The 132,170-nt window shown below is 36.3% G+C and overlaps 1 protein-coding gene, 1 long non-coding RNA gene and 1 pseudogene across 6 annotated transcripts; all 3 read left to right on the top strand.

The window, feature by feature from the left end:
• Positions 1-16,098: 16,098 nt before the first annotated feature.
• LOC107518639 lies at positions 16,099-22,302 on the top strand. The gene is made up of 4 exons (XR_001598927.2): positions 16,099-16,167; positions 16,773-16,819; positions 18,248-19,144; positions 21,959-22,302. It is a non-coding gene; the product is annotated as an uncharacterized LOC107518639 (long non-coding RNA).
• Positions 22,303-34,574: 12,272 nt separating this feature from the next.
• Positions 34,575-35,001, top strand: LOC107518634 (annotated as a pseudogene).
• Positions 35,002-37,753: 2,752 nt separating this feature from the next.
• Positions 37,754-64,577, top strand: DIRAS2 (DIRAS family GTPase 2). Of its 5 annotated transcripts, XM_016160502.2 has the most exons (4): positions 37,754-37,878; positions 38,113-38,232; positions 53,207-53,305; positions 60,591-64,577. In XM_016160502.2, the coding sequence occupies exon 4, from the start codon at positions 60,627-60,629 to the stop codon at positions 61,224-61,226; it is 600 nt and encodes a 199-aa protein (XP_016015988.1). In that variant the 5' UTR covers positions 37,754-37,878; positions 38,113-38,232; positions 53,207-53,305; positions 60,591-60,626; the 3' UTR covers positions 61,227-64,577. The 5 variants fall into 5 exon arrangements, with proteins under 5 accessions (XP_016015988.1, XP_016015992.1, XP_016015990.1 ...); XM_016160506.2 differs by lacking the exon at positions 53,207-53,305; XM_016160504.2 differs by lacking the exon at positions 38,113-38,232 and having other exon boundaries at positions 37,761-37,878.
• Positions 64,578-132,170: the final 67,593 nt, after the last annotated feature.

Genomic DNA, 132,170 nt, shown 5'->3' with positions numbered 1-132,170 from the left:
GATGCAGTCACACTTATTTATCTTTGTTTTTGTTGTCTTTGCCTGTGGTATCAAATCCAAAATATCATTGCTGAGACTGACGTCAAAGAGTTTACCACCTATGTTTTCTTCTAGGACTTTTATGGTTTCAAGTTTTATGTTCATGGGTTTAATCTATTTTGAGTTAATTATTATGTATGATGTAAAACAGTGGTTTAATTTCATTCTTTTTATGTGGCTATCTCATTTTCTCAACACAATTTATTAAAGAGACTGTCCTTTCCTCATTGGATATTTTTTGATTCTTTGTTATAAATGAATTGACCATATATGTGTGGGTTTATTTCAAGTCTATTTTGCTCAATTGATCTGTGTTTATTTTTATCACAATGCCACACTATTTTGACTTCTATAGCTTTGTAATACAGTTTGAAATCAGGGAGCATTGTGCCTCCAGCTTTCTTCTCTCTCAGATATTGTGACTTAAATTTCTAACTGCAATTAGTTATTGTTGGTATATAGGAAAGAAATAGACTTTTGTATATTAACCCTCTATTTTACAACCTTGCTATAATTGCTTATTAGTTCTAAGAGCTTTTCTATAATTTTTTTTTCAGATTTTCTATGTAGATGATTATGTGATTTGCAAACATAAACGGTTTTATTTCTTCCTGCGCAATCAATATATTTTTATTTCCTTTTCTTATTGCATTAGCTATAGATTATCAGTACAGTATTTAAAAAGAGTGATGAGAGAGAATATCCTTGCATTTTACCCAATCTTAGTAGGGAAGTTTTAAGTTTCTCACTATTAGGAATGATATTAGTTATAGTTTTTTTTCTTTTTCTTTTTTTTAGATTTTTAAAATCAGATTAAGAAATTTCCCTTAACATTTTAACATTTAGGATTTTTTAAAGCCTAATTAATCAGATAAGTAATTATAAAAACAAGTAATTAGAATCAGAAATGAACAGGAGGCTAGAAGTTAGGACACTAATTCTGGTGGTTTGGGTAGGAGAGCACTGAAGGGCTTTCCTGACAGCATCTATTCTCCAAGTAGACAGTACCCCTGAGGAAGGATGGCACGAGAATGAAAGCAAAATTGAACATAAGTAGTTGCTTATTTAAGGCTTCTGGGGATCAAGATGAGATTTTCCTACAAATTGCTCCAAATATATGTTTCTTGGATAATATTTTAGAGATTGTGACCAAGGATCTCAGCTATTATGACAGTGTTCACATACTGAATTTAGCATCAAGTTTTAAAAGAGGTCTAGAAATCAAGTACTATTTTCATGATTGTGCTTAGAAAGATGGGAAAGTCAACCTAAATAGTTTTATATTGCCTGATTACAGTGCCCATATCAGTTACTGAATTTTTTAAAATTTTATTTATTTATTCTTAAGTTTATTGGGGTAACATTGGTTAATACAATTATATAATTTTCAAGTGTACATTATAATTTGACATCTGTATGTTCTATCGTGTGATTACCACCCAAAGTCCAGCTTCCTTCAGCTACAATATATTCGATCACTTTTACCCACTTCACTTTCCCCCTAAAATCCCCTATATTTGACCCTCTTTACTCCGTTTACCTCCCCTCTCCTCCCCCACCCACTACCCTATGGTAACCACTAGTCTATAGTCCATGTCTGTGAGTCTTTGTTTGTTTCTCCTGATCATTTGTTGCTTTTAGGTTTATATCTCACATATAAGTGATGTCGTGTGATTTTCAACTTTTTCTGTCTGGCTTATTTCATTTAGCATGATTATCTCGAGGTCTATCCATGCTGTGACAAATGGCAGCATTTTATCTCTTCTTATGGTTGAGTAATATTCCATTGTATATATGTACCACAGCTTCTTTAGTCAATCATCTATCATAGGACACTTCAGTTGCTTCTATGTCCTAGCCAATGTTGATAATGCTGCTATGAACATTGGTATGCGAATATCTTTTTGGATATGAGTTTTCAAGTTTTCGGGGTAAATACCCAGTAGAGAGATTGCTGGATCATATGGTAGATCAATTCGTAGTTTTTTGAGGAACTTCCATAGTGTTTTTCATAATGGCTGTACCAATTTGCAGTCCATCAGCAGTGCATGAGGGTTCCTTTTTCTCTGCATCCTCCCTAACATCTGTTATTACTTGTCCTGTTGATTACAGTTATTCTAACAGGTGTGAAATGGTATCTCATTGTGGTTTTGATTTGCATTTCTCTAATAGCTAGCGATATTGGGCATCTTGTCATATATTTGTTGGCTACTTGTATGTCCTCTAGGGAGAAGTGTCTGTTCAGGTCCTCTGCCCATTTTTTGATTGGATCATTTGTTTTTCTGTTGTTATTGGGTTGAATGAGTTATTTGTATATTTTGGATGTTAAGCCCTTATCAGAGGCATTGCTTGCAAATGTATTTTCCCATTCAGATGGTTCTCTCTTTACCTTGTTGACAGTTTCTTTTGCTGAGCAGAAGCTTTTTAGTTTGATGTAGTCACATTCATTTATTTTTGCTTTTACTTCCCTTGCCTTTGCGGTCAAATTCATTCTTTAAGTCCAAGGTCTTTGAGTTTCATTCCTATATTTTCTTCTATGCATTTTATTATTTCATTTCTTATATTCAAGTCCTTAATACATTTTGAGTTAGTTTTGGTGTGTGGTGATAGACAACAGTCTAGTTTCATTCTTTTGCAGGTGGCTTTCCAGTTTTCCTAGCACCATTTATTGAAGAGACTTTCCTTTCTTCGCTGCATGTTTTTGGTTTTTTGTTGAAAAATATTTGCCCACATAAATATGGGTTTACTTCTGCACTCTTGATTCTGTTCCACTGGTCTCTGTGTTAGTTTTTATGCCATTATCATGCTGTTTTGATTATTGTCATTTTGCAGTATAATTTGAAGATGGACAGAGTGATGTCTCCAGTCATGTTCTTTTTCTTAGGATGGCTGTAGCAATTCGGGTTTTTTTTTGTGCTTCCATACAGATCTGATGATTTTTTGTTCTATTTCTTTAAAAAATGCTGATGAGATTTTGCTGTGGATTGCATTAAATCTGTATAATGCGTTATGTAATATGGTCATTTTAACTGTTGATTCTTCCAATCCAAAACATGAAATTTCTTTCTATTTCCTTGTATCTTCTTTGATTTCTTTTAATAGGGTCTTGTAGATTTCATTATTTAGGTCCTTCACATGTTTCATTAAATGTATTCCTAGATATTTTATTCTTTTTAGTGCAATTGCAAATGGAATTATTTTTTTTACTTCTTTTTCTGAGACTTCATCATTAGAATATAGGAACACTATGGATTTTTGAATATCGATTTAGTATTCTGAAACTTTACAGTATTTGCTTATAGTTTCTAGTAGTGTTCTTATAGAATCTTAAGGGTTTTCTATATAGAGAATCATGTCATCCACAAATAGTGACAATTTAACTTCTTCATTTCTTTTTTGGATGCCTTTTATATCTTTCTCTTGTCTGGGTGCACTTGCTAGGACATCCAATGTTATACTGAATAACAGTGGTGATAGTGGACAACATTACCTTGTTCTTGATCTTAGACAGAAGGTTTTTAGTTTTTCAGCATTAAGTATAATGTTGGCTGAGGTTTTGTCATATATGGCCTTTATTATGTTAAGGTACTTTCATTCTATATTAATTTTGTTAAGTTTTTTCAATCATAAATGGAAGATGTATCTTGTCAAAAGCCTTTTCTGCATTATTGATATGATCATATGATTCTCATTTTTAAATTTCTTTATGTGGTATATCATATTAATCAATTTGCATGTATTGAACCATCCTCGTCACCCTAGGATGAAGCCCACTTGATCGTGGTTTATAATCTTTTTAATATATTGCTGTATTCGGTTCACTAGTATTTTATTAAGGATTTTTGTATCTATGTTCATGAGAGATATCGATCTGTAGTTTTTTGTTGTTGTTGTTGTTGTGTTATCTTTACCAGGTTTTAATATCAGAGTAATACTGGTCTCATAAAATGTGTTGAGAAGTATTGCCTCCTCTTCGGCTTTTTGGAAGAGTTTGAGGAGAAGAGGTATTAAATTTTCTTTAAATATTTGGTAGATTTCAACAATGAAGTCATCTGGTCCTAGACTTTTACTTTTTGGTAGGCTTTTGATGATCGTTTCAATTTCCATACTGCCGAATGGTCTATTTAGATTTTCCAGATCTTCTTGATTCAGTCTAGGAAGATTGTATTTTTCTAAGTACTGGTCCATTTCTTCTAGGTTATTAAATTTGGTCATTAAAATACTTTTTCATAGTATTCTTGTATGATCCTTTGTATTTATGTGCTGTCAGTCATAATTTCCCCTCTTTCATCCCTGATTTTGTTTATTTGTGTCCTTTCTCTTTTTTCTTTAGTGAGTCTAGCCAGGGGTTTGTCAATTTTATTAACCTCCTCAAAGAACCAGCTCATTGTTGCATTTATTTTTCTATTGTTTTTGTTGTTGTTGCTTTATATTCAGTTTCATTGATTTTGTTCTAATTTTGATTATTTCTTTCCTCCTGCTGACTTTAGGCTTCATTGTTATTCCTTTTATAATTTTTTAAGATGAAGCGTTAGGTTGTTTATTTAGGCTCATTCTTGTTTTTGGAGATAGGCCTGTGATGATATGAACTTTCCTTTTATGAAAGCTTTTTTTTTTATTTTGTACTATCACTGTAATTCATTTCTATGTATCTCTTGATCTCTCTTTTTATTTCTCCTGTGACCCAGTTATTCTTCAGCAGCATGTTATTTAATCCCCATGTATTTGTGTTTCTTCCTGATTTATTTCTGCAGTCGATCTCTAGTTTCAAAGCATTATGATCAGAGAATATGGGTTTGATTTGGTATGATTTCAACCCTCTTATATTTGTTGAGGCTATCTCTGTGTCCCAGTATGTGGTTGATTCTTGAGAATATTCCATGTACACTAGAGAAGAATGCATAAGCAACTGTTTTGGGATGGAAGACTCTGTAAATGTCAATTATGTCTAGTTGGTCTAATGTGTCATTTAAGGATATTATTTCTTTATTGATTTTCTGTTTGTATGATCTGTCCATATCCAACAGTGGGGTATTTAGGTCCCCTACTATGATAGTGTGTTGGTCTGTTTCTTTAGTTCTGTTAGTAATTGCTTTACATATTTCAGGACTCCCTGATTAGGAGCATAGATATTAATAAGTGTTATGTCTTCTTGGTGTATGATTTCTTTTATAATTATGAAGTGTCCCTCAGTATCTTTCTTTACCTTTTTTTTTGAAGTCTGTTTTATCTAATATTAGTACCACTATTCCCTTTTTTCTCTGAATGCCATTTGCTTGAAATATCATTTTCCACCCTTTCACTTTGAGTCCATATTAGTCTTTGAAGCTGAGATGTGTCTCCTGGTGGTAATATATGGATAGAGTGATGTCTCCAGTCACGTTCTTTTTCTTAGGATGGCTGTAGCAATTCGGGGATTTTTGTGCTTCCATACAGATCTGATGATTTTTTTGTTCTATTTCTTTAAAAAATGCTGATGGATTTTGTTTTTTGAGCCAATCTGTAACTGTGTGCCTTTTTATTGGTGAGTTCAATCCATTTACATTTAGGGTGAGTATTGCAATACGAGGTGTTTTTATAGTCATTTTATCTTTTGTTTTCTGGTAGCTCAGTGTTTCCATTGTTTCCTTGTCTTCGTGCTTCTGTTTTCTTTATTGTGGTTGGCTTTTGTGGTTTTCTCTCTGATTCTTCTCTTTTTTTTTTATGTTCTATACAACAGTTCTGAATCTTTGACATGTGGTTAGCATTATAAATATGTAAAGGATAGTTGAATATATCCATTTGTCCATTTTCTTCTGCACATGCCTTATCTCCATTCCTCTTTGCAAATTCGGATCTTTGAATCCTCCCCTTTTCAGTTATTGTTATCCCAATTTGTTCCTACGCATGCTGAACATTCATTACCATCTTGTTATAACAATTCTTTTTTTTATTATTTAAGTTTATAATACCCTGTTCTTAGTAAGGGTTGCACTCCTCTGCTTCTATTTGCCTGAGAGTGACCTTACACCTAATTATGTTTTGTTTTGTTTTGTTTTGTTGTCATTTTGTTTTAGGTGAGCTGACTCCTTTCCATATTTCCTGTAGAGAATTCTGTGGAGAATTCTCTCAATTTTTGTATGTCTGGAAAAGTCTTAATTTCTCCTTCATATCTAAAGGAGAGTTTAGCTGGATACATTATTCTTGGCTTGTAGTTTCTTTCACTTAATAGTTTAAATATTTGATTCCATTCCTTTCTGGCTAGTAAGGTTTGCTCTGAGAAGTCTCAGAATAATCTAATGAGTTTATGTTTATATGTCATCATTTTTTTTCTGCTTGGCTACCTTGAGAATTCTGTCTTTGTCATTGTATTTTAATAACTTTAACACAATGTGTCTTGGTGAAGGTCTTTTTGGGTTGAGAGAATTGGGTGTTCTGTTGACTTCTTGACTTCTAAACTCCAGTTCATTACTTAGCTTTGAGAAATTTTCACAACTATTTGTCTGAAAATTCTTTCTAGTTCCTGCTCCTTTTCCTGACATTCGATAATGCCCATTATTCTTATGTTTCCTCTCCTAATGATATCAGCTAATTCTTGAATTTCTCTTTTATTCTTTTTCATTCTTTGATTTCTCTCTTCTTCCTTCTGATTTATTTCTAGATTTCTGTCTTCGATATCACTGGTCCTTTCCTTCATTCTGTCAACTCTATTTTCCAAGCTTGTTATTTCATTTTTTAACTCTTGCCATGTCTTCTTCATCTCTAGAAGTTCTATTTAGTTCTTTTTGAGGGATTCAATCTTCTTGCTTTGCTCATCTATTCCATTCCTGAAATTGTTTATTTGAGTTGTTTTGGATCTCATTGAGTTTTTTCAGAAGTACCATCCTGAATTCTTTGTCATTTAAGTTGCATATTTTCTTGTCTATAAGCTTATTTTCTGGAGATTTTTCTTTTTCTTTCTGAGATGCCTTGTCACCTTAGTTGTTCATGGTGTTTAATGGACTATTTCTCCACCTGGGCATCAATGGAAGTGTATTCTACTATTTTTTTTTTCAGAAAAAAAAATTATTATATAAAGGTTTCTCTTTAGCCTATTGTAACAGGCACTTTTCTTTTGGTTTCCAGTAGGTGGTGTCTAAACCTCTTGGATCCCTGCTTTATATAAATAATGCTTTTAAAAATTTTTTGTAGATATTTAATCATGTTAGCTACCTTCAGTTCAGTCCCTGTCAGAGTAAGCGACTGTCTCAGCAGTGTTTGCTCAGAATCCCTTGGGGCTCCGAGGAATTCTATTCGGTCTTGAAGGCTATGGCAGGAGGGGCTCTCTGGGTTGGGGGTTGGGAGCTACAAAACCGGGGCTGGCAAAAATCAGCTGTTGTTCCTCTATGGTCCTGTCCTACTTCTCTGCTTTCTTCCCTGATGACTGGGTCCTGCAGTCAGCCGCCCACAGGGAGCTCGCAGCTATCCCAGGCAGGAACATTCAGGGAACTCGCTGCTCCTGCAGGGAGCTGCAGCAGCTGCAGAGAGGCAGCCTCTTTATTATTCCCAGTCCACCTCCCAACACCCAGGGTTCTGACCTGTGGTAGCTCTTATGCACAGATCCCACGCTCAGATGTGGTGGTGTGCAGTTTGGGTGTTTTTTGTTGAGTTTTAGATGTTCAGCTTATTGTTGTTTCAGAGGGAAAACCCACAAAAGATCCTCCCTTCCTCCTTTTAATTTAGCTTCTCCTGAAACTGATGGTGGAGTAAAAAGGGCAAAATGGGATTTCAGCAGCCACTGGGCCTGCTACGACAAGAGAAAAGGAGAAAGAGTTGAGGAGAAGAGGTCACAATAGTGAATGCAATTTGGAAAAAATTCATATAACTAGTTGGGGCAACCATGTGTGTTATCAGACTTACCCATTTTCTGTCAGTTTTATTTTTCTTGCCACTGAAAGCATGCTCACCAGTATAGAGGAAAAAAGTATAAATATGGAAGATAGGCAAAGGAACACTGACAAATGTAATATATATTCCTAGAAAAACTGAACACAAAAGAACAACTATTAAAGATGTAATGAAAAAAAAATTTCTCTGAAACAAATAATCTGAATCTGTAGATTTAAAAGACACAGTATGTCCTAAGAAAGGTAAACAGAAATGATTAATCTGGATTGTGAACCATTAATAGTAATTGCCTCTTAAATATATAGAAAGAGCCTGATGATCTGATTGGTATCCAGTCCTTTTCCCTCCTGCAGAATAAAATTACCTGGAATAGAGAGTCTTAGATAGACTGCAGACTATCTCCACAGTAACATTCAATGAAGGAAATGGACACATTATAGAGGAATTTCAGGGGGAAAAAATTGACTAAGAATATTACCCCCAGATATCCTGTCATTAACTCACACACACACAAATGACACAAACCAAATTTTTATCCAGAGGGAAGTTCAAATACTAGCTAGCATGAAATCTTCAGAGGAGAGAGAAGAGGAACTCCCCAAAACCAAGAGATAAACAGAAAAGTTGTGGTAAGAAGACTGGGGCAGTAGAACTGAAGCTAAATTAAATGAAAACTGTGGTTACAGACTAAAAGATAAATGTTATAAAATAGCAGTGTGTAAAAATCATCATATAACAAACAAAAATGCAGAAGTGATGGGGAGAGAAAATGTCAAACTTTTTAGAAATTTTCCTTATCTCTTGTAGTCAGGAGACATTTCAAGCATATTCTGAGTTAAAACTCAGGAAACAGGCTTGTATTGTTTTTATAAAGATAGTTAATTAACCAAGATAACAGATAACTTTCCAATATTCAGAAAATCACACAGGCAAGTATTTGTAACATTAAATAAACATGGATCAATAGCAAAGACATAAAAATGGAAGCATTAAGACAAAAATGATATTATAAAATGGTAGAACTAAACTATCTATTATCACATCAATAAATGTACGCAGATATAATTAAATACAAAGCTAAAAAATGAACCCACTTCATTTAAAAAATTGCTCAAACAGAATAAAGAAAGCAAGCCAACTGTGTGCTGTTAACTGTTCAGGAGGCTAAGGGCACAAGGATGAGCCAAGATGTGCAAGCTAGAAATGCTCAAGAGAGCAGATGGGCACCAGGATGCTGGCAAGATAGCCATCAAGGCAGGACCTTAAGCAGCAGCAGGAGGGTGCATCACTCGGCGAAGTTTTGTGTGCAGATACAAAGCATCAGACTTGAGACAGTACATACAACAGGCAAAGTAACTACTGGTGAAGGGACTTGAATTCGCTTCTCTGGGCCATGGCGAGTCTGCGCTTGAGCTGCTGGGTCAAGACGTAAGAAATTAGGGAGCTGGCCTGACAGAATATGGTGTGGCGTGGTGGGCTCATATGAAAACTTCCTTTTCTATCCTAGGCTCATATTTCCTCTTGAAGAGCTCCTACCCACATGCCACTGTCCTCTCCTGGTGGGCACAGCAGTTATTAATCAGGTAGGCCATCTTTTGTCAGGGAGGCAAGACTGATTTCTTGCCAGGCACTAAGCATGTGTGGTCCCCAAGCTACATCCTGGTTCAAAGCAGAGATGTCTAGGTGACTGGCTGATATCAGGAGACTGTGCCTACATCTACCTTTTCCAGGGGAGAAAACTGAGGCCATTACAAGGTGCTCAGCCTTGCCTTAAAGACTGCCATTTTATGGATCTGAGTCATTGGGGGCCTTTTTATCCAGGCTCTACACTCTGTCATCTTCATTTCTCACTTTCTCTCCTATTGAAACCTCAGGGACGAAATCATTCATTAAATTTCATGTACAGCTATTTCTATTTTGGATGCAATACTGTGGCTGTAAGGAAATGTGTTAAAGCTATGGTTTTGGTACAGAAACCCTTATGATTGCTGACCCATTTAAGACTGAGCAGCTCTGTCCTAGTGACGATGGGGAGTGAGTCTCAGTCTCCACGTGGCTGCAGGGGCTGGCAGGGCAGCCATCAAGGCAGGGTTCTGGGGCTCAGAGGGGCCTTAGACTCTCTCTGGTTTTTACTTTACAGTGAGAAAACTGAACCCAGAGGAAGAGAGATGTTTTGCCTGAGGCCATGCACCATTCTGCTAGAGGAGGTGCTGTAATCAGAAATCTCTGGTAGGGAAGTACAACTACAAGAAGACTCACACTCTCTCACACAGACAAATGCCACCAGGACATTTAAACGGTTGTGTGCAAAGTCGATTGCTTTTGCCTCATTAATGGTCCATGACACACATATGCATTTCCATCATTAGTTTCTTTACAGAGAACAAACACAGCAGATGTGTTGCTATGTGTTGCTATCTGAACCAATAATGCCACCTTGGAGTTACAAGGCAATTTCCACTGAACAGCTAAAACCAATGTAAGTAATAGTTCTCCTTTGTCATGAGAAAACTCCCCTCAGTTGATGAGCAGCCCTTGTGGTAATCTTTGCTACTGCTGAAGATCAAAGATCTGAAACCGAAGTATATCACCTGGTGGAACAAGGTGGGTGGGGCACAACTTCTGGCCTGAGTGTGGCAGGGCTTTTGGACTCCAAGTATTTTGGAGTATTTGGGCCAGACTGATTCCCTTTGCCTGCCTCAGTACTAGCAACAGTGGCCTGGGGTCACAATCAACACGTCAGCCCTTCATTACCTTCTCTCCAAGCCCTTCACTCTGCTTTTTTTTTCTTTTAAAATTTTGTCAATGGTTTTGCAAAAGACAGAAATGCCTCATCACTGTCCTAATAATAGTCTGGATATGACACTTTTTTTTTTTTCAACTCTGCTTTGAAAACAGGATTAAAAGAAAAAAAAAACGATTAGCATTCAAAATCCACATTAATGGAAATGACTTGAATTATAGAACCCAAAAACCATCTGCATGCTGTTCGGTGAACAAGTGTGTTGGTTAGTCATGTTAGTAGAAAAAATGTGGTTGGTTAATAACACCGGCAAGCAGGCCTAGGACTTGGAAAGACAGCCAAAAATTGGGTTTCTTTCATTATTTCATTTTTAAGTTTTTCCTTCATGAATATGAGCATTTGACATTTCCCTGCAGTTAACATTTAATGTTCTGAAGCTTTTTATATCTCAGTATATCTCCTTTTTATAGGTGGTTGTGAGAGCCTTTGCTGACAAGTGCAAAAATCACGATGTGATGATTTCACCCTATGTGGAATCTAAGAGACAAAAAAACCAAACTAATCAAAAACAGACTCACCAATATAGAGGACAATTTGGTGACAGCCAGAGGGGAGGAAGGTTGGGGAGCTAGGAGAAAGGGGTGAAGGGTTAAAGAAGTACAAATTAGTAATTGATAGATGGTCACGGGGGAATGGGGAACATGCTGTTGGAAATGCAGTTAGCATTAATGTAATGGCTAGGTAGAGAGCCAGAGGAGAGAAAGAGCAATCAGGGGATCATTTTATAAACTTTATAAATATATAATGAGTGTACTGTATACTTGAAACTAATAATAAAATAAACTTTAAGAAAAATCATATGTGGAATTGATGTCTTCAGCTAGTATTCAGTTATGAAAGAAGACAAGAATTCAGGAGGAGGGGACCCTCCCTCCTCCTCTGCATCTCAGTGGCATTTAGCTGCCTTTTTTAAAAAATCTGTTTACTGACATTGCACCCTGGTCAGTAAATGAGAAGCCCAGAAGGAGGGCTCACACCAATAGTCCCTGCTTCAGAAAATACTTGGCAGCAGCTGAGTGGAATGAAAAGAGAAATAGCTATGCTTTCCATCTCCTCCTCTTCTGCTCAGACATTATTCTAAGCATTTTTGTGAACTCATTTAAATTTCACCAGGTATCTATGAAGAAGCTATCACCATCATCTCATTTTACTGTTGAAATCAGGTACACAGAGGTTAAGTAATTTGCCCAAAGCCACCCAGCTTGCAAGATGTAGAGTTCAACCACTGCACCCAAAAGTACTTGAAGCACACTTGATCTTACCTTGACACAACTGGCCTTGAGAAACATCAATTTCTCTAATCCCTTCTATTACCTATAAACCTCAAGGCAATTGAGTAAAACGAGAAAAGGTGTGCAGTTAAAAAATCCAGAAGCAGAATCAAGAACCTTTATGGAAGCTTGAGAAGATTAATAAGAGGATATAGAAATACTTATAAGACACTAGAAATATAGGGATATAAAACATATTTCTCTGTTTTTATGACTACCTTATTAGAAACACTTCCCCCAGCAGGGTTTAGAGGGAAACTCATAACATTATAGAAAATTCACCTTCATAAAGCTTAAGCTCTTTTTGTTTATTAATTGGTCTCACTCACTCTTTTCTCTTTGGAAGAAACAGTTTCCTAGACAAACCATAAATAATGTTTCTAATGTTGAAAAGTTCAGGCCACAATTCCCTATTTCTGTTTCCTTAGTTTTGCAGAGCAAATTGATTAGCTAGGAAACAGAACTATTTTATTTTTGAAAATGAAAATGTCACCTAATGCTAAAAGCCACAATGCGCCTAAACATAAGATCGAGGCAGCAGCTCCTTACCCATGACCGCATCGTATTTCTGTGAAGCCGACTGGAACTCAGGACTAAGAATAGAGACAATCCTTTATACTAATTTGAACTGCAAACCTGTAAGAATACAGAGCATCTCCTGGTTTTCCTACTCTTCTAACAACTAGGAAAATGCAAACTGTATTTTTTTTTTGAAGATATCATGAAAGCTTTTAATTAGAATGTAAGGAGACCAATCTCAGGTAGAAAACTATTACTAGAATGGAAATAGTATAGCCAATTCCGTTTACCTATGTATCAAACTTAAGCTTAACTAACAATGGTATCTTTTTCTGAGTTAAAAATAAGTGTTTTGGTTTCTTTCACAAAATCAAAACTAAGCTGTGATTTTTGCCAGCTTCCGACCTACCAGTCTTATTTGCAACAAACTAATTTGTTGGAAATAAGACTTAAACCAAATAAATTAATTTATCTAATTAGCTTATATGATAATTTTACATCTCTAAAATTAATTATAATTGAATATTTTATAAATATAAACAAAATTAATTTATATAATAAAGTAGATGCAAATTAGATACACAAAGATTGTGTATGTCCCTGTGTGTCTATGTGCATGTCTGTGTTTGTGGTATGTGTATGTATGTGATGTGTGTATCTGTGTGTCTGTGTGTATGGTGTGGGTCTGTGTATGTGTTGAGGTATGTATGTATATAGTATGTCAGTGTGTGTGAGTGTCTGTGTTTGGTATATGTATGTAGTGTGTGTGTGTTGCTGTGTGTCTCTATGTGTGTGTGGTACCTTTTTTTTCTTTCTGTAGACACAGACGAATGTGGGTGGAGGAAGACAGATAATATGAAAAGATTTTTCCTCAAGAGCAGCATAGCAAACAGGAAAATAGGATCCCTGAAACCAGACGAGTTGTAGGGTTTCCTGAGGACAGTTAAGATGCCTGGAGTTGGAGGTGTTTTCCTGACCCATTAGCTTTCACAAAAAGTCTGTGAGGGAGGTCTCTTTGTGTTCTCTTCTTTTTACAGATGAAGAAACCAGAAAGGAAGAGGAAATGAGTGGCCCCTGGTCACACAGTAGATATGGGCAGAATCAGGCTCTCAGTCAGGATCAGTCTACCAGGGTTAGAAGCTCCTGTGACCTTAACTACCTGACTGACCACTCCCTGTCTCAGTTTCTTCATCTATAAAATGGGAATATTAATATTACCAGACAAACAAGGTTGTTATACAATTAAATGAATAAAAGTGAGTTAATATCTGCAACATACTTAGACCCATGCTTGGCACAAAGGAATTATCTTTTCCAGGAAGAAAAATGAACAGGTGGATAGGGCTTCCCTCTATATCCCAGGTGCAGTACTGCCTCTCTAAGACAAGGACGTGTGTAAGGCAGGATGAGGGATGGCTGGTGATAAAGAAAAATCGATTTTATTTCTTCCCCTTTTTAATAAGATGTTAACTCTTGGACTTTGTCCAGCAACATCGAAAATGCAGGCCGTACAGGTGATTATCATGACAAATTGTATATTGGCCAAGCAGCCCAGGGATAGCACAAAAACGTGCTTTGGTTTTCCCCTGTGGGTGTTTTATTCCACAATACTTAGCTTCATTAGGGCATTTAGGGTTGGCCATTATGGTCTCTCTCCCCTTCTCTCTTTTCCCTTTCATTGGGGTCCCCACCTCTTTCTGTCATTACCCTACACAGTGGTCCCCCATGTTGAGCATGCATGAGAATCACTTGATGGACTGGCTGAATCACCAACCCTGCATCTTCATCCAGTCCGGGTGGGTAAGCCTGAGAACTTGCATTCTTACCAAGTTCCAAGGTGAGGCTGGTACATCTGTGGGTACAGGCCCAATTTGAGACCAGAGGTCCCTGCCATGGAGGTGCCTCTGAAAGTTCTCTGTGTAGATGTCAGAGTAGCCTCCTTTCTCAGGCCCCACAGAGAGCAGGCTGCAAATAGTACATCTCCTCTGGCTGTACTGGCACTCTCCTGCAGTAGAGCCTGGGCCTCTGTTGGTGCCAGAAGGCCCTTTCCAATGGGGCTGAGAAGGCACCATATAGAAGATGGGGAAGAGAGAAACAGTCCTGTCCAGTTCTACTTCCTCTAACTCAGATGAACCAAATGGTTGGAGTGCCTGGCTAAAAGGTGATATCTCTTTTTGTAAAAATTCAGACAGAAGAAGACAGAAGACAGAAGAAGGCTTGAGGCCAAGAGAGTCCCTGGATCCCAACCAACAGTCCTAAAAATCAGAACTCAAAAAATCAAATCATACTGTGTGGCTGCATTTCTTTCCTTGTTACCTTTCTTGAGAAGCAAAAATGCACATGAACCACAGCTTTACAGTGGGCCAGCAGGAGAACTCCTGTACCTTGAGAATGTCCTGGCATGGGGAGAGCCAAGGTGTCTATGAGAGAGGCACTTTACTCCCCCCTAGGGCCTAGCAGGTATATGACCACCCACACCAACCCCGGGTGAAGGATGTACGAGAGCAGAGCCAGCTCCTTGCTGGTGACCGGCACATGAACTTGGGCAAGTTATTTCACTCTAAATGCCTCATTCCCTTAATTTTATTTTGTCTTATTGCATTTTATATATTTATATGACTCATCGTAAATATTTTCATGAACTAAAATTGAGTACATTTTTTTAATTGCACTGATCTGAACCCAGGCTTGGTGAACTAGAAAGTGTAAATGCTACCTTAGTGCATGAAAACGAGCCATCAATTCTACAAAGAGAAGCTTTAACTCTTGAGACTCTTATTTCTGTGACAAAGGGATGTTTGGAAAAGTTCTCTGTTCTTTTTACAAAATTATGAGCAGTCAATCATCATTTGAGAACCAGGAGCTCCTGAGGCTGAGGATCCCAGAACAAACATGAGGATTGCTGTGAGTGAAGCTAGCCCCTCAGGAGGATGGCCACATCTTACTTAAATTTCTACCATAATAAATGTTTGCTGATTAAAAAAATGAATAGGACAGGGTCTTAAGGATATACATGTTGATTCTTAATGCCTCAATTTCTCCACCCATAAAATGGTAATAATAACTGGTGCACACTATAAGGATTAAATTGATAATGTCCTCAGAGCTCTGTGTCAATCAATGGACATACAGGAGAGAGCTGTGCAGTGTAGGAAGGTGCTGGTACACACTTGCCTGCCCTTGGAATTTACCTAGTTAGAGAAAGGCAGATGGACAAACAGATGTAGATCCTGGTGTAGACCTCATGTGGTTCTCACCAGTATCACCTGCTTCTTACCCAAAGCCCAGCATCTGATAATTCTCCCTGTCACTTGTTCTGGGCTACATTCTTATCTGGTGGTGCTCCACCACCTGGCATCGGTCCTCGCTCCAGCCGAACTGAGGGTTCTCTTCCATCTCTTCATTTTCTCCCTTGATTTCATCTGCTCCCAAATCTATGCCAGTGCTTGCCACATGCATAACTCCATCTGAGCCTCTCCATGGCTGTCACATATCCACAGCTTTGGTGCCCTTTCTGCGAGGACATTACTCGCCATCTCAGACATATGCATAACCCTGAAAACCTATTTTTTCATTTAGAGCCCTGGGGTTCGCCAAGGAACCAAGTGCAGAGAAGAGATTAAAAGACCTAGTATCATACTCTGAGAAACTTCCATGTGGAAAAGCCAGGTAGGAAAAGATAGGACAACTCAAAAAATGGAGGAGGGTAGTCTGTGAGCGAGCAGGGGAAACCAGTAGAGCGTGGTATCATGGAAACCAAGAAGACAGAAACTTCTAGAGACATAGTGCTGGGACCCAGGGATGAGGGAGACTATGGAAAAGCTAAAACTTCTGACTCGTGAATAGAGGAGAAGGATTGAGACAGCAGGAATCTACAGTATTTTTGAGAATTAATTTTGGTTTATAAAGAATATTAGAGAAATAAGCTGGTAGCTGGAAAGTAATAGCAGATGAAGAACTTTTTTTTTTTAAGTTGAGAGATAGCATACAATCTTAAGGATTGTATTCACCATACCCAATCTGACCTGTTACCTGTAAGTAAAGATCACAAGGTCCTACCTCAGCTTTTCTGAGCTGTGTCTGACAGCTAGTGCTACAGCACCATCAGGACTGGCAGAATTAAGTGTGTGAATGATGGTTCATCTTCTTTTCTCCTCCTGTGTGTCCCCGCACCATGGATGGCCTTCCCAGATCCCAGCCATGATAATTGTTTTTAAGGGCGTTTCATCCACATCTTCATTAAAGAGCATTTCACAGCACATCTTGTTTCACAGGTGAATGCCATTTCTGCCCACTTCTCTAAAGCATGGACTCCTCGAGGGTAAGGGCTATTTCTTTTTTTTCGGGGGGGGAGCGGTGGCGGGTAAGACAGGGTAATATATTTTATTGTAGTAAAATTTACATACTTAAAATTTATCATTTGAACCATTTTTAAGTGTATAACTCAGTAGCATTAAGGACATTTTCATTGTTGTGCAACCATCACCACCATCCATCTTTAGAACATTCTTCAACTTCTCAAACTAGAACTCCACACATTAAAAAACAACTCCCTATTCCCTCTCAGCTGAAAGGGACTATCTTATTCAAACATCAGGTGCTCAATACAGGGGAACATCTTGCAGTAATTAAGGAGGATGAGGTTTCTTGAAATGTACCAATATGGACATTTCTCCATGATCCACTTTCACTTTCACTTAATGGAGGCAGAAGAGGCCATATGCAAGGTTTAATATGGAAAAGGCTCTCTTCAGAAATGTGACTGAAAACTCCCAAACACCTAAGCAGGAAGGAACATTGGGGTCATGTGATCCACACTTCTCATTTTACAGGTGAAAAGTCTTAACTTCGGGAGTTAGCCTTTTTAAAAAAGTGAAATTTACACAAGAGTTTTCTTTAATCTACCTAAGTGAATCCAACAGGGAGCAGCAGATAAACTAGGCATATGGGTCCTCATCTCAGAGTTCCAGAGTTGTGCTTCTGTATTCCTTCTGCAGAAACTGAAGGTTGGTTTCCTGAGATAAGCCTTAAAATGGAATAAATTTTACCTGAGGGGTAGTAAACGCCAATCACCAGAACATTAGAATCAGTGCTAATTATTTTCTTTTCATTTTGCTTAAAAATGGTGTGACATAAATTCTCCAAGTTTTCTGGAAGGGGAGAATGTGTGTCATTGGCTGGTATGGATCTCTGCCATAGAACTTGACTTTTAACCTAATATTCAAATGTTTTACCAAATCTTTGAGCTTTTACATTCACGTTCCTCTACGGCCCAGCTTAGCACACACCAAGAATTAAGTTAAAAATTGAAACGACATTTTGCTCAGCTATCATGTGTATGTGGACTGACTCCTAGAAGGTCGATAAGTCCTTCAAGATGTATTTATGTGTGTTGTGCCATTTTGCCTGCAGGTCACACATACCTAAGTGAGGGAAGTGTAACACAGAGCAATTGTGAGTTCCCTTTGCCCCAGATTGCAAAGTCCTATGGCACCTTAGTTTTAGGAAATGACCAGATGTGATTGGGTTTTGATCTCCCTGTTACTCCCTCCTGTTCTTTTTCTTTTCTCTTTCTCCCTCTCTCATTCTTGTCTCTTCTGATCTGGCCACATTCCCAAGCAGGCACGGCATGATGGTTTTCTCCAGAGTGACTCAGTGCTCTGACTGGCCAGGTCACAGGACTATCCCTGCTTTCCCTTGGGGGTGGGTCAGCTTCATCAAGCCCACACATGGAGAGCTGTTCCTACAGGAAATTCATGATGTCTGTAGCAGAGAGGAGAACACATGAAAGGACTGAGAAATGAAGAAGACTAGAAGACCAGTAACTCACCCTGGGCACATGGATAATCATTTCAGACCTATAATTCAAACTTTGGTTTTCCAGATTCTCAAGCTCAGTTTTTCCCGCTAGAGGTAATTGCCTTTCCACAATTATTTTTCAGGCTTCCCATTTACTTGATGTGTGTGACCTCAGTGTTGTAAAATAATTGGGTATACAGATAGAAATTATGAAATGAGGGTATGGAGAAAGGCATAGAAAAGTAAAGCTGGAGCACAGTGTACAACAGCTGGGGCCCCAGCAGGAGAGAGGTAATATCCTTAGATTGGATAATTTGAGGAGAGCTTAATAAAGGGATTATTTGAAAAAGATAGGCAAGATGTAGAGAAACTCCAAGAGATAACATAATGCAGTACTTTAGGGCAAATAAGTGTGAGGTCCTTGACACCCCAATAGAGTGAGCAGACCAGAGCCCAGAAGGAGAGAGCTACATGAAGAGGGCCACCTTACTAGCAGCTGTGGTCTTCCAGCAGAGGCCCAGTCAGCTTGAAGTGACTACACAGGAAGGGAACCAGGGGAATAGGAATGCAGACCTCCCTCTCTCTCTCCCTTCGATGTCTTATCAGGGATCACATTGCCAAACACAAATACCAGAAGGCAAGGGAGACTGCTGAAGCAGCCCATGGATATTGGCCTCTGTGGCATGGGGCAGACGGGTGGAGGGTACATCTGGTGATGTAAATAAAGACATCATAAGAAGCAAGGCTGACGGCAGACAACCACACACTCTACCACATTCTTCTTTCTGCCAACCACACTTGTTGATTTCTTGGAGAATCTGCTGCTGGAGTTTCCATCCATTTGCAGGTATCAAAGATGGCTTCATCAAGGTATTCCATGTTGAGCACTTTTATTCTTTGAGGAATAAAGAAAATCGATTTGATGCTGTTGTTCAATTTTTCTTAGACAAGGATTTGGTGGTTATTCTCAGATTTTCTTGATATATTCATTCCACTGCTTGTCCAACCTGCGGGGGTAAACTAATGAATTTCATGGTCTTCTCCCAAAGACAGCCAAGACCCTTACATCTTGAAAATAGTTGTAATGTCATCTCAGCATACCAGGAAACATAATGCAAGTGATAACAGGTAACCTGAAGTTATGGTTGACATGAGTTACGGTGGCATGCGAAACCCAACCTAGATCCTTGTACATAGCAGGTACTCAAAAATGTCTGCTAAGAGGAAGGAAGGAAGGGAAGGGGAGGAGGAGAGCGAGATGGATTTGAGATCCAGGGATGACCTGGGCAGTTACTAGTGCTGTGATGTGAAAGTTCTTTATCTACCCAAGCTCAGACTTTACTTTTAATTTTTTAACCCTTTAAATGCAAACAAAATTATAGTTGCTCAAGCTTTTTATGAAGAATAACTAAATCAACATATCTAAAGCATGTTAGAGAGTGTATAGTGGTAAACATTTATATATGAGAATTCTCTAATCTGTCAAGGCTGTCCTGGCAGAAAAGAGAACTCGATATTCTCAAAAACAAAACTTTCTCACCTTCCCTCTGTACATGAACCTTTCTTTATACATAAACTCTTAATGCTACAAGAAGGTTCTATACAGACTATTAAATATGTATGACTAGAATCTACTGAGCTCAGTAGGAGAGTTATATTCATAGCAAGTAAACAAATGGGGTAAAGTCACAATGCAATCTGAAGAGGCCCAGGTTCCAGCTGCACCAGGGATGGGTGAAAGTTTTCAAGATGGCTGCTGGTGCAGGGAATGAAGAAGATTACAGAAAGCAGGAAAGCCTTCCTTCCACTTGACTACTCTTACTCATTTGTAGCAAGTTCTTTCAGCTACTTGCTAGCCCTCTTGGCCAGGCTGTGGGCCCTAGAAAAGGACCCTAAAGTACAGAGGGTGCCACATGGCTCTCTTATTTGTGACATTCCCTTGTTTGGGCTCCCCTGGGTCACTCCTGAGATGCAGCGCTGACCTTGTACTCCAGAAATTTGGGAGCCTCCACCCTCTTGCTTCCCCAATGCTGTGCTCCTTAGGCCTTCTTGTCACTTAACAAGTGCCTGTGGCCATACCAGAACTTGGATATCCCATCAAGACCATTCCTCCATAGCCCAAGGAAACATCTTCTGAAAAGAAAGCCCACTTGCTTTTATTCTGAGGCTCAAAATCTCACCAAATATGATTGCAGACAGAAGCTATTGCAGAAAGAAGTGTTTTTTTGAAAACACTTATCCAGGTGATGTGGGCTTATATAGGATCCTGTAATACAATCTGTCAGCCTCAGTTCAGCTTGATTCACACTTGTTCAAGAGATGAGCTAAACTTGGACCCAAAACACTTTTATTATATCTTCATGGTCTTAAATAATCTTTCAAATAATTTAGTGCTCCCCTTATCCATTCCTGTTTACTTACGGCAGGATCTTGAAGCAAAATTCCAGCAGCCGTCTTCTCGGACTTCTCCAAACAAGATCTGTCTTTATGTAACCACATGCAAAATTCATTTCTTTAATATAATTTTTCTTCTGAATCAAGCTGGTTTTTAAAATAATATGATCTTTTGGTCAAGCATATTTGAAACTTCCTAGGGTTCACGGTATAAAAGGAGACTCTTCTTAATCTAGAAGTGGCTTTGAATTATTCCAGTAGGCTCCCAGAATGTCTCCAAGATTTGTTCTCTCTCTTTATAAAAGAGAACATTTAAACTAATCAGGCCTATTTGATATACTAAAGTTACCTGATAAACTTTGTCAAATAAAGATATAATAATTATGTTCTATTTGTATCCATCTATCTCTATTATTAAAGTGAATTTTCAGGAGATTGTGATCTCCAATAGTCTGCAATGTCCAGATGTAACATCATTTGTAATTCTAGCTAGTTTCTTGCAATGTTATTTTGCAGAGAAAAATAAATTCCTTTGTCGATTGCATTAATCAGATCTATAACCATGCCATTTTAAGGTTTAGTCATTTACAGGCAGTCATTATTTTACTCTGATATTTTTGCAAATATGTTTTATCTTCAGAAAGATGGAGAAGACTCTGACTTATTACAAAACACAGGTCTCTGAGAGTAAACTTTCAGATCATACCTTTAAAATGAACAAAGATTTATAGAGCTCTAAGGAATAACTGTATTCAACATGAAATGCTGGCGAATGATCAGGATAAATAAGAATTGATTAAATGGCACTGAGTGAACTGAGAATGATTATAATTTTTTTGAAAGTTGTTTAAAATGTTGCTGATTTTAAAACTCTTTTGCTTTCCAGATAAAGGAAACTTGTTTCTTTTTAAATTACCTATGACTTAGCAAATTGGTAAATTAAACCTTTGTAAACAGAATTGGAACATTTATTTTTTTTCTTCCTATTGACCCCTCCAGAATCTAGAAACTCTTAATGAGTATTTTTATTTTCTTGGCAATGTGAATGTTTGTATAATTTCAATAAGAATCTGTTCTCTATATAACAGGACATGACTGGAAACTGTTTATTATTATCAAGCCTTTGACCAGAATGTCATGTTTGAGAGAGAAATGCACGGACTCAGACATGACCAGATAGCTTTAACAAATTAAGATTGATTTATAGAAGCCAATAAAAGTCCTTGGAAGTATTGACCTAATACCTTGTTTACATTGTTCCCAGCAGCCTTACCATGTGAGTAAAGAATGTCACTTCTTGGCAGGTGAAGGAACTGCAAGACATTTTGGGGACAACAAGAAGAGAGGAACTCACCCGAAACCTATAGGTATTGCAGGCATCTTCTGAGAGCAAATACTTGCCTTGGCTTTTCTGGCCCTGTGAGGCCTTTTGAGTTCAATCTGAAGATTCGTTGTGAAAGATTCCAGGAAAGCAGAGATAAAAGTACCTTTATGGTAAATTAATATTCTTACTGGACTTGTGCAAATGATCAGGCCAAGTTTATTGAAATGATTTATTTTGCAAATAAGTTGGTTTTAATTTGGCCATCTTTGATAAAAATAAGAGCAATTAGAGAGAGAAAAAGTATATTTCAATAGAAATCCTAATGTACTTTGTGGATATTATATTCTAGCGCTATTCATTGCCTCTTAAATTTTGTTTTGTACTTGTAAATTGAACTTCTAGTTTCCTCCAATACCTGCCTATGACTTTCCAAACATGTTTCCAATTTATTTCCCATCCTTTGACTAGGAGTTATTGAAAATTAAAACTACTTCTTTTTTCCCCCTCAAAGCCATGCAGGCTAAAGATGGACAACTTGATATAAAATTCAGAAAACTGTCACAACTGCTTATGTTTAAACAACCTTAGTGACAGGTGCTCTGTAAGCCATGCAAGTTTACCTTAGCACATGATAACATCATCAAGAACATATCAAACTACAAAAGATGCTTCTAGCCTTATACCTAGCAATCTTGACTGATAACCTTACAAACTCAAAAGCTGGTTTATAATTTGCTCTAATTATTAATCTTTGCTTTTCTTTTGTTTTCACAGACATATCTCTTATTCAATACCTGAAATTATTGAATTTTACCTATACAGTCAGGTGTTTGGCTTGTTCTACTGCTCAAGCTTTAAGACTGCAATTGATCACCTTACAATCTTCAGCATGAGGGTCCTAGATAATAGAATTGCTTTAAGTTACTTGATGGCAAAACAAAGAGTCCATGCAGTAAGTAGCTAATACAACATGCTATACCTACACTGACACCTCTGGGGAAGTTGAGACTCAGATAAATAAAATCACGCAATCCAAAATTATAGTTAGAGATTTCAACACCCATCCATCAATTAGCATACGAAAGACTGCAACAATACTATAAACCAACTTTATATAATTGAATATCTAGAATATTCCACTCAAACAACATATTTTAATCAAGTAGACACAGTATGTTTGGCAAGATAAACTATAGTTTGGATTATTAAGAAATCTCAATACATTTAAAGTAATTTAAGATATACAGTTATGATATCTAAACATATGGAATTAAAATAACACAATTACAGTGAATATTAATGCATTAAACTCTTCATTTACTTAACACCTTGGCCAGGAAAGAAAAATAACTAAAATAATTGTAGAGTGTTAAAAGAAATTGTATTTAGTTATAGATATGAAAGTATACAAAGAAAAGTCAAAAGAATATGCAGACATAGTATCAGAATTAAAGGAGAGTTTAAGAAGTTGACTAAATGCAAAATTCAGTAAATATAGACTGAATGTACTCGTATATATGAGGAACTCTCTGAAATTTAATTTTAAAAAGTTGTTATTTAGAAAAGCAATTAAAAACGCAAAGTACTAAGAAACCTTTACAGAGAAAACTATAAAACTTTATTAAAAGACATTCCAGAAGACTTAAATCATTTGAGCAATAAATATATCATATTCAAAGGTAGAAAGACTCACTATCAGAAATTGATTTCCCCAAAATTCAACAAATTTAACTATAAATTCAATCTAAGTCCAGAAAGTCATGACAACTTTCATGGGCAGAAATGGCAGATTCTGAGATTGGTATGGAAAAGCAAATAGCTAAGAAGTCCCTCCAAATACAAGGCTGTCTTTGTCCTGCTAGGCATTAAGAATTATTATAATGTTATGTTAATTATTACAGTGAGATTTTGTTTAGAAAATAACAATTTGGCCTAAAACAAAGAGTCTAGAAATAGACTTATGTGGAAACTTGATAAATGAAAGTGGTGGTCCTACAGATAAACAAGTAGTACCAGAACAATTGTTTATTTGTGTGGGAAGAAGTACATTTGCATTCCAGTGACATCTCTATAAAAATATATAAAGATAAGTTCCATAGGGAGTATCAACTAAAATATACAACCTGAAATTTTTAGTTCCTCGCAAAAATGCGTGTGTGTGTGTGAATGACAGAGTAGTGTATAATGTCATTAAAAAGGCATAGAAAAAAACATTAGGGGAAAGATTAATTCAACATTAAAATTTCTGTTTGTTAAAAAAAAACACATAAAAAAAAGCCTGGAAGAAAATATTTTTAACTCACTAAACAAAAGTTTAATGCTGAATACATCAAATAATTTCAAAGATGAACACAATTTTAAAAAAGAAGCAAAATTAGCAAATAATCTAGATCAAGAAGAGCGAATGACAGGTACACATATTTTTAAAATGTTCAGCTTTACTGGTAATCAATGAAATGAGCATTTAAACAACCAGATACCATTTCTCACTCAGCATACTGAAAACATATAAAATATTAGAGAATCTCAGGTGTCAGAGAAGGGATAGAGCAGCCTGAACACCTGGATACCCTGAGCAGCCCCATGAAATGGTGCCACCATTTTGGAAAGCAACTTGGCACCCAAGTGAAGTTGGAGATGTGCTCTCGAGAGGTTTTATTCCTGGGATGTACCTAGATTCCTATACTCAGTTGCAAGGGGGAAAGTTAATATAATCATTGTTTGAAATAGACAAAAACAATAATAAATAGAAACAGTCTAAATGGCAATAGAGGAATATTATTCAGAAGTAAGAATGAATTATCTACAGATCATTACAGATGAATCTCACAAAGACAATGATGATAAAAGGAAGTTGCGGAAGTATATACACTGATGATATCATTTTTATAATGTTGAAAATGGTAAAGTAATCCCATCATTTAGGAGTATTTATGTAGTTCAAATACAGAGAGAGGTGGAAGAATACTAAATGACGAATTCAGGAGAGTAATAACTTCCAAGCCAGCAGACATGTGAGGACAGAAAAGAGTACCTGGGGGCATTTCCACTCCAGGTACAGGGTCAGGGCTTCCCACACAGTGGCCATGACAACAAACATCCCAGTGTTGTTAACATGAAGTGAGTTCTGTGCTCTGGGCTGGAACACAGTCTTGACTGCTGAGGTACCCAAGGTGGGAAGAACATAAGATCTCAGGCATCTCCTTTGCCCTGAGAACTGGGTTGTCCAGGAGGGAGAGGGAGGCTTGTATGTCCTAGGGAATGACATCTGAGATAGTTAAATACTGTGGATGATGGCAGAGATGACAAGGACTGATGGGCACACAAAAGTTGGTGTGGTCAGAGATGTCGTCCTGGAAAAAGTGCTCTAAGGAATGAGAATTTCGTGCATTGGTGGAAAAGGTAAAATGGAGCCAAAAGTCTTAGTAGTAGACATAGAATGACCTTTGTGAAAAAGGGGAAGATGAAAAAGAGATTGAATTGAAATAGAAACAAAGGAACATAGATATACCTGTGCCAGAATTGTCTGCTCTCATCTCACAGTGGATGGAAAAATAAGTGGAATCTCATTAAAATGTGGTAAGTCACTGAGTTTTTCTTTTTCTTTTTATACAAATGCCTGAAGTTCTCACATTTAATATCTTAGTTCAGATTGTATCCCTTGAGGTAACAGAAATGTCTAGAGTTAATATTGTCTTGAAGTCTACAGCTTTACACCTCACGTAGGTGATTGTGTTTTACCTCTGTGCGAGATAAACAACTCAGTAGCATATCCTTCAATGTCTCGTGTTCCTTGGTTCACCACTAGGTTTTGTTTTTTTGTTTTTTGTTTTTTAAATAAGGGATCATTTTTATTAATGGAGGACTTGGCCAATTGATACAGTACTCTCTGTGGTTTTCCTTTGCCTTTATGGATGGGGGAGCTGGCCACAGCTCTGTGGCTATGGGCAGGGTGAGTTAAGCACCAGGCTTTAGCTCACAGGTTATTGGTGAGGACCGCAGGAGCAGATGGGACTCTCCTGAGGTTCTCAGTCCAGGAGGAGGCTACTCTGGGCACCAACTCTTAGACTTCAGTCTCCTTCCAGGGAAATCATTCCACTTCTTTAAGGATTACTTCTTTGCATTCATCCTGGGATTTGGCTCACTGTTCTACCTTAGTGTGGAGAAAACTGATTCTTTCAAACTTTATTCAAATTATTTTATTCCTTTTTTATTAATTGTTTTGGGTAAGCTTCTCTACACACACATTCTTCACACTCTTTGACCCTGGGGTTCTCCGCAGAGAAATTCTTCTTGTCCAAGTTTCTCTTTTCATCATATACCCGCCACTTCAATGATCGTCTGATTTTCCCCACTGTCCTTTTGTAATTTCTTAACTAACCTTTGGTGGGTGTGATGGCTCAGTTTATGTGTCAGCTTAACTGGGCACAAATATTTGGTCAAATATTAACATAAGTATTTCTGTGAGGATATTCTTGGATGAGATTTACATTTGTTGAATCTGGTAGACTGAATAAAGCAGATGCTCTCCTCATTGTGGGTGGGCCTCATGCAATCAGGTGAAGGCCTAAATAGAGCAGAGAGACTGACCCTCCCTCAAGTAAGAGGGAACTACCGAACAGTCTTTGAACTGGCACATCAGCCTTTTTCTGCCTTCAGACTCAAATGGAAACATCAGGTCCTCTGGGATCTCTACCCTGCTGGCCTTCAGACTGTAACTACACCAATAGCTCTCCTGAGTCATCAACCTGCCAAGTGCACATCTTGGGACTTGTCAGATTCCATAATCATGTAGGCTAAATCTTTACTCAGTCATGCAATGCTTAATAATGGGGATATGTTCTGAGAAATGCATTGTTAGGCAAATTTGTCATTTTGCAAACATCACGCAGTACACTTACACAAACCTAGACAGTATAGCCTACTACACACCTAGGCTATCTGGCATAGCCTATTGCTCCTAGGCTACAAGCATGTAGAGCATGTATAACTACTATAGGCAGTTGTAATACAAAGTTATTTGTGTATCTAAACATATCTAAATATATAAACAGTACAGTTAAAATATGGTATAGAAGATAAAAAATGGTAAACTTGTATAAGACACTATAAATCAAATTTGCAGGACTAGAAGTTGCTTTGGATGAGTCAGTGAGTGAGTGGTGAGTGAATGTGGAAGCCTAGGACATTGCTGTATACTGCTGTAAACTTTATAAACACTACATCTAGACTGCACAAAATTTATTTTAAAATGTTTTCTTCTTCAAAAACAAATTAATCTTAGCTTACTGTAACTTTTTCACTTTACAAGGTTTTAATTTTTTAACTTTTTTACTCTTTTGTGAGAACACATATCTTAAACACAAACATTATACTGTTATACAAAAATGTTTTCATTTTTTATATACTGATTCTGTAAGCTTTTTTCTATTACATTTTTAAAATTTTATCTTATTTATTTATTTACTTTTTAAACATTAAAAAAACTAAGACACAAGCACACACATTAGCTTAGGCCTACACAGGGTCAGGATCATCAATATCACTGTCTTCCACCTCCACATCTTGTCCCACTGGAAGGTCCTCAGTGGTGATAATATGCATGGGGTTGTCATCTCCTATGATAATAGTACCTTCTGGGATACCTCCTGAAGGACCTGTCTGAGGCTCTTCTTGAGGCTGTAATCCATGTTTTCAAACCTTTTAAGGAGCTTGTAGAGGTCTGCAAACACTTCTGCTAAACACTTCATTGTAAATTTTCTTGGGGATTTTTCTTTTTCTTTTGCAGTTTTCTTTGCTCTTGCCTATTCTTTAGCTTCACATTTCTGTCCAGTTCTAATAACTTATTAATCAATTTCTCAGGAATACCACCAGGAGCTCCTCAATGTCATCCTCATCTGCACCCAGGTTAGAGTTGTTTGTCATCCCAACCATAACCTTGTTGATTTTTGCAACATTCTCATCCTTGGCAAATCCTTTGAAGTCATGGATGAACCTCTTGAGTGTCTTTTTTCAGATACCATTCATACACTCTTTGATGACACCACCCCAGGCCAAGCAAAGTTCTTGATGCAGTATAGATAGTGTAATCCTTCCAAAATTGCATTAGTATCTTTCTTTCTTGCAGCAATAAGCTGGGCAAAGGTCCTCTTCAGGTAGTAGGCCTTAAAAGGTGCTATATTCCTTGATCCATTGGTTGGATGAAAGAGGTGGTATTTGGAGGGAGAAACACAATTTTGATATCAGGATGAAGATTACCAACAAAAGGAGGATGTCCGGAGCATTATAAACAATAAGCAAAATCTTGAAAGATATGTTATTCTCCAAACAGTAGATCTCTTATTTTACTAACACAGCAATTCAAAAAAGCATCTTGGAAGGAGAGCTGGGCCATCCATGATTTCTTATTGCTCCTGTAGTACATACACTGGCAGTGTATGCTTACTGATATGCTTGAAGGCCCTGGGGTTCTCACTGTGGCAGATCACACAGGGTTTTAATATATAGCCTGTGACATTGACTCCTAGCAACACTGTTATCCTATCCTTAAAAGCCTTGAAACCTGGCATTGACTTAACCTCTTTATGGATGAAAGTCCTTTTAGAAATCCATTTCCAAAATAGGGAGGTTACATCCATATTAAATATTTGCTCTGGCAAGTAATTTTACTCCACAATCAGCTTATCTAGAGTTTCCAAAAATTTTTCAGTGGCTTTTACATCAGCACCCGCAGACTCATCACTCACTTTCACATTATGTAAAATACGACGATTCTTGAATCGTTTAAACCATCCAGAACTAGCAGTAAATTCAATATCATAGTTAGATTTAGCCTTTTCTTTCAACAATACGAGCAAATTTTTTCCTTTGGCCATATTTGCCCTGGTACTGGGAGAGACATGTTTCTGTGTCTGGTCTTTAATCCATGTTACTAGAAGTTTCCCCATGTTTGATATAGGCCCTTTTCAAATTTTTGTTAGTATCATTATCTTCAATGAAGTAGATTCTTTATTTTTATTCTTCAAGATTGTAGCTATGGTAGAATGGGACATGCCTGAGTGGCTAGCAATAACCACTGATTTTCTACCTTTGTAGTTGTTCATCACTTTTCATTTTATTTCCAGGTCAATCACTCAATGTGACATCTTCCTGGCAATATCAGCAGTGGATTTGGTATGGTTAGGGGCCGTGATGAGCAAAACAACATGATAATGAACCAAGCACAAGAGAAAATGATTCAATCTAGAGATGTGGTGATCACAAGATGTATGAGGTGTAACAAGGCATATTATTTTATAGCAAACATATTTTTAATATGTAGAAAGAGTACATTCTAAGATAAAGATAAAACTTATAGTATAGCAAATACATAAACCAGTTATATAGTCATTTATTATCATTACCAAGTACTACATACTATATATATATATATATATATATATATATATATATATATATATATACTATACTTTCATATGACTGCTAGGATGGTATGTTTTTTGACACCAGCATCACCAGGAACACAGGAGTAATGCATTGCATTATGATGGCTACAATATCACTAGGTGATAGAAATTTCTCAGCTCCATTATAATGTTACATGACCACTGTAGTATACGCATTCTGTCATTGACTGAAATGTCATTATGTGGCATACGACTATAATTAACTTACATATACATGCACACACATATATCTTATTGGTTCTAGTTCTGGAGAACTCTTAATACAATAAGATTTCTGAAAAAAAATGTATAGGCAGATGCATCTTATTTTGTCATTTTGAACTGAAAGGAAGTCTTATATTTTACACTATGTAAAATCCCCAAATTTGGAACTAAAAGAGAACATAGAAATCATCTATTATAACTCTTCAGGAAATTTAGCTTTAGAGAAGGTAAGTGGCAAGTCCAACTGGCAAAGTTTTCATTTGCTTTTGAAAGTTCAGCAGTATAGTATTTTTACGATACTACGAGACTCCTCCAAACACTTATAACTCCTTCCCCCTGTATCCCAGCAAACCTGGGTGGATGCTGCAAGAGTGAAGATGAATTATTACAAGGTTAAATTCCAAGAATCCTCCTCCAGCAACATTCTCCTAAGGAGAATATTTGAAAGCAAGCCTGTGCCCCCTCTGGTGAAAAGCTTCCACTTCTGAATGTGAGAGGTCTACCTATGTTTGTTGTTGGTCATCTGACGACACTTGCTGGAAACAGAGTCTGTGCAGCTACCACCATCCTAATAGTGGGAGAGCAGGGACCTTGCTTTGCCCTGATGTAATCCTTGTGCCAGAAAAGCCCATTGAGAATCACTGACACTCAAATTCAGAGGTCCTGAATTGAACTACAGGCTGGTTTCTTGTTAAAGAAGGTACTTGTGTAGTGTGCAGCCTGTTTTTTATTTGAAAAGCTAAGGGTAAATATGGTGTGTGAAAATGAAGTTGAAGAAGTTATCACCTTTGAATACTTAATTACTTCATCTTTTCTCACAAAAAAATGGTTTATTATCTCAAATGGACCTCCTTTAGTTCTCATTACCCAGTGTATAAGTGACATTTAAATAAATGTCTTCTGGCATCCTGTATTGCTTCTTTGTTCTTTAGGAACCTCTCCTGCATGCAAGATTGAGAGACTTGTGGAGATCATCCTTTTGAAAGAGCACAACTCGACAGTAACAGTCATTTATCATTCCTTTGTTCTGTTATTCCTGTGTTAATGGAAGCCCAGACTCAGTTATTGCAGCAAAAATGACTAGTGAACTGAAGATTTCTTTCTCTATTTTTTGCTATATCAGGTCAAGTTAGAATTTTTCATGGTTATGTTGACAGAGTAAAACCACAGAAAACAAAAGACAGAGCATCAATTTTGCACGTTCCCCTCCTGTTATTTTCTTGATGCTCACTATTTTTAATACAGCTGCTTATTGTAAACCATATTTTACATGGCATTAAATCTCATGTTATTAATCATCATCATATATATTTTTAAAGTTATACAGAATGTTAGAATTGGAAGTATACCTCTCTTAAAGTAGAAATGATGAGGTTAAAAAACTACAGAATATATCTTAGAAAGCAAAAAACAACATGCTTCTAAGAAAGGAAGAAAATAAAATGAGTTTACAAACAGGAAAAAAAACAGAAAAACGATAATTTGGAAAAAATAGCAAAGAAGAAAAGAATTTTATATGTGACAGTCTCACTAGAGTAAAATAGGTGCAATTGCCAAGGTGTACAATACAAACATACAGAAAATTTAACAGCTAATCTCATGTGTTTTCTGGAGGTTCTTTGTCTGCTCTGCCCTCACTACAATCCCTGTGGACTGCCTTTTGGAATGGCTCTCTGCCAAGTGTCCTTCCAAAATGATTTGCATAAGCTTGCAAGGGTCAGGTTTAAAAATAAAACTGAGCTTAGAAAATTATAGTTCAAGACAAATGGATGAGAGTTCCTCAAATATGGGAACCAAAGCACACATTTGGCTCCCACACATGCTGCTGATTCCTCAGAGTCTGTGCCAGCAAAGTGGAATCCTCCTCTGTGGGTTCCTCTCGGGACACACAGCAGGGGTTTCCAAACTGGGATCCATGGTCTTGCAAGGTATTGAGATTCCACAAATAATAATAAAGCAATAAAAGGGAGAAATTTTCACAACAAAACTCATGACAACTATATGACTAATAAATAAACAGGAAATAGAGACTAATTGTGACCTATACTACAAAGGAAGCAGAATCTAAGTGCTGGATGATGAGAGGTTTGCTAGGGTTGCCATCACAAAATACCACTGACTTGGGGGCTTAAAGAAACAGAAATCTGTTGTCTCACAGTAGAGAATCTGGAATTCTGGAGGCTAGAATTTACCTCAAGCTGTTGTCAGAGCTAGACTCCTTCTGAAAGCTTAGAAATAATTCTTTCTTATCTCTTTTAGCTTTTGGTGTTGGCTGGTAATCCTTGGCATTCCTGGACTTAGAGATGTGTCACTCTAATCTCCAGCTTCATCACCACTAAGCTGGCTTCTCTCATGCATCGCTTCTCCTCTTCCTAGAGAGACACCAGTCACATTAAAGTAAGGGCTCACTCTACTCTAGTATGACCTCATCTTAACCAATTATTTGTGCAACAACCCTACTTTCAAATAAGGTCACATTTATGAGTTACCGGGGATTAGTACATCACGTATCTTTTTTGAGGGGACACAATTCAACCCATAACAGGGGATAATACAACTTTAAACAGGGCGATAAAAGAAGGCCTATCTGTGGACAATGCATTTAGAAGTAGATCTGAGGCAAAGAATACAGTGGAATGGCAATGACCAGATGAGCTCACAGAGCCGATGACAAGCATGTACATCAGCCTTGGTGGAAAAAAGACCTTGCTGTATTTAGGGAATTGAAAGGCCATTTTGGCTGGTTCCTGTGAGCAGAAGGAAGAGGATATGATATAAAATTGTTAACGCAGCAAGCTGCCAGATTATGAGAGCCTTGCGAGCCAACATAAAGCTTGAGTAGGATTCTAAAAGCTCTGGGATGTTACTCCAGGGCGTCCCTGCTCTGGTCTTCCTGGCTACTTGGGGGAATAGACTGGAATCATAAGTGGGGAGATTGCTTAGGAGATGATACCTTCATTTTTTTTATTCTTCAGAGAGGACAAGAGTGAGAAGGAAAGAAAATCTATTTTATGCAGATAGACCAGGGAGAAATGATGATGTGGAAGAGACAGATGCTTAGAAGGAAGGTGATTCTGAGCACAAGGGAGAAACTGGCTTGCTAAAAAGAATATGTGGTTGTGTGAATGGCTGGAAAAAGGGTTGTTTGAAATTGATATCCTCTTGTCCTGCAATTTGTCATGATTGCAAGCAGCAGGATGTGGTCATTGGTGGGGATTCATGAAATGTGATAGAGGAAAAAAAGTCTCTCGGGACAAGGAGACCATGGAAATAAGAGAGCAAAAAGTGAGGCGAATATTTCAGTTCACACTGTATCTGGGTGGAGAGAAAGCCCACCAGACCCAAACGATGGCAGAAGGAAGATGACCCAAAGGATGGCAAGACAAAGGAAAGAAGGTGGTACAATCTAAAAAAAGGCAGGATTTTGCAGCCAGAGAAGTTAGGGCTCAGAAAAGACAATGCATTGAGATCAAGGAGGTAATGGGTATGAGAAGAAAAACAGTTTCTTCTTAAGATGCTGAAGGAGAAGTGAGCACTGCAGAAGAGTCAGCTTCTAATTAGGGTGAAAGGGTGGCAGAGTCTTCCACAAAGCAGGTTGGGATTTAGAGAAACTTGATGAATAAGGTACAGGTATTCTACAGGATACAATGGGGGTTTGGGGAAGAAGGGAAGATGGGATCTGATAGGCTGTATCCAGGGACATGCAGAGCTGTAAGAGTGCGCAAAGTTGTGTTTCATGGATATAAGCATCTGTCTGTGTTTATTAATATTTTAGTAGAGCAAGAGAACTAGGTCAACCTTAGATAAGGCAGTGATGAGAAACTCTGAGATTACAGAAAACAGATGTCAGCTTTAGCATCTGTGTAGCCTGGATAAGCTGAAAAGATTAAGAACAGATAGAAAGCATGATGCCCCATTCTAATTGGGGTGCACATGGTATCGAAGAAGGGGAGTGAGAAGAGAGGCAAAACATTCTTAGACTTAAAAATACAGTTGGATAGACCTGACGGGATGTTTACAAAAATTGAATCAGGATCAAAACCAACAGAATAACACACAACCTTTATTCTTTGCAAAAGACCTACCTCTGAAATACTTCATTCATGACCAATTGATGTCATTCTCTACAAATTGTTCTTGGCTACTGAAGTGAGTGCTGCAGTAGACCGCCACACCAACCACTCACTCAAGACTATAGCCTCATTGCCTTGGAGGCTGAAGTGTTGCTGCTGAAAACTCTCAGCTGACTCTCTCCCTGGGAATTGCCCTCAAAAAGGCTGGAGAGACAGCACACATACAACAGCTAGTTCAGGGGTGGCTCTCTATGTGGGACATCTCTGATAGGCTCACCCAACTTCAGAGTTCTTACTTTGGGGTCAGTGAACACATGGACAATAACCAAAGAAAAATTCCAGTTTCTTTTTCCATTTTACGAGAAGCCATTATGTTCTTGGGCTCTGAATTTTCTTTTCTCCAAGTAGATGTGAAAAGCTTCTTGCATTACAGGGTCAAGACCTTAATTTGGAGGGTCTAGCCTACCTAGGTATTAGAGTGGAGTGAATCCATGGTAGAGAAGATAGAGGCAGGAAGAAGAAGGTTATTGCCAGCCCTGGAGGTGAACATTCTACTGCTGACAAGATTGCTTGGAAATGGGTTGTCCTCTGGGCACTGGAGTCCTGCACCCTAACCTTATATGGAAAAATGTTAGAAGGAATAGTGTAGAAAGGTATCAAGGTACAGAACCAGAAATATCTGAGGGTGAGTGAGGTTCACTGCTCCTTTAAGCACATTCTATTAAGATGGTACCCTTTCACTAATTTTTAAGGCAATATGTTGACATGTCATTTGTTAAAAATATGTTTAATTTCTTTCATCAGGGACCCATAAAGATGGCTTGCATTTGTAGCAAGACCATGAAGAAGGTGGCCCATGTCATCATCAAAGAGTACTACACATGCCTAGGCAATGACTTCCACACCCACAAGTGTGTATGCGAGGAGATCTCTGTAATCCCCAGCATGAAACTCTGCAACAAGATAGTGGGCCTTATCACACACCTGATTAAGCAGATTCAGAGAGGCCCTGTGAGAGTTATTTCTATCACGATACAAGAAGAGGAGAGAGAAAGGAGAGGTTATGTTCCTGAAGTTTTAGACCTGGATCAGGAGATCATTGAAATTGATCCTGATGCTAAGGAAATGCCGACGTTCTTGACTCTGGCAGTCTGTCCCACCTGCAAGTCAAGGTTGGGATGAACTTCAAAACATTATACAGAGCCATTTGAATCCTTCTGCTGTCCTATAATATTTTCAATAAACCATGGAAAATCAAAAAATAATATATATATATATATATTTAAGAGATCAAACTTTAGTGCACTGGGTTTCAAGCTCTACAATGAATCATTAGCATCACCTAGATTGTTTGCTAAAACACAGACTCCTGGGTCTTGTCTTGGGTTTCTAATTCGGTAAGTCCAGGGTGGGGCTGAAATTTGCATTTCTAATAACTTTCCGGGTGATGCTGAAACTGCTGGTGCCCAAAACCACTGTCTTGGAGAACACAGGATGAGAGACAATGAGACATAATGAGACATAAGAAACACAGTCCAGAAGTGTTTTTTTTGTTTTGTTTTTCAATCACATGTCTGCTTGCTTAGCAGACAACTAGGGAATATCCTGCCCTTATCCTTCAGCTCCTGCCCCCAAAATTAGTTGCCTCTGCCTCTCCCTTGGTGGAGGTTGGCACTCTGTGGACCTGTGGAAGCATGTCCCAAATGGAGCTGCTAGCTCTCAAATGGACCATGTTGGCCTGTGGGAGGAGCTGCATCGATGTGTTTAGTTGTACAGATGTATAATGCACAAAGGTGACCAGCAAAGGATGAGAGCCAGGCTGAGGTTTAGCAGGTGCTCCATTCACCCAGGTGGGAACCCGGAGTGGCCTGCACCTGCCCCAGGAAAGTTCTTTGCACAGAGTCCTCTCTCCCTGCTTGAGGGAGAGGAAGGAAAGTGAGTGTGTCCACCAGAGAGTGGTCCATTTTTAATTTGCATAGAGGTCAAGTGTAAGCTTGCAGAATCCTAGCTTATAAAAGCGAAGTGAGAATGTAGCTGAAGAGGCTCTGTTTATGGTCCTCCAAAAGACCATGAGCACATTGTGAGTCTATGAGAAGGACAAGAGTTCCTCAAAATGAAGGGCACTGAATTGGCTTAGATAATTTCAATTTGCTTCAGAAAATAGAGGACTGTTATATTTTTCTTCCCATGAGTACATTACCACTGCTTATTAGTCTCTTTACTACCTAGGTGGCAGAGTTCAATGGGTCCCTGAACCAAGCACCCTCAGCCTGATCAGCAAATTTGTTGGAATTAACACATTTGGAGACCCAATCTCAGCTGTACTGAATCAGAAAATCTGGCTTGTGGCCCAGCCAGCTGAGTTTAACAAGCCCTCCAGGTGATTCTGATGCACGCTAGAGTTTGAGAGACAGTGGCCTAGAGCTTCTCAGCTCCTATAGACCTAGACATCTCCCGGAGATCTTGTTAAATCCAATTCTTAGACTGAAGTTCTGGAAGCAATCTGCAACTTCTGGCTGACGAAAAGCCAGGGCTTGTGAGAGAGTGACAAATAAATAGATCAGGGATATCATTTTAAGTGTGTTACTCCTGTTTAAGCAGGGCCTCTGGGAACTGTACTTCACTTTCTCAGAACAAATAGCAATTATATGTGGCAAAAGGCAAGATTCTTCTGCAATGCGGAATTTGCAGAATTGAGCTAGTGCCCTTCACCACCTCCAGGTCCTTTCTCCCACCCAAATCTGGGCTAGAACCGGCTTTTTGCCTCCAATAATTTTAGTTCTTTAAATCTTTTCACCCTTCTTTGTTTGGACCACAACCTCCATTTTATCTTTTAATCTGATAACCTGCATCTTGGGTTGTCATGGTAAACATCATCCTGATTTGTTAGTCCGAATGGTCCTTTCAGATTCCAGAAATGGCAGCAGGCAGTGCCCAGAACCTTGATGAATCTAGACCCTCTGGAGCAGCTTTCCTAATAGCCATCCATTCTCTTGAAGAAGAGACCTGAGATGGAGTGACTACCCCACTTTCCAGCTTCTATAAATTAGATAGATTTGCTGACAGTAGCCTTAGATGACTGACAAAAATGATATATTATTTTCATATTCCAATGGCCATAGCTTCAAGGTCGGAATTAGGATAGACTAATGAGCAAAATTATTTTTTTATTATAATTATAATCCTTAAGTAAGATTTTAAAAACGTACATTTCCTCTTAATAACAGGTTAGATATTTACTTTGGAAATTAACATCAAAGGATTATGCTGTTTGAAATTATATAGAAATTCAAAAACAGTTTTAGAACAGGTAAATGCGATTCTATCAGCTTATAAAATTTAAAGTAGAGAAAATATTAGTATTACTTAACTCTCTTAGAAAACTTGATAGTATTAAAAAAACTAATTTAAACAAATTTTTAAAAGAATGAGTTATAATAGGGAGAAGAAATCTTCCTCAAACCAACAGTTTAAATTTATGAATCAATGATACATGCAAGCATTTTTAAAATGTCGGCACAGAATTGTTAGCCATAAATCTTATTTCGTGCTGATTCATCTGTTTTTGACCAATACTTCTTTGACAAATGTTTATCAGTGTCAGAAAATAAATCCGGTTATATCCTTGAAAGGTTAATGTGAAACTACCCAGTGAAAAGGCGATTCTAGCCCCAGATTACCTATGATGAATTTGTCATAGGAGTCTATCAAATTAGAATGCATTAATCTGAACTGTTGGTTGGTTATCGGGCATGGCCCCATTTCGTCGACCTTCTAAATAAATAGGTGTTTGATTTAATATCCGGACACTGAAAAGAAAGGCTTATATCGTTAGTAATAATTATAGTTGGTAATGTGAACAATCTAAAACAAAAGAATCTGGTACACTTTCAAAGAAATTATTTTAATTCATTGAAATCTCAGAAAATTCCAGTCCTGACCATCTATTCCAGAACCATGCAGTAGGTGGCACCTAAAAGCTCTTTGGAGGCAAGCAGGCGCCATTTAAGCGGGAGCAGGCATCACTGCAGCAGGCATTTAGCACAGCTCAGAAGTCAGAGATCGAAGAGGAAAAGAAGAGAAAGGCCGCAAGTCTGTGGGGAGGCTGTGACCACGCCAGGTCCGCGGGGGCAGGGCGGTGCAGGTGCGCGGGGGCGGGGGGGGGGGTCGCAGGTGTGCCGGGGCTTGCGGGGCGTGGGGCGCACCGGGACGCAGGTGCGCGGGCGGCGCAGGGCGCGCGCAGGGGCTCTAAGAGGGTGAAGCGCACCGGGTCACAGGTGTGCTGGGGGCTTGGGGCGCACGCGCTGGCGAGCAGGCGCGGGCGGGCGAGCGGCTGACAGCATCGTCACGGCAGCGAAAGGGAGCGCGTGCCCCGCCTGCCTCCGGGAGGAGCCCGCATCCGCACACTCTGCGCTGCCCAGTCCTATGAGAGGCGAGCTGGGAAGAAGCTCTGAGCAGTTGTGTTCTTCCTCAGGTAAGGGATTTCCCCTTGTTTGCTGTGGTTTTGCTGCGTTCACATTGGGGCACAGACGACTTTGGCTTTCTGTTTTGCGAGCCCTTCTGTTTTGCGAGCCCCTGAAAAGGAATCGCCACTGGGCGGAGGGGGGGGCGGGGGGTGGAGGCAGTGCGAGTCAACAGTAGTGGAAAAAGCTGCATTTATGTATCCTTGTCAGGGAGGGTGATCATCTTGATACCCTTGTGTAAAACAAATTCTTAAAAAATCTGCATCTTAGATATTTGGCTTTCCATCTAAAACAGAAGATAGTGTTTTAGAAAAATCTGAGGTGCGGCTGTTTCTGTTAATGTGGAAGATGATTTATTGGATTTATGAAAGTCCTTAAAAGATGTGGTCCAACGTAAAAATACACATAGCACATTAGATAGAGGCTGCCGTTTTGTTCTGCATGTTTCCTACTAGACCACAGCCCTTCATGGGCTTGTCTGAGACTTGGCTAAATATTTTAATTCTCTTTTTGAATAATGAATTTGATGATATCTACATGGTTTTCCTTTCTGTTTCCCCGTAAGAGCGGCATGTAGGGAAGGCACAGCATCCCATCTTTAGCTGTTAGACTGTGGTTCCCATAAGAAGACAAGGACTGCTTACAGCACGCAGGCTGGCTTCTCCCCGTGTGGGAACCTACTGGAGTCTTCCCTTGAGACATGCTGTCTTTTCCCCCTTTAAAACTCCAATTTATGTTCTATGGGGGTATGCGAGACTTAAATAGGAAGCTTTGTGAATCATCAATTCCATCCATCGAATGGTGAAATACAACGTTGTGTTGGGATTCCGTTTCTTCAGACTGTGCAGTCACACAGCTTGCCTTCCTTAGGAATTTATTCTTTATGTCTGCCCCTGTTTTTTGAACCACCCTCTTTCATGTGAGAAGCTGGTGTTAGCACATGAGATCTTTTCTGCTTTGAACTAAAAACTTTGAAAACATTCTCTTTAAGGAAAATTTTCTAGATAACAAAGACTGGAGCATTTTACATTCCATATCAGTCCAGATGTGCTTCTTTTCTAGTGGCATTTGGATATGAAGAGGTGGAGTAGGAGGGAGAGAAAGGTGGAGAATAAAATTAGAATAAATTTAACAAATTTGTGAGGGAATAATACTTTTTGTGGAGTGTTGCTTGAAATGGCAAATTGTCAACAATTCTATCTGGAAATGCACATGGTCCTATGGGCTGAGGCACAGCAAGACCCACAGTTTATCTTATAGAAATAGAAGATATAAGGCAAAGAAACATGTTCATCTCATTTAACACATGCATTTAATTCAGATATAGAGACTGTGGTCCCTGGTAAACACAGGATGGGGAGAGAAAGAACTGATTCCTAGGCACAGCATTGCTGCTCATCCCTTGGTTATCTCGGGAGATGGCAATTATATGTTCAGGGTTATTGTAGAAGCCTCCAGAATCTTGTTAGAGCTTTGATAAAATTGTCCCTAAGATGAGATGCAGAAAACACCTAAATTCCAATTTTGGCAGTCCTTTCCAGCTCGTGCCTAGCAATCTAGCTTTCTCAGCAATCAGCAATGCTGCTTTACCGTGAGAAGAGCAGAGACTTATTAGTTTCAGGTTGTGCATATCCTGTAAACCACACATGACTTCATCCTACTAGAAATGTATCATTTCATGGGTGGATACTGCCTCTACTCTGATACCTGCATATCTTACTGAAAAAATTAAAATCTTTGAAAACCAGTGGGAGTTCTTTTATCAAAAAGAGTACATCTGTGATAATAAAAACATTGTTTATTCTAATGTTGTGACCATAGTTGGTATATTAGTATATTGAAAATTAACCTATTGATTTAGACAAAATAATCATTTTTCCAAGATAAATAGAGTAAAATTTTGCACTATAAAGAGTTTCTTTGTTACAAAGAAGAGCATTTGGTTGCCTGGGGTGAGATGGTGGCTTGCCAGCTGTTTTAAGTTAAAAAGGGCTTAGTGCTGACCTGTAACTTTCAATTCAGATAACCATTGTGCTCCATTCTCACTTATAAGGTGGACTAGATCGTCCATCCATCATTCTGTCTATGTATAATCCATCTATCACCTGTCCATCTATTTATCCGGTGTGGGTATTTACAATGGATAGAAACAGAACTGATTTTTTTGGACACTGATTTTGGTTATGATTTGTCTCACAAAATAGCTATTTTTAGTCAAAAGAGAGAGTGATGGTTGTCATGTTGTCACAATTGCTAATTATCTTTAACAAGGTAAATTTATACACATGCACACATAGGAATAACTTAAAAATTATTCGATTTCAAATAATGTTTAGGTTTTATTGTGTGGCTTGAAATTCTGTCTTCCTTGACCAAGTAAGTATTCAGAACAAACACCCTCTCATTCTCTCCTCCTCTGCTCTCACCACTGGCAAATTGCAGAAAGAAAGATTCCTTATAGCTCTCTCCTTAGTGCAGTTAAGTTTTTTTCATATAAATCAGTACTGTCTAATAGAAATAAAATATGTGAGCAACATGCTTAATTTAAAATGTCCTAATAGTCACATTAGAAAAGCAAAATAAAACACAAAATTAATTTTAATAATGTTTTCTTTAACCCAATATATCAAAAATTACCATTTTATGCTAATTCTTACATTTAAAGAATATCTCAATTTGAGTTACTTACGTTTCAAGAGTTTAGTAGCCCATGTGGCTAGTGGCTAGTGGCTAGTGTATTGGCCAGCACAGCTACAGATTGTTAACACTCTGGCAAAACAATTTAAAAGCTTAAATGTTAGGAGTCATTACATTAAAATAAACACTATCGAAAATAAATATACAAAGGATCTCAAATTACTGTAAGCCCTCTAGTTGTGTCATCTTGAACCTATTACTTTTTTATCAGTAAAATAAGAGGATTGGATCAAATACATCCTCTGATTCTACAAAAAGTAACCAGTGGATAGACGTGGATTCACCCCACATGCAACCTAGAAGTCTACTATCACAGAAACAGAGGGAGCTGACCTAGAGGTGAGCATCGCCATTTTGCACCAGTATTAGTTTGCTTCAGCCCATACTTGATTACAGACGTCAGCAACTGAGATCCCATATCCCATTAGAGATCATTCAATTTTCATGTCTACATCCCTTTACTGGGGATGTAGTAGTGAACCCATTGTAAAATCGATAAAAAGCTAGTGAGCTAGTGTTTACCATATAATTGAATATGCTTTGAGGATCTTTTAGTATTATCCTTCACTGGTATGTGTATTTTCGTATTTTCAGTGTTTGTAACTATGTATTTTATACCATTAAATACGGTTTGGTGAAATGTAATACTTTGTAATTGACTCACAAATATTGACTTCTTAAAACACATAAATGAATGCCCTTAATAAAAAGACGTCAATTTCTTTACCTGGTCCTTGAATAGCCTCCATGATCAGTTAGTGGTGGAGGGGATAATACCATTTCCATCACATGGCTTGCTCTTCCAGAAGTTATGATAGGAGATTGGAGATTTAAAGAGAGTAGTGCTTTGTAAAAGGAGTTTGTGCAATATTTTTCTAAAGCTAATTAATTTTTGTAAAGTGATTGTTTTTCTGATAAAAGAACACAAGAACTTTCCTCTAGGCCTTCTCATAATAAACAAACACACACATGTATATACATATATACACACAATTATCTACTTTTGAAGATACTTACCAGAGCTCAGACAGAAGAACCTGTGGAGGGGAAGCTTTCCTTCCTATGTCATCTTTACACTCCAATTCTTTATTAGAACACATCTGTGACTTGATTTTGGAGCTTATTTTCAGATGATACTGTGAAAGAGTATCCCTAACTGAGATACAAAGAGGAAAAGTTTGTTAGATTTGGTTGCATAGAAAATTTAAATTTCTATCTAGAAAAAAACAAAGGACAACAGCTGGGAAGAAATATATGCAACACCTTTCAGATGAGATCTAATTTCCTCAATGAAGTGGGTTTCAAATTTTGTGAATATCTGAATCCCCTGATGGGCTTGTTAAACCTGAGATTGCTGGGTTCAACCCAAGAGACTGATTCAACGGGGCCAGAGCATTTCCAGCAGTGTCTTTAGTGGGGGATAGTGCTGGTCAGCTAAGCATAGTTTGAGAACCACTGCCTTAATATAACTGTCATCTTTGCAAGTAGAAAATTTAGCAGAAGGCAAGAGCAGGCAACTCTCAAAGATACAAATACAAATTAGTTTTAACATATGAGAAGATACTCAGTGTCACACAGCTTACGTAAATACAATTAAATCAGTAATAAGAAACAGACTTCTTATTACATGGGAGAGATCAAAGAGTTTGATAATACACTGTACTGTACAAGGTGTGAGGAGCTAGCACTCATACACTGTTGGGGACAAATTTTTAGTAATTTTGGAGGGCAGCTGGTAATCTCTACCAACTTTAAAATGCACATATCCTTTGATCCAGCAGTTCCACTTATAGGAGTTTATTCTACATAGAGACTCAAAAATGTGATAAGATATTTATGTTTAAAGCTATTCATTGAACAGAAAAGCAGGGAGAAACTGATTGATAAGTGATGGACTATTTCTCAGGGAGTCCTATGCAGCTATTACAAAGCACAGTATGGCTCTGGATGTAGTGAAATAGGCAGGTGTGCATGAAACATTGATACAATACTACTCCCATTTGTCTTTCTATTAATTGAGATCTATCCCTCATTGACTAGATACCATTTTATTAACACCTGATAGCACTCAACCTGTAACTACATGCTAAACATTCGATACCAACTCTCCTTTCCCATCTGATTTGCGCTCTTGACTATTTCTGACTGAAATAGAAATGTAGTTGCTGCTGTGGGTTAATATGAAAAATAACTTCACTCAAGTTAATACATTGGAAACATGTAGGAAATATTGGTTTTTGCTTCAGTAATTGTTTTGTATTATTTTCATTCTTATATGGACATTCTGAGAATTTTCTCTCATAAGATTATCCATCTCTATCCTTTAACACAAATCTAGATTTTATTGAAGTCATAACTTTTTTAGTAAGTCAGAAACATACACAGCCATCCATTATTAGCTGCCTAACGTTATTATTACATTTTTTAAATAAATGCGACTGCTCTGAAAGTTACTTGGCAAGATTACATGATAGTGTAAAAAACATCCTCAACATTTTAGGATTTAGTTTCTTACTAATTTGGATTGGCTTAAATGTGTTCATGAATTTGCTAAACCTGAGTCGAAATGCAGATTCTACCACTTACTAGCTGAGCAGCAATGCTTGTTACTTTAACCACAGTAGAATTCAGATCTCTTACCTGTGAAGTGGGGCTACTAATACCTAAATCAAAAGTATTTTGAAGGTCCAGCTTGTATAGGGCCTCTCAACACTTGCTTGATGGTCAGGGTTTATGGGTGTTTTCTAATTAACATCTCAATAGTACCTCTCTGTGTCTCAGATTTATTCTTCCCCTTTATAACCTGGCACAAAACCTATTGTCTTATAGTTGCATTTTGCTTCTGGATTGAAGACTGGCCTTCTGCATCAGCCTTTTCTAATTTGCCTAATGCACATGCTCTTCAATTAATCTTAAAATATTGATTTTTTCCCCCTTTACACATTTCTCTTTGAGCCAGATCTGCAGGATCATCTATGTTGTATCTGGTCAAATCCCTATTCCTTCTTTCACCAACACTTTTTCCTCTCTTTCTTGACTGAGCTCAACTCCCCACAGGCAGTCTTGGCTTTGTAACTGAATTCATACTGTTTTAAGGATGTAAGAATATTCCCTGCTTATGTTTTTGTCAGTGTAGTCTTTGGCTATTCATCTATGTAATGATTTGGGGATCCTGACCCTGACTGGAAGCTTGTTGAAGACAGGTGGTGCTAAAGACCATCTGATGCAATCTGTTATTAGAGTCTAGACACATCAGTAGCTATAGCCTTTTATAGCATGTTTTGCTTACCTGCTTAATGATGGTAGAGCAGACACAAATATTCAGTAACTAATGGTTAACAGCTCCTGACTCTGTTCCCTTGCCTCTTCTCATTCCATCAGCTTCTGACCTCCTTGATGTTCTTTGCTCATCAAAGGCATTGGCCCCTGGTTCATTCTTCCTTCTTACCCTATGTTCAAATGTCATACATTTGAATCTTTTTCCTCTATTCCCCTTAAGCTCCACACTCACAATCATAGCCACAGGGAATCTTGTCAGCGCTGGAAAATCTCCCACTTATAGAGGGAAAGCGGAGCATCCCCCCTCTGACCACAGCATCTTGTCTTTGCAGCATACCTGCTCAAATTCTCATTGAATCTCTCCCAAAACTTACATTTATCTTGCTAATGTATTCAGCTGTTATCTTCCTATTAACATGTATAAATGTTCATGTCTCTGTATTTTAAAATTAATTAAAAATAATCCTTTAAAAAAATTAAAACTGTGTACCACTCAGCCACAAATTCATAATCTTTCCTCTAATTCACAACCAGAGTCTCAGAAGCTATTATAATCTGCCTGTAATAATTTCTGCATCTCATGGTCACTCCTCAACTTAATTCAATCTAGCTTCCACCCATGGTGCCATCAAAGCATTTCTTGCTAGATTCTCTTGCTAGTGATTTCTGTTGCTTCCCAAGGGTACTTTCTAGTTCTCACTGCACTTCTTGGCACCAGTTCATGCTGGTGAGCCCTCTCTACTTTTGGAAGTCCTCAATTTATTTGGCTTTCACATATAGCCATTCAGTGCAGTTGCTTCTACCCTAAGGTCTCTCCTTTTTAATTCTGTGCGGATCTACTGTCTTTCCAAACATTACATTTAAAGTCTCCTGAGGCCATGTCTAAGTCCTCTGCTCTTTATTCTCACAAGTCATCTCATCCCTGTATAAGGCTTCAATCCCTATCTCACTTTAATGAGGGTGGGGATGGGGGTGCAGGTGCAGGTGGGGGCACGTGTGATCTAGTGTCTGAGTCGGGAGTTCATTAGAGTTGCTCAAAGCCTGGAGTACACTGACCACTGAGTAGCTGTCGCAGTGATCCAAGTATGAGACAACATTCATTTGGAGAATGTAGGAACAATGGAGAAGGTGCTTCGTGGTTATGTCTGGACGTGTTTTGAAGATACTTACTTACACATGTTGTTGATAGATTGGAGGTGAGGTATGAGAGAATGAGAGGGGTTCAGAAGGACTCGAAGGTTTAGACCTGGACAACTGGAAGGAAAATGTTGCTGCAGACTGAAATGAAGAACAGTTTAGGGTTATATGGGGAGTTCACTTTTGTGCAAATTGCCTCTAGGTTGTCTACAAGGCATGTGAGTGGCCATGTCCAAGAGAGAGTGGGCCATTTGAGTCTGCAGTTTAGGAAAGAGGCCTGGCCGTAGCTATGCTTTGGCAGTTGTTGGGATCCAAATGCTATCCAAAGTCAGAACAAGATGACACCACTGAGAGGGTGAGTTTAGCAAAGGGGAAGCATAACAAGGACAGAGGTGTGAGGTTATCTTATTGGTGAAGTAATTAGAAGCAGTGGCACCGACTCACTTCTTCTGCCACTGCCGTTGTCCAAGCCGGGACCTCCTGAGTGGTCTCCTGCTTTCACCCTGTATCCATTATAGTTCTCAGGAGGTCTGTCACTTCTCTGTTCAAAATCTTCATTGGCTTCTTGCCCTTCTCACAGTAAAAGCTGCCTCAACACCACTTGCCTGTCTCCTGCCCATTACTTTGCTTGCCTCATCTACTTTTCTTCCTCCCTGAATTTTGGAATCTTCCTTGTTCCTAGAACATGTCACACTAGGATCTGTGTTTGCACCTGCTGCTTTCTCTACCTGGGAGTTCTTACCCCAGGTATCCAGAGTTTATACTGTCACCCCTCTCAAATCTTTGTTTAAATGGTAACTTCTCTGACCTCTTGTCACCTCTGATGTCCACTATGCCTTCTCCAAATGTAATGTAAAGATATCACATTGATGTGTTTTTATGAAATATACCCACACCCATGAAAATCCTTCATCTTAGAGACCTATAAAATAATTTTAAAAAATGATTTTCAAATTTTTAATTATGCAGATAGGAGAGCTTTTTACATTTGCATTGCTTTTAGAAAAATCATGTATTTGTGGAAGCATTAGTATATATCTTTTTTCAAAATGCTCTTTTCATAGGACAGTTGTTTTTCCAAAGCAGGTACCATGTCCCCTAATCGTATTTAAATGTCACCTTTATATTGTAGGGTTGCAAGAAGTGTGCTCACTTCTGAGAAATACCTATTATATGGCACACTACTAAAAGCCACTTGCCGCACAAAATGGTAATAAATTTAGAACAATGGCTTTTTTATAAGAGAAAAACACAATTTGAGCCCTTTAGTTCCTCAACAAATATGTCTTTGTTGCAAATAACTAGTAAACCGGAATGTGGTAGAAAATACTTTTGTGGTTGCTTCTCATCTCCATATAAAATCTTGTGAAGAATCTACTATATTTTAAAAGTCCTTTTTATATATTAAAAATAAATATCCAAATGCACCATATCCAGTAGTTCCCCCTGACTTTTGGCTTCAACTTCTTCGCTTTAACAACTGACTGATGAATAAAGCAATAAATTCATTCTCCTCTGTTCTGTCTATGTAATGTTATTAAATATGCTTTTGAAGTTTTTTATTTCAGTTGACCTTACCAACTTATGAGTGGTTACACATATGTAGATTTTTCAAAATTTTATTTTGTTTCTTTAATGAGCTCATTTATCTTCCCTGGTACAATTTACCTTGGTTGACTCACAAGAATGTATTTCATCAGCAGAGGTAATCGGTCATTGTGTGTTCAGTATTTCTGATGTGTCTGGTGTTGGGTTGGATGCCCTAATGAGCTGGCAAATCAGTTCCACAGGGTCCCTGCCTTTAAGGCACTGACATTCAGGTGGAGCAGAGGGAGAAAATTCAAATACCAGTAGAAGAGTTTATGTGCCAGAGCATCTTATTATTGAAAGAGAATCATTTCAGCAAATTATAGAGATGCTGACATGTGTTTGACACATTTATACTTTTGTTTACCTATTTACCCAATCCCTTCCCTGTGAAACTTCTAATATTGATTTATACACTCCTTCAGTATTATTTTTTATTTATCTTCGTATAGGATTCTGAGTAAGGAATGTATTTTAGTTTGTCACTAGACATTTTGATGTATTATTTTAAATATTTTTCCATAGCCGGAAAATAAGTCTTTTTCCAATGGCTTGTGGCCTTTTGCCTTTCACTATTAATAAGAAGGGGTTTCTAAGTAATAAAAAATTGAGTTTAAATTTTATAATACCTGGATTATGTATGATGTATTATTAAACTTTGCTGAAAAATGAAGGTTTGTTTTCATGTTCTAGAGCAGAGCGGACCAATAAATGTACAATGTTAGCTACAATGTAATGTTGCATTTCCTAGTAACTGAAGTAAAAAAAAAATGAAAAGATACGGGTGTAGTTATTTTACCCAATGTATATGTAATATTATCATTTCAACTTGTAATGAAAATCAGAATTATGAATGAGATATTTAACATTCCTTTTTATACTAAGTGTTCAAAATTCGGTGCAGGACATCTTAATTCAGTTGAGCTGCATTTCAAGAGGTGAGCAGCTACCATATTGGACAGTATAGTCTACAGGTTTAGTATTAAATGCTGTGGCTATTAGTGAAACTGCACATTCCCATTACTCCAACACAAAATTAGGGCCAGGAATTAGGTGCATATTTGAAATGGTCTTCTCAGGAAGTTAGATACTTCTAGCCTTGTCAGATCAGATTCACCCTTATCGCTTTTACTGTATAATGTGGATGACAAAGGAGAGAGACTGCCCACTCTGCCTGTGCTGCTAATTATGCCCACATTATGAGTATGATCTTTAATTGATGGTTTTATTGTTCACAAAATGTTTTCACTTACAATCGTATATTTTTACTGTGTTAAAATATAAATAACTTAAAATTTGCCCTCTTAACCATTTTTAAGTGTACAGACGAGTGGTATTAAGCACATTGTGCAGTCATCACTCCCATCCATCTACAGAACTCTCATCAAACACTAACTCCTCATTTCGCCTCTCCCAGTCCTTGGTAGCCACCATTCTGTTGTCTCTCTTATTTTAACTCTTTTAAGTACCTTATATAAGTGAGATTATACCATGTCTGTCCTTTTGTGACTGCCTTATTTCACTTAGCCTAATATCCTCAAGACTCATCCATGTTGTAGCATATGTCATAATTGTCATTTCTTTTATGGCTGAACAACATTCCATTGTGTATATATACCACATTTTGTTTATCCAGATAAGGGCATGTGGGTTGCTTCTACCTTTTGGCTATTGTGAATAGTACTGCTATGAACATGGTTGTACAAATATCTCTTCAATTATTTCATTTTGTATCTATATGTCAGTTACTTTACTATTTAAATTATTTTGGATATATACCTAGAAGTGGGTTGCTGCCTCATATGGTAATTCTGTTTAATTTTTTTCAAAGGCTGTACTTTTTTAGATTCCTTCCAGCAATGCACAAGGGTTCTAATTTCTCCATATCTTTCTCAACATGTTATTTTCCATTTGTTTTTGTTATTGTGTTTTTTTGAGATTTTACATTTGAGTTTATTCTTCACTTAAATTTAAACACTACTGTAGTTGAATAGTGCTTTTTTAAATAGCCATCCTAGTGGGTGCAATGTGGCAGATCTGTGGATTTACTTAGTATTTTTTCGATGATGAATGATGAGCATCTTTTTATGGGCTTTCTGGTCATTTGCATATCTTCTTTGGAGAAATGTCTATTCAAGCTCTTTGTCCATTTTTTAGTTGTTTTTGCTTTTTGTTATTCAGTTATAAGAGCTCTCTGTACTAGATGGTAGATCCTTATCAGATATATATTTTCTCCCATTGTGTAGGTTCTCATTTTAACGCCTACAGCACCTGGTCGTCCTAGGTGGTCTCCCATCCAAGTACTAATCAGGCCCGGCCCTGCTTAGCTTCTGAGATCAGATGGGATTGGGCATCATTTTGTTTTCTTGATGATGTCCTTTCTTGCATAAGGTTTTTAATTTTGATGAAGTCTATTTAATTACATGAAATTGCAAGTGGCCCTAAATAGCCAAACAATCTTGAAAAAGAAAAACAAAACTGGAGGCCTCACACCTACTAATTTTAAAACTTACTACAAAGCTACAGTAGACACAACAGTGTGGTACTGGCATAAGGGTACACATATAGACCAATGGAATAGAATTGAGAGTCCAGAAATAAACTTTCACATTTACATTTAATTGATATTTGACAAGGGGTCAAGACCATTCAATGGAGAAAAAATTATCTCTTTAACAGATGGTGCTGTGACAACTAGATAACCATGTGTAAAAGAATGAAGTTAGACCCTTTCTTACACCTTATACTAATATTAACTCAAAACAGATCAATGATCTAAATATAAGAACTAAAATTGTATAACTCTTAGAAGAAAACATAGGGGAAATCTTCATGACCTTTGATTTGTCAGTGTATTCTTAGATATAATACCAAAAGCATGAGTAACAACATAGTTCATGATTGTTTGAAGGAATCCTTTTTAGCCACTTGCCAATTTTATAAACTTTTATTTGGCTAAAACTCAAAAACCACCTAAGTAAATAAATGTACACAGTGTCACATTTCAATACGCTGACAGTGAAGGAAGGACTGCACATAGCCGCACATTAAGCCATCATGCCTGGCATTGAATACTTTCTCCTTGTGTGAAGAACTTCCATGCAGTAGTGCCTTCATCCTTTGGTGTTTATTTCCTTGCAGGGTTAGTATTATGTATTGGTTTCATAGGGTCTAACTTGGTAACTTGCCATTTGACTGGGGCAATAGTGTTGTTTTTCAATCACGTGATTTTCCTATTCAATTTCCTTACCCATGTGGAAAGAAAAGGCATAAGCAGAAATGGCCAAATGCAGTCAGGCTCTTGGAAGTCTGAAAAGTGTCATTTTATTTGGCTTTTGGGATTCCTGTCTATTATGCTTTCTCCAGATGGAGTAATATGAGATAAACATCAGTGAATCTTATTTCTATGCATAAGCTGTGGGCTTATTTTCCTCTTGGTAATAACTCTTAAAGAATAATTTATTCTACCCCTTTCACTCCAAGAAATGCCCTATTTCTCTCCATGTCTTTCCTTCTTGCATGTATTATGAGTCTTGCAATGAGTCCCTGAGACCCCTCCTCTCCCATATGGGGTGTGGCTCCATTACCTGGGTGCAGATATGTCACCTGCCTCAGCACCTGCATTATCATCACTAGGGTGGGTGTCTTCATAACACTGTGAAATAAGATTCCTGAAAAAAGATTCTGCTTCTTTAGAGAAAGACAAGCCATGAATGTTTAACTTTTACTTATGATCAGGCAGATATTTCCCACTAAGAAACAAATCTCATTTTTTTAGGTTTAGCTAAGAAGATACAAGAAATAAACTTTGGATTGAGATTCTAAAAATATAAAAAAGTAGACTTCCTTACCTAGAGAATTTATACTCTGTTGAAAACTCTTAATTTCTTTTTAGGATGTCATTATTTATACTGCAATATCAGTACCTTTTATTAGTGGTAGTTTTAAATATAGACACTCAAGTGTCAAACTTAAATATGGAGCTTGTTTAAAGTTAATAAAGTTCAAATGTTATAATAAAGGGAAATCTATTGAGAAGAAAGCATCGTGAAAAAAACAAGGCAAACATGAGCAGAAGCAAGCTGTATGGACTTCAGGAAATCATGTTTCTTTAAGCTCAGACTTTAGATGGGGCTTTTTTGGTAGGGAATTACACCACATTTTCAGGCTTTTCCAAATCTTCATTTTTAATGAGTCAAATTTTTTCAATTTATAATTTTTCTCTTGTTTTAACTATTTGTTTTTTGAAGCTCAATTTGGGTGTCATATAGAAAAAGCTTGTTTTAACTGAGATGCTTCTTTCATCTTATTCACCAGAATCTAATGCTTGAATGGACACTTGAATGGCAACTTTTATGACTCAGGAAATCAAAATTCATTTTTCCCAGAATTTAGGCCCCGTAGACCTAAGATAATCTTTATGCTGGTTTCTAGTATTTAAAGTCTCATTTTGAATTCTTTAAGACACATATCTTTATATTTCGTGTCATTTGGGGATGGATAGTCTATTCGCTTTCCTTGATCCTTTTCCTCATGTGTCTATGTTTATGCCATTTAAGTACAAGCAACTATAGAGGCAATTTTGTCCAAACAAATTCAAGAAAAAGAGCATAGAGGGTAGATTTAAAGTCATTCCAGGCAACCTTCTATTCAAGAGAAACCACTCCAGCTGCCTCTCCCATCCAACATAAGGTTTCTGTCATAGTGGACAACCAGAGACAAGCAGACATTTGGGGAAACCAACAACATAAAAGAGAAGAACCACAATAAACAGAACCAGAGATTTCTCAGATAAATGAGAACAGCAGCAATAAATCTCAATTAGCATTCTTGTTGAAATTTAGTCTCGTATGGCCTTTCCTAGGACAAGAATATACTTCTATGAAACAGGAAAAATCAGAGTACAAGAAGACTATTTAAAATATAAGGGAAAAGATTCAGGAGAAGTCAAAAATAGATACACTGAGTCCATCTAATATAAATTACAGAAAGACAGAAGAGATATAGGGAATAGGGCGATTGGGTTGATGTGATTAAAAAAAATAGAAGAAAATCTCTCCAACATGCAGAAATGATCACCTTTTTAACCCCTTATCACCCTCCAAACCTCCCCCCACCCCCCACACACATGATTTAAGTATACCCTGGTGAAATGTCATAACTCCCAGATAATGAGAACATCCTAACCCTGCCAGAAATGAGGGAAAAACCCAACTTTCTACAAAGGAAAGAAAATCATAGTGCCTTTGGGTTCCATATCAACACCCCCGGATGGTAAAGTTAAAATTAAATAATCTTTAAAATATGAAAGAAAAAAATCTGAAATTAATTTGGCTGCAGAATTTTATCAATCAAATGAGACATCATAAACTCATAAATTGTAATGCCATATAAAATAATTGATCAGTAATGTTTATACAAAAATTTAAAATGGATCCAAGGAAGGTGACAAACTAAAACACAAAAATTGGCAACTGAGGGTTACCTATGCAAAAAACAAACAAGGTGAAAAACAAAAGACCCAAGTGTTGCTGACACAATTACATTTTAATCAGCAAAGTTTGATGGAAGATGACCTTTCCATCTCAGTGGTTCCAGGCCTACTATCTACAGAGAAAAATCTTTACAAAATCCTCTTGATGCTGTTTATTGATAGGGTTTAGAAACAACCAGTGGAAAAAGCATAGAAGACATTTAAAATTTAAAACAAAGTATAAATATTATATATGGCAAATTTAAATACTGGTAAATGTTTTAAAAGTGTACTATAAGTAACAAAAATTAGGCAATGGAGGAAGGCAATTGTGCTAATCTTATAGATATAGCATAAAGTCAGTAAATCAAGTGTCAGAGTGATCACTTCGTAAGTTATAAAAATGTCTGATCACTATGTTATGCACCCTGAAACTATGTAACATTGTATGTCAACTGTAATTGAAAAAAAGACATTAAGGCCTATTATTCAAACAATGAGTACATTATTTAAAATGATAATGGTTACCGCCAGGAAATAGTAACTGAGTTTTCTTTTTTTTCTTTTTTTAATTTTTTTTTTTTTCAGAAATAGAGACTGGAGCTGTGGAAGGAAGGGACATGGGTGTGAATTAAAGAATATTTTATAATCTTTAAAAATTTTTTTAACCAAGTACATGTATTATGCCATTTTTCATTTTTTTTTTTTTTAAGTTTTCCAGCTGTGACAGCATGAGTGGGTTGGATTGGTTTGGGCAGGTTTAATCAGGCTTCCTGTGCTATCACTTTTTCTTCTTTCTTCTCTTCTTGAAGACCAACCTGCTGTGTCTGTATCCTGGCTCCCAGTGGCTCTTGCTTTCTTAGGGATTTGCGGATTTGCGCCATTGGACATCCATCTCCAGAACTCTACAGGTAATCTGACTCACTTCTTTAACCGTTATATTACCCTGCACTGATTGTCTCTTCTTTCTTTAGTTCTCAGGTTTCTTTACAGAGAAATCTACACTTCTCATCTTTTGAGCCATCTCATCAATTCCCATCACTCTCAAACCCATTGCAAAATGGCTTCGACTCTCTTCGCTTCCCCCAACATATCACTTAAGTGCAATTTTGGTAACCTTTATTGACTTCCTATTCTCCAAAATCAAAGGCTGGCTTTCCATTTCTGTCATCTCTAACAGTCTTTTTTTAAAACTGGAGTCTGAGAATGAATTCCTATTTTTTATGATTTCTTTAAAATTTGGTATTTAATTTCCATAATTTTAAAAGGATAAAAACATCCAGAATTATCTGGCAAACCACCTTATACCAGCATAGTGTTAACACCTTTGTAAATACTGCCCATATGAAGCTATACAACGTTTCTAGTACCTGGCAGGCCTAGTGCCTTGTGCATCTCAACTACCAGGTTCAACCAGGTTGTTTCATGTATCATTGTATTCTTGCCTGAAATATTTATTCAGTAGTTGGTTTTATAGTAAGAATAGTCATTGTTTTCTTATCATTTCTACTGTGAGCATGTGGGTTGTTTTTGTTTTCTGGGTATTAGGAACACAGCTGAGGCTGTTTCCGTTAACATAGTTCTCACATGGGATTTGATGGACTTACACATCTCTACAGCTGAGATGCAGTTTCAGAATCAAGAGATAATAGCCTCATGTACAGTAGGTTACTTTGCCTCCCAGTGTCTTTTTTTAAGTAAAAACTTTATTGAACTATAATTCACTCAATTAAAGTATACAATTCATTAGTTTGTAGCATATTCACAGGGTTGTGCAGTCATCACCACAGTTTTAAAATGCTTTCATCAATCCACAGGAAACCCTGTACCCATTATCAGTCACTTCTCATTTCTCCTGAATTCCCACCCAATCTCTTCCCTAAGGAACTGTAAATATGCTTTCCGTCTTTATAGATTTATAATTTTGCACATTTCATATAGATGCAAACATGCATATGTATGGTCTTGTGTTAGTGATGTCTTTCGCTTAACATAATGTTTTCAAGGTTTATCCATACTGAAGTATTCATGGATACTACATGTCTACAGTACTTCATATCTTTTTATTGCTGAATGGTATTTTATTGTATGGGTATACCACATTTTACTTATCCATTTATTATTTGGTGAATATTTGAATTGTTTCCACTTTAGGACTATTATGAATAATGTTTCTATAACAATTCCTATATGATTTTTTTATGGCTGTTATCATTTCTCAGGAGTATATACTTGGAAGGGAAATTGCTTGGTCATAGTAATTCTATGTTTAACCTTTGAAGATGTGATGGAATGTTTTTTGGAGCATTTTAAATTCAGGCTAGCAAAGCAGAAGGGTTCCAGTTTCTCTAAATCTTTGACAATATTTGTTATTTTCTGTTTATTTATTTATTATAGCTGTCTAATGGGTATGAAGTGGTTTTGATTTGCTTTTCCCTAACATTAGTTCCTTAGTAGTGTTGAGCATCTTTTTATGTGTTTATTGGCCATTTGTATTGCTTCATTGGTAAAAAGTGTATTCAAATCCTTTCTCCATTTTTAAATTGTTATTTTTGTTGTTTTTGTTTTGAATTGTAGTTGTTCATATATTCTGGAATTAATCCCTTATCAGATAGATATGATTGGTAAAAATGTTCTCCCATTTTGGGGGGTGGTCTTTTCACTTAATAGTATTCTTCGATGCACAGAAATTTTAAATTTTGGTGGTTTAATTAAACTATTTTTATTTGTATTACTTATGCTTTTGATATCACCCTTAAGAAACCACTGCCAAATTAAAGATGATAAAAATGTTTGCCTATATTTTCTTCTAAGAGTTTTATAGTTTTCAGTCTTATATTTGGTTTTTGATCCATTTTGAGTTAATTTGTATATGACGTGAGGGAGGGTTTCAACTTCATTCTTTTGCATGTAGGTATTCAGTTGTCTCAGCATCATTTGTTGAAAAGACTGTTCTCTCTCCATTGAAATTTCTTGGCACCCTTGTCAAAATTCAACTGGCTGTAAATGGGATAGTTTATTTCTCGATTCCGAATTTTCCATTCATTTATGTCTGTCCTGTGCCAGTATCACATTATCTTTATTATTGTAGTTTTGTCCTGAGTTTGAAATCAAGAAATATGTGTCCTCCAACTTTTTTTTATTCAACATTGTTTGGACTATTCTGAGTCTCTTAAATTTAATAAATTTTGGCCTCAGCTTTTCAGTTTCTGTAAGCTAGTCAGTTGGGAATTTTTTACCAATTGCATTGAATCTGTAGGAGATTTGGGGGATACAGGAGGTCCTCACTTGTCATCAATAGGTTCTGGGAACTGAGGCAAAATGATGTGTAACAAAACAAATTTTACCATAAGATAACTGACATAAATAAGAGTTAACTTCTTACGCTATCTCATTAATGTTGTAATGAAAAGACAGTGAATGGAATGACATTATTTGAGGATACCCTGTATTGACATTTTAACACTGTTAAATCCTCTGACACATAAATAAGTGTCTTTCTCTTTCCTTAGGTCTTACTTTTTTTCCAACAATATTTCATAATTTACAGAGTGGAAGTTTTGTACTTCTTTGTTAAATTTATTCCTAATCATCTTGTTTTTAATGATATTATAAATAAAATTGGTTTCTTAATTTCATTTTTAGCTTGTTCAACAGATATGTATGCAGATACAGTTTATTTTTATGTGGATGTTGTATCCTAAAACCTTCCTAAACTAGTTTATTAATTCTCATATTTTATATTTGATTCCTTAAAATTTTTCTACATATAAGATCATGCCATCTGTGACAAAGGTAGTTTTGTTTCTTTCTTTTATAGAGACAGATGCCTTTTATTTCATTTTCTTGCCTAATTCTCTTGGCTAAAACCACAAATAAAATGTTGAATAGAAGCTGTAAGGGTGGATACTCTTGTCATTTTCCTGATTGTAGGGAGAGGATATTAATTTTTACCGTTATTATATTAGCTCTGGGTTTTTAAATTGTATGTTCTTTATTTGGTTGAGAAAGTTTCCTTTGATTCCTGGTGTAAGGTTGCTTTTTTATGATTGGGTGCTGAGTTTTGTCATTTTTTTTGTACCTACTAAAATTATGGTTTTTGATCTTTAGTTTATTGATATGGCATTATATTAATTTTTGGATGTTAAACCAACTGTACATTTGTGGTATATATCCCACTTGTTAATAATGTATAATCTTTTTTATATATTGACAAATCCAATTTGTTAGTATTTTGTGAGAATTTTTGTTCCTATATTTATAAGAGATACTGGTTTGTAGTTTTCTTGTGATGGCTTTGTTTAATGTGGTATCAGGATTATATCGGACTCTGAAAGAGTAAGAAGTGTTCTTTCCTATTCATTTTTTAAAAAGATTTTGTAAAGAATTGGTTTTAATTCTTCTTTAAATGTTTGCTGGAATTTACCAGTGAAGTCATCTGGGCCTGGGCTTTTCTTTATAGATAGTTATTTAATTAATATTTTAGTATCTTTATCTGTTGTAGGTCTATTCATTTTTTTTTTATGGTTCTTGAATCAGCTTTAGTAGTTTATGTTTGTTTCTTCTAAGTTATAGAACTCGTTGGCATATATTTGATCATAAGAGTCCCTTATTCTTTTTATTGCTGTAAGGTCAGTAGTAATGTCTCCTCTTTCATTCCTGATTTTAGTAATTTGAGTCTTCTCAACTTTTTGGTCAGTTTAACAAAAAGTTTGTTAGTTTTGTTGGTATTTTCAAAGAACAACTTTTTGGTTTTATAGATTTTTTTTCCTTATTGTTTTTCTATTCATTATTATTTTTCACTGTAGTCTAATTTTTCCTTCATTTTTCTTCTTTTGGGTTTAGTTTGCTCTTTTTCTTAAGGTGGAAGATGGCATTACTGATTTGAAATCTTTGTTCTCATTTAATGTAGGTGTTTATAATTTCTCTGTGAGAGCTACTTTAAGGGCAAACCCTCAATATCTTTTTGACATTTTCTGCTCCCTTCTCTCTGGGTTTTCCCCACTCTCCTTCTTGCTTCTTTGAGACTCCCTTTACTGCCTGGTCCTTACTGAAAATAGCCAGAGATCTTTGCACTGTTAACTGTGCTAAGTGCTTAATCTTGTATTGTCTCACTAAATTCCCACAGTAGCTCTATGAAGAATGCGGTGTTATTATCTTCAGTTTCTAGCTCAGGCAACTTAAGTGTAGAACATTTAAGTAAATAACATGCCAAGTTCTCTTATTATTATACATCGGATTGGCATTTTGTCATCTCGTGTTCCATGCCCTTCTTGAGTGATTTGTCTTCATTTTTTTTAAAAAATTATTTTATTAGTTTCAAGTATGTAGTACATTGGTTAGACATTTATATAGTTTATAAAATGATCCCCCTAATTGCTTTTTCTCTCCTCTGGCTCTCCACCTAGCCATTGCATTAATGCTAACTGCATTCCTTACGCCATGCTCCCCATTCCTGTAACCATCTATCAACAGTGCTATTTATTTGATTTTATAGATTTTTTTCCTTATTTTTTTTTCCTGTCTGCTCCACTTGATCCCATGGATGATTCAACCATGACATGAACAAGGGCCCAATTCCTGCTCTCGTTCCCTCCATGGGGTTCTTCTGACTGTCATGGCTTTCATTGCTTCACCATCTTCACTTAGCCCTCTGTGAAATCTTTCCAGAGGGCCATGGGCAGAGGTGGGTGCCCCACCAGGTTCTTCTCTTGCCTTTGTTTATGGCTTTACCACCGTGTCTACCAAATAGGGTACAGTGTATCCTCTCCTGTGCCTGTCTTCTAATACTATGAGCTTCTATTGGGTAAGCAGCAAGTTTTCATATTTAGAAGTTTTTTTTTTTTTTACAAAGGCTTATAAAATGAATGAACGAATCTGAGGTGGAAGAATGTAATTTGCAGTCTAGAGAAAAACTGTTAGAGAGTTGTGGATCAGTATGGAGTTGTTATTGCCCCATACCTCTCATAAATTCTCAGTGAACTTTATACTCTTTTACCTGCCTGTCTCCTATGCATCTTTCATGTTCCTACTTCCATGCTACCTCCTTTGGGAAGTTGTTTCTGGTATTCCAGGTTGGGTAGGTTCTTTTAGACCTCTCTTTTGAAACAATCCTGTGGTGTAATTTATTAAATATTTGTGAAGTTATCTTGTTGATGTCTGTCTGCTCCACTTCATCCCAAGTTCACAAGAGCAGAGCCCCTGCCTTAGGTCTGTCTTTTGTACAGTTGTTTGCTGGCCTAGAGCCTGGTCTTTAGAGGAATTTCAGTAGATAATTCTTGGACAAATGAATTATAGTAAGTATTCTTTTTTTACATGTAGTCTTTGTTTTCTATATCTTGGTTGCTAATTGAATAATGGAGACACCTTTATATGGCCAAGAACATATTCACTAAACAGAATTAGTGTGAGCTGTAGACCAAGAAATCTCTTAGAAATTTAAGAATACATAACTTGTTAAGACAGGTTCCTTTCCAGCTAGGTGTTTACACTCCAGTCATACTAAAGAACCATAATATAAGCAAGGCTGAGTGAGGCTGCTACCTTTCAAGCACACAGAGCCTCATTCTGAGGAGGCAGAGAGAAGTTTCACACCACATTTCATAGGCCATTACACTTTTAAAATATAGAATGATTAATCTATCACATGGTACACTATTGGTCATAATGATCTTATGAGCATTTAACTGATCAAATCTTAAGTAGGCTTTCCTGCATTCCTATGTTTTCTTTTAGCATTGATGCTTCTTCAGTTTTTTAGTAGGTTTGGGATTCCAAAGTGTACACAAGAATGGTGGAGTGTGTGAACAGATTTGGCAGCATGTGTATGTGGTGAAATCAGGGGAGACATCAGGAGATGGGATGCCATGGTCCTGGCTTTGATCTGATGCTCCATTTGCTAGCAGACACCTACTGACCACATCTACTTATTTCCACTGCTAATTATGCTTAATACTTTTTTCTGGCCTCTGAACATGACTTTGTGAAGCAATGTCTTTTATTAGTAGTACTCTTAAGTGAAAGTCAGTACAATGGTTGCCTGGAGAAAATGAGTTTTATGCTTCATATTACCATATATTTTGTAGACTTAAGCAAAAACAAAATTTGGATGTTGCTTAATTTTCCATTTTTGTGTGTGTTATGTGACTTTTCTTACAAAAGAAGGGGCAGGATGAAAGATATTTGAGAATCTATATGTGAGGAAAGTGCATTTATCCCTGGACTTGGGATGACGTTTGTAATGAAAACAAACCCCATTCTACTCCATTTTAATGACTGCTAATAGTAGTTTATACTACTCTATTGGTAATATTTGGCTCCTCATGATTTTTTTTAAAATAAGGCACCCATAATCATTTTAATTTTGATGAATGAAAGGACTCTCCAAGCTTAGTTAACTGTCAACTCTTGCTATTTATTGAGGCAATCCACCCCATGGCCTAAGTAGTGTCCATACTACTTGACGTGCTCTCCATCTGTGCAGTCTGTGGGGCGCAACCTCACAGTAATACTTTGGTTTGCATTTCATCCTTGCCTTTTTGACTATGCAAGGTTGGGGACTTTGCATTCCCTGATTGCTTCTGTGCTTCCAGTTTCTTCATTGTGCAAAAGGGATAATGGCATCAGTTCTGCACAGTGGATTTCATAAGTTAATATGGACAGTGAATAAATATTAATATCCCGTTCCTCCCCATTGTCCTCATTCCCCTACTTGTTCTCATATGAGTAGTATATTGGGTGTTTACAGAACTTCAGGTAAAACAATAAAGATTGGTTGTGATTGTGTGTGTGTATGTATGTCTGTGTGTCTGTGTGTCTGTGTTGGTGGAGGTTAATTGCCATCTCTCCATTGGCTTACTTTGATTCTGCCTCCTTTAGACTAGCTGAGCATCTTTCCTCTGGGCATATGGTGCATGTGTGAGCAAAGATGCTCAGTGTCATTGTCCAATAAGGAGAGAGATCAGCTTCAGTTACCACTGAGTAGGCTGTCTGACCCTTTAGAAAATGAGGAGAGACTACACATAATGGATTTCGAATTGCAGAATTTTTGAAATGAAATTTGAATGTTGAGAGAGTGAAGGCAAACTTTATTACTTGGGGTTCCCCCCCCCCCCCATCAAAAGATGGTAAAGTGATCTATGCAATCTCTTTCAAGATTTTTTTAAAATTCTTTTAAACATCTGGTTCTTTTGCTAGGTGCTTTCTGGTTGACAGTTGGAACCCTCAAGCAACATGCCGGAACAGAGCAATGATTACCGGGTGGCTGTGTTTGGGGCAGGTGGTGTTGGCAAGAGCTCCCTGGTCTTGAGGTTTGTGAAAGGCACATTCCGGGAGAGCTACATCCCCACTGTGGAAGACACCTACCGGCAGGTTATTAGCTGTGACAAAAGCATCTGTACACTGCAGATCACAGACACCACGGGCAGCCACCAGTTCCCTGCCATGCAGCGGCTGTCCATCTCTAAAGGGCATGCCTTCATCCTGGTGTACTCCATCACCAGTCGGCAATCCTTAGAGGAGCTCAAACCTATTTATGAACAAATCTGTGAGATCAAAGGAGACGTGGAAAGTATCCCCATCATGCTGGTGGGGAACAAGTGTGATGAGAGCCCAAACCGCGAGGTGGAGAGTGGCGAGGCAGAAGCTTTGGCCCGCAGGTGGAAGTGCGCCTTCATGGAAACCTCAGCCAAGCTCAACCACAATGTGAAGGAGCTCTTTCAAGAGCTGCTCAACCTGGAGAAGCGCAGGACCGTGAGCCTACAGATCGATGGGAAAAAGAGCAAGCAGCAGAAAAGGAAAGAAAAGCTCAAGGGCAAATGTGTGATCATGTGAATGCCCTTCCTGTGGAAGGACCAGTTGAGTGTCCCCTGTCACCTCGCCTTCCCCGTTCCATGTGAAACCGACTGTCGTCAGGGTAGCATGTAAGATGCCCACATGTTAAATATTGCATTTTGACCAAAATGTGCCCTATTGTCCTTAAGAGGGCATTTCACACCACCAACAATAACCCACCTTCTCCAGAATCAGGGAATCTGCCAGGTGGTTCAAATGAAAACCATCATGCTCAGCATCGCAGGAGGCTGAGGGGTGCCAGAGTTTCTGAAAGCATTGTGTGCCATTAGGAGGCGGTAGGGCTGGTACCCACAGAAGAAGTGTATGCTGAGAGGAGTAACTGTCACCTGCATGCATGCCCAAGCATGTTAACCTGGAGCTGCAAGCACCAACCCAGACCAGGTGTTTCCCTCTGTTCAGAAGCCAATTTCATCTTTGGGGGAGGGAAGTGGTAGGAACTGGGGAGAGCAGACCAAAGTTACTCCATTTCATGGTTCTTTAACTGAATTAAACACAACCTGCCCCAGAGGATATTCACTCTCAACTCCCAGCAAACCTGTGAGCCTTGCTTCACTGAGGGACATACTCACCTCACTAGACCTAATTAGCAGGTGTCAGTTTAACCTTTTAGAGTATTTATTTTCACATACAATGATGAGTTCACTAAGAGTATGCTGCTGTATCAGAAATTCTTTTGTGTTTGAGGATATTGTGACATTACTAAACACTGCAATAATGGTCCTATGTGTTATACTTGGAAGGTTTTAGATGTGAAGTTTCCTTCTTTTGACCCATGAGGGCTGTAACTTCTTCCAGCCCTCATATTTTAAATAAATAAAAGCAATTAAAGTAACTATTTTTAGAAATTTCTGTTTTCCTCCAAGATGGTTTTCTTCTTTTAAATAACTCGATCTGTATCCAGCTGGGAAACAGCCAACAAAGGCCATTTGAAGACCAGAAGCACATCCATTTTCTAAGTAATATGGACATGTAAATGCCATACTTTGCACCTTAATGAAATATTTTGAAACAAGTTGTTCACTGTGTTTTTGATGACCTATCTATAACAGTATATTCCTGGAAAATGTGTTAGAGTAATAAAATAGTAGATTATCTTGCATGTTCCATTATAAATGTCTCCTAAGAGCTGTTCAATGCAGTATTCACTCTGGGAATAATTATCTTTTCTCCTACTGATCTTGTATGTATCAGTCCTTCAAACAAAATTACAGCCATTGCTGGTTCCTGCCTGCTGGTGTGGAGACAGGACGGAGGCTGGAGACAGGCAGGGAAGAGCCACTCAGCTTAATTGCTCTCCCATCCTCCAGTCTGGTTTGGCTCTGCTTCCTGAATGTTCCTATATTGACAGAGCCTGTGAGTTCTCCTGTTTATTCGTCAGCATAACCTACCCTGGACTCCAGGATATCCCTTTCAGCAGTCCCTGTTGCCCGCCTGACAGGCAGAGGAAGCTAAGTGCCACCCTCCAGGTTTGCGCAGGGAGCTTCCTGGCTGTGAAGTAGCAGCCGCCAGCCCAAACAGTTATCAAGTGTGGGACATGTGCACACACCCCAATCTGGTTTCTCTTCTCTCCTGCACCTGCTGTATATTCACTGCTCCTCCTGAATATGATGGAGGCAGTGATAACTGGGCAGCTCTGTGTCTTAGCAAATCCTAAATTAACCCTTAATGGTTAAATTTCCTTGACTTTGTCTCATCCTCTCTGCCCTTCTAATAACTCACCCTTGAAATGTGTTTAGTGTGTAGGAGGTGTTTTGAGAACTATTGACTCCATGGTCTTCACACAGTCTTGGCCTCTTAGAACAAAACCTGAGCAGAAAGTGCATGGAAGTGGCCTGAGCACCAGTAGGGGAACCCAGAACTCTTCATCAGACCCCCTGTCCGTCCTAATGGATATGCCCTCTGGCAGGATCCTTCTGTTCCAAGTAGCTGTTCCGATGCCTTCAAAGCTAGATCTAGTTGGTGGATTTTCTGGAACATTTATCTTTTAATTTGTCTCTACCTTTTTTTTTCTAAGATGTTATCAATTTGTAATTTGGCTATAGATTTAGAGGAAGAAGAAACAGGACTTCATGATCAAAACGAAATTCAGACATCTTGGGTGGGTGCTTGGCTAACAGTAAAATGTGATGTCTACCATGGGCTATAATGTCCACAAGGCTCCTAGAGTGAGTTCTCCCTGCCAACTGTCCCTGCTGATACAAAGCAGAATTGCTTTTTGCTTTCTCAAATCAGTATCTATGTTTTTAACTTTTTAGAGCTTCATCAATATGAGACACTTGTAATTATTGAAAATCTGATTTCATTCAGGACACATTTCGTTCCTGTATATTTTGCCTGTGAGTTTATAGGAAGGCATATTGATGCCTCAATCATGTTTCTTTGTTCTGAGGTTATTTTTCCTGAGCTGAAATGGTGATATTGATGATTTTCTCAAAATAATCTTTCAGGAGTCCCCCAACTGACTCAGGGCTTGAGGAGTTTGTTCTATTGAATCATGTCTTTAACATTTATGTGGCCCCATCCTGAATACGTAGTTGTGGTTCTTGAAGATGAATCCTACATTGCATATGGCATAGAAGTTTTTGATCTAGCACAGTAAGTTATAAAACTGAAAATATTGCTTTGAAGATGGCACTCTGGGAATAAGTATGGGGCTCCATGAGTTCCCTTCTGTCCTTGCCAGTCTCTCCATCTAGTGACAAGCCATGGGCATGCCCTGGGCATGCATGCAATACAGCAAGACCAACATAAGAGCAATATTGAATTGTTCATCAGATCAAAATTTATATATACACACACACACACACACACACACACACACACACACATACACATATACATATATATGTTATGTATATAATTTGTCTTCCTGCATTTTTGAAGTACAAAGTAGTACATTATACATATCTGTAAGCTAGTGTATTTGTTTCACTGTTTGTAGTATTTAAGAAATACTCATTGGACAATAAAAAATGTATTAAAATATTTTAAAAAGTCACTTCAATAATTTTTTTTCCAAACTTTGTAATGTGTTGCTCCTATAGAAGCCCTCTGGAAATATCTATAACTAATCAGACATATGTAAGTCCTCAAAGCTCCATTCTGGAATTCAGTATCCCACAAGGACAGTATGTGGACAGAGTGTTTATAGAGCATGACGTATGTATGGGATACCGATGTGTGTATATATATTTAAGGTGTATTTATTGTTACAATCCCATTATCTGTTTACAGTTATAAAAATCACCCTTGCATACAAGTTTCTAGTTGCCAGTGATGTTCTGAAAATAATGAAATATTAAAATAAAGCTTTGGTTCTGACACCCTGGCTGGAAGGTGGTGATGTTTCTTATTCTTTGGGGTGCAGCCAATCTGTGATGGTTTTGACCTAGTTCTCCTGCAGCTGCTTTTGTGTGCTTATTGGCCAGAGAGGAGACTGTGACAGATGCCCTGCGAGTGTTCACAGAAAGTTTTCTTAGGTGGTCCCTGTCACTGGGCTGACGTCATGCTCCAGGTAAGGTGAGATGCGAGGGAAGCAGTAGGAGCAGGATACTCCTTGGCTCAAAATGGTGAAGAAATCCCTGAGGATAGAAGTTTTACAGCTTGTTTTATACATTTGGATCAAAAAAAGGAAACATAAGGAGGGCTACATGAAAGCAATTGGTGATAGATTAACAGGGCGAGAAAGGAAAGTGGGGAAATATCTGGGATTGGTTAAACATAAAATGAAGAGAGACTTCTTTTACATTGCTGGATGCAGGGTAATTAACAGTTACAGCACATAGAGATGGTATGTTGGGGACAAGATAACCATGAGGGGTTCTGTGGTCTCATGCTCTGGCGCAGTGTGTATGCCCTGGGGGGTCCAGAAAAAGGGATTACTCTGACATTCCAATGGTTTATTATCTTAGATGCAAAAGACAGGCTTACTTAAGGTAAAGATTGACCCTTTGTCAAGGGAGCTACAGGTCTAGGATACGATTTTTCACCATAATTCCCTTTTAGGAATTTTTATGTTCAGATTGTCCTATGTGGTTACTTTTGGTCTCTGAATTTGTAAAGCTCATCATGCAGGCCTCCCCGAAGCATGTCAGGTTTAGTATAAAGCCCCATTTATTCATCCACACACAAGAAAAATAAATCAACTATAAAAAAACTAAAATACTTCCTGGGTCACTGAATGGCTAGGTGACTGTGGGCAGGTTCCTAACCTCACTGTGTTTCCACAAAATGAGAATTATTAACATCTGCAGTGTGGTTGGCCCTGAGGATTAATGATAAGTGCAAAGCAGAGCTGTCTCTTTGTACACTGAATTTTCAATGGAAATAATTGAAAAACCTCTCTATGTGGGCCTCTGGAAAGTCTGGCAGTGTGAAAATTAATTCATGCATATACAACAGTCAACCAGAAGCCTTCAAGTTCTTTAAGCTCCCTTGACTTTTCAAGTCTTGCTCTCAGCCTTCATTCCCACCCTTAGGTCATTATTGTTATGTTATACAGGGTTTCTCTGTTTATTGAGATAATTACAATCACCAGGCTCCATTAGGCTCCATTAAAGAGCATCTCCTATACTTATCAAGTTTTAATGTACAAGTGAAGCACTTGAGGACCTTGTGATTCAGCAGAGCCTTGAATCAGCAGGGCTGAGCAGGGCCTGAAAACTCGAGTTTCTAGTAAGCTCCCAGGTGATGTTAATGATATTGGTTTGTAGACGACACTTTGAGAAGCAATGCTGTAATCTGTACTCCAACTTTGCTGCACAGTGGAATCACCTGGAGGAGTTTAAAAAATACTATTAGGCCCAACCCAGAAATTGTGATTTAGTCAGTCTGGAACGTGGCTTTGGCTTTAAGGTGTTTATAATTTCCACGTAAGTGAAATGTGGAATAAAGTTTAAGAACTGGTGGTGTTATCCGAGTTTAATTGGAAATGTCTGCCAGCTCCCTAAATCCCCTGAGAGGGAGTGGCTTATTAAATGGAGTTCCCCTTTAATGAATATTTTCTAGGCAAATTGAAGGAATTGGTGCGAGGGTCCTGACCTCTATGTATTGCCTCATCTAAGATTGGCATAGAGAGAAAAATGTGATCCAGGAATAGAACTCCTGCCCACCATACACCACTTATAGGGGTTCTACCAGCAATTAGTGGAGAGGGACCCCATTGTTCTTGGGCCTGAGCCCCAAACTGGAGTGTTCTATCCTTACTTGGGCCAATTGCAGAACAGTACACATGTCATTCTCATCTCTGTGGACTTGCTGTTGCTGCCTATTTTGAATGCAGGTTAAGGGTCATAGTTTCTCACATGCAGCATTCAAGCCTGGGCTGTGCCCACATCATTCCTTTTACCCAAAGTGATGGGGGTTATTGTCGATGTGGGCACAAGCACAAGGTGCCATGTCACAATGTCCTTGGTGTACTCAGCAGCACCCAGAGAGATGATGGGTAAAGAATACCCCAGAGGTGATACACTGAGGAGCTAAGCCATTTCAAAAATGTCAAGTGGATTGTGAGTCCAAAGTAACACCCTCCAGGCCAGATTCTGAGCTGTTACCCTGTAGGAGTGGAGTGTGGGTGCCAGGCCTAACTGAATCCAAGGTCTGGCTGGTTCAAGGTCTATCTGGTCCAAGGTCTGGCTTGTCCAAGGTCTCTGACACAAGGCAACTGCTCTCCTGCTCCAGATTAGGGCACAACTTTGTATGCCTTCCTATTTTCGGTTCTGGATTGCTCTCAGTCACTTTATCATTTCATTACCTTTTCTAAACTAAAAGAGGACTTTGTTTACCCCAGTTGTCAGTGCAGAGCTGATTTAGAAGGGAAGGTTTCAGTAGTGAGACACCCAGTTGGAAGAATGCATAAGGGACTGACATGAGAATGAAATGGCAGGTACCAACTTTATTGTGGGGTATGCACTTCTGTTGCAGGGAGTGCAGGTCTATTGAGGGGGATGTGCTTCTGCTTCTGCTCTTCTGTTCACCTTTTTGTGCTCCCCTTCTGCTCCCCAGGGGACCACATGGCTCCGCATAGACCAGAGTACAATAGTGGCATTCAACCACACATGCATGATCCAATAAGCTGAATTATGTTTACATATTTTAGGCACAGGTGCCCTACTACACTAATGTAACATTCTAAATCTGGAGTTCTATTCCTAGCCATGAGCCTGGATCACAGCCAGACCTGGGACCAGCCAGGCCTGGGACCCACACCGGTATATTACATGTCATTGGTAGACTCAGAGAGGTAGGCATCTGCCTCAGATATTTTAATATAACTTCTACCATCATAATGATAATAGTTATCATTATTGTTGTTTTTATTGATTCACTCATAGCTCCTCACACTCTTTGTCTCCAGCAACATGCAGGGAGTTGGCCTGGAGATTAGGAAAATAAGTAAACCACCAACTTCCCTCTGAACTTCTATAATAATAGAGATCTAGGGGTCATAAACTTAGTGGGAATAGATCTAATCGTGATGAATGTAAGATAATAAGTTCTATATATATATATATATTTTTAAATTTTGGACAACAAAGGGATATAAAGTAGATGCGAAAGGCTTATTGCTCTACTGAAGAAAGTCAAGATTATTGTTTGCTGTCTGTCTAATAACAAGGACATAGTCACTTTCAAGAAGTACCTCTTGAAAGTACCAAGTGCTTATTAGCAGTCATCATGTGTACACACACACACAGAAAAAGGTTTAGATACTACAAAACATCTCTAACACCCAATATGACACCTATTGGTAAGTAATCAGGAACCCAGAGGATGAGGTTATAGGCTTTAAGATATCACTATCACTGTAAAAATGGCAACATGTAGTTATAAAGCAGATGTGTCAAAATGCACATCTTTGACCATCCTGTTTCCTTTGCTCAGAAATCCCTTCTTTCTGTCTCCTTGTCTCATCCTTGCATATTAAAATCTTTTCCTATATTAAAGCTGCCTTCCAATGAGTTCCTCTACAAAGGAGGAATTTAAATCAAAAGAATTCTCTCCCTCTTCAGAATTCCTTGATTCTTATTTTCCTGTCCTTTATGACTCTTCCAACATGTTTCATTATGCTGTAATGGTTTTTGCTTACATCCTGATATTATTCCCTACTATTTAACCTGAAATCATTGTTGAACCCTCTTGGCATCCTAAACTGTACTTTGAACCAGAAAGTGCCCTGTGAATACTTACTAGAATGAGCAGCAAAAACCACCTAAACACACATGGTGGGAATCTGTTCTCCATTCTGTCCTCTCTGGGCTCAGAGTAGCATCCTACTTCCTGTCACCCTCATTGTAGGGTGGGATCTGACCATTTGTGGCTGAGGAGCCGTGAATGAAAGAGAGCATTTTATTGCCAATGAGAGGCCCTCTAGTGTTCTTCCCTTCTCCCATAGGAATAGTAAATTTCCAGAAAGTGGTTAATCCATCAATCTGCATTTTAGAGTGAGGAAAGGGTGAAGTAGGAGCAGAGCTTCCTATGACCTGCCATGGATATATAGCCAGAGTTGTTTTAAGAGTTGTCATTGAAATTTAGGGGTGGTGGTGGTGGGTTGTTATGCCAATATAATCATCTTATCTTGACTAATATGTTATCCCTGGTTGTAATGTCAAAAATTAGCATTTCCTTCTTGTTAACATTTTTTCTCTTAAAATAGCAAACGAACAAAATATATACAATACAAATACGTGCAATTCTGGAAAGGATAAAATTCTTAAGGACATGCCAGAGTGAAACTTGTAAACTTTTTAAATCCTACTTGACAGGTTATTTTAAAAAGAACTCTCACATTTAGGCTGAGTAGTGTCAACCAAAAATGAATTAGACTATAGGAATTATACAATAAAATGGGCTAATTGGATGACAACTCTTCCAGCATTCTGGAACATCTTGTCTTTGCCCTATAAGTCAGTATGGTTCAAGATGTGGCCAGCGAGTAGCCTTCAGACAGTTCCATAGTTTTCCGGGAAAAGGCAATAAAATAATTTTTGTTAATCCTATAAATTTTACAAATGTAAATTATAAAACTAATGGACTTTCACAGAAGCCCCTTTGAGAACCTAATAGTTGGGTTCTCAACTCAACAGCCGTTCCAGAGCCGCTGGGACTTTTGTTGTGCTATTCAGTTTGGTATTCTATTAACACTGTGCATTTCACCTTGGCTAGCACACTTTCATGCTTGTATATACTTCTTGGTGTTTGTTCAATTGCATGTTTATTTCCTTTTTATGTCTAACTCATGATTCAATGAAGCCTAAAGGTAGGGATAAATAGTAGCAAAATACTAAACTTATGTTGTCATGAAGCACTGTAAATCTCTTTGCTTACAGTGTATATTTCAGTCTGTGAGTATGATGATTTTTGAAGAAAAGCATCTCTCCCCAAACCAAAAAAACAGAAAGAAAGAATAAAAGGTGTTTGGAAATAAGATGAACATATCTCATGATCTGCTTTTATGGGTCTCGACACTCATGCCGATAAATTGTTCTTTCAAAAAATTTAATTCATCTAACTTTCACCATCATTAGTAAACCAATCAAGATCTTTTCTTAAACAGAACAAATACAAAATAATAGTTTTAAGTGTAAAACTGATGAATTATTGTTAAAGAAAATGAATAAACCGCAAGTTATATTTTTTTGTAGCAGAAAGAGACACAAGTCATATTATCACAGAGATGCCAATAAGACCAGACTCAAAGCTTATCACAGAGAGGAAGTACAATTGGTTTTGGGTTAAAATTCCTTAGTTTATAATTAAATATCACATAATATTGAAGACCTATCAAGTGGAAGAGCAGTGGCCAGTGCAGTAGTGTGTTTGCTGTTTATGTCCTACACTTGAATCAGTTCATGACATACTGGTGGGGCATGTGAGGGATCAGGAGGGAATCTAAGGGAGATGTTTTGTCATTGTCATTTATTTAATTTGTGATGATTTTGTAAGAGGCAATATGCTCTCTAGAGGGTATGCTGGAGTCAGTACTAGTGAGGACTAGCTATGACTGACATGGAAAAGGGAAAGTTTTACTTAAATATCAGATTATGTACTGCTTTATTCTCCAAAGCAGTTGGTGGTGGACGATATGCCTCCTGCTCTTGATTTATGGTTCAAGAAAATCACAATCATGGTCAGCAGCATTTTGTCAGTCTTCATAGAAAAAGTGGAAGGGCAGGGCATTTAGTGTGCTGGTTTTTAGTACTGAGTATTTTGACCATTGAAAGGAAAGGCTCTTACCAAATTTTTAACATTAATGATGAGTTAAACTATTTTTTTTTGAAACTGATAATGTCATTGAGATCAAGTGAAAGTTTTGGAAAACATTGAATACCACAACAGGCTTGAACCCATGACTGCAGGCCAAGATATTATGATTATTTTTTGCATTAAGGACAGTACATTAAGTGAGCTTATTTCACTGAATATAACAGCAAACTCTTAAATAATAGTTATTTAAAAACATAGATTTTTATTCTTTGTCGTATGAAAGGAATTCATTGTCTACATAAAATCATGAGGAATCCACTTTCATTAGATGATTCAGCTCCCCCTTCCCTAGCTAGTGGGATACATCCTTATGGCCCACCTTGGCTCTGGAGCTCCACCCCAAAAAATCCTCTGCAGGATGGAAATAAGAGGATGGACACAAAGGAACACATGCATACTCCACGGCAGTTCTGTGGACCCCCTCACTGAACAGAATTTATTCACATAGCCACTGCTAATGGCCAAAGGGATTCAGAAAAGACTCTCTTTTTATCTGGGAAGCAATATGCTTATCTAGAAGTTGGGGCTCTGTTATTAAGAAAGAGAAAATTGGTATTGGAAGGCAAATGACTTTTAAAATGTAGATTTTGTTATTATTCAGATATGGTGGGACCCACAGATCAGGAGATGACTGTCATTCAAAAGATAGTTTGTTATACTTGTAGATTCTAAGAGGATACACATGCCATGCCATGCCATGCTGTGATGTAGGGGCCACACGGGGAAGCACCAGGAGACAGAGGGAGATGAGGGAACTGTGGGCAGGTACCTTTATTGTGTTTTCTTTGGGACAGAATGAGCATTAGACAGGGTAAACAGGTTCTGGATTGGCAGTTTGAGTAATTCCAGTGGGCTCTGGGGCATTGGGGCTTTCTTTGGTTGTCCAGTAGCTGGCCCTGGAGTGAAAGGGCAGGGGAATAGTGGACCGAAATGTGAGACCCTCAGAGAGGAGGAGGTTGGAAAGTTCTCAGGTGGCAAATAATCAGAAATACAGAAAATAGAAGACATAGTTAATATACTGGAAATCTATGCCATGAAAGAGTATTCAGAATTTCGTGAGAGGGTAAAATGGTTAATTCATCAGCAACCTCCTAATAGTTCATGTTTTAATAACTTTGAGAAATAAAGCAATGTCATTGTATGAACAATTAAAATCATATCTAAATTCTGAAAAAAGAACATGAAGAAACACTTTCTAAAGCCAAATGAAATAAGCAACTAGATTAAGAATCTATTTGCTGTGATCTCTCTGTTGAAATGTTTAACCTCTGGCTTTTGAGTATTATATGTTCCTTAGCCAAAATCAGATAAAGCACTGAAAACAGGATCCACTGAGAAATATATCCTCATTTTGAGTCCATTTTCAACCTAGTACTACTTAGAACTGTCTGCCAGAATAATCAACCACTTTCTGTGACACATAATGAGCTATTATTATGTTTAGTTAGGATTTTCCTATTTGATAGAAATAGATGACCAATAAGAGACACTAACTATGCAATGAAATCTGATTCACAGTTCAAGGCATCTGTTGTCTGTTCAGATTAAATAAGACCTTGTGAAAAGATTAGGAAATGGAAGGGTTATAGGGGATGTTGCTTCCCCAATGCACAGGGAATTTCCCTATGAGGTCTATTGACTTGTGCCATGTTCAAGCAGTGTGTGTATCTCTTGACTACATAGGGCATCCAGGTACCCTATCCTCTGTTTAGAGGTCCTTGTAAGTGTCCGGAATCATTGGGTGATAAATCTTGCACAGCACAGTGTGTAGGGGTGTGTGGCACATCCACATCCAAGGGCTTTCAGCCTCACTACACCTTCCAATAGTCCCCTTGATTCCTATGGTCAATGGTGTGATAAGGGCAGCACTTACTGGGTCACAAGAGCCAAGATGGCCTATTTTTTCCAAATCTGAGTTAAGTAAGAAACATGGCAGGAACATGTACATTTGACAACACTGCAAATCAGGACTTTTATTGTCTTATTTTCTGGAGAGCTGGCTGTTAAGCATTTACCAGCACATCATTGCTTTAAATGGATGGAGTATTTTATTTCTTGTCCCCTCTGATACTTTGTTCTCTGAGTGCTTCTTTCCTCTCCTGATCAATTATTATCCATCCTCACTCCTTTCACTCAGAACCTTCTTCAGTTTTCTCCCAGCACATCAGTTACCAGTTCATTGTTAAATTTATCAGGAGCAATTACATTCTACAAATTTTTTTTTTAAAAAATTATAGTGCTGAGTCCTGTCAATGGTGTGGTGAGAATTGGTGTGGCATTTTGGAAACAGGTTGGAAGCATTAAAAGAACTACAGAATATGTAATAGCCCAGTTGACCTAATATTCCACTTTAGGCATACCTAAAGCTAATTTTAAATATAAAAGAATAAAGCTTATGCCCAGAAATGTTTTCAGTCTTAATTAGTAGAAGATTAGGAAAAAAACTAAACGTCTGTAGTGTATGTGTGCTATCAGATGGTGAGAAGTGATTTTCAGAACAGTCAGCCAAGGCACTGTCAGTGACTTAATTATCAAAGAAAATTTAAATTGAGTTCACTAAGTCAAGAAAGTGTGTCTTATATACTTTGGGAAAACATGTCTTAATGGAAAATTTTTTTGGTTGGTGCTCAAGTAAGCTAGGAAATTAAATTACCTGAATCACTCACTTAATCGAAGACTCTTCTAACAAAGATTTTTACAATTACATTTATATCAAGCTTTGTAGAGTCTAGACTTGGGCTGTTTTGGCTGTGGTTGATGTAGACAGAAAGGTGGTTGCTCTCCTGCCCTGCTCAGTCACTGGGAGAAAGTGGATACCCCAATGTCCTTACCTACAACTTGGAACTATATCTGTCATCTTTTAGAATGTCTTTGAGGATTAAATGTGCGCAAAGAGGTAAAAGACTTGACACGGTGTTGCCACATAGAAAACACTCAGAATGTCACAATGATGATTGTCTCAATCAGTGAGAGCTCTCCCTGGACAGGGTGCGTAAATGGTATCTCGCCCCTCTAGTTTCAATCCTGAGTAGCACTTCTCTATGACTTTCTTTTTCTCTTTAATTATAAGGTCATGCTTTCTACTAATCAACTAGAATTGAGCCAAGATAGAATTACTTTTCTATAATCCTTTTATTCTAGATTAAATTTGTACTGCTTTTTTCCATAATCTCTCCTCCTTTAAAATCCACAGTTGCTCTCATTCACACACAACTCAAAATAGCTGTTTTCAGGAAGTGCTAAATATAGGTAATCCAAAATAGCCAGTTTTTTCATTCCCTTCACAGATCTCTTTCCTTTTGAGCTCTTGAAGAAGAGTGTTTGCTGAGGGGAAGAGGGTATCCTTCCCCCTTTTCTTGATGTAGTCCCCAGTGGCCTCTCCTGATATCCCTAGGGTTTACTCCTCCAACTGCCAGGCCAGCAGGGGACTGTTGGATGCTTTGGTGTGGGTCAGGGTCTGAGTCATAGGTTCCTGCCCTTTCCATGCAGCATCAGCAGAAGGCTGTGATGGGCCAGGCTGCCTTTCCTTTGAAGGCCTGTGCTCAGTTGTAGTGGCTCAAATGGGATCTTCCTCTTAGATAATCAGGAATCCTGAAGGGAAGCACCCCAGGGGTTCTGGAATTTCTCTCGGTGTCTCCATCTTGGTTACTTGCAAGATTGCTGCTGCAGCACCAATAACTGCACCATGTTCCAGGCAGCGAGCAGGAGGAAAGGCAAGGGGAAAGCCAGCATGACGAGCCAACACCCTTTAAAGGAGCTTTCTGGAAGCCCCGCTTCATAACTTGCACTTATATTTCATTGCCAGCACTCTCTTACATGGGTAGTCCTCCACAAGAGAAATGAGAGTGCTCCTGGTAGAACTGGACACATTGCCTCCCACAATGACATTAGTGTCCCAGGAGGAAAAGAAAAGGGGCACGCCCCTTTTTTTCTCTATTATCTATACAGTCATCTTTTACAATTGTATTTTCTATCAGACATCCTGAACAATTGAGGTAACTAAAGGGAATTGCATCATTCCTAGCCTAGCTCTGTTACTGTCATTGTCAGAAGGTCTCTACCAACAGTTCAGGACCCCTCCCCACACCAGAAGGGAGCTTGCCTCTGAACTGCACCCCATTATGCTCTTACCCTCAGTAGTTACCCTAGGTCTCAATTATTCCCTTCAAAGTAGCACTTATCTAACTTGAATAATAAATGGATAACTTTGAAGTGAAATAGATTTGTGAACCTCTGGGTGATCTACACCAAGGATCCTCAACTCCCGGGGCCATAGACAGGTACTGGTCTGTAGCCTCTTAGGAATTGGGCTGCACAGTAGGAGGTGAGTGAAGCTTCATCTGTATTTGCAGCCTCTCCCCAGTACGAACACAACCTCTTCAGTTATACTTCAGATCATTAGGCATAATATCCTCAGTGGGGCACCAGTTCCTGGTGCCAAAAAGGTTGGGACCACTGGTCTACATTATTTGTATTTTAATGTTACTTAATACGTAAAAATATAGAACTTAGCTGAACTTCTTAAGTCTACGCTTTTGTGCATCTTTAAAACAAAAACAAAATTTCACAATTTCAAGCAAAAATATGCCATCATTGAAATAAAAATAGCATAATAAATTTAATGAAAAAATTGATTTTTTCCCCATCAATGTCTGCTTTCAGTTTAATGCAGCACCAATAGCTCGTTCTGCAATTGTGGAGTGTCTACAGCAGATTGTGCTCTGTGCTAGCTTAGGTCTCCCATCATATTTCTCTGTTTCAGTCATTGCGAAAATTTCATGGTGCATCAGATGCCATTTAGCCTCTATTCCTTTCCCACTAATGATCAATGAAGTTAATTTCCTTGGTACCAAGGGTATCATAGATACAAGTGAAGTTTCAAGGCAGGATGTCATATCAGATGATCCTTCAATGATTGTTGGTTATGGCAACAATTAACTTCTTCCATTTCCCTATCTACCTTCCCATCAAAGTTTGCCCCATGGGTATCACCTGATATAAGAAACTCTATAAGAACATGAAAACTTGATAAAGCAAAACTTTTCTTTGTAAGAGTTTGATTAGAATTTAAGGCAAGTTCTATTACCTACCAAGAATGAGGACATAGCAGGCTAAGGAGGATAGTAGGTTCTTTCTGTAGCATAGAAATGTCTTTCATATTTTTAAGAGAATTTCATCGCTTAATCAGCATATCCCAGTGCTTTTGGCCTTGGGCTTTAGTTTTCACCATATTGGGTGTGAAGTATGTGAGGAGCATTTTAGTAAGTGGGACAGGGAAAGAAAAAAGTCTGTTCTCTCATCTAGAGCAAATTTTAAGGTGAGTTCAGCATATAGGAAAACCTAGCCCTATGTAAGGCAGAGATGAGTTTGTCAGTACCTTGGCGGTAAGTGATTTTGCTATGTATTTTTTTTTCATTTCTAGTATTGCTATGTATGTATATATGTATGTATGTATGTATGTATTTTACAGCTTTATTGAAATATAATAGATATTTGCTCATATTTACATTGTATAATTCAATAAGTTTTTTTTCAATTACAGTCTCCTTTCAATAATATATTAATTTCAGTTGTATAGCATAGTGACTAGAGATTTATATAACTCACAAAATGATTACTCCACTAAATCTAGTACCCCACTTCCCCTTACATATTTATTACAACCTTGTTGACTATTTTCCTTATACTACACTTTATATCTCTATGATTATTTTGTAACTATCCATTTGTACTTCTTACTCCTTTTGCCCTTTTTCACTGTTCCCTTTACCTCCTCCTGTCTAGTAGCTCTCAAAATAGTCTCTGTATCTTTGGGTTTGTTTCCATTTTTATTGTTGTTATTGTTTATTTCGTTTGTTAGTTCCACATAGACATGAAATCTTGTGGTATTTGTCTTTCTCTATCTGATTTACTTCATTCATCGTAATGCTCTCTAGGTCCATCAAAGCAATATTTTTATGCCCAATTTTGGCTGCCTTTCTGTGTCTGTTTCTATCTGTTTGTTCCATGTTTCTGTCACAACTTTGATGTGGACGCAATAGGGGATGAGTAAAACCTGTATCTTCTACCACATTTTGCCCAGGCTCCTCCATATAACTTAACATCAGAATTTTTTGTCAATTCTTTGAGACACTGATGACCACATACTATCTCTCGTTTTACCTGGGTTTAGAGTCTTTATAAAAAAGCAATAGGGAGAACAGGAGAAATGTCAAAGGTAGCCTTTCAGAGTCACTTGTTCTTTTTTCTAAATTGGATCATTCTCTCTCTGTTCCTGATAGGACATTCCCTTCTATTCGCCCTGTCTCCTCCCAAACCGCATCCCCTCACACACACCCTGGGAAGAATTGGGCCCTTAGCTGAGGGTCACTGGGCCCACAAGTGTCCCTAGGCCACAAGGCATTGTTTTTCTAGGCTCTGACTAGCCTACCTCATTTACATATGATTTAGAGTTCCTCTTATCATTAACTGAGACTTGAATAAATTTCCTCTTCTTTGCCTGTTGAACTAAATCTCTTTGCCTAGTGTCAACAAATAGTTCTGGAAATAAGTCTGACTTAATTCTGAAGAATCGTACTTTCCAACTGTGTTAGTCAGGATAGACTATGTTACATGATGATAACAAACAGCCCCAGAAATCCAGTGCTTTAAAATAACAAGATTTATTTTGTGTCCTGCTGCATGTCTTCTGTCCCTGAGTGTGGGCATTCTTCTAATCAGAGTTAGGATGTGAATGCAGCCATAAGTGAAATGCTGTGATTTCTGTGACCAGAGTAATGAGAGCTCTGGAGAATTTGAGACAGGAAATTAGGGGCTCTGGAATAAAAGTGACACACATTAATTCTGCCCACAATTTACTGGCCAGAATTAGGCATATCTTTCCACCCAAACTCAAGGGAGCCAGGAATTATAGTTCTTCCATGTTCCTACAGGAAAGGAGCCTGTAAGAAAGGAAATAGCTGGCAAAGAGCACTAGTGACTGCCTGCCAATCTTGCATTCCATCGGGGCTGGTGGTCCCCATCAAAAAGCAGTGAAATGACACTGGGAAATTGGAATTGCTTCTTCTGTTGGTAGATCCACAGTTTTTACTGAGAATAAGCACTTACAAAAGAGGATGCAAAAACCTCTCTGATGACAATAGTAAATGAGACCATCTTCCACATGGGGAATATGGTATCTGCCTAGTCAATCTCATCTACCATTTTGGTATACATTGACCACTTATTTTGTTCACGTTTGTTGTAAGCAAGGAAAGCGGCTACCGAAGTAACACCCTAGGATGAGTTTGCTTTTCCATAATGCCAGGTTTATTTAGTGGAACTGCCTCAGATAAACCAATCAGGTATTCACACAGGTTAACACACAAGTCACAGAGAAGGGAAGGTACAGAAACTTATGTGACAGTGAAAAAGGATGAAAGTCCTTAGCATCTCCAAAGTGAGCTCTGTTGATTGGCAGCACGGGTGGTCTCATGTCAAGCTTTGATGGCTATGTCGGGCAGGAGGTCAGAGTCTTCGACTCTTAGCATTTGTGATGCTCTTGAGCACCATATGTTTGAGGCTTATGTGGTTATTACAGGGTGGAATTCTTATGCTATTGGCTCCTGCAGGTGGGGCTTAACAATGACTGCCGTGGCTGACATTTCTGTGATTTTGGGCAGTCTGCTCACACCATAAGGGTATTCCAGTCAACATGGCTCCCATGGAATCCACTTTGTAAAGTCCCAAAAGTCCTCATATTTTTTATGTTCTATGCAAAGTTATCTTAAATCTTGTGTAATATCCACCTGGTTATGGATTTAGACAAAGGATTAGGGTCACAGTCTCATCAGAGAAGCTTGATGAAGATGGCCCTGTTAAGCAAGATTTGGGAGAGAAGAATATATCTATGAGATATACAAAAAAAAAAAAAAAGGGATTTTAATTCTCTGTTCATAAATGCACAAGCTAAGATGGGGAAGGTAAAATGGTGGTTTTAATGAGGACCAGGGGAGCAATCAATTCTGGAGTAGCACCCAAGAACTCTTGCTAATAGCTGAGAGTGAATTCTAGATAATGGACATTGTTGCCATGGCAATTCATTGGAAGTAGGTAGAATCATTAATAAGGAGAAGGATTCTATATTATCTGAAGGAAAAGAGACATACTTAGCCTCCCAGTTGTCTAATTCTTTAGGGAAATATAATTTTAAATGACATTGAAAATTGTTTACATAATATCTGCTTTATTATGCACTATTAAGAGAAAAACATGAATATTGTTGGCAGCCATGGCAACCTTGGCAAAATCTGACAATAATTGCATTTCTACCTCTTCATTCCCCCACAACAACAACAAAAAACTTGAAACTGGCAACTGATAAGATATAAACTACATAGAAATGGAAATTTTGATTAAAAGAATTACTTTGGAGATAAATTGTGTTTGTATATAGTCTTTTTCTATAAGCCCCAAGCACAGTAAACCATAGAAATAATATCCATGGTCTTCATATTTATAAGTTCTACCTATATTGAAAAAATAGATAAATATATGCATCAAAATACCAAAATAATCTGCCTACTCTGGAAGGTAATAACAGAATGACCTGATATCACCATGAACTTCTGACTAAAAATGCTGTATTCAATATAATTCTTATGGAATGTAGTTGACATTATATGTGATAGGAATTTATCAATTCCTTGAGAAATATGATATATGCAATAAAATTAATAGTCATAAATTCATATTATAATCCATTACACATGGCTGCGAAGATGAAAATAAAGCATAAGCTAGAGTAGTTAGAACATTTCAGTTCTGAGTGAAAAACATCTTTCAGATTTATAGGAAATAAATTGTTCTTTTACATCACTTAAAAGAATTCCAGAGATTAAATGTTGCCATGGCAATTAGTTAGAAGTAGGTAGGATCATTTATAAGGAGAAGGATTATATATCATCTAAAGAAAAAGATATACTTTTCTAATACTCCTAAAAAGTACATAGTAAATAAAAATAATAGAGGAATACCAATATGTAGGCAAAATATGAACCTTAAAAAAATGGAAGGAGGTTTATTTGTGAGCTTTGAATCCTCTTTACAAATTCTATGGATCTAGCTGAGAAAAAGGCAGCTGATAGCTTCTGTCCCATTTTATGCTCAGTGGGTGTGGAGGAACTCAAGGGTTAAAGATGCAGATGTAAGTATTCCAAAATAAGGAAGAGGTCTGAGTCCTGTTTCTATGATCAAAAAGGACATTGGAGGATATGAGGCATCATGAACCCTGAGCAGCAAGAGTGGACCCCATAAGCTCCTCCCAGGGAACCACACTCACTATCTCAACATCAAGCCCCATAGTTTTGAACTGTCTGTGAGCACCTGTGCTTTATCTTGACTGATTTTGTGCATCCATTAGCATTCTTTCCTATCTCCTCTCTAATTCTAAACCTTTAGAAAGGAGGTGAGAACCCTCCCAGGAGTGATTGTGGACATAGATGATAACCGCTATACTTCATGAACAGGTGCCAACTTGTATGCTAAAAACAACAAAAACAACAACAAAAACAAAAACAAAACAAAATCTTGTTTATATCTCTGGATTAATATGGTTATACTTCATGAAGAGCTGGTGCCAACACTTTATAAAAAGCATTTTCTTTAACATACAAAAAATATGAGATTTACTCAGTAAACCAGCAATTGTACTCTTGGGCATTTCTCCCAGAGAAATGAAAATTTATTTTTATCCAGAAATTTGTACATGAATGTTCATACCATCTTTATTTGTAACATCTCAAAACAGAAAATTTCCCAATGACCTTCCATGGGTGGGTTGTTAAACGAACTGTGGTACATCTATGCCAGGACACACTTCTCAGCTATAAAAATGAACAGACTATTGACATATGCAACTGTTTAAATGAATCTAGAGGATATTATACTGAGTGAAGAAAGCCAATCTCAAAAGATATATACCGAATGATTCCTTTTTAAAATAATATTCATAATATTCATAAAATAACATTATAGAGATGGAGGACAGATTGGTAGTTGCCAGGTGTAGAAGTGGGTGGGGAGGAAGAGGAAGTCCTGGGCTGATGGTTTAGTTGAGATTTTAATTGTGCAGGTGGTCACATGTATCTACACATGCATAGACCTATATACACACACGAGTACACATATAATTCATGAAATATGAATAAGTTCCATGGATGGTACCAATGTCAATACCCTGATTTTGATATCGTGCTATAGCTGTGGAAGATGGTGGAGGATGGGTGAAGGATGTATGAGACATGCTCAGCATTTCTTTGCAACTGCCTACGAGTCTATAATTATTTCAAAATAAAAAGTTACAGCAAAAAGCAATATATAACTAAATAAACAAACTACTGCCACTTATTTGGTGCTATTTTTCAATCCTTGTCCATTATGAAGTCTGAGAAGCCTCAAATTGTTGTCTTTTTAAACTATAAAAGGAATGATAGTTTAGAATGCACTCTTTGGCTGCATATTTCATCTGAATATAACATTAAAAACAATTATAATAGAAAATTGAACAGGTATACAATTTCAATCAATCAGTATTAGCAAAAAACTATTGGGGATCCATTCTCCTCCAATAGATTCAGGTTCAAAATGGAATAAAAACAGCTCCTGCTAGTACCAAATGTACATGAAAGGAGATTAAATATGATTCAAATAATTACAAATAGTTTAAGATGTGATATGATGTGCTGGAGATGTTTCTTTTCTAATATAATCACTTAATGCTATAAATTTCTTTCTAAGAATTTCCCTTGCTGCACCCCACAAATTTTGATCTGTTGTATTGTGATTTTCATTCTGTTCAACAAATGTTCTTATTTATGCTTTTAAGGCTTTTCTTAATGATTAAAAACCCATTTGCCCACTATGGTAGACTAAATAATGTCCCCACCCCTCAATGTCCCCACCCCTCAATGACCAGAGCTTTTTCCTCAGAGCCTGTGAATATATTACCATACATGGTAAAAAGGACTTTGCAGATGTGATTAAACTGAGGATCTTGAGGTGGGAAATGAGCCTGCATTTTCCAGGTGGGCCCAGTAAAATCATGAAGCTCTTTTAAGAGGAAGGCAGGAAGGCCACAAGCAGAATGGAAATGTGACAATGGTAGCAGAGGCTGGCATGATGCACTTTGAAGATCATTCAAAGAAGGAGGAAAGAGCCAAGAACCAATGAATGCTGGGAATACCTGGAACAGAGTTTCACCTAGAGCCTTCAGAGGGAACTAGTCCTGCTGATAACCTGATTTTAGCCCTAAAGATCCATTTTGTACTGAACTCCAAGACCGTAAGTTAAAAAGTGCGTATTCTTTTAAGCCAGTAAATTTATCACAGAACAGTCATAGGACATTAATACATCAACTTCTTATTTTGAAAATACTTAAATCTTCTGATTAGTTGCAAGAATAGTATGAGGCGCATTCATGTAACCTTCACCTGTGTTAATGTTCTACCACATTTGATTACCTTCTCTACATGCACGTGTTTTGCTGAACCATTTGAACAGTGGTTGTGACATCATGCCAAATTGTTCCTAAATATTTTCACATGAATTGAAAGAAGGACATCTGCCTCTGTAAACAATAGAATCATCACACTCAGGTACTTTAACGTTGATGCAATACTTCTGTGTAATAAAATTTGTATTCAAATTTCTTCATTTATCCTATTAGTGTCACTTGTTCCTGTGCTTTTCCCCCACCTAATCTAAAGCCCAATTAAGGATCCTAGATGGCATCTAGTTGTCATGTCTCTTTTTTTAGTCTTTTAAATCTGAATAGTTTCCATCTTTTTTGTATTCCCTCCAAGTGATATTGATAATTTTGTGGAATCTTGGACAGTTGGTGTATAGTTTTATGAATTTGAAGACTTGTATAGATTTGTTTGATCCCCATGACAATCAAGATACAGAATAGTTCTGTCCCGATGATAACACCTAAACCCTTACCCAGTCCTACTAAATAAGAATCTGCATTTTAACAAGTTCCTCAGGAACATTAACTTTGAGAAGCACTGGCTTAGAGAACTTAGGACACTTTTTGAAAATTTATTGATACACAGCAAACCATCAATAAATCATGGCTTTCTTAAATCTTTCATTATTAGAAGGTTTTCTAAATGCAAACATTTCTGTTTAATTATTTGAGAAAGATCAACCGATTTACAGAGGTTTTAACCATTTTTTCTGGCTTTATTGAAATATAATAGACAATTAGTTGCTTGTAGTTACATTGTACAAGTCAATGAGTTTTTCTTCAATTACAGTTGGCATACAATATTATACCAGCTTCAAGAGTACAGCATAATGATCAGGGATCCACATAACGCACAAAGCAATTACCCCACTAAAGCTATTACCCCTCTTCACCCTTACATATTTATTACAACATAATTAACCATATTCCCCATGCTATAATCTACATCTCTGACTATTCTACAACTATCCATCTGTACTTCTTAATTGTGTTGCTCTTTTTTTTTACCATCCCTTCCAGCCCCCTCCTATCTAGTAGCCCTCAAAATATTCTCTGTATCTATGAGTTTATTTCTGCTTTCTTTGTTGTTATTGTTTATTTTGTTTTATAGATTTCACATTTATGTAAAATCATGTGATATTTGTCTTTATCTGATTTATTTAATTTAGTGCAATACCTTCTAGATCCATCAAGACAATATCTTTTCCACCCCATTTCTTTTAGTCTGTGTGTTTCTTTTAATCTAAAGTGAATCTCTTGTAAGCAGCATATGTGGTCTTGTTTTCTTATCTATTCATCCACCTTATCTTTTTGTTGGAGCACTTAATTATTTTTCATTTGAGGTACTTGTTGATAGGAATGTAGTTATTACTATCCTTTATTCATGTTTTCAATACATGCTTTTTCTTCTTAAAGAAGTCCCTCCAACATTTCCTGTAATACTGGCTTGGTGTTGATGTTCTTTTAGCTTTTTTTTTTTTCTGTCTGGGAACCTCTTTATCTATTCTTCAATTCTAAATGATAGCTCTGCTGTATAAAGTATTCTTGGTTGTAGACCCTGGGTTTTCATCATGCCGAATCTTTTTTGCCAAGCCCTTTTGACCTGCAAACTTTCTTTTGAGAAATCAGCTGCCAGTCTTTTGGGTGCTCCCTTGTAGATAACTTAACTGCTTTTCTCTTGCTGCTTTTAAGATTCTCTTTGTATTTAACCATTGGCATTTTAATTATGATGTGTCTTGGTGTGGGCCTCATTGAGTTCATCTTTTTGGAAACTCTCTGAGCTTCCTGGGGTTGTATATCTATTTCCTTCACCAGGTTAGGAAAGTTTTCCATCATTATTTCTTCAAATAGATCTTCAACTTCTTGTTTTCCTTTAGGTGCCCCTATGACACAGATATTTTTACATTTAATTGTGTCTCGTAGGCTCCTTAAATTATTATTATAGTTTTGGCTTCTTTTTTCTTGCCATTCTGATAGAATGTCCTTGGCTTCCCCATCCTCTATATTGGTGGTTTGATCCTTTTCTTTATTCACTCTGTTTATTCCATCTAATATACTCTTCATCTCAGATAATGTGTTCTTCATTTCTCACTGTTTCCCTTTTATAATTCCAATTTCTATTTTTATGTTTTCCATCTCTTTGTTATAGTTCTCACTGAATTCATCTACACTTCCCCTGATTTCATCGAGCATCTTTGTAACCAGTGTTTTGAACTCTGTATCTGTTAGATTGCTTGAATCCATTATTCCTGGATTTCTGTTCTGTTCTCTCATATGGTTTCTGCTTCTTTGTCTTTTCATTTTGGTTGTCTTTCTGTGTCTGTTTTTAAGTACTAAGCAAACTTCCTAAATCTCCTGGTCTTATGAGCACAATTTTGTGTGTTAGGTGTCCAGTGGCACAGTCCTGAGAGGAGTTCAGCTATAGGCCGAGTTTAGCCCCACCCTGTGGCCCTCTGGGGCCAGCTGTTAAGACTCAGTAAGCAATCCACAGTGCTTATACTTGCCACAGGAAACCACACCAGACACTGAGGCCAGCTGCCACAGTGAGTCCTAGTGCTGCTCAACAAGGAGCACGATACTCATGGAGGATATACTTGGATGTGGCTTGGGTAGGTTGTGAGTTGGGGGAGGCAGGGTTTCAGATAATTGTCTTGGCAGAGTGATCTCTGTTATCCAGTTTGATGATGTCTCCACTATGGCTGTGGCACTGCATCTGCATACTGGGAGCAGGGAGGGCTTAACTGAGGAATAATGGATCCACCAGCACTTCTGCCTGGGAGAGATCCTCACCTTTGGCCCACTCTCTGACATTCATTGTCTGCCTTAAGTACCTGATCCCTCCCAAGCAGCTGATCCAGCACTGGTGCTCAAAGTGAGCAGGTCCAATACTACAAAAGTTCATTCATTGACATGGCCACTTTAAGAGGAGTCCACAGCTGCTGGAAACTCTGTCCCACTCAGTCTCTGTTCTACTTGGGACCAGATAAACTTACATCTTTGCTCTCTCCTACCTCCTACTGTTGCAGGTTGATTAATTATTTCTCTCCCTAGTTGTAGTGCTTCTGTTCATCTAGAGCCCAGGTGACTTTCCTCGCTGTTTGCTCCATGTTTCTGTCACAACTTTGATTTGGTCACAAGAGGGATGAATGAAGCCTCTATCATCTACATCATTTTTCCTGCCTCACGATTTATAGTTTTAATAAAGCAAATTACATACTAGTCAAAGAAAGACATGGTTTTCTGTAATCGCTGTTACTATAATCACTTTAGTGGTCATTAATCTGTCACCTCTCTACTTTGGTAACTTCGGGAAACTTTTGTGACTTGAAATGATAGACACCTGCTCCCTGTGTACATGTGTTTGTGTACACAGATACATAAACGCACACACCATGCACTCACACCTTACCTAAGATTGTTAGAAATAGCTTTTTATTTTTCTTTGTTGAAGATGCTGCTGTAAAAGCTAGTTCCATGGTTGAGCCTTCTAAGGAGAGAATTCTGTTAAAACCAAGGAGGTTGTGTGTCATTTTCTGGGTCTCTTACATATTACCACTTGTCCTGTAACTGATATAAGGAAGACAGTACAAAATGGCCTGTGAAGGGTAAGATGGGCCGGCGTGGGGAGTAGTTCATGTTACTTCTCTGTGAATATATATTTAGAACCCAATATACTTAAAAGACTCAGCATTTTTTAAACCTTGCTCAATTAGAAGTTAAGACTTCCATGTCTTGGGAGGGCCTGGAAAAACCTAGAGAATATAGTACATGTGGTTACTCAATTTCAGCACCATTTTAATATGTAAATTCATTAAATCAAAGTGAGTATGCATGTATTTGTGAGATGTTGTTTTAATTGTAAAGATCTCTTAGAAGTTCTTTAATTGTAGAGATCTCTTAGAGTCTTCAAATGTCAGTTATCAATTCCATAAAGTACACTTTCAAAATTCCCACTGATCGAACAAATCTACTTTTATCAGATTTACTGCAGGATGAGAGAACACTGTCTTAATAGGCATACTGTCTTAGCAGGGAAGTCAGAGGAAAAGGTTTATAGGGTTTTAGGGATGTGGATGGGTGGTTTTGAGGCAGTCTTTCAAAAGGAAAACTGGTTGGAGTTGAGCACTGTTTATGACTTGGGTTGATGTGCACAGAGAGGAAAGGTTGAGAAGAAAGTATTAATGATATAAACTGTCACTTTTGATAATAAGCTATTTTAATAGTTGATTCACAGTCTTATCTTTCAAGCAAGTATTTCCTGGAACAAGTAGCTATGTTATTTTTCTCTGATTCCAATATTATTTAGCAAAGAAATGCAAAAGTGTATCTGTCTGAGAAATATTTAGCACAAAACAAGGAAGTTGTGGTTTAGTGACTCCTTGGATCATGGATTGGTGTGGGATGTCATGGGCCTCTGCAAGCATCTGAGATCTGAGAGTCACAGGACACTTCCAGTGTTCTATCATCCTGCTAAGATGTACACATGTGTATCTGTCAGGAATGTGTGGACACTGGGCCAAACAGGGAAGTCATTCTCAATGGCTTTTTGTATTCCTTCTCATCAGTGATTTTGTTTTTTTGGCATTGTGTGGCTATTTTTATGCCTTTGCAAAAATCTGAAGAGAGCCATACAGCACAGTGTAGACTCACTACTTAGACTAAGAAAAGAAAGAAATATTCTGTGACTATGAAAAATATGAATTAAGACAATCTTTTGTATAAGTCACTATGAGTATTGATTATAGTTGCATTTCCCATTTTTAGTTTCATGGAGCATTAGATTAATTCTCTAAGAGAAAGGCTTCTGCAGACCAGAAATCTGGAGATATAGTATATGTGTTTCTGGAGAGGTTCTTAGTGCTTCTTAGTGCCCTACTTGTAAAGGCCCTCTTGCAGAGCCACTGGTGAATTTCATTTAAGTCATTGATACTCAAATATATCTGACTAACAAATACTCTTTACATTTAACAGAAACTATCATCCTGTATAAACCCATTTTAGTTAAATGATGAACCATACTAATTGTGGAAAGACAGTAAAGTGAAAAATGATGGAAGTGGTTTTGATGAACCATACTAATTGTGGAAAGACAGTAGAGTGAAAAATGATGGAAGTGGTTTTGAGAAAAGATTTTATGACAAATTATAATAAAATCTTTTATTTTGAATCAATTTTCCAGCACCCAAAGCAATTTCACTTTACTGTGTCTATGAGATACAGTCTTTGGAAATATAACCTATTCCAACCCATAGCCATTACATTAGACTAGAATAATTATTATGGCTGCCTTCCTGAGGGCAGAGACATTTATTCATTTAGTGTGTAACATAACACTGAACTCAGTACTATGCTCAACAGGATTATAGAACTCATAGTTAAATAACTATACATGAATAAAGAAGCAGATAAATTACATTTGTAGAATTCCCTCTTATTGATTGCATTTTTATTAAAAATATATTATTTATAAAAGTAATAGATGCTCAGTATTAAAAATTATAAAGTATAACAGTACAAATGAGATCACCTTTAATTTCCTTCAACTCCTCTATAATTTGATGTATATTCTTTTAAATTAAAAAATATGTACATATACATTATCAATCTTTATTTTTTCTCAGTGTAATAGAAGAGGAACAGTAGTTCACTAATATTTTAATTCCTTTCTTTAATTTAGTAGAGATCTTTGGTCAGCTGGTATGTTTCATTTTATGATACAGTAATAATTCTGAAAAGTGAAATATTTTAATCAATCATATTCTTTATTTTGTGTCATAATATTAAGATGTTTTCTGTCTTTGTGATTGCTCTTGTCATTCAATGACTTCTAAACAGCACTTTAATGTTATCATCCATTAGAAATTAAAAGAAAGGAAAAATTAATTTTGATGGACTTGATTGAATCTGAGGATAATGATGGTCTGTAAGGAGGACAGTGATGTAAGGGACCTTAAGGAATTCTTTGCTCAGTCTGAGAGTCCTATTTATTCATATGTGCCTCTTTTTCTGTATGCCTCCTGGTGTTCACACCATTGTGTAATCCCTCCATGAGTGCACAGTGGTACCAGTGACTTGTTACTAACCAATAGAATATGGCAAAAGAGATGGGATGTCACTTCGGAGAGTAATTATATAGACACTCATGTGTTGCTCAACTCTCTGTGACTTTTTCACTTACTAACACAGATGAATCCACAGTCACTGTCCTATGAAGAGATCCAAATGACAAAGGACTGAGGGATGCATCCAGCCAATAGGAACTGAATCTTACCAATGACCATACAGTGAATTTGAAAAAAGAACTTCTAGCAATTGAGCCCTTCAGATGATTACAGTCTTGACCAACATGTGATAGTAGCTTTATGAGAAGCCTAGAGCCAAAGCTGAGCCATTGTTGGGTTCTTGACCCACGGGAACTGGCAGATGATAAGTATTGTTTCAATCCACTAAATTTTGGAGTAATTTGTTATGCGGCTACAGATAATACTAGCTAATTGTTAACCGATCAAACATTCTACAATGTATAGATTTATCTTTAAATTATGTGTTTTCTCCAAACAATAAAGTTTTTTTTTCATCTAAAGAGGAAATCCTAGACAATGCAAGTAGTTTATTTTTGATTTTTTAAAAAATATTTGTTTAAATTAAAAATTATTTGAGTGACACTGATTAACAAAATCAAGTAAGTTTCAAGTGTATCATTCAACAGTAAGTTGTATGTTTTTTGGCACCTTTGTCAAAAATTATTTGTCTATATATATGGGAGTTTACTTCTGGACTCTCAATTCTGTTCCACTGGTCTCTTTGTGTTTTTCTGCCAAAGACATGCTGTTTTGGTTGTTGTTGGCTTTGTTGTATAATTTTAAGTCAGGCAGAGTGATACCTCTGGCCTTGGTTTTTTGTTGTTGTTGTTGTTGTTGTTGTTCTCTCAGGATTACTTGACTATTTAGGGTCTTTTGTGCTTCCATACAAATATGATGATTTTTTATTCTACTTCTTAAAAAATCCCAAGACTCCACTAAAGCACTATTAGAAATAATACACAAATAGAGTAAAGTTTTAGGATACAAAATCAATGTTCAAAAACCTATAGTGTTCCCATACTCTAATAATGAATTTTCAGAAAAAGAAATAAAAACAAAAATTTATTTTGCAATTGCAACAAAAAGAATATAAAATACATAGGAATAAACCTAATGAAACATATGAAGGATCTGTACATTGAAAACTATAAGACACTATTAAAATAAATTGAAGAAGATATATATAAGTGGAAAGATATTCAGTGTCTTCAGATAGGAAAAATCAACACAGTTAAAATGACCTTATTACCTAAAGCATTATACAGCTTTAATGCTAGTAGGCTATTTAGTGCGGAAGTGGATGGTTCCTTGTAGGCTTCTCCCTGAAGTGTGGTTTGCATGCGAGACCCTTGTTCAGAAATGTCTGCTAGGCTCTGTTTTTAAGTTTGAGCCCAGTTAGCCACCAGGAACCCTTCTTAGGAAGTATTTTCTTTCTTGGGCCTCACAGTTTATCAGGAATAATAGCACTAAGGGTACCCTAAATTTAAACTAACACAGTTTTCCTCTATAGTGCAACAATTCTATTGCATATCATTAACAACTTATGACTATTAATATATTAAAGCAATGTTTTTCACATTGCTAGAGAAAAGGAATGCTAGAATGTTTGTAATACAGATTTCCAGGGCCCTTTCCAGATTCAGTAGAATCTCTGAAGAGAGGAATCTAAGAAAGTGGAGCATGCTCTCCTAGGAATTTATAATAATAAACTAAATTCAGGATACTATGTTACTGTATTTGTTATCGAAGCTTAGTCTATGATATAGAAAGGGTCACTGCAAAAATATCGAATAAAAAGTGCATTGTCTTAAGTTCAAGTCAGGCTGGAGTGTTCATAGTTACCTAAGGGAACTGGAGTCCTTCAAGCTTTGGAAGATTTGGAAGAATAATACAGTGGCTAATAGGAAAATGGTAGAATTGGCCTCTTTGCCTATGTGAAGCCATGTTAACAGTTTGGAACAATAGAAAAAACATAAACTGTGGAATCAAAGGATCTAATCCTTCCTAGACTTGTGACTCCAGTGAGTCAATTCATCTTTCTAACTTCATTTTCCTCTTTTGAAAAAAAAATAATAAAGAAAAGAAGCAGTATGAATAACTTTGAAGATGAAATTGAAATTTTATATAAAATACTTTGTGAAATAATTTATAAGTAATTATTATATTTTGCAAACAAATCACTTTCTACATTCATCTTTAAGAAACAATACCAACTTTTTAAAAATAAACCAACATACCATTTGAAATGTACTTTGCAAGTCCTTTATATCTGAAAATAAATCTATAAAATAAATCATTTTTCTCCTTTGTGTGTTAGTCCATGTTGAAGCAATTTGACAGTGTCACAATTTTAGATCGCTTTACAGAAAGTTCTTGCTCTACAAGACTCGAGGACACTTGCTGATGTCTGGCTCAGAGAAAACCTACAGATATGTGAAATAGTAAAATAAGATAATATAAAGATCATTAAATAAAATCATTGGAAGTCAATAAATCTACATATAAAAAATTAAAACAGAGGGAATATGATTAGATAATTTAAGAGTACAGCTAATTGTGGTTTAGAATGGAAAAAATTGTGAAAAAAACAGTTCAAGTATCTTCCTTGGAAATACAATTTCACATCAATTAACAATTTAAAATCTTCTGCTTAAGAAAGGGCTTGATATGGTAATACAAATAAGAAAATTTTATTTGGGTATGACTCACTATTTTTAATATGCGGAAAATAGGATAAAGCCAAAAATATCTCTTTGTGCTTTACTGCTATGGTTGCAGAGTATAAAATTATTAAACTTGAAAAGATAGGCCTGTGACTTATTTCTATAATTCTGGGAAGTTTTAGTCCTGGTTGTCCCAATCTAGGTTGATATAGTTAGATTCTACCTATTATACCTAGAAGGGTGTCCAGAAAGGCCTTCTACCCATTGGCTTTACAAATGGATGACTTTTCATTTTGTTCTGGGATTTGAACCTAGGAATCCGCGACTGACTTCTTTAATCAGGTTAACTGAGCCCTTCCCTGGGAAACGTCTAATCGCTACCTATAGTAAATATCCAATTATAAACAAGACGTTTCATAATTTGAAAATTTTCTAAAAAGCTTAAACGAGTTGCTCTTCATAATAATGACTGCCTTGGATACCACACAACAGCCTCTGGACCCCATGAGGGCTCTAGAGCAAATATTGTAAAAAACCTAAGCATCGCGTCCAATGCTCATAGTGGGAAACCAACTGTCAATTTAATTACAACTTTATTACTTACAATTTAATTTGGTTTCTACAGAGTGGATGTTTCTTCAGGGAATACAAAAAATTATGTTCTAATTAAAGTATATGTGTACATTAAGAAAAGGGCAGGAATCATTTTACTTCTGCACCTCCTTACTTCTGAATGGACAAAAAGATGCTTCATTCTCCACACCCACACAGGGTAATCTCACAGTATGTGCGGTATTCCTATTAAATTACAGGCTTTTATCAAATGGCTTTTTTTTCAAGTTAAAGAAAATAAAATCTCCAAAGATGAATAGTGATTAAAACAGGATAAATTTTATTTTGACTTCAAAACATTTACATTTTTAGGTGTAACATATTTTGTTTGGCTGTTGGATATAATCTCACAGTCAGTGTTATTCAGTCATTCACATCCAGAACTTATTACAAACACAGAGATTTGTCTTTTTGTATCCAAATTATCTTTAGTATTGCTTCTTTGTCTTTTGGCTAAGATCAAGTGCAAATTATTTTGAGTTTCTCTGAGCATCTATCAGAGAATTTTCTTTCTCTATGTCTTCTCCATTCCCCCCTTTCCCAAACTGTTCTAATAGTTATCAATGTATCTTTATTTTTATTCTATAGATTGGTGCATCTATGGTACTCTATTTTTTGGGTTCTGTTTTTAGTTGATGTTTAGCATCTAACAAATAGGTGGATTGAGATCCATACACAGAGAAATTTTTGAGTCAACAATGTGACAAGATGTCACCACTTATTGTTGCAGCTACAAATGAAAACATAAACGATGGACTTAAACAAAGAAGAGAATGGCAAACCCAGAGAGAGATATGCCATCAGGGTGCATTCCCTTGCTCCTCCATATTTCTGAGCTCTTCCTCTGGTGAGGCTGTGCTGAGGCCATGCACAAATCAGAGACAGCAGATGACCCATTCAACAAGGAATTTTCTGGGTAACAGAAGCTAAACCCTTCACAATTTTGATGACGATTAAAGAAAAAACATACCAGCAGGTAAGATTTATGTAGTTATGGATGTCTATCATTGTCTATCTCCCACTACACCTCACCTGCCCTGTTACCAATGAGAAGAATCAATGGAATATAAAAGCAAGGGAAAGACGACTTTGGTCCTCGGGCCAAAAAGATGTCATCTACTTGCTGGTAGAAATCAAGACAACCTGAAGGAGGCAGAGAAAGCAGAACCACCCATCTTTTCTCCAGTGAAGACTGGGAAATGAGTTGAGGTGGCTGTGTTATGGGCCCTTAAATTGGTCCCCCTTCTTATCACTTTCTTCCAGAGCGAAAGAAGTGCTGGAAGGGCCTCAATAGATCGTGCTGGGTTATTGAGAGCATTTTCCCCTCTGTATTGGACATTCTACACATTAGCTCAAGGATAATCTGTTCCCTGCAGATACAGAACAGCCAGTGTAGCTGAGCACTGTGTATCATTAAAAATTAGCAATCTGTATCCAACGAGTTTAACTATATAGTCTTAAAACTGAGACCATCAAAATTAAATACAATAAACTCAATAAGTGAATAATTGGTAAAAATAGATTTAAAAAATAACATAATGGTAGTTCAAAGTTGAGAGAGAAAATTATTTTCACTTAAAAGTTCTATGCCAAACAATTCACAAAGCCAATGTCAAAGCTAAGACATTTTCCAATATATGAAAAGTATTTTACTCTACCTGTGAACCTGTGTGAATTAAAAATTCTTCCAGGAACTACACGTACACACACACAAAGAGACTTGGGATTAAGAAAGAGAGAAAGAAGGAGAAAGTACAAGGAATAGAAAGGGAGAAAGGGAAAGAGAAGGAAAAAAGGAAGATAGGGTAGAGGGTGGGGGGGGGGAAGGAAGCAAGACAAGAGAGTTTCAGTGGTTCCAGTCTATGATGTGATATGACTTTCAGAAGAAGACAACAGAATACTTGTATCAAAAATATTACTAACTTGAATTATAGACCTCATGTAAAAAAAGAGCCAAAACTATACATGTAAAAAGTCCAGGCAAAAACTAAGGCAAAACTATTAAAAAATAAGTAAACATTTACAAAATCTTTTATGGATTTTTTAAAGGAAAGAGAAAAATAGTTAAATTAGAAAACATTTTTCTATAAAGAAATAAATCATGGGGTTTTTTTTGACATTTAGTCTATAAAATCACTGTACCAAAAAAAATGGAACAGAGTATACAGAAACAGGATAAGAAAAAAATGAATATGACACTTAAATCATATAAGTTCCATTAATTATATCACTTGATAAAGCTTTACTATAAGAAAATGGCTCTATGAACATGCTACCCTGAATGAACCCAATCTCATTTGATCTCAGAAGCTAAGTAGGGTCGAGCCTGGTTAGTGCATGGATGGGAAACAACCTAGGAAGAGCAGGTGCTGTTGGTGTAAAAAATAAAAACAAAAAAATAAGGGATTATAAACTGACAGGGTCCTTGCAATCTGTGAGGTCAACCAAGGGTTGCCTTGCCTAAAAAAAAAAAAAAAAAAGAGAGAGAGAGAGAGAGAGAATGATAAGAAGAAGTGAAATTGAATAGGTAGTTTCATTTTTTAGGTTTAAAATAGGAAATATAAAAAAATGGTCAGAGGCTCAAAAATAAAAAAAAAATCTATAACAAAGTAACACCACATTCATAAACAGAAAACAAGAGTCACAATTTATTTAAGGAAAGATAAGGACTATAATGAATTAAAAATATAAACAATTAAACAAAAAAAACTTTGCCAGAGGAAATAAATAATTTAAGAAGAAAGGAAAGAACATTTAACTAATTTGAACATCTTCAGAGAGATTTGAAATGTCTAGTAATACTAGTAAAATAAGAAAAGGTTTCCATGAAAAGAGAATGATAGGAGAATAATAAAGTATTTTTGGAAAATATAATATTGCCAGACTGAAAATGTTAGTAAAAGGGTTGAATGATTAAAAGAAAATGGCCAAAGATATTATCTATGATCTGGAAGATGTTTAAAAACTCTTCAAAGATACTGAAGAAAAAAGGAAAAATGAACAAATAAGAGAATAAAACTTGGCAACACGGATACCGTTACCCAGGAATCCAAGGGTTCATCTAATAGTATTTCTAGCAGAAAGATAATAATGAAAAAGAGAAAAAAACATCAAACAAGAATAGAAATAATAACAATGTTAAATATAATAAAGCAAAATATTCATATGTTCACATTGAAATAACCTCACTGTGTGTTGTAAAAGATAAATTAATAAAAACAGAAAAGACACTCACCTGGTCATTCCTAGTGCAATTTTACAACTCAAAATATAAAGAGAATATTAAAAGCTGCCACAGGCAGGGAAAAAAAATGGCAAACAAATCACTTAGATTACATAAGATTTCTAATCAGTAAAAATAGATTTAAAAAATAACATAATAATTGTTCAAAGTTGAGAGAGAAAATTATTTTCTCTTGAAGTTTTACGCCATACAATTCACAAAGCCAATGTCAAAGCTAAAACATTTTCTGATATATAAAAAGCAACTTTAGTCTTTAAATTCTCTTAAAAATAAGAGAATTTAAAGACTATGACAGCATAAGATACACGATTCTTAAGGAAAGAAGTAAAAGAAGAAATTTTTTAAAAAGATTGATTTCAGTTAGGAAAGACAGAAAGGATTATGTTTCTTCTATATTCCTCCAACAATATTATTTAGTGCTACATAAATAGTTCCACAATAATAATACCGTGATTGCCACGTATTAGTTTTTCATTCATATAACCTATTTATAGACAAATCTTTAAGGCAATAAGTATATTTTAAAAATAAAGTATATATGTTATAGACCTGAAAACATAGTAGGCAACAAAACAAACAAAAATTAAGGTGGGAGGGAGAGAAGAAAAAAAATTATAAGCTAGAAGGAAATTATTTAAGTGTGCTATAAAGGCAGTTAATCATAAACATGGTGATATATAATATATATACATATATACATAAATTTAATTTTTTAAATAAAAAAAATTTTTAAATTTTAGAACAGTTTTAGATTTTCAGAAAAATTGCAAGGATAGTGCAGAGAGTTTCCATACATCCCTCATCCCCCATTTCCCCATCATACATTAGTGTGGTACATTTGTTGCAATTAATGGACCAAAGTTGGTAAATTATTGTTAACTGAAGCCATGTCTACACAGGCTCTTGGCTGTGACAGTTTTTCAGACTTTCTTTGTTTTTAATGACCATGACAGTTTTGAAGAGTAGACTGATATGAATGGAGAAATTATGAGGCCCTAAAATTGGGAGGTGGAATAATAATTGAGAGGATACTATTTTAAAAGAAATAATGATGGGTAAGTGAAAGGAGAGAATCTGTGATGAACTTATTGATCTGACTTGATAAATAGATGCAGACTTCACAGAAACAGGGGACATAGGAAATACGGCAGATTGAGGGGTGGCAGGGAAAGTTAAAAGGACTCAGATTTTAGACATGTTAAGTGTGATATTCTTGAGGTCATCCAAAGTGGACATGCAGTTTTCTCTGTGGACCTGGGTCTCAGAGGTAAGATCTTACCTAGAAGCTTGTCAAGCACTTAGCCATTAGTCCAGGGGACACTGGGTATATTCATTTCCTATGGCTGCTATAAAAATAACCACAAACTTAGGTTGAAACCATACACATTTATTCTTTCAGTTTTAGAGCTTGAAAGTCCAAAATGGATTTCATTGGGCTAAAATCAACTTGTTAGCAAGACCGTATTTTTTTTTTCTGGAGGCTCTAGGGAAGAATCTATTTCCTTGCCTTTTCTAGCTCCTAGAGGGCACCCACATTCCTTGGCTCATGACCTCATATCACCGTATCCTCTACTTTTACTGGTACACCTCCTTCTCCAACGCTCTGACTCTCCAGCCTTTCTCTGAGAAGGACCTCTGTGATTACATTAGGTCTACCTGATAACCCAGAATAATCTCCGCATCTCAAGATTCTCATCTTAATTGCATCTGCAAAGTCATTTTTTACCACACAAATTGACATTTTCACAGGTTTCAGGGATTAGGACATCTTTGTGGCCAGTATCTGGCTTCCATAGGGGCATAATTCAGCATTATACGATAGAATTTGATGCCTAATTTCTTTACTTATGTGATTACCTTGACTGATTCTTAACTTCAAGTAGCCTCTGGTTTCCCATCTGTGAAATAGAGATGACATTTACTGTTATCTCTGCCCAAAACAGGTTGAAAAAGACCTAAGGAAATGTTTGCAAAACCTGTGTGGAAAGGTACACAAAAATGTAAATAAATATGTAAAACTCCTACATTCGGATTGGAGTGTATAAGAAAATCAATAAATAGTTGTTGCCATAAATGCTGCCTGTCAAAAAGTAAACCTAACATTCAAGTGAAATGTCTTCCTATAGCCAGAACTTGCAGCAAAATTGAGAGAAATGGGCGTGAGGATACACAACCTCTGAGACTGTGTTTCTATTTTCTGGTTATTTTCTGTCACCAACATCAAGAACTTTGGGCAGCCAGAGGAAAAAGGAAGACTCTTCTCCTGTCTAGGCAGAGCCCAATGTGACAACTTGCAGCCTCTCTACTTTCCCAGTGGAAAATGTCCTCATGGTCCAAGCATACACATCATCTTGTTCTCAATGAGAAGAAGGCCAATGCTTTGAACAATCACAGAGCAGAAGCACTGACCATCCCTTTAGCAGGTTTGTGATCTGGATACAGGCAGCCTTATTTCCTTTCTGGGGACATACTGAGTTTCTCTCTCCCACTCCTTTCATAAGAAGAAATTTTCAATGCAGCCTCTTTTAAATCCTTACTGAGATCACAATCTTAACAATATGAACTCTTACTCATTTGAGAAGTGTGGTAGGCAGAAAAATGGTACCCAAAGACATCTACATACTAAACCCTAAAATTCATTACCATCCATGGTAAAAAGGACTTTGTAGTTTGACTAAGGTAAGGTCCTTTAGATAGGGAGATGATCCTGGATTATCTCAGTGGGTCCTAAATGTAATCACAAGGAATCTTGAAAGAGGAAAATATTTGCTTCCCGGCTGTGGTTAGAGATGTAACTATGCAGAAATGGTCAGGGAGGTGCACTGTTGGAAGGGCCATAAGCCAGGATATTGGATGGCCTCTGGCTGTGGAAAACAGCAAAGAAACAGGTCCTCCCTGGAGCCTCCAGAAGGTGCACAGGCCTGCTGACACTTCAATTTTAGCCCTTGTTGAAATTCTAACCTCCAAAATATAAGATACAAATGTGCGGTTTTAAACAGTAAGTTCATGGTAATTTGTTATGGTAGCAATAGAAAATGAACGCAGGAAGGCTTTTCTGGGCATGGCTTGACAGTTCTAATCATCCTTTCTCTGAAGGGGATCTGACTGCCTCCTCCAAGTCTAGTTTCCAGTGAGCATCAGCGGCTCTGCATTAGGCTCCGCACTGAATTGGAGAGGCTGGTGCAGGGCTGAGAAGGCTCCAAAGACAGGTTTGTTGGAGACCTAACACTGCCAATACAACTGTTGGCAACCTGTTCTGAGATGGTGGAGAATGTCACTTATCTTCTTGCTGTGTCCGCACATGGCAGGAGAGGCAAGGAAACTCTCGGGCCTCTTCTCATGATAGCACTAATCTCATAATGAGGGCTCCACCTCATGACCTAATTCTCCCAAAGACCCCATCTCTAAACACCATCATGTTATACTCATGGTAATATTATTCATGTTAACTAATAAAATGACTCCGGATGTTTCACCCAATATAAATAAATATCTGGGCACCACATCCCAGCCAATTTGACACACAGCATTAATCCTCATACCTGGGAACTAAGACTGAGTGGGAGAAGAATTTTAACTTTCCAATATATATACGTCTCTGAGTATTTTCTAATTAGAACAGCATAAACAAAAGTAAACTGAGACCACACCCATTCCGAAGGCAAGTTTTAGCACAGCCCGCCTATCAGGTTTCACCACAGGCACCTCACAGTCTCCTTGTCCATCTTCCAACCTCTACCCCTTCTATCTGCCTCTCAGCCCATTGGTAAATCACTACACCCTGTAAATTGTTCTTCTGAAGGTTCTTTAAGTGGTCTCCTTTCCATATCTGTTTTGTTAGTCTAGACTCTTGGTGGGATCTCCGAGTCCTGTCATGCTTAGCCTAAACTCTTAGCCCATGGAATAAGTAATCTAAAATTTAATTCTTACCTTGTTTAGGCACACCAATAGCTATAGCCTGTCCATATCAAATACGGCTCTCTGGGAACTAGCTCCTAAGAGCATATGTGCCCCACATACTCATAGCCTCATACTGATGTATGCACAAAAATAAACACTTGTAGTTCCATGAGTGATTACAGTGTTTCATATCTTTCTGAAATACCTCCCCTGAATCTCATTTTGCATCCAGGTACATTTCAGCCAGCTTTTGAGAGCTCAGATGTCAGTCTTCAGAGTAGCAACTTCCCATGCCACCTTCTTTCCTCCGTACCTCAAAAAGCTTTTGCTTGGCCACCAAACCCCATCAACCTGTCAGAGATGCCATTTCTTCACCCACCTGTTCACTGAGGGCAGAAAGAGCATTAAGCACAGGAATCGTAGACCCATTCCTTAGCACCGGAGCTAGTACATTCTGGCTAACCAATAAGGACTTATTGAAATAAACATTTCTTTCTACTTCCCCTGCATGTGGCATTAAAAAAATGAGTATATTTGTAGCATGATAGAGTTGTTAGCTAATGCTATGGTGGTAATGATATTGCAATATGTAAATGTATCAAATCAATACATTGTACACTTTAAATGTATACAATTGTATATTAATTTTTATGTCGGTTAAATACCACAAAAATATTTAACATTTCTGACATAAAACTCAGTTAGTTTGAGAAACTTCTTTCAGCCTTATTTATTAAAAGGAGATGTGAAATTGCAAGGAATTAGAAAAAGAGATTTTGTAGAAGAAAAATATAATGTCAAATTACTTAAGCTTTCTATGTTTCTCGGAGTGTCATTTCTAAAGTCCTTTTATTATAGTATAATAGAAATTAGTTATGTATAACTGTGTAATACTAAATATACTAGGTCAGTTTCCATATCTTCAAAGACACTTCATCAATGGTACAGGAAGTAAATGTATTATTAAACATAAGTAGACCCAACACAGTTAAAACTAACCAATTTCTCTGTATTTGAACAAATATGGACAGCAGATAAAAGGGATGTTTTTGAAAGTACCCCCATCTCCCTGGCTCAATGTTTGACAAAATTGTTATATAAGATGAATACTGCTTACCATCCTTCACCAAAAGTTGCACTCACACTCTTTCTAAGAGAATGGATGATTCTTAAGTTTTCATGATGAAGATAGAGGAAAAAAGCTATATTTACTGAAAGGTGGCTATGTACCAAGGATGATTCTAAATTCAGAGAAGTTAACTCTTGTAACCAAGGTCACAAGATTATTAATGACCAAATGAGACTGTTTGCTCAGCACATAATGGTAACTAAAACTGGTTTAGGCATGGTTCAGTAAAGGCTTCTTTTAGAATCTTCCACATCTTCCCCATTGTTGATTACACTAAAGACTAACCGTGTTTTCCAGTTGAGCACTGACACAGAGCAACCATTTTATCATTGTAGGTGTCATTGCCAATTTAACCTTCCTAAAACTTTACAGTAATTATGTCACATTTTCCTCCAACTACTTCTGATCTTCCCATTTTATAGGAAAAAGTCTAGTTTCTATAAAATTACTCTAGTCAAATTTTTCAGCTTTCACTTTAGCACAAATTCTCAACTCCAGCCTGCTTAGTCTTTGTATCATTATGACCTTAATGAAGTTAATTGATTTTTCCTCTTTCTCCTGACAGGGATTTATAATTAAGTTCCAATATAAGTTCCACTACAGTTTTCAAACATCTGATTTTTAGAGAGGTCACATTTTGATTTTTTAAAACTATTTAGTTGCACAAATAAATCATGAGATAGAAAAAGAATTGCTAAAAAAATTCTGAATGTTAAAGGTATATTTTGAAAGTCATGTATTCTTTATTGATGATATTGTGTCTTTTGCTTTTTTACAAGCCGAAAACATTTTAAATATACATATATTTGTGAAACTACTTTATATCCATCTGACGATAAGACTAGGATGAAACAGAAATAAATTTTAAAAATTGTCACATTGATTCAATTTCCTGAGCAGAATGCAGTCCCTAAATAGATATTCCGAACACCTATTTGGCTCTAGCAAAGGTTGTTATGCATTGCAGAGAATATGCTATATTTTAAGTTAGAGTCATTTTTATTAGTTAAAGTGAATAATATAACCATGAGTATAATTTTTTTGTCTAGAGTTCTCTTACAAGATTTTGATTATATTTCATTTTATCCTAGCAAAAATTCAGTATTTTGACACAGGAGTGATAAAGAGCTGGCAAGATTACAGTGTAGATTAGTTTCTTCCCTCCTGATACATTCAACATATCAAGTGTCTCACTTTAAGATCTTAGCTAAGTTTGTTTAGTGTGGTTAAGAGCCCTATTTATTTCAGATTTAGGAATAGCCTAGATTAACATCAGAAGAGATCAAGGCAGTGAAGATGAAACTGCAGGCTCTTAACCACTTTGGTGGTGTTCAGGGAAAATAGGACAAGATTCTGCATGTGCTGGTATTTAGAGGTGGGGTGCTTGGGAAATATATCCAATAGAAGTGATGCACATAGACTCCAAAAGACATATTCAAGAATATATATATCTGCATCATCCCTAGTACTTCCAAAATGGAAATAACACAGATATGCATCAGCATTAGAATGATAAATATATCGTATGTGCTGTGGAGTATGATACAGCAACAAAAACGAATGCCTTAACAAAATTCACTTCACATTACATGGCTGAATCTCGAATTAAGCCAGATGAGTAAATTCTAGGGATTTGCCGTACAGCATAGTCCCTATAAGTAACGATACTGCATTGCATACTTAAAACTTCGCCAAGAGGGTAGATCTTAAGTGTTCTTATCACAAGGAATAATAATAATTATAAATAAGATGGCAGAAAGAAAGTTTTGGAGCTGATGGATAGGTTTACAGCATAAATTGTAGTGACGGTTTCATAGATGTATACTTATTTCCAAACTCATCAAAGTGTATACATTAGCCATGTACAGATTTGTGTGTGTTAAAAAAGAGAGATACTGAACTGTTATAAGCACTTTAATCAAACAATAAGGCTCAAATTATTTTGACACTTACTTCTTTTAAAACTCCCCATTTCTTCACCATCTTAAAAGAGTTACATTAATTGAGTCCTTTCTGAAAGTTGTCAGGATAGAAGGGGAATTTAGCTTTTACAAGCACACATGCACATGTACACTCACGTACACACAGAAAGTAATATCTTCTTATGTGATAACCATCAATCATGTGACTACCTTCGTGAGAGAAAACATGAAAACAGAAGAAGATGGTGCAGGCTAGTAAAGAGGAGGCTACAGGTGCTTGGCTGAGGGCACGCTGCAGGCCAGAGATCAGCCTAGCCAGTTGCTGCTGCACCAGACGCCCTTAGTCTTTAGTCTTTACAGCAGTTCAAACATAATACGTCTGAGGTGGATTTCTTTGAATTGTAACCTTTTTCAAATTTACTGAGCTGAATTCCTTAAGTGTATATCTTTTGACCAAGTGCTCACAATTGCTTATTTCTTACCCTCCCCCTTGTCTTGAACAAACTTTAGCACACCATCTTTCTCTGTTTCCTATAGCCTCCTGATTCTGCTGTTCCTCACACCTGAGCAAGCAAGCACAAATGTTGAATGTGCTCCTCAGCAGCTTCTCCCGGGAACCGCTCATCACAGCAGACCTATTCGTGCCAGAACTCACTTCTCCTTGCTTAGCCAGCTGCCCATCAAACATTCTACTCATTTCTGCCTGCCTCCTTCTCTACCCTATAAAAGAAAAACTTTTTTATGTCTAATTTTGAGACACCACTAATTTCTGAGATCTGAGCAATCTCCCTAATGCTATAGTCTTTCTTTCCAATTAAAATTCCTCCTTATGTAAGTTCAGACTTGTTTCTGTTTGACTCTTTTGACAATTATGGGAGTCTTCAGTTAATTTTTTTTTGGAAATATTTTTTCAGTTCTGAATCCTTCTTCATTTTTAGAGCTCTAATGGCATAAATGCTCAATGTTTTGGTGTTGCACCACAGGTTCCTAAGGCTCTGTTCATTTTTTCTTTTTACATCTTTTTTTTTCCTTTTGTGCAAGTTGGATAGTTTATATTTGTACACTTACTGACTCCTTCCTTTGTCATCTCCATCCTTCTGCTATTCACCCCATCGAGTGGATGTTTTATTTCTGCTATTGCATTTTTCAACTGTAAATTTTCCATTTGTTTTTTCGTTACTTTCTATTTTCTGTATCTTTCCAGTGATTTTCTAACTTTATATTCATTTCAAAAATGTCTGCCCTTTCATCTGGAGCATGACTATAGTAATGATTTTAAAGTCTTTAGTTTTCAAGCATTCGCAGTGCTTTTTGGAGGAGTCCCATTTTTGCACCATCTAGTTGCCAGTCTGGAACTGGAACCACGTGTCCTATGCTGTAGCTTATTCTCAAACTCCTGCGTGAGACCAGAACTTCACACAGAATGCTGTGGGATCACTCTCGTGATCTCCCCTCTCTGGTGTCCTTTCCGACACCGTCATGTTCTAGGGCCTTCTGTCATCTGGCCAGAAGTCTGACACTTTGGTTTCCCCAGGCTACCATACAATCGCTGTGACTGTCAAGGAGTGAGAAGACAGAAGGAGAGAAACGAACAACAGAGATTTGCCCTGTACTCTTTGAGTCGTACTTCTGATCATACAAAAAATTTCCCCTTAGGTTTTAGAAACATGTCCAGCCAATGTTGCTACTGCAACTGTGCAATTATGTGGGGTCAAGGCTGTAGAGATGGAAAAGCAGTAACACCCAAGGAATTTTCCCAATCTCTGACCCTTAGGAGTCCCCTTTCCCAGTTCTTAGACTGGAGATAGGGTTTCCCTTGGAGCACAGCTATCCACACAATACATGTGATGGATTCCAGTTTGTCTTTGAGTTCAGTTAAGGGATACTGAAAGAAAAGAATAATAAACATACTCCTATCTGGTGGGTCTTGCTGTTCCTCCTCAATCAGGTTGCAATCACTTACTTTTCAGAGTTTCAGGTAGCTGTTCCATGCATTCTCTACAGGATTTATTGTTGACTACAAAGGGAAAGAGTGGAAGGTGCTTCTTCCATCTTTCCCTGGATCAGCACCTGATTTTATCCCTTGTGTAATATCTGCTCAAGTCTTTTGCATATTTTTTTTTCTGTCCGATAATCCTTTTCACTCGATCTCTCCTTTTCATTTAAAAATAGTTCCATAATTATTTGATTCACTTCAACTCCTAGTAGTTCCTTTGAATCCCATATTTCTCAGTGTCAGATTAATATTACCAAGATTTTCTGAGTTTTATTCTTCCACTCTTGAACACTCTCCACTTTTAGAGTGATCATTTTTAATATACTTTCTATTTCCAAAGAAAGGAAATTAGATATTTTTTAATATTAATACAGAAAAGTAAGTCTACTCAGAAGGAAACTGAAGATATTGGCAGCAGGAAACTGTCATTGGCTTGTTATGCCACTTAAGACTTACTCCTCGGTTTCCAAAGGCTTGTAAGGGAATGATGGAAATGTGGATCTCACTGTCAAAAACTGTTTCTACAATTTTATCAAAATATTTATCAAAAGAACTACAAAGTTTTTATATCCTTATACAGATTTGCAAACATAAAGATAGATAAGTAGATGGAAGAAGACAATACAGCTTGAAAAAAGTATTTTAAAATAGCTCTGACATTCGATAAGAGGACATCATAAATTCTAGTGCCCTTTAATGTTATTGATAAGGAAGTGCATTATTTATTTCTTTGAAATTTTTGAGTTTGCTATTCTTAACAAAGTTTAGACTTATTAACAAATGGATATACTCCTATCCAGTATCTCCTCCAGTGGATTTGATAATATCTTTTCCATATTATTGCTCCAGAGAAATTATATATGAGTATCCTGCTTGTCTAAAATATTAAAATTACCATGGTTTCTCTTTATATTTATAGGATATTAAAATTTTAAAAGCATAATTTTTACATGTGTGGAACACTCATCACTAAATGAGATAATACATCAAGATACTAACTATATCTAGTGAGGAGTATTATTTATAATATTCAGTATTCTTATGTCCAGATACACACAGTTTTTATAGCAGTAAGTATTACATAATCATAGTATGTTATTGGCTGTGATATCAATACTCTATATTAGTTACTTTAAAGTATTTTTATTCAGGCCAAAATCGTGGATATTTTCCTTTCTAATCTGCTGAAAATGGACATAATAGCAGTTATGATGTATGATAGAATTCTCCGCCTGGCAACTGTGGTTGCCATGGTGATGACCATATGAGCAAGAAGCACTGTGACTCACTGTGCTTCCTGTGCTCAGCTTCATCATCTCCAAAGGGGAGAAATGTGCATCGGGCCAAGGATTGCCTCTCAGGCGCCTTTGTGATCTTCTGAGCTACCAGTTAGTAGAGAAAGGACAGTGAGGAGTTGCCATATTAAAAATTATTTCTTCACATGAAAAGATGGATAATATATTTTCTAAAACATAATCTGCAACAAAATATGATCATTGCAGAATGGCTACTGAGACATTCTTGATGATAAAATTGAAAGAAATGTGACACATTTCAGCCATAATAGCAATTACAAAAAGAAAGAAAACATCTATCATTGATAAATTTCAAGATGATTTCCATTCTCTAGTTGTGAGTTAAATATTTTTTTGAAATCCGATCAGTTCAGACATGTTGGATCATTTAAAGTTAAGATTACATGCCCAAATCCTCCATTTAACAGCTCTAAGGACTTTAGAATATTCAGTAACTTCTCTGTGTTGTGGTTCACTCATATGTAAAAAAATAATAGTAAGTTTGGACTAGTAACTCAATGTGAAAATATGTTAACATACATAAAACAGTTCCTGGAATAATAATCATTCAATGAGTATTTGCTACCATCATCATTTAATACCATAGTTTCTATACACTAGAGTCCCTGCATTATTCAAGGCTTCTTGAAAAGTGATCTCCCTTAAAAACTTAGATTGTCCTGTCCTATGTCTCTATTTCCTCCTAGGAATTGGAGTGAGATATAGGTGAGAAAACCACTGACAACCATTGTTCCAGCTTCTCACTTAGATGGAGATAATCTGTTAAAAATACCAAGTTGGGAGTATTTTCTTCTTCTGGTGAAAGGAAGCAACGTAGATATATGTGTCTCTTCTGTTCACTGGAACTTTCTAACTTGAGTCTGTCCCAAGTTTTACCTTGGAGAGTAAAATGACAGGCCCTTTGGTCTCAGGCTGAGCTGTCCTCCTACTCAAATTAATTGGTAATACAGACATCCATCATTTGGTGTTCCAGCTGCTCATTCTGCTTTGGTTCTCATGAGAGTCACCATATATTTGGCCCCTTTTAACTTCTTCATCCTCCTCCCCTCCTCCTCTTTCCCTCTGGTAACCACCATACTCTTGTCTGTTTCTATGAGTTTGTTTTGTTTGTTCACTTGTTTCTTTGTGTTTTATAAAAACTTAATATTGAATTGATTTATCTTATTGACTCCATATACAAATTTATCTGAAAAATCTGTAGAAATTCATAGAATGATATAAAAGATTTTTAGTGTTATGGTGTTATGTTGTTTTATTTTCTGGAGATATTTTATAATTTTAGGCATTGATTTTTTTTATTAATATCATAGTTCAAGATTGCCAAGGGCTTTCTGAGTCACAGCAATTTATTTAGTCATTAGATTGTATTTTAATGGCCCCAGCGAATTTATTACGCTATAATAAACTAAGAGAGGATAAAGTGTCTAACTAAAGGAACACAGAGATGGGTATATGTGTATTAAAGAAGAGAGAAGCAGCTGCTGATGCATAGTGTTGGAGCAGCCACAAAGTGCTGAGGAAATATATAGAAAAGCACATATGTAAAGCTTACAAAGTGGGTCTAACCCAGTGACACTAATGTCTATAGATTCCAGAAAAAAAGTAGAATTTGTTAATGGTTGAACATTCTTAAACAGGAGAACGAAAGTGCTATCTTTCTTTACTCCCTAATGTTTTTTTCATTAAGCTTATGATATACTTATAGATTTGTTTGCAGTCCCCTAAAAGGACTATTGGTGTCAGTATTCTTGATTTCTTTTTTTTTAATTCCTTCTCTCACTCTCTTTACTTTAATAGGCACCCATGTTTGTAAGGTGTATGCATATTTATCCTTACAAAATGCATTATTTTTATTAACAATACTTTAATTGGTTCATCATCAATAATTTAATTAATATGATATATATTGTTATTTGGTTACAGATGCATTTAAAATTGTGTTTTATTTGATGGCTTTTTTTTCATTTATTATTTTGTTTTATGCATATAGCCAGTTACAAAGTTTATATGTAGTTCAAGGAGATCTCAAACTATTGGATCTTAGAACACTTTACAAGCTTAAAAATTATTGAGGGTTCCAAAGTGCTGCTTTTTACTGTTATATTACATGTGTCAATAGTGGCCGTATTAGAAATTTAAAATGAGAATTTTGAAAACTAATTACTTATTTATTTAAAAATTATAAAACCTATTGCACATTAATATATTTTATGATATATAATATATACTTTTATTAATAATAACTATATTTTCTTTAAAAATGAGTGGCAAGAGTGAGTACCACTTTTTTTTATTTTTGCAAATCTTTTTAGTATTTGGTTTAATTAGAAACAGTTGGATTCTCACATACATTTCTACATTCAATTTGTTGCAATGTGTTGTGTTTTTTTTTGGAAGTATGTGAAGAAATTCTGGCCTCAAATAGGTAAATGGCTGGAAAATGGAGAAAAATTCTAAAAGGCTTTTCAACTAATTGTGGTTATCCTTCTTTGGTACTCTAACAAAACTTGACAAGAAGTAGTTTCTAAAGGTTAGTTATAATGTGGAATCTGAAATCATGCCAATCAACTTTTCATACTCAGTTACATTAAAAACCATTGGTCTGTCTTAGCTTTAAATGAATCATTTGCTCATCTTTGATATTGTAACATCACTCATCATTCACCTAAAAAAATATTGAATCACTGACTAATGCAGATATTCCAAATGTTGACACATTTAATTCTATAATATTAAAAATTACATCCATTAACATTTCACCACTCATATCACTAGAAAAGTCTTTAAATATTTGGAAGCTGTCAAAATTCCAAAACCAACTTTTATTTGAAAGCTCAAACCTTATTGTTGGCAACAAATAATGTCAGTTATTTTTCCTGAATTGACAGGCTCGCTTTGTTCATTTTTGAGAAAATGTCTGACAAAATCTAAGTCTGAAAACCATAGCTTGTTTTTCAGTGTTCAGTCAAGTACAAATTGTGTTCCACAAGAAATGTGACTATTTCAAGTCATAACTCAAATAATTGCACAAGTGATTTTCTTGAGATAGCTCTCATGCCATATACTGCAGACAAGTTCTCAGGGTACTTCCCACTTCATCACACACAATATCAAAACAAGGTATATCTACAGGTTAAGATTTAAGAATATTTATATTCTTCGCTGTTTCATCAAGGATGTTCTTAAACAACCGGGAGTTATTTTAATGTGCGTATATGGTAGTGCTGAATGTAATTATCATGCATACAATTTGGTGCCATTCTTTGATTTGTGCTAAGGCTCTAGCTGTTTTATGCCACTTTGCTTCGCACTGCCATTGCAAATATCAATGCAGTGAAAAAAAGCAAGTAACGCCCTCATATTTTTATGAAAATGGCTTTGGACTCATGAACTCTCTCAAAGGCTTTCTGGAAACTTCTAGGGTCCTTAGGCCATGCTTTCAGAACTGGCAATTTAGTAATTTCCTCTACCTACTTAATATATTATGAATGCTTTGACTATATAGTTAAGCCAATCCACATGTGTAACAGTGAGATTATAATATAAAATTGTTGAGATTTTAGGAAGAAAATCAACATAGCACCTGAATTAACATTAAAAATTGTATGACCAACCTTAATTTTTTTAATAAATAAATAAGTAAATGTAATTTTCAATGAACACATATATAGATTGAATCAGATGAGTTAACGATGAACATTTTTTATTTAAAAAACCTAAAATATTACAAGATGACTAGAAAAAATTATTAGGATTCAATTTTGTTATGGCATAGAATAATTATAAATATAACAAAGAAGGAGCTCTATTTGAATTTATTTACTATTGTATTCTTAATGTTTTCAAAGGAAAGGTCTTATAATTATGCTTTAATGTCCACCTTTATCTGTATAATATGATATACTGTCTAGTTTGTTAAATTATATTTTGAAAGCATTTGTCATCAGTCTTCTATTATTGAAAGGTTTTCTATTAAATTTCTAAAGAAAATGAATAGTTCTGAGTCTCTAAATAGAGACTGATAGTCATTTTTTTTTCATCAAATGTTCTTATCTAGTTACACTGGTGTTATAAAATTACTTGTACTACTCACCCTCTCTCTCTTTTATAGAACAACTTGTGCATAAAAGGAGTTTCCTGTTTTTTCAAAGACTGGCAACACTCATCCATAAGTATTTAATTAAATTCCATTTCATTAAGTTATTGGCCTACACAAATTTTTTTTAAAAATTTTATACTCTAACAATTTTGTCTCTTTACATTTTCCCAAGAAATTATTCATTTTATCAAGGTTTAATAAATACTTATTCAAAGCATCTTTTAAAACCCTGTATATTATTTTCCCTTTCATTCTGTATGTATATTTGAACATATTTTCTTTTCTTTCTAATTGATCTTTCTGGGGCTTTGTCTGTGTTGTTGATATCTTAAAAAATATAGTTTTAGGTTTGGATATTTCTTGTTACATGGTTTTTTAATCCATTAATTTCTTCCTTTATTTCTTCTTTTATGGTATTATAAAAAGATCACAAAAATGTGTATTTTTCCAACTCTTTTATTGAATTCTCAGTATTTAACATTTTTACCCATCTGAGTTAAAAACATTAATTTTCTTTTTGTGATTTTTCTTAGCTATCCTGAGTGTTCCTGATTTGTCATACTTTATTTTCACTGAATTGTTGGCATGTTGTAAGTCTTTTTTTAAATTTTTCATTCAAAGTGAATTTATTTAGTCACCTGTGTTTAGTTAATTTTCACACACACAAGCACATACATGGAAACACAATGCCAGTGCTTTTTGTGTTTTATTTTAGAAACTCATACCTCCTTTGAGGTCATGAAAATATTCTATATTTTAAAATATTAACAGTTTTTAGCTTTTTATTTCATGACTTTTATCCATCTGTAATTAATTTTCTGTGTAATCTTTGAGGTATAAGTCATTGTATTTCTCCCTTGTAGATATAGAGTTGTCCCAGCATCATTTATTGAAGATAATGTGCTGTCCCCACTTTATCAACTACCATTATATGTGAAAGTTTGGTTCTATGAAGTTTATTCTGATTGGCCTATTTAACTATCTGTGCACAGGTATCACACACCCCTAATACCCATAACTTTGAAATAAATTTTGATATATTTCAGAACAAGCCATTCCAGCATTTTTTTTTATTAAGCATATCTTGATTATTCTTGGCAGTTTTTATTTCCATTAATGAACTTTAGAAATGGTTTATCAAATTTCACACCAAGTTTAGGGATTTTCATTGGAAGTACAATTTGAGGGAAAGCGATATATTTAAAATACTAAGGATTTCAATCTATGAACTTGTTATATTTTCTCATTTGTTTAGTACCCTTCACAATTTCTCAATAATGGTTTGGAATTTTCTTTATGGAGATCTTGCAACAGTCAGATGCTAACTCCCAGAGAGCATGACATTCAAGCCCTCCTAAAACTAATCATCATCTATCACATTTTTATTCCACAAAGTAAGTCACTGCTAAGTCACATCATTGTCCATAAGACGAAGGTATTTTTTCAGTATTTGAGTTCTCAGAACATTTAGCAGCTTTTGACTTCTAATACATTATAATAAAATTTTATGGGCTGGTGTTCTGTCAAAAAAGTCACATATCTCTGAGATTTCAGTTGCACATTACTCCTATGAAACATCTTCTATGGAGAGGAACTGTTTGTCAATTGACCAAGATATCCTGGTGATTATGGCATGACTCAGAAAGTTTCACCACTACCACCATGATGATGTGTAGACTGTTTTCCCATATGCTTTGCAGCACATTTCTAAACACAATTCACTTTGAACAATATCCTCATGTGTGCACTACTTGGGACTTTTTGTCTGTGTTTGTAATATAAACCTAGAGTAACAATTTAACACTGTCACTCTGAGTTAAAATCTCACATTATTGGGTACTGGGAAACATAATTTTATATTGGTGGTCAGTTGTGACATTACTTGAAACCTTCAAAGCATTCCCAAACTATTGGTTTGCGATATCAATTTATAAATGGTGCCTTTGATTAGAACAAAAACTTAGATTCTTATTGTTGATCACTGTCATAATATACAGAATATTTCAGGAGTTCAGAGATGCTTAGAATTATAAAATTGAGTTCTATGTTTAAAACAAAACCTAAAGGGCTGTTTTATACACCAAGGTCTAATTGGACTTACAGATTTCTTTCATGTAAAATGCTGGAAGTAAACAAACTTATGTGGTGTTATCATATTTTTCAACATTTTTTCCTCAGAATGACTCATTGACATGAGAAATATATTATTTAATGCCATCTGATGATGAACATTTTGGCAATGTTTTCCTGAACATTCAACAAGATCACCGCAAAGGAGGGCAATCTTCCTTGGTTTACAGCAATATTGCTAAAGTAGATCACCTAATATTTACAAGTCCTGATATTTCTACTTCTGCTTATCACTTGGAGGATAGCTCTTTAAAAGAGAACTTGCCTTCTATTTAAAGTTTTTAGCTCAGGGTTCATCTGAAGTTGCCTTTAGAGAATACTGTTTTATGGAACAACTTCTGAGATTTATTGACTTAGTGATTTTGCTCAATTTTTGCATTTGTTAAATTTTTTACAATGATAAAGACATGACAGTTTGAAGACATCCTTTCGAAGAGATAGTATTATTTATTATTATTATTATTTACTGTTATGTAGGACAATGGAAGCTGTGTTTAGAGCACAAAGAACAAGGAAAGAGTAGTCCCATTATTTAAAAAACAAGATAGAAGGATAACAGATGACAAAGAAAAAGAAGAGACTCTTTAATCCATTTTTCCTTCATATAAGAACAAATGCACATTTTTTTTTTTTTTTTGGATATTGTAAGCACCAAGAAATATTAGTACATGTACAGGCTTTGAATACAACAGATATATTTAAATGAGTCAGAGCCTCTGATCAATATTGCTTTACTTTATAAGAACGATAGGCATTAAAAGCTCTTGAAATCAACAGGAGATTCAGCAAATTCACACTGCAGAGTAAAAATAAATTTTTCCTGACTGAGCTGACATTTACAGAAGATTTCCCTCATGGCTGGAACAGAGATTGACAGAACCCAGTGCCAAATACAGAGCTGACGCCTCAGGTCCTTTCCTGTCTCATTCTTAAATTCTCCTCTTAAATTCTCCTCTTTTAAAAACACTATCTTGCTTTTTATTCATGTGTAATTCATGTCAGTAAAATAAAAATTAGAAATAATAATTGATCATAATAATGGGAGAGATTTACTGAATATATAATACATATGTTTGAGAATCAAATAGGATTATTGATGGAAAGGTCTTAAACAAAGTATCTAGCATATATTTAGTGAAAAATAAACATTAGCTCTTACTGTGCTTCTTAATTTTTGTTTAAAAATACTAAGTAGGCAATGTTTCTAAAATGAGCTTGCCTTGGTATTCAATTTATAAGTTTCTCTTAACCCATTAAATCTTTATTTTAGCTCCTTTAAAATGACTTCTCCACTTTAGACTGTGGACTCTTGTGACAGTGCGCAGTGTAACATGCTTGTTGCTGCAGTGAGATTTGTTGATCAAACAGATTCCCACTCCTTTAATTTCTAATCACTGTATTGATCCATTCTGGATTCTTCTCCAAGTTCTCTATTATCAGCTTGACCTGGTGATTCCTGTTCCTATTGTTCCATTTCTTGCCTTTACTGCCCATAGTGTCAGTACCTTTGATCATCCTGATGTTCATTCATTGTGTGTGTTTCATATATACACACTCATTGGGACCACAACCCCTTGAGGAGGCATTTAGCAAAAAAGCCAGATAGACAACTTATGATTGAAATTGTTGAGTCATCCATTGAGGTTAATTTTTTAATGGCTTCTTTTTTGGATCATAGTTATGTACTTCACAAGTACTTTAAAATTTTGGTCTTTAAGATGATTACTCACAAAAATTTTTGGTACAGAAACCACTGTTTATTCTTACATTTGCTTTTACAGTCAGCCATCATGAAAGCCACTGTATGAATCACAATAAGGTACACAATTTATTTTTAAGAATAAAATGTAACAGAAGAATGATTCATTTGGGGACCTTATAGTAAAGATGCATACTTATTCAACTCCATCAACCGTCCTAAGAGCCTTCTGTTGAGAAGAACAAAATAAATTCATGAGAAACATTGCACTACTGGCTTAATTCTCAATTCCCAGATGTAACCTGTCAGACTCTCCATTTTTTAATTATTATCTGCTTCAGTAGGTAACAGAACAAGCAACTATCACATGCTAGTCATCAAAACAATGCCGATACCTCTAGAAAGATCATATCCATCACTTGATATGATATGATAGTTACATTCACAGTTCCTAAGCAACTAGAATATTATTTCAACATCTTAAAAACACCAGTTTTTTTTTAGCAAAACCTTAAGTACTGCTAGCAAGGCAGCTTCTGAGATAGGTCATCGTTTCTGGAATTTCTTTCCCTGGATTAAATTCCTACGAATTCTGGAATTAGTTGGAAGATTCTTGAATATCAAAGCTGTATTGAAAAGATAATCTGTAGAAAAAAATGCTTTAAAAACAATAATCTGTCGGGTCTTAGAGATTTTTAGTGTGGTCTAATGCAGCTTCATAATTTCATGTACAGTCAGAAAATAAAAATTATGATTTGTAAAAACCTTAGATAATTGCAGTTTTCATTGACAGTTAGGATGGGGCAGGAAGACAGAAATATCTCCCAGATTCAAGAGAATATAAAAGTATAACTTGTTTCATTTTATTATCTTTTAACACCAAGCTTTCAAAATAATGCCTTCTATTTTCTGATTCATATATATGAAGCCAGAAATCTAGAAACCCATATTATAGCAATATAGACTTCATTCAATAGATGTTTTTGTCAGCCTTTACAAACCGTAATCATAAACACAAAAAAAATTGTAAAAATTAACCTCTTACTAAAAAATTGACATTTATTAAGAATATATTATATACCGGGAACTATGTATATAGTCAGGGAAAACTCATGAGATAAATGCACATTGCTTTCCCAATTTTATAGAAGAAAACTATTGCTCAGGTATTTTAGGTAAATGTCTCAAAGTTACACAGCTAAAAGTAGCTGATCTGCAAAGACTATGCTTTTACCTATAGAGTACTGTAAAACTAGTAAAAGCTGAACCAGATGTCTTTTGTTTGCCCTTCTAGCTCCTTCTTCACCCTTCTTCATCATTTTCTTTGCCTGTTGGGCTTCCAGTTGGGTTTGGTCAGTGGAGCTCAGCTAAAGAGGAGAGAAGAAAAAGTGAGGTTGGGGAATTTGTTTCCTTTCAGTAGGGACAACGAATTGGTTAGTAAATATCTCGATGAAAGTCAACGACTCATGTCAGGCAGTCTTTCTATGCAATGCACTCTTTCTTTGGGTTCCAGTAATTCCTCTCCATCTTATCCCCTCAGGTTTAGCAGTAGTAATAGCACACTGCAAGCTTTGGGGTACAGCACTATCCTTCTACTCAATTAAAGTGCCAACTCTTTCTTACCAGGATCCTGATAGATTCATGGAGTCTGTTAGAATCTGTTTCAGCAGAAATAAGTTATAAAATTTATGTGTAATTTTTTTATCCCTATAAAGTGGATATAACCACAGATTATACAATGGATATATCAGAGCACCTAGCTTAATTTGTCTCATATAGAATATTTTATAAATTCAGTTAAAGCAAAATGTGAATCAATAAGTTCATAAATAATGAAATTACTAATCTACTTGACCATGCACTATATGAATATATTCTTGTACTCTCCCTCAGATTTTATTATTTTCTTTCTGCTCTCTTCTAATCTAGAAATTTACAGTTAGTATTTTAATTAAATTTTATCATACCATTTCAAACTCAAAATGATAATGACATTTCTCAAAGGACCACAGGACAATGTAATTTAACGAGGAACAAAGGTTTGGGAATTCTTCTGCTAAGCAGAACATAAATTGAATGAAATCAGAGAGTGTGGGTTATATCTATTGAACACTGGGAAGATGATAGACTTTAAGAGATCATTAGTATCAATGAGGACACAAAAATGCTTCATAATCAACAGCTTAGTCCGATAAGATTTATTTATCTCACTCTTTTGGTCTAAGTCATGTCCACTGTTATTTGTATCCTTTGGTAGTAATTAAAATGTTGCAAAATATATTTTCCATCAAAGTGTTTATGGCAATATCTGGATTTATTCCATCATCTAATGATGCTCATTTATAATATAATTGTCATAAATATTTCTTCTACATACATTAAGAGCCACATACATGTGTTATAAGTATTGCTTTAATCAACAAACATAATTTAGAACACTCAAGTGTAGAAGGTAAGTGCATTATATTTACCCATACTTTTACGTATTCCATTTTTTTCTCTTATTTTCACCTTAACATGAGTTTATTTCCAAGAGATAGTTATCTTCATACCGATTAAAATATCACCACCTTACTCTGAAAGGGCAAATTAAAAATATTTACCTAAAATATTTGTTAGTTTACATGCTACTAACAGTCATTTGTTACCACAGAAAAGTTTAGCAAATTTGGAACATTTGCCTTTTGTAAAAGCAAAGTTCATATACATCTTTATGTTTGCCAACTTTTTTAAATGCTTTGCCATGAAAATTTTTAAGATCAATTCTCATCTATTTGTAAAAAATATTCTACTCCTTAAGGTCATGTAATGAATCAATCTACTTAACTAACAAACATGATACCCTGAACGCATGAGGGCACTGATATGAAATCCTCTGAGCATGAAACTCACACTTTTCCTCAGAATATTTGTCTACTGCTTAGAGTCAGATGTATGTGCCTACTTTCTTATTTGTTAAAGAAATTATTAATTTCCAATATTTTTCCTCCTGATACGCTAGGGGATATAATCTCTGGACCCTGCTGTGTCATTGCTTCATGGAGACAAAAAATGACAGAGGGTGAAAAGAAGTCATTGCTCTTCAGCTTGGGCAGAGAAAAAGAGCATTAAAACAAATCTTTTCTAGAGATAATAATTCCATGTACCTGTAGCTTGCACAATGAATAGCAAGATCTGACCCATCAAATAAGTTACTCTTTTTCCCATGTAGAAGATCTGGGTTGGGGAAAAACAAAATAAACAAAACAAAAACAAAAATAAAAATAAAAACAAACAAAAACCGGTAAAGACAAAAATTCTGTCTTCTTTGCAGTTCTTTTTCTTATAGTGAAACTGTGTTTTTCCACTTACCTGTCTTCAGCCCCAGACTGAACTTCTTGAGAGCAGGAATGTTACAAACTGGAATCAGCATTACGTCAGGCACATAGGTGTAAATGGTAATCAAATGTAAGGATAGTTATACTTCTTTAGAGCTAGAAAGTAGGAACATTCTAGGAAAAGGTAAGCAGGTAAGCTAGTGGGTTTTCAGAGAAGACTGTGGGATGGAGAGTGGGTCAAAATGTCATCAGGGAAAGAGTGCAGAACAACGCGAGTGAATGTATAGACATTTTAATAGAAGTGCTAAGGGATTGCTGTTCAAAGTGACAGAGATGACAAGCATATTGGAATTAATGAAAAAAATAAATTCTCTGCAGTTTCAGGAGAAATTTAAGGTGCTGCCAGAAGGCTTTATGAGACTTGTATTTAGAACTTTTGTTTTAGAATTTTTTCTCATGTTGCTGTCACTGAAGAGAGCTTTGCTCAGATGAGGAAGAAAAAGTAAAAACGTAGTAAAATGAGGGAGGAGGTAGCATTTTTGCTAGTTTGTTAAGGACAAATTGAGCCTAAAAATGCAAAAGGATTTTCCCCCAATTATTTTGTTTATTAAAATATACATTTAAAAATAATAAAGTGCACATTCAAAGTAGCCTTTCATAATAAGATTCTAAAAACATTACAAAGCATAGGGTTCCATGTTAAATATACATATAACATACTATAGTTTGATATTTTTGTGACAATGTAGTAATTGTCATTCAATTACCTTAAACTACAAATTAAATCATATTTGTATAAAACACATTAAACCAGTCAGCTGAAACAATGACAAAATGATCCAGGATATAGAAAACAAATTTTTAAGACAACTAAAGTAGTATAAGCTTTGAAAGAAAATTTGAACATAACTAAAGATTTATTATATATTTTAAAAATTGAATAAGTGATTCTTTAAAGACACATAACAAAAAAATTCCTGGTAACTTAATGTTTGTAAATAATTCAAATTCAACCAAAGTTAAGGACATATTAATTTTCTTATTCAAGTTAGATTAAAAAAATTTTTATTATTAGTTTCAAACTTGTTTTTGTTGTTGATTTTTCAAGATTCCTTCTTTTATTATTTCTTTTCTGGTTAGAGTTTCTTTTAGTTATTCTTTTAGAGTAGATCTGCTAGTGACAAATGCTCTTAACATTCCTTCATCTGAAAATGTCTTGATTCTTCTTCCTTCTTGAAGAATAATTTTACTGGATGCAGAATTCTCAATTGACAATTTGTTTCTTTCAGTACTTGAAAAAATGTTTTGCTACCTTTTATTGGCCTCCATGGTTTCTGATAAATAATTTGTTGATAATATAATTGCTTTTTCTCTATAAGCAAGCTATCATTTTTCTTTGGCTGTTTTGAGACTTTTTCTCTTTTCTTTAATATTCAAAAGTTTGATTATGTGACTTGGTATGAATTTCCTTGGGTTTATTCATTTTGGGAATTCATTAATCTTCATGAATCTGGAGATTGCCTTTTTGCCAAATTTATGAAGTTCCAGCCCTTCTCCTTTGTTGACAATTTTACTTTTTAGGGCAGTTATAACTTTACAATAAAATCGAAAGGAGGATAACAGAGCTTTCCCATATACCTTCTGCCTCCATACATGCATAGTTTGCCATTATCAGCATACTAACCATAATGGTACCTTTTTTATTTATTTATTTTTTTAACCAAGGATGAACCTACATTGATACATCATAATAACTCAAAGTCCATAGTTTAATTCTTCAAATTTATTTAAACAAGTATTTATTTTAATTAGTTTCAAGTATACAGTACATTGGTTAGACATCTATATAATTCACAAAATGATCCCCACAATTGCTCCCTCCCTCCCCTGACCCTTCACCTAGCCAATATATTAATGCTAACTGCATTCTGTTTGCTGTGCTTCCTATCTCCGTGACCATCCATCAGCTACGAATTCATGTTTCTTTAACCCTTCACCCCACTCTCCTGCTCCCCCCAAAACCCCTCCTCTCTGTCCATCACCAAATTGTTTACTATATTTGTGAGTATGTTTTTGATTAATTTGTTCTTTTTGTTCCTTAGATTCCACATATAAGTGAAGCCACATAGTGTTTATCTTTCTCTGACTGAAATACTTTCTAGGTCCATCAAAGCAATATCTTTTTCCATCACCTTCCTTTTCATATGTAGGAATCTTATTTTCTTATCCTTTCGGCCACTCTATCTTTTGGTTGGAGCACTTAATTCTTTTCCATTTAAGCTACTTATTGATAGGAATGTAGTTGTTACCATTCTTTATTCCTGTCTTTGATGTATGGTTTTTTTTCTTCTTAAAGAAGCCACTCCAACATTTCCTATAATACTGGCTTGGTGATGATAAATTTCTTTAGCTTATTTTTGTCTGTGAAGCTCTTTATCTGTCCTTCAACTCAAAATGATAACTTTGCTGGATAAATTATTCATGTTTGTGAATCCTGAGTCTTCATTCTGTTGAATATTTTTTGCCAAGCCATTCTGTCCTGCATAGTTTCTTTTGATAAATCAGCTGCCAGTCTTATGAGCATTACCTTATAAGTAATTATCTGTTATTCTCTTGCTGCTTTTAATATCCTTTCTTTGTATTTAACCATTGACATTTTAATTATAATGTGTCTTGGTGTGGGCCTCATTTGATCCCTGATTTTTGGAATTTTCTGAGCTTCCTCGGGTTTTATGTCCATTTCCTTTACCAGATTAGGGAAGTTTTCCATCATTATTTCTTCAAACAGCTGTTCAACATCTTGATCAGTTACACTGATCAGGTGGATATTTGGACCCTTAAGAGTGTCTCGTATGCTACTTAAATTATTTTTATAATCTTGGCATCTTATCTCTTGCCATTCTGATTGAGTGTCCCTGATTTTCCCATCCTATAAATAGGGCATTTAAACCTTTTTTTCATTGACTTTGTTTATTTCTTTGTTTATTCCATTTAATATACTTCTCATTTCAAATACTGTGTTCTTCATTTCAGACCGGTTCCCTTTTATAATTTCCATTTCTACTTTTATGCTTCTTTGTCTTCTCATTTTGGTTGCCTTTCCATGTATGTTTCTATGTACTAAGCAAAGTTCCTAAGTCTCCCAGTCTTATTAGTGTGGATTTGTGAAGTAGGTGGCCAGTGGTACAGTCCTGAGAAAGGTTCAGCTGCAGGCCAAATTTAGCCCAAGCCTCTACTCCTCTAGGGCCACCTGTTAAGGTTCAGCAAGCAATCCACAGACGTTGTGCTTAAAGTTGCCTCAAAAGGCCACCAAGAAACCGAGACCAGCTGCCTCCAGTGTGAGTTCAGTGTGAGTCTGCTCAGTAAGGAGCACCTGACTCTCTGAGAATATACCTGGATGTGGCTTGGGTGGGGCCATGAGTTGGCAGAGGCGGTGTTTCAGGGAATCCTTTGGGCAGAGCAACCTCTCTGATCCAATTTGATGACATCTAAGCTATGGAGGTGCTGTGTTCACACACAGGGAGCGGCAAGGGCTCAACAGAGGAACAGTGGATACTGCCAGAACTTCTGCCCAAGATAAAGCCTTGCCTCTAGCCCTTGCTCTAACAGCTCAGTGTCTCCCTGTAAGTCCTTGGTGCACTCTGTGCAGCTGACCCTGCTCTGCTGCTCTGAGTGAGCAAGTCAGTCACCGAGAAATTCCAGTAATAGACACAGCCCCTTTAAAAGGAACATCTGAAGCTGCCAGCTGCAGCTGCCATAGCTTCTGTCTTGCTCAGCCACTGGGGACAGGGTAGCCTTGTGTCTTCACTCATTCCTACCTCCTACTGTTGCAGGGTCGTTTCTCATTTCTCTCTCTAGGTGTAAGGCTTTTGTTCATCTAGACCCCAGGCAACTCTGCTTACTGTTTGCTCCATGTTTCTGTCACAACTTTGGTGTGGTCATAAGAGGAAATGTACAAAGCCGCTATTATCTATGCCATTTTTTTAATTATGAGTTTTAAGTATTTTTTGTATATTTCAGGTTATAGTCCTTTTTCAAATGTGTCTTTTGCAAATATTTTCTCCCAGTTTGAGGCTCATCTTCTCATTCTCTTGATATTGTTATTTTGCAGAATAGATCTTTTTTATGTTAATGAAGTATAGCCTGTCAATTATTTTTTTCATGGAATGTTTCCTTGATGTCTTATCTAAAAAGCCAATGTCATTCCCAAGGTCACCTAGGTTTTCTACTATGATATCTTGTAACAGATTTATAGTTTTGTGATTTATATTTATAATTTATTTTGAGTTAATTTTTGTGAAGAAGGTAAGTTCCGTGTCTAGATTAAATTTTTTTTGCATGTGGATGCCAAGTTGTTTCAACATTTTCTGCTGAAGAGACAGTCTTTGCTCCAATGTATTGATATTGTTGATATCTATTAAATAATTTATTGAGATATTAATTGGGATTGCATTGATAATAAAGATCAAGTTGGGATGAACTGACCTTTTCCTATTCATGAACATGGAATATCTCTCCATTTATGTATATCCTAGTTGATTTTCTTTTATCGGAGTTTGCAAAGTTTTTTAATTCATCTATCGGTAAGATTATGTGACTTTCTATTTTTAGTCTGTTGATGTGATAGGTTACATTAACTGACTTGAATGTTAACTAGTTTGCATACCTGAGAATAAATCCTACTTGGTCATGGTGTATAATTATTTTCATAATTTTTGGATTCAATTTGTTAATATTTTGTTGAGGATTTTCGCACCAATTTCATGAGATATATTGCTCTGTAGTTTTCTTTTTCTTATAACATCTTTGTCTGATTTTGGTATTAGAGTATTTGCAAAGTGTATATCTCATAAAACAGTTATACCCAGAATAAGTACACTCAGTATTCAATAAGAAAACAATATATGAATAAGAATGAGCAAACATACTTCACCAAAGAAGGTATACCTATGGCAAATAAACACATGTAAAGATGTTTAAAATCAATCATTTGGGAAATAAAAGTTAAAACCACAGTATGATAATCACTACACACCATTCAGAGGGCTAAAATTAAAGTCACTGACCATATCTAGTATTGGCAAGGATATGGAGAAACTGAAACTTGCCTACCCATTAGTGAGAATTTACAACCAGTTTGAAAAGAAATCTGGAAATTTCTTCAAAAATTAAATATATAATAATATTTCATTATAATGTAGCTATTTTAATTCTAGGAATACATTTTTATCCAACAAAATGAAAGAATATGTTCTTATAAGCACTTACACATTAATAATTACAGTGGTGCTGTTTGTCATAGCCCTAAATTGGAAGCAGCTAAAATGTCCATCAACAGGTATATGGATAAATTTTAGTATAGTAATAAAATGGAAAAAAAGGTTGAACCATTGGTACATTTTACAACATAGCTTAATCCCAAAATAATTACACTGAGGAAAAAAAGCAAGATGAAACAAGAATATATACTGTATAATCCAATTCATGTATACTTCAGAGAATTAAAATTAATATGTAGTGACAGAATGCAGATCAGTGGTTCTTTGGTGATGAAGCATCAGGGTGAGACATAATGGAGGATTCCAAAGGATTGTGAAAAAATTTTAGGATGATGAATATATTCAATATTTTGACTCTAGTAAGTGTGTTCTATGGATGTATGCATATGTCAAATTTTATCAAATTTTACACATTAAAATATGTGCAGTCTACTATATATCAATTACACCTCAATAAATTTTTTAGAAAATAATATTTTTAGAATAACATCAAAAAATGTCTAGGAATTAATTTAATAAAAGATGCATGGCTATTACTGTTGTTGAGAGTTATTAAAGTAAAAATAAGTGAATTAAAATATATTACAGGCATAAAGATAGTACAGGTTTCAATTTTTCTAAAGCTGATTTATAGATTAATGCAGTATTAATCAGAATTGTTGTAGGATTAGTATTTGTAAACATAGATATATCTATTTTAAAATTTACATGGAAATTTAAAAAACAAATATAATTCAGATGATTTTGAAGAAGAAAATGGGAAGACTCACTCTGCTAATTATCAAAACTACGATTACATCTATACCAATTATGAAGCTCCAATAACAGAATGTGGTGTTAGCGTATGTAGAGACAGAATAGAAATTCTAAAAATAAGAAACACATAAGGTGAAAAATTAGTTTAAGACAACATGGCACTTTAAAGCCATGGGTTAAGGATAATTTCTCTTAGTAATGGTACCGAGTCTTGACCCAAATATCACTATCCAGAAAACTAAATAAATCAATTATAAATCAAGATAGTAAAGGAAAAATTTGATATTTTTGAAAATTATAATGTATAAAAATATCTTCTTAATCTTGTATAGAAAATATCTTAAACATAAGGCACACAGCTTACGTTAGAAACATGGTGGAGTGAGAAACATTCCCAGATCTATCCCCTTGAAATAACAATAAGCTGAACATCGAAAACTCAACAAAAAACACCCACACTGCACACCAGCACATTTGAGCATGGGATCTGCACATAAGAACTACCACAGATCAGAACCCCAGGTGTTGGGAGGTGGACTGGGAGAAATAAAAATGCTGCTTCTTGCAGCTGCCCAAGCATGCTGTAAGAACAGGAGGAGTGGAGAAGGTGTGACAAGTTCCCCGAGCAGTCCTGTCTGGGAGAGCTGTGAGCTCCCATGGCTGGCAGCAGTCCCCAGTTATCAGGGCAGAGAGCAGAGAAACAGGAAGACAGCGAAACAACAATCGATTTTTACCAGCTGTGGTTGCAAAACCGAGGCTGAGCTGCAGCTCCCAACCCTCAACCCAGAGGGTCCCTTCCCACATACTCTCCTACACCGAATGCCGTGGAGCCCCAAAGGAATCTGAGCAAATGGTGCCAAGACTTTCGCGGACACTGACAAAGACCGAAACCGAGGGTAGCAAGAGTGATTAAAAATCTAGAAGAAAAAAAGAGACATTATTAAGACTACATAAAGCAGAGATCCAAGAGGCTTAGACACCACCTCCTGGAAAACAAAAGACAAACACCTGTTTGCAACAGGCAAGGGACCATTATATAATAAAACTTCTTTCTGGAAAAAAAAATCAGAATACACTTCCATTAATTCTCAGGCGGAAAAATAGTCCATTAAACACCAGGAACAAGCAAGGTGACAAGGCATCTCAGAAAGAAAGAGAAAAATCTCCAGAAAATAAGCTTACAGACATAGAAATATGTGACTTAAATGACAGAGAATTCAAGGTGGTACTTCTGAAAAAACTCAATGAGATCTGAAGTGAATCATATCAACAATTTCGAGAAATTAAAAAAAACCCAGATAAGCAAAATGAAATTTTTAGGAAGGAGATTGAAACTCTCAAAAAAGAACTGAATAGACCTTCCAGAGATAAAGAAAACACTGCAAGAGTTGAAAAATGAAATAGCAAGCTTGGAAAATAGCATCAACCAAATAGAGAAAAGAATCAGTGATATCAAAGACAGAAATCTAGAAATAAATCAGAAGGAAGAAGAGAGAAATCGAAGAATGAAAAAGAATGAAAGAGAAATTCAAGAATTAGCTGATACCATTAGAAGAAGAAACATAAGAATAATGGGAATTCTCGAAGGGAGGAAAAGGAGCAGGAATTAGAAAGCATTTTCAGACAAATAGTTCATGAGAATTTCCCAAATCTAAGGAACCAACTGGAGCTTGGAATTCAAGAAGTCAATAGAACACCCAATTATCTCAACTCAAAAAGGCCTTCACCAAGACACATTGTATTAAAATTATCAAAAATCAATGACAAAGAAAGAATTCTCAGAGCAGCAAGGGAAAGGAAGATGATAACCTATAAAGGAAAACCCATTAGATTATTGTCAGACTTGGCACAAACCTTACAAGCCAGAAAGGAGTATAATCAAGTACTCAAACTATTAAATGAAAGGAATTACCAGCCAAGAATAAAGTATCCAGCTAAGCTCTCCTTTAGATATGAAGGAGAAATTAAGACTTTTCCAGACATACAAAAATTGAGGGAATTCTCCACTACAAGGCCTGCCCTATAGGAAATACTGAAAGGGGTCACCTCACCTAATGACAAAATGACAAAAAAAACAAAACAAAACATAATTAGGAGTAAGGTGACTAGCAGGCAGATAAAAACAGAAGAGTGCAACCCTTACTAAGAACAGGACATTATAAGCTTAAAAATAAGTAGGGATCAAGATAGTAATGAACATTCAGCATACATAGGGACAAATTGAGACAACAATGGCTGAAAAAAGGAGGATTCAAAGATCCAAAGTCTCAAAGGAGAATGGAGATAAGGCACGTGCAGAAGAAAAAAAGATGACTGTATATATATAACTATCCTTTAAATATTCATAACGGTAACCACGTGCCAAAGATTCAGAACTGAAGTATATAACATAAAACAAGAAGAACAAGAGGCAAAACACAAAAAAGTCAACCAAAATAAAGAAAATGAAAACACAAGGACAAGGAAGCAATGTCCGAGCTACGAAAAAGGAAAAGATAAAATGACTATAAGAAGACCTCATATTTCAATAATCACCCTAAATGTAAATGGATTGAACTCACCAATAAAAAGGCACACAATTGCAGATTGGCTCAAAAAACGAAACCCAACTATATGCTGCCTCCAGGAGACACATCTCAGTTCCAAAGACAAATACAGACTCAAAGTGAAAGGGTGGATGGACAATGATATTTCAAGCAAATGGCATTCAGAGAAAACCGGGAGTAGTGGTACTAATATGGACAAAATAGGCTTCACAATAAAAAAGATAAAGAGATACTGAGGGATACTTTATAATGATAAAGGCAATCATGCACAAAGAAAATATAACACTTATTAATATCTATGCTCCCAATCAGGGAGCCCTGAAATAAATAACACAATTATTAACAGAACTAAAGGGAGAAAAAGACCAAAACACTATCGTAGGAGGGGACCTAAATATCCCACTGTCAGATACAGACAGATTATCCAAACAGAAAGTCAATAAGGAAATGACATTCTTCATTATATATATAACATTCTTAAATGATACATTAGACCAACAGGACATAATTGACATGTATAGAGCCTTTCATCCCAAAATAGCTGTTTATATATTCTTCTTTAGAGCACATGGAACATTCTCAAGGGTTGACCACATACTGAAACACAGAGATAGCCTCAACAAATTTAAGAGGGTTGAAATCAAACCAACCATATTCTCTAATTATAATGTTTTGAAACTAGGGATCAACTGTAAAAAGAAAGTGGAAAGAACTACAAATACATGGAACTTAAACAACATAACAGTGAAGAGTAACTGAGTCAGACAGAAATAAAAAGAGAGATCAAGAGATACATAGAAACAAATGATAATGATAGTACAACATATCAAACTTTTGGCTCGTGACAAAAGTGGTCATAAGAGGAAATTTCATATCATTACAGACCTATCTCCAAAAACAAGAATGAGCTGAAATAAGGAACTTAATGATTAAACAACTAGAAAAAGATCAAATGAGGCCTAAAGTCAGCAGAAGGAAAGGAATTATCAAAATTAGAGCAGAAATCAATGAAATTGAAAACAAACAAACAAACAAAAAACAATAAAATATAAATGCAACAAAGAGCTGGTTCTTTGAGAAGGTTAATAAAATTGACAAATCCCTGGCTAGACTCACTAAAGAAAAAAGAGAAAGGACACAAATAAACAAAATCAGGCATGAAATAGGGGAAATTACTACTGACAGCACCAAAATGCAAAGAATCATACAACAATACCATGAAAAAGTATATAACACCAAATTTAATAACCTAGAAGAAATGAACCAGTGCTTAGAAAAATACAACCTTCCTAGACTGAATCAAGAACGGGACAATCTGAACAGACCAGTCAGCAATATGGAAATTGAAACGATCATTAAAAACCTACCAAAAAGTAAAAGTCCAGGACCAGATGGCTTTACCAATGAATTCTACCAAACATTAAAAGAAGATTTAATACTTACTCTCCTCAAACTCTTCCAAAAAAATGGAAGAGGAGGCAATACTTCCTAATTCATTTTATGAGGCCAGTATTACTCTGATACCAAAACCTGATAAAGATAACACAAGATAACATGCAAACACACACACACACACACACACACACACACAGAAAACTAAAGACCAATATCTCTCATGAATACAGATGCAAAAATCCTAAATAAGATACTAGCAAACAGAATACAACAACCTACTAAAAAGATTATACACCACGATCAAACGGGCTTCATCCCAGAGACACAGGGATGGTTCGACATACACAAATCGATTAATGTGAAACATCACATAAACAAATTTAAAAATAAGAATATATGATCATATCAATAGATGCAGAAAAAGCCTCGACAAGATACAGCACCCATTTATTATCAAAACACTTAACGAAATCAGTATAGAAGGAAAATACCTTACTATAATAAAGGCCGTATATAAGAAGCCCTCAGCCAACATCATACCTAAGGATGAAAATCTAAAAAACCTTCTCTCTAGGATCAGGAACAAGGCAAGGCTGTCCACTATCGCCACTATTATTCATTATAACATTTGAGATTCTAGTGAGTGTAATCAGGAAAGAGAAAAATATAGAAGTGTTTTAAATAAAAAATAAAGAACTCAAACTATCACTGTTTGTGATGACATAATTCCCCCTATAAAAAAAACATAAAGACTCCACAAGAAAACTATCAGAAACAATAGGCAAATACAGTAAAGTTCTGGATACAAAATTAATATTCAGACATCCGTAACGTTCCATTATTAGAATGATGAAGTGTCAGAAAAAGAAGTGCAAAAAATAATTTCTTTTGCAATTGCAACAAAAAGAATAAAATACCTAGGAATAAATCTAATGAAATGCGTGAAGGACCTATAATACTATAAAACCCTATTAATGGAAATCGAGGAAGATACAAAGAAATGGAAAGATCTTCTATGTTCTTGGATTGGAAGAATCAACATAGTTAAAATGACCTTATTACCTAAAGCATTATATCGATTTAATGGAATCCCTATCAAAATCCCATTAGTATTTTTTAAAGAAATAGAACAAAAAATCATCAGATTTGTATGGAAGCACAAAAGACCCTGAATTACCAAAGCCATCCTTTGAAAAAAGAACGAGGCTGGAAGCATCACTCTGCCTGACTTCAAATTATACTACAAAGCTACAGTAATCAAAACGGCATGATATTGGCAGCAAAACAGACCCACAGACCATTGGAACAGAGTGGAGAGTGCAGAAGTAAACCCATATTTATGTGGGCAAATATTTTTCAACAAAAAACCAAAAACATACAGTGGAGAAAGGAAAACTTCTTCAATAAAATGGTGCTAGGAAAACTGGAAAGCCACTTGCAAAAGAATGAAACTAGACAGTTGTCTATCGCTGACACCAAAATTAACTCAAAATGGATTAAGGACTCAAATATAAGACATAAAACAATAAAACGTATAGAAGAAAACATAGGAATGAAACTCAAGGACCTTGGATTTAAAGAATGAATTTGACCTCAAGGCAAGGGAAGTAAAAGCAAAAAAAAAAAAAAAAAATGAATGTGACTACATCAAACTAAAAGGCTTTTGCTCAGAAAAGAAACCATCAACAAGGTAAAAAGATAACCATCCGAATGGAAAAATATATTTGCAAGCAACGCCTCCAATAAGGGCCTAATATCCAAAATATACAAAGAACTCATTTGACTCAATAATAACAAAAAAATAAACAATCCAATCGAAAAATGGGCAGAGGACCTGAACAGACACTTCTCCATAGAGAACATACAAATGGCCAACAAGCATATGACAAGATGCTCAACATTGCTAGCTATTAGAAAAATGCAAATCGAAACCATAATGAGATATCACCTCACACCTGTTAGAATAGTTATAATCAACAGGTCTAGTAATAATAAATGTTGCAGAAGATGTGGAGAAGTACAGTGCTGGTAGGACTGCAAATTGGTACAGCCACTATGGAAAATAGTATGGAGGTTCTTCAAAAAACTAAGAATTGATCTACCATATGATCCAGCAATTTCTCTTCTGAGTATTTACCCCAAAGACTTGAAAATCCATATCTATAAAGATATTTGCACACCGATATTCATAGCAGCAGTATTCACAGTGGCCAGGACATGGAAGCAACCGAAGTGTTCTACAATCGATGATTGATTAAAGAAGGTGTGGTATATATATGCAATGGAATATTACTCGCCCATAAGAAGAGATGAAATACTACCATTTGTGACAACATGGATGGACCTTGAGATAGTCATGCTAAGCGAAATAAGCCACACAGAAAAAGTTAAAAATCACGTGATATCACATATGTAAGATATAAACCTAAAAGCAACAAATGAAGAGGACAAATAGAGACTCATGGACATGGACAATGGACTAGTGGTTACCAGAGGATAGGGAGAGAGGGGAGGGTGAAGGTAGATGAGGGAAAAGTAATTTAAATGATGTCTTCAATTAAACAAACCAGTTAATTAATTAATTAATTAATTAACTAAAATGATAATGATAATAAATTTGGTAAAAAAAATAAGGCACAGAAATTACTATTAAATAAAAAAATGGCATCTTGGACACGAAAGATTTCAACAGGACATGAAAATAACATAAAGGACATGCTATACTAGAATTCTAGAAACTGGTCTATTGAAGATTTTTTATCTGAAGGTTAGAAAGTTTAGGCTCAAATTTTCTACTAAACAATACTATTTTTCATATAGTAGTATTTTTCTTTTCTCATTTTCATATGGCCTATGACAATAAGAAATCTGTTTTCAAAAGTATATTAAGAGAGGTTTTGATTAACTTTTAGATAAACTTATTAAAGACCTCAGAAATGTTATATGAATATTTTCAAAGTTAAAAACAAAACCAAACAAAGTAACAATTTACCTCTCTAGAGTTGTTTAAATGACTAAACCCATGATAGCCTGTTATTGCTACAGAAAAAAAAATTACTTGGGGAAATGTGTTTTTCACTGATCTCCTGATATATTTTCTAAGCTGTTAACAATGTTAAACAGATATATTAAAATTCATATCTATATTCCTAACAGAATCATAAACATAATAGCATATTCTACCTAATGATAATGGTTGAGATAGTGACCTAAACAGATTCCAAACAGATTTCAAAAAAGAGAAAACCATAATAGTGATGCAACCCAGGGAAACGAGGGTGACATTGGTGATCATGTAGTTTTACAAAACAATTGTTTAAGTTATTAAAAAAATCAGCAGAAGAGAAGATACTTCCGTTTCCAGTCAAAAACAAGTAATAATAAAATTAGACAAAATATATGAAACAATGCTTTCAGGAATTGGATTGTAGAGATGAGAAATAAAAGGTAAGAACTCGATTTGTTCTTGCTCACTAGGAGCACTGTGAGATTATGGAACGATGGAGAACACAAATGATAAATGGTGGTCTTGTTTAACTAAGAAAGTAGAGATTGAAACTTGGAGTTCCTAAGGTGGCCGAAATTAGCAGAACAGAAAACCGGAAAAGAGGGAGCTGTAGAGTGAGGTCCTCTAGAAGTCTTTCTGAGAGTTCTCAGTGAGTTCTTGTTGGAAGGCTTCAGTGTTTACATACAGGGAAAGACTCCATGAGGCCTAAGAATGAGTAGTTTTACCATGCTGAGAGTTGAACAATAATGCCAGAGGTTGTGCACTGCTAACAGATATTGGAGAATAGCACTCACCTAGCACAAAGAGATTTTACTGGCACCTTGTATATTTAATTGATACCCAAGATGTGTGCCTGTTTAGGAGTAAGAACCATGGCTTGTAGTAAGACAAAAATCAAGATAATCCCACCAGAACAAGTCGTAAACTGAAACCTGAAAAAAACTAGAGAATATGCCACTATTTTAATTATTTTGTAGAACAAAATGACATGAAGCAGAGCATACTTAAAAAGAGACAGGGTAATTTATTACCTATAATGTATCATTCGCAATATATAGCACATAAAAACAATGACTATACATTCAAAATTCAGGAAAACATGAGCCATAACTTAGAAGAAAGTAGTCAACAAAGGATACCAAGATAAGTCACAAATTGGGATTACTATTTGAGGACTTTCAAATGATTATTATGAATAATGTTTAAGGATTTTTTTAAAAGATAGAAATAATGAATTAACACTTGGGAATCTATTTCGGGGAAATAAAAACTATTAAAAAATCAGATAGCAAAGCTAGAATTGCAAAGTGTATATATTTAAATGAGAAAAAAATGTTCAAGCTTAATATTGGATTGAATACTGAAGAAAAAAGGACCTATAAACTTAAAGACAGATCAACCCAAATTAACTGAATTGAAGTACACAGAAATAAAAAAGTGTTTTTTATAAATGAACAGAACCTCAATGATCTTAAGGACAATATTAAGAATTTTAACATACCTCTAATTAAAATTGTAGAAAAGGAGAAAGAATGTAGGAGAAAAATTTTTAATAGTTTTTATTTTTCAATTATAGTTGGCATACAATATTATATTAGTTTCAGGTATACAACATAAGGATTAGACATTTCTATAACTTACTAAATGATTACCCTGATTAATTTAGTACACACATGACACTATACACAGTTATTACAATATTACTGACCATAGCCCTCATTCTACACTTTACATCTCCACTACTACTTTGTAACCACCAATTTGTACTTCTCATTCCCTTTCCTTTTTTCACCCACACACACCACTTCCCTCTTATCTGGCAACCATCAAAATATTCTTCACACCTATGATTTTTTTTTGTTTTGTTTGTTCATTTATTTTTCTGTAGATTCCACATGTAACTGAAATCATGCAGCATTTGTCTTTCATTGTCTGACTTCTTCCATTCAGCACAATACCTTCTAGGTTTATTAGTATTGTTGCAGAAGAAAAGACTTCATCCTTTTTTATAGTTGAGTAAGATTCCATTGTACATATCTACTATCTCTTTATCCATTTGTTCATTGGCGGACATCCAAGTTGCTTCCATATCTTGACTATTGTAAATAATGCTACAATGAACATATGGATTTACATGTTCCTTCAAAGTAATGTTTTGAGTTTCTTTGGATAAATATGCATAAGTGGGATTACTGGGACCTTCTTTGTCTCTTGTTATGACATTTGTTTTGAAGTCTGTTTTGTCTGCTATAAATATTACTATCTCAGCTTTTTTGTTTGTTTTCACTTTCATGTAATATCTTTTTTGGGTGTATCTTTACTGTCATCTGTGTGTGTCTTTCAATCTAAAGTGAGTCTCTTGTAAGGGTATGTTTTCTTATCAGTTTAGCGGTTATATGTCTTTTGATTGGAGCATTTACTACATTTACATTTAAAGTAATTGTTAATAGCTATGTAGTTATTGCCATTATTCACATATTTTTATGTTTTCTTCTTTTTCTTTAAGTCCCTCTAACATTTTTTGTAATATTGGTTTGATGTTAACAAACTTCTTTAGCTTTTTCTTATCTGGGAAGCTCTTTATCTGTCCTTCCATTCTAAATGATAGCTTTACCCAGCAAAGCTATCATTTAGAATGGAAAGTCCTTGGTTTTCATCCCTTTGAATATTTTGTGCCAAGCCCTTCTGGCCTGCAAAGTTTCTGTTGAGAAAGCAGTTGACAGTCTTATGGGCACTCCCTTGCAGGTAACTAACTGCTTTTCTCTTGCTGCCTTTAAGATTCTCTCTTTGTCTTCTATGGCATTTTAATGACAATGTGTCTGGGTGTGGGCCTCTTTGGGTATATCTTGCTTGGGACTCTCTATACTTTCTAAACTTCTATGTTTATTTCCTTTGCCAGGTTAGGAAAGTTTTCAGTCATAGTTTTTTTAATAGGTTTACAATTCCTAGCTCTTTGTCTTCTTCTGATATCCCTATGATTTGCATATATATGGTACCTTTGATGTTGTCTCAGAGTCCAATGAAACTATTCTCACTTTTTTTGGATTCTCTTTTTCTTTT

This window comes from Rousettus aegyptiacus, unplaced genomic scaffold, assembly GCF_014176215.1.
Source record: "Rousettus aegyptiacus isolate mRouAeg1 unplaced genomic scaffold, mRouAeg1.p scaffold_m13_p_3, whole genome shotgun sequence".
In the NCBI taxonomy this organism is placed as follows: Eukaryota; Metazoa; Chordata; class Mammalia; order Chiroptera; family Pteropodidae; genus Rousettus; species Rousettus aegyptiacus.
The sequence above is the reverse complement of the archived record's forward strand: the minus strand, read 5'-3'. Positions and strand labels throughout refer to the sequence as shown.

Excerpts from the sequence above, each read along its gene's own strand:
- DIRAS2 (XM_016160506.2), top strand. The coding sequence starts at position 60,627 with ATGCCGGAACAGAGCAATGATTACCGGGTGGCTGTGTTTGGGGCAGGT.